General features: G+C 41.9%; 2 protein-coding genes across 5 annotated transcripts; both read left to right on the top strand.

The window, feature by feature from the left end:
• The first annotated feature begins 26,176 nt into the window (after nucleotides 1–26,176).
• BRWD1 (bromodomain and WD repeat domain containing 1) lies at nucleotides 26,177–118,158 on the top strand. 2 transcript variants are annotated; one of them, XM_054713550.1, is made up of 42 exons: nucleotides 26,177–26,565; nucleotides 26,675–26,733; nucleotides 26,879–26,908; nucleotides 27,068–27,127; nucleotides 39,338–39,488; nucleotides 41,565–41,663; nucleotides 42,008–42,168; nucleotides 44,372–44,593; nucleotides 46,600–46,700; nucleotides 48,019–48,089; nucleotides 49,616–49,716; nucleotides 51,549–51,589; nucleotides 52,598–52,696; nucleotides 54,790–54,940; nucleotides 55,794–55,928; nucleotides 56,992–57,120; nucleotides 57,316–57,541; nucleotides 58,053–58,238; nucleotides 61,906–62,089; nucleotides 65,985–66,078; nucleotides 68,505–68,636; nucleotides 69,115–69,209; nucleotides 72,177–72,366; nucleotides 73,933–74,058; nucleotides 74,165–74,272; nucleotides 75,720–75,844; nucleotides 76,416–76,498; nucleotides 80,213–80,324; nucleotides 80,967–81,028; nucleotides 83,227–83,382; nucleotides 83,599–83,719; nucleotides 86,276–86,401; nucleotides 88,317–88,389; nucleotides 89,322–89,363; nucleotides 90,946–91,092; nucleotides 92,223–92,375; nucleotides 97,735–97,901; nucleotides 101,420–101,646; nucleotides 102,041–102,208; nucleotides 105,668–106,552; nucleotides 107,626–108,561; nucleotides 117,518–118,158. In XM_054713550.1, the coding sequence occupies exons 1-42, from the start codon at nucleotides 26,517–26,519 to the stop codon at nucleotides 117,874–117,876; spliced, it is 6,942 nt and encodes a 2,313-aa protein (XP_054569525.1). In that variant the 5' UTR covers nucleotides 26,177–26,516; the 3' UTR covers nucleotides 117,877–118,158. The 2 variants fall into 2 exon arrangements, with proteins under 2 accessions (XP_054569525.1, XP_054569526.1); XM_054713551.1 differs by lacking the exon at nucleotides 117,518–118,158 and having other exon boundaries at nucleotides 107,626–111,553.
• A 3,439-nt stretch (nucleotides 118,159–121,597) lies between these two features.
• On the top strand, nucleotides 121,598–133,927 carry PSMG1 (proteasome assembly chaperone 1). 3 transcript variants are annotated; one of them, XM_008145700.3, is made up of 7 exons: nucleotides 121,598–121,759; nucleotides 123,185–123,291; nucleotides 124,203–124,354; nucleotides 126,819–126,881; nucleotides 129,239–129,437; nucleotides 130,577–130,713; nucleotides 133,735–133,927. In XM_008145700.3, exons 1-7 carry the CDS (start codon nucleotides 121,626–121,628, stop codon nucleotides 133,807–133,809), a joined length of 867 nt encoding a protein of 288 aa, XP_008143922.1. In that variant the 5' UTR covers nucleotides 121,598–121,625; the 3' UTR covers nucleotides 133,810–133,927. The 3 variants fall into 3 exon arrangements, with proteins under 3 accessions (XP_008143922.1, XP_008143924.1, XP_054569527.1); XM_054713552.1 differs by lacking the exon at nucleotides 121,598–121,759 and adding an exon at nucleotides 122,798–122,858; XM_008145702.3 differs by lacking the exon at nucleotides 126,819–126,881.
• The last annotated feature ends 4,815 nt before the right edge of the window (nucleotides 133,928–138,742 follow it).

The following is a 138,742-nucleotide window of genomic DNA, read 5'->3' as shown; positions in this document are numbered from 1 at the left end:
CTAGTCTTTACAGATACATCCTAAATATATATTTGCCTATCACAATCCACAGTTGTTCCATGAATTTGCAGCAAAAATACTTAATTGCAAGACAGTTGCAAGTTTCAAAACATTAGGCTTTGAATAGGTAAGAAAGAGTCTTAAATAGATGATGGGAAGCAGCTCAGTAACAAGTTGGTTTACATTACAGCAATAATATGTAATATCTTGTTTAAAAAAAACAACAAAGACCTGAGCCCAGCTGCGTGGCTCAGTGTTTGAGCAGAAGGTCACCAGAAGGTCACGGTTCGATTCCTGGTCAGGGCACATGCCCAGGTTCTGGGCTTGATCCCTAGTGTGGGGTGTGCAGGAGGCAGCCAATCAATGATTCTCTCATCATTGATGTTTCTATCTCTCCCTCGCCCTTTCTGAAATCCATAAAAATGTATTTTAAAAAAACACATGAAAAATAAATATAAAGTCAAATCATTTAATCCCAAAAGTTAAAAGTAGTTATTTTAGACATGATGAATTTCCTTCATATATATTTGAGTTTTTCTTTATTTGTAAAATGTGTTAATATTTGCTTAATAGTTAATCCTGTGACTATGCCATAATTTGGCCGTTACAGTTAGATGTGTGCGGTTTTTTAATTAGGAATAATTTTACCCATAGTCAAAGGCAGTACAGTATATTGATCCCCATGACCAGTCAGTCATTCCCAACAGCCATCAAACCGTTGTCCAGATTATTTTGAAGCAAATAAAGATTAACATTTTAAAAATTATATACATGTGAAATTAAAAGTGAACAAAATTCACATAAATTTAAGTTTTACACATTTTGTCAGGATTGGGTGCAAATTCAATTTAATTTAACAAGAAGTTTTCTTTTAATCCAATGTGGCTAGTTCCATCTTTAGAATCAACATCCATCTTTCCAGAAGCTAATTCGAATGGATTAAAAAAACCTAGTAAGGGGGTGTTTTGAAATCCTTTGAGGGCATGGAAATGTAAAGTGATGTGATTAAATGATAGGAAAGCATCGGGAGGAGGGAAGCCACAGCCCAGAGATGCAAGAGGGACTCTCAGGGCGGTGCCCATGCAGGTGGAGTTAGGGGCGGTCACTGCACGCCTTCTTGGATGGATATGAAGGTGACCCCCCAGTGGTAGGGAGGGAAGATGGGCACTCAGTAAGGTGACCAGATTGTCCCGCTTTTGGTGGGACAAAACAGATTTTTTAACAATTTGTCCTGGTCACCTTACTAGGGCTTACCTGAAGCCATAATTCCTTTCTCAGAGCGTCTGAGCATCTGCAGTGCCAGGCGCACTGGATTCCTGGTGGGCTCTCCCCACCTTTACAAGGATACACATCTGTTATTGAGGAAAGCTTTAAAATACATTTGACTTGCCGAGGCCGGTTTGGCTCAGTGGATAGAGCGTCGGCCTGCGGACTGAAAGGTCCCGGGTTCGATTCCGGTCAAGGGCATGTACCTTGGTTGCGGGCACATCTGTGCAGGAGGCAGTTGATTGGTGTTTCTCTCACATCGAATGTTTCTGACTATCTCCTCTCCCTTCCTCTATGTAAAAAATCAATAAAATGTATTTTTAAAAATAATAAATAAAATGAAATACATTTGACTTAACTAACGTTAGGTGAGAGTTATAATGGAGAAGACCCAGCTGTGATATCTTACTGGTCTATGACAATTATTAAGTCCAGTGTTTCCTTACATCCTTAACTGGAAGGATTACTGCTGTGTTTTAGTTTTGCTTCTTAACTGTAAATAATGTTAACATTAAATGTTATCTCTTTATAAAATGGATGGGCATTTCATGTTACCCATAGAAAATTCTAGTTGAAAAATATGAAAGCTAATGATAAGTTCAAGTTATATGAGAAATTTAAGTACGCTCATCTGTTACGCATGATTCATAGAGAGGAAAAGCTGACAGTCTTCATGCTTGGATGTGTCCATGTCAGGATTGGCTGCACATTATACTGTACAAGGTTATAATTTTTACCAGTGCTGACTTGGGTTTTCACAAGAAATATATTTCAAGGCAGTCTTAACTTGATTACTCACTTTTGCTTCATTTCTTCTTATCTTTGAAGCCAAAGAGAACGAAATATTAAATTCAACAAATTTAACTGAGCTACTATGAATAAGGTGGTCCCTCAGGTATCAGGAGAAAAAATCCTGAGTGCTTGGCAAGGGAGCTCACTGCTCTCCCGAACTTCCGGGACTCAAACTGCGTCTTGGTCGGTGTCAGCTGCACAGTTCAGTGGTCTTCAATACATCCATAGTGTGCAACCACCAGCACAGTCCATCGCCATCGCCCTTTTCATCTTGGGAAACAAACCCTGTACCTGTTAAACAGTAACTCCTCAGACCTCATGGAAGTGGAATTATATAGCCTGTCCTGTGACTGGCTTATTTCACTTAGCACAATGTCCTCAAGGTTCATCCCTGTTGTAGAATATGTCAAATTTCCTTCCTTATTAAGGCTGAATACTATTCCATTGTATGTATGTCCCACAGTTGGTTTGTTCATTCATCTGTTCATGGACGCTTGGGTTGCTTTCATTTTTTGACTGTTTTGCAGAATGCTGCTATGAACACAAGTATACAAATATCTTTTATTCTTAGTAGGCACATTTAGTTACTTGAGGAGAAAAGCCATGTGTGCAATTTCGTTTCAAACGGTTCAGTATAATCAATAAACAAATGGGGCAAAAAGTAAACAGTTGGGCCTGGCCGGTGTGGCTCAATTGGTTGAGCATCCTCCCATGCACTAAGACATCCTTGATTCAATTCCCAGTCGGCACATGCCCAGGTTTTGGACTCAATCGCCAGTGGGTCACATGCAGGGGGCAGCTGATCGATGTTTCTGTCTCTCCCTCTCCCTTCCTCTCTCTAAAAATCAAAACATTTTTAACAATTTTAAGTAAATAATTGATATACATGAAGGATATGTAAATTTTTAAAATATATTTTTATTGATTCTAGAGAAGAAGGGAGAGAAAGAGAGAGATAGAAATAGACACATCAATGATGAGAGGGAATCATTGATTGGCTGCCTTTTGCACAATGGACTGAGCCCGAAACCGAGGCATGTGCCCTTGACTGGAATCGAACCCAGGACCCTTCACTCTGCAGGCCTACACTCTATCCACTGAGCCAAACCAGCGAGGGCTGTAAATTTCTTTATACCATTTTTTCAACTTTTCTATAGCCCTGAGAATGTTCAAAATAAAAATTCGAGGAGGAATAAAACAAAACAACAGAAAAAGAAAACCATCACTCGGTTAATAAAACAGGCTTGTGCTTAGACATTGCTACACTTGGCATTGCGTTTATTTGGAATCTTGAAATATTTTTAAAATGTGGATGCTTTTGCTGAAGCCTCTAAATTTAGATTACAGGGTAGCCATGGAGAAACGTTTGCTCCGTGAATCAGACATTGAAAAGGTAGAGTTGATTTTGGCAGGATATACCTTACCTACTGGCTAGAAGAAAATGTTCTCCCTCGGCTAATCATATTTGAATTTTACAGTACAGCTATTCAGAAGATGCGTTTACTGTTAGGAGTTAGACAGAAGTTGTCACTCTTCTGGAATGCCAGAAGGAGGAGCAAGAGGTGGCCAAAAATATGGGGTAATGATAGAAAACTATATAGCAAGGGTGAGATGCATGCTTGATCTTGGGAACACAGAAAGGACCAAATTCTAAACATTTGTATATGGAGGAGAAGATAAAATGGAGATCGTGTGAATGGAGTCAAAGGACTTATGAGCCCTGCCAGCCGGCATGGCTCAGTGGTTGAGCATTGACATATGAACCAGGAGGTCACAGTTTGATTCCCGATCAGGGCATGTCTTGGATGTGGGCTGGATCCCCAGTGGGGGGCATGCAGGAGGCAGCCAATCAATGATTCTCTCTCATCCTTGATGTTTCTATCTCTCTCTCCCTCTCCCTCTCTGAAATCAATAAAGCATACGTATTTTTTAAAAAAAGGACTTCCGAAAAAAGACAAAGGGTGGTGATCCGTTTCAAAAATAATGTGTAAGTTTATTGCAGACGATATTGAAGACATAGAATAAGCACAAACAATGCCCAGTCGCGGTGGCTCAGTGGTTGAGCATCGACCTGTGAACCAGGAGATCGTGGTTCGATTCCCATTCAAGGCACATGCCTGGGTTGAGGACTTGATCCCCAGTAGGGAGCGTGCAGGGAGGCAGCCGATCAATGATTCTTTCCTCATTGATCTTTCCAACTCTCTCTCTCCCTCTCCCTTCCTCTCTGAAATCAATAAAAATATATTTAAAAAAAAAGAAAAGGCCAAAACCGGTTTGGCTCAGTGGATAGAGCATTGGCCTGCGGACTGAAGGGTCCCAGGTTCGATTCCGGTCAAGGGCATGTTCCTTGGTTGCGGGCACATCCCCAGTGGGGAGTGTGCAGGAGGCGGCTGATCGATGTTTCTCTCTCATCAATGTTTCTAGCTCTCTGTCCCTCTCCCTTTCTCTCTGTAAAAAAATCAATAAAATATATTTTTTTAAAAAATAAATATAGCCTAAACCGGTTTGGCACAGTGGATAGAGCGTCGGCCTGCTGACTGAAAGGTCCCAGGTTCGATTCCAGTCAAGGGCATGTACCTTGGTTGCGGGCACATCCCCAGTAGGGGTGTGCAGGAGGCAGCTGATCGATGTTTCTCTCTCATCAATGTTTCTAACTCTCTATCCCTCTCCCTTTCTGTAAAAAATCAATAAAATAAAAAATAAATAAATAAATAAATAAATAAATAAAAATAAAGAAAGAAAAGAAAAAGCACAAAGAAGAAAACAAAACAACTGACGTCCCACCACAGAGGTTAGCATTTAGGTCTACTAGTATACACAATAATGATGATGATGATGATGATGAGCAAATGTATATTGTGCACTGGCTATGTGCCAGGTACCCACATTTTCTAAGTTAATAACATGACTCTCTGAGGTAAGAACTGTCACCCTTCTTTTACTAACAACACAGTCACCATGTTCATGCAACTTGCCCACACAACCAGTACAAGGTAGAGCCCAGAGTCAAATTCATGTAGAGAGTCATCCTATCTAATAAAAGAGTAATATGCACCCTGACTGGTTTGGCTCAGTGGATGGAGCGATGGCCTGCGGAATGGAGGGTCCCAGGTTTGATTCCAGTCAAGGGCATGTGCCTTGGTTGAGGGCACATCTCCAGTGGGGGGTATGCAGGAGGCAGCTGATCGATGTTTCTCATCGATGTTTCTGACTCTCTCTCCCTCTCCCTTCCTCTCTGTGAAGAATAAATGAAATATATATTTTTAAAAAGTAATATGCAAATTAACCATCACTGTAGAGGGCCCCCTGGGAAGGCACATGGGCATTTCTTTAATTATCGTCAGCTGAACTCAGGGCGACAGGCAGAGCCGCGCCCTGGGAACACGCTTTGCCAAAAAGGCAAGAGTGTTATCAGCTTGGCCTTCATTTCAGCCCAGGTGTTGGGGAGTGTGACTTTGATATGTAAATCCAGTCAAGCACCAGGAATGCTTGGGCCTACTCAAGAATGCAAATAAGCTCCTTTGATCCTAAGTTCTGGTGAAACCCCCTGGTATTTGGGGGTATATAATAAACTTGCTGTGTCGGCTCTGGATCCCTGTCCATCCATCAGAGAGGACAGCGGTCCCACCCAGCTCCCAGCTTTTTCCTTCTATCTGGTCTCTTTCTTTTATTTCTTAATCCCTAGCTCCTCTACTCAGGAACCTGACCCGCTCCTTTTCCATTCTGGACTCGAAAAGAGAGAAACACCTACAATCACTCTGCTACACTCAAACTCACAAACCACGCCCACCAGCCAATCAGGAGCGAGTATGCAAATTAACCCAACCAAGATGGCTGTGAACAGGAGGCTTGGGTTGCCACCGGCGATGGAGGAAGCCAAGCTTTCTGCACACCCTGGCAGGCCCAGGCCTCCACTCAAGGCTACAAAGTTTCAATTATAGAAGATAAATAAGTCCCAGATACCAGGGCCTCCGCTTGGATTGCCAGGGGACATGGCCGGCCTGCAAACCCCCACAGGCCCCTCTCCCAGGCTGCCCCACACCCCAAGGGAACCCCCACCCTGATCCAGGACATCCTTCAGGGCAAACTAGCTGGCCCCCACCCGTGCACCAGGCCTCTATCCTATCTAATAAAGGAGTAATATGCAAATTGACCGTCACTCCAACACACAAGATGGCTGCCCCAATGTCGTCAAAGATGGATGCCCCTATGTGGACACAAGATGGCTGCCACAAGATGGCCAGCAGGGGAGGGCAGTTGGGAGGGATCAGGCCTGCAAGGGAGGGCAGTTGTGGGCGATCAGGCCAGCAGGGAAGGGCAGTTGGGAGGGACCAGGCCTGCAAGGGAGGGCAGTTGTGGGGCAATCAAGCCTGCAGGGGAGGGCAGTTAGGGGTGACCAGGCCTGCAGGGGAGGGCAGTTAGGGGCAAACAGGCTGGCAGGGGAGCAGTTAGGCATCAATCAGGCTGGCAGGGGAGTGGTTAGGGGGTGATCAGGCTGGCAGGCAGAAGCGGTTAGGGGCAATCAGGGAGGCAGGCAGGCAAGCAGTTGGGAGCCAGCAGTCCTGGATTGTGAGAGGAATGTCCAACTGCCTGTTTAGGCCCGATCCCTCGAGGGGTCCCAGATTGGAGAGGGTGCAGGCTGAGCTGAGGGACACACCCCCCTGCATGAATTTCATGCACCAAGCCTCTAGTCCTATATAATGAAAGCCTAATATGCTAAGTGTCTGACCATTCGACCAGTTGCTATGATGCACACTGATAACCAGGGGGCAGACACTCCGACCAGTAGGTTAGCTTGCTTCTGGGGTCCAGCCAATCGGGACTGGGTGAGATGGGCTGAACACACCCTGGAGCCCTCCCATGGACCCTCCCCAGCCCTAATCATGCTCCAGTGAAGTCCCCAGTCTGGCCTGCACCTTTTGGAAATTCGGGACCCCTTGGGGGATATCGGAGAGCCAGTTTCAGCCTGATCCCTGCAGGTCAGGCCGAGGAACCCCACCAGTGCACAAATCTGTGCACCGGGCCTCTAGTCTATATATATATATATATATAATAGCCTAAGTGACCAAACAATCAGTTGCTATGACACACACTGACCACCAGGGGGCAGACGCTCATGCAGGAGCTGTCCTCTGGTGGTCAGTGCATTCCCACAGCGGGAGCGCCACTCAGCTGACCAATGGGCGCCAGATGCCGGGCTCAGGGCTGGCGAGTGCAGCTGTGGCTGCGCAAGCCTCTCCTGCCACCATGGCAGCGCTACCAAGAGGTGGCGGGCGCAGCACAGCGGGGATGAGCGGGAGTGGTGTGGTGCCCAGCCCGGGCTCTGGCTCCTCCCCAGCTACTTCATGCACTACTACATCCCTCGGGGGATGTTGGACTGCTAGTTTCAGCCTGATCCTGCCATTTCAGGATCAGGCTGAAACTAGCAGACCAACATCCCCTGAGGGGTACTGGATTGCGAGAGAGCGCAGGCCAGGCTGAGGGACCCCACTGGTGCACGAATCAGTGCACTGGGCCTCTGGTTTAGTATAAAATACTTTAGCCTAGCCCTAACCAGTTTGGCTCAGTGGCTAGAGCATCGGCCTGAAGGGTCCCAGGTTCGATTCCAGTCAAGGGCATGTACCTTGGTTGTGGGCACATCCCCAGTAGGGGGTGTGCAGGAGGCAGCTGATTGATGTTTCTCTCTCATCCATGTTTCTAACTCTCTATCCCTCTCCCCTTCCTCTCTGTAAAAAATCAATAATTTAAAAAGATAATTTCATTTAAAAAATAATAATAAAATACTTTAGTCTGGTTGGTATGGCTCAGTGGTTGAGGGTTGACCTATGAACCAGGAGGTCATGGTTTGATTCCCAGTCAGGGCACATGCCTAGGTTGTGGGCTCAATCCCCAGTGTGGGGCCTGCAGGAGGCAGCCAATCAATGATTTTCTCATCATTGATGTTTCTGTCTCTCTTCCTCTCCCTTCCTCTCTGAAATCAATAAAAATATTTTTTAAAAAATACTGTATTCACTTGCATGTAATAGATGTCTTTTATCATTTTAAAGAACTAATTATCTTTCTGAGTGACACATTTAAACAAAAAGCACATTCTTTGAGCATCTAAGTTAGTAGTGGGATCAATGAACTAATTAAAAAATTTGAGTATCTTATAGTCTAGACATGGAACCTAGAACTTCTATTATTTCACATAATTTGTTAGCATAAGAAACATTCAAACCTGTGAAGAATTTTTGTGATTTTATTTGAGCCAAACTGTCGACAAATGGCAGGAAACAGAATTTCAAGGGATTGAGACTATGCTCCGGAGAATGGCAGTTTTGCACCTTATTTTATACATTACAATCGAAAGAGGAGGTGGGAGAAAGATAGTGGAGTTGGGGGAGAAACCTCTGGAATTGGATTAAAAGTAAGATGATCGACACATACATCTTTTACAAAGGTGTGTACAGGATAGTTAATAGTCAACAATGATCAGGGTACAACAATGAGAGGATTTATGGTCTCCGTCCTAGTTGTGCCCTGTGGGGTCTGGAAAAAAGGGGAATTACCCTGACATTCCAAAGGATTTTATCATAGATGCAAAAGACAATAGACAGACTTAATCAAGGTAAAGATTGACCTTTGTCAGGGAAGATACCGGCCTGGGACATGACTAACTGCTTTTACTAGTAGTTTAAAAAAGCTTTAATTTCTGACCATCCTTTGTGGTTACTTTAGGTCTCTGAGTTTGCAAAGCTGCCATGCAGGCCTTCCCTGTACGACTCAGGTTAGCATGTGGCCCCTTTTTGTCCACAAATCCCATCCATGGGTCATTATTATTGTTTACATTGTGCAGATGGAGTGAAGGAATTTTCCCCCAGGGATGCCAGCTAATCAGGGTGCAGCCACGTGGTAGCTGTGAAATGGGCCGAGTTGGTGAGCTGAGCCGCGCTTCCCAGCATTCTCCTCTCTGAGTTCCTCGCAGAGTGGGTTCCAAAAGCCATGCAGCAGCAGCAGATGGGGAGGCGGGCGTGGAGCCAGAGCCACGTGGGCTGTTACACTCCGCAGGCCCACGCAGGGCACCCAGGAGCTGTTGGCGTTCACATGCAACCACGTAGTTGACCTGCCCACCCAGCCTCTCCAGAGCTACTCTTTTACCCAATTCTCCAGCTGTGACTTAGCTCTTTGACAAAGGGTGTCACCTTCTCTCACAGGACACTGCCATCCTCAAAGGACTCAGGTCTGTCCTGTGGATTCCAGCCTGTCCTCCATCACCCCACGTGCTCTCCCTGCTGCCTGCCCCAGGGCTTCAGGCTCCAGCATCAGAAAGGAAGACATCAGCCTCCAAGAGACACAGAGACGGCTTAACCAGCTTCCACACCTGCAGGTCAGCTCCTCCCACACCTGCAGGTCAGCTCCTTGTCATAGACCCCGGGATCTGCTTCTGTGGTTGAACTCCAATTATTGCTAGAAGCCAGAACTTTAAGAAGGAATGTAGGTGGCCTCACGGAACTAACTTTGATCATTCATATTTAAATAGCTTGGAGTCACATCTGAACTTATTCCGAGAAGCATCTAATTAAGCGAAGAAGGAAGTTGTTTCTGGCACCTCTTGCTGCTGTAACAAATCACCACCAACTTAGTGGCTTGACCCACGTTTAGGATTTCACAGTGGAGGAGGTCAGAAGTCTAAAATGGGTGTCAGTGGGTCATAATCAAGGAGCCAGCAGGGCTGTCTCCCTGGAGGCGCTAGGGGAGGGTCTGTTTATTCCCCTTCCAGCTTCCAGAAGCCGCCCACTTTCCTCGCTGGACGGCCTTCCTTCGCGTAGAAATGTTTCTGGAACCTGCTTCTTCCTCTAAGGACCCTGTGATGACATTAGGCCCACTTAGATAATCTTGAGACCCTTAACTAAATCACATACCAAGTCCTTTTTGCCATATAATAGAATATATTTACAAATTCTGGGAATTAGGATGTGGACATTTTGGGGTAGCCATTATTCTGACTACCACAGGCACTGTAGAATTTTTCCTTCTCTCTCTCTCTCTCTCTCTCTCTCTCTCTCTCTCTCTGTCTCTCTCTCTCTCTCTTCATTGAAGCAGAATTTTTGGACTGGTCAGGATGTCCCGGATTCTTTGTCCGCAGGAGTGGAAGAATGAATCCACGGACAGAAAGTGATAATAGCATAATAGCAAAGGTGGAAATTTATTAAAGAACAAGTCCAGACTCCCACGTGGGGAGGGGGAAAGAGTCCCACTGAGTTCCTTTGCTTATGATTTATAAAGGCTGCAGACCTTTGTGCCTTGATGTCACCTCTGATTGGTCACTATTCCCTGACCGGTTACTATGGTAACTCCTGAGCTCAAAGGTCGAACCTCACCTGGGACAGGTGAGGTTTTTCCTCCCCTCCTTCCTTATTGTTTTCCTATTCCCTCTGGGTTTTCTTCTTCTCCTTCTGGATGAAGGGCGTCATTCCCTTTATTTTGTAAATATAGACCTGCTGTTCCCACCTCCCTCATTCCTTTTTTTTTTTTTTAATATATTTTGTTGATTTTTTACAGAGAGGAAGAGAGAGGGATAGAGAGTTAGAAACATCCATCAGCTGCCTCCCGCACAACCCCTACTGGGGATGTGCCCACAACCAAGGTACATGCCCTTGACCGGAATCAAACCTGGGACCTTTCAGTCCGCAGGCAGACGCTCTATCCACTGAGCCAAACTGGTTTCGGCCCAGCTCCCTCATTCTATGGAAATGTACCTGTTGCAGCTTTTCAGCTTCCCTGTTCTATGGAAATATCCCTTCTGCTGCCCTGCAGCCCTGTGCTTCTTCCATGGTCCTCTTCTAAAATTTCCTAAACCTGTCTTTTTCACCCCTAAAAATTCCTGTTTCAAAATGAATTTATTTTTGAGAGGCAGTGGGGGAGGGAGGGGATGGAAGTGAGAGAGAAACACAGAAACATTGATGTGAGAGAGAAACAGCGATTAGCTGTCTCCCATAAGCGCCCCAACTGGGAATTGAACTCACAATCTACGTATGTGCTTTGACTGAGAATTGAACGTACACCCAACCAGCTGAGCCATCCACCAAGGGCTGTCTCTTTTCTTTTAAGGTAAACTTTTTTCGAGAGGAAACCAAGATGGCAGCATAGTTAGACACCTAAACTGCTGCTTCACACAACAATTTCAAAACTACATCTAAAAGACAAAACGGACATCATCCAGAACCACAGGAAGGCTGGCAGAGTGGAAATTCTACAACTAGAAGGAAAGAGAAAAGCACACTGAGACTCAGAGGAGCTGCAGGAGGCAGAGGTACTGAGACACACGCAGAGAGGACTGGGAACTGAGTGCGCGGCTGGCTTTCTCAAGTGGGAGGGAGACAAAAGCTCCCGACTGCGCTGAACTCCAGTTCCGGGAGAGACTCTGGGGACCAAGACTCATAGGGGGTGAAACTGGACTGTCAGGAAAGAGAAAAGCAGACTGAGACTCAGAGGAACTATGGAAGGCAGAGGTACCGAGGCACATGCTCGGAGAGGGCAGGCAACTGAGTACGCAGCTGGCTTTCTCAAGCGGGAGGGAGACAAAAGCTCCTGACTGCACTGAACTCCAGTTCTGGGCAAGACTCTGGGGACCAAGACTCATTTGGGGAGAAACTGGACTGTCTGGCAGTGGGCAAACCTCAAGGGTGGCTTTCTCTCAGAGGTGCTTACAGAGATTACCACGGGACACTGAGACACAGGGGCCTATTAGGGCAGGGCTGATGGGAAACCAATTCTGTCTGCTCCACTCTGAGACTCCGCCCCATCCAAGCTGAGCACAGAGGCTTTTGCAGGTCTTGTCTCATAAGGGTGTTTCCAGCACAGAAGTTTTCCCAGCATAGACACAGCTGATCCTCACAGCCAATTGGCCTGGAGGTCAATTCCTCCCAGTGATACCAACAACAATCAAGGCTTAACTACAACAAGACTGTGCACACAGCCCACAAAGGGGTGCACCAAGAGTGTCCACCTCAGGTAACTGGGGAGGCTGAGCCACTGGGCCCTATAGGACACCTAGCACACAAAGCCACTCTATCAATTCAGGGAAGCAGCCAAAATGCAGAGACAAAGAAACAGATCACAAATGAAAGAAATGGAGGAAAGTAAACAACTGGATATAGAGTTCAAAACCATGGTTATAAGGTTTTTCAAGAATTTTCTAGAAAAGGCCGATAAATTTAGCGAGACCCTCAAGTATATGAAAAAGGACCAACTAGAAATTAAGCATACACTGACTGAAATAAAAAATATTATACAGAGATCTAACAGCAGACTAGAGGATCACAAGAATCAAGTCAAAAATTTGAATGACAAAGAAGCAAAAACACTCAACCAGAAAAGCAAAAAGAAAAAAGAATCCAAAAATATCAAGATAGTGTAAGAAGCCTCTGGGACAACTTCAAGCGTACCAACATCCGAATTATGGGGATGCCAGAAGAAGAGAGAGAGCAAGATACTGAAAACCTATTTGAGGAAATAATGACTGAAAACTTCCCCCACCTGGTGAAAGAAATAGACTTACAAGTCCAGGAAGTGCACAGAACCCCAAACAGAAGGAATCCAAAGAGGACCACACCAAGACACATCATAATTAAAATGCCAGGAGCAAAAGACAAAGAGAGAATATTAAAAGCAGCAAGAGAAAAACAGTTAATTACCTACAAGGGAGCACCCATATGATTGTCAGCTGATTTCTCAACAGAAACTATGCATGCCAGATGGGAGTGAAAAGAAATATTCAAAGTGATGAATAGCAAGAACCTACAACCAAGACTACTCTACCCAGCAAAGCTATCATTCAGAATTGAAGGTCAGATAAAGAGCTTCACAGATAAGAAAAAGCTACAGGAGTTCATCACTGCCAAACCAGTATTATATGAAATGCTGAAAGGTATTCTTTAAGAAGTGGCAGAAGAAGTAAAAGGTATGAAAAAAAAAGAAGTAAAAGGTAAAATAAAAATTATGAACAACAAATACATATCTATCAACGAGTGAATCTAAAAAATCAAGTGAATAAAAAATCTGATGAACAGAATAAACTGGTGAATATAATAGAATCAGGGGCATAGAAAGGGAGTGGACTGACAATTCTCGGGGGGAAAGGGGTGTGGGGGTGCGGGAAGAGACTGGACAAAAGTCGTACACCTATGGATGAGGACAGTGGGTAGGGGGGAGCAAGGGCAGAGGGTGGTGTGGGAACCGGGAGGAGGGGAGCTGTGGGGGGAAAAAAGAGGAACAATTGTAATAATCTGAACAATAAAGATTTATTAAATTAAAAAAAAAATAAAGTGCCCTAACTGGTTTGGCTCAGTGGATAGAGTGTCGGCCTGTGGACTGAAGGGTCCCGGGTTCGATTCCTGTCAAGGGCATGTACCTTGGTTGCAGGCACATCCCCAGTAGGAGGTGTGCAGGAGGCAGCTGTTCGATGTTTCTCTCTCATCGATGTTTCTGGCTCTCTGTCCCTCTCCCTTCCTCTCTGTAAAAAATAAATAAAAAATATATTTAAAAAAATAAAATAAAATAAAGTAAACTTTTTTCAAAGTATACCATATAGTTAGGAAAATGCCTAAGTCATAGATATGGCTCAATGAGTGTTTCACCAGATGACGTGTATATCCCAGATTAAGAAAGAGAAGATGCCAGAACTCCAGAAGTGTCCCTCCAGTCACTATCCACACCCCACAGGCACCCACGATGGGCACCCTTGCCTGGTTTGGAACTGCACTTCCATGGAACCACACAGAATGTCAGCTTTGGTGTCTGACTTCTTTTGCTCAAGCCTTATGTTTGTGAGTTATGTTGTACATTCATTCCCACTTTTTAAAATCCTCACACTGATTTTAAAGGGGTAGGGGAGGGAGACGGGGGGGAAAAAGAGAGAGAGAGAGGAACACTGATGTATGAGAGTAACATGGATCGGTTGCCTCCTATATTCGCTCCCACTGGGGATGGAGCCGGCAACCTTTTGGTACAAGGGATGACACTCCAACCAACTGAGCCACACCAGCCAGGACTCATTCACACTGTTGTCTAGCTCACCAGTATTGTGAATAAACCCCCACTTATCCATCCATTCTACAGTTGGTGGGCATGCAATGATATCCGGCGTGGGATTATTATAAGGGGTTCTGCGGTGAACATATTTGCATATGCCTTTTAATAGACACATGTGTGCACATATGCCGTGCGTAACCTGCGAAGTGGGAATGCTGAGGCATGGGGTTTGGGTGCATCCAGCCTTAGCAGGTCCTGTGCAAACCACTGTCCGCTTCATAGGCAGCCCTCCCATGCCTGAACCTGACCCAACCCCCCGACCCTGTTATTCCACCCCTTCCCCCAAGCATGCCCCATGGGGGCTGGAGTGAAGCTCAGTCCTGGAATGAGGCTGAGGGATCACATGATATGGCATATTTTAAAAATGATGTCATTGTAATGATCTGTTTTGTTTCAGGTTATGACATAGGTCCCTTGGGTCAAAATGGTGTGTTAAAGGGCACACCGAGCGTGGGTTAAAACGTACAGGATGTACTCAGAAAATACCGAGGCGTTTTGTACTTGGTGGCAGGACAATTAAGCCTGTGGAAGTGTTGGGTGGGAAAGAGGATCAGAAGGTTAAAAAACAAACAGCCCTGGCCAGTTCGGCTCAGTGGATAGAGCATCAGCCTGTGGACTGAAGGGTCCCGGGTTCAATTCCGGTCGGGGTTGTGGGCTGGATCCCCAGTAGGGGCCATGCAGGAGACAGCTGATCAATGATTCTCATCATTGATGTTTCTATCTATGTCCCTTCCTCTCCGAAATCAATAAATATATATTTTAAAAAACCAAACAAACAGACCAGAAGCATGCAAAACAGGAGCTTTTCCCACCCAGTGGGATCTGCTGGTCGTGGGTTCTTAGGGGGAACCTGAGAGGCTCTGGGAAGCCATGCTGACGGGGAGCAGCAGGCAGCTCAGAGTTCACATCTGTGCTCTTTTCACTGAGGACACTCTACCTACAGGTCAACCCAGCACCATCTCTTTTTTAAAAAATATATTTTTATTATATTATTTAAAAAATATTTTTAATTTTTAATTGATCTTTTAAAAATATATTTTTATTGATTTCAGAGAGGGAGGGAGAGGGAGAGAGAGATAGAAACATCAATTATGAGAGAGAATCACTGATTGGCTGCCTCCTGCATGCCACACACTGGAGATTGAGCCTATAACCCAGGCATGTGCCCTGACCAGGAATCAAACAGTGACCTCCTGGCTCGTAGGTTGTTGCTCAACCACTGAGTCACATTGGCCAGGCTTACTGATATTTTTTTAAGAGAGAGAGAGGAAAGGAGGGAGGGAGAGAGAGAGAGAGAAACAAGGATTCGTTGTTCACTTATTTGTGCATTCATTGGTTAATTCTTGTATGTGCTCTGACTGGGAATTGAACCCAAACCCACAACCTTGGCATATCAGGACGAGGCTCTAAGCAAGTGAGCTCCTTGCCCAGGGTCCATCCCCGGGCAACCATGCAATCAGAATCTTTGAGAAGTTGTGAGAGTGTGGAGAATTCAGAGTGGTGGGCTGGTCATTACTCTTTTTTTTTTTTTTTAAATAAAGACAAAAGAGGGACTCTTTCCCCCTCCCCACATGGGAGTCTGTGCTGTGAGATTCTTTCCCCTTCCCCACGTGGGAGTCTGTACTTGTTCTTCAATAAATTTCCACCTTTGCTATACAAAAAAAAAAAAAAAAAAGACAAAAAGCGGGGTAACTTACAGCTCAGTAATCCCCAAGTTACTACTAGTAATTAGGAAGGTTTAGCCTTGTGGGACCAGATCTGGTTCAAGATAAATCTATACATATTATATATCTTTGCCTTCATGAAATTGAGCTTCTGAATTATTTACTGCAAAGAGCAAGACATTCACCTGTCATATTCTGCTCTCTGAAAAGCCTTTGTAATTAAACTAGAGGCACGGTGCACGGAATTCGTGCATGAGTAGGGTCCCTAGGCCTGGCCGGCGATCAGGGATGATCTGTAGGGCGACTGGCGGGACAATCAGGGGCCCCTGTTTGCATCCACCTTGGCTGGCTGCTCACCAGCCCCGCTCCCTGCTCCCACCACCTGTCAGGGCCTGCAGGCTGGGGGCAGCTCCTGCATTTAGCATCTGCCCCCTGGTGTTCAGTGCACATCATAACAATTAGTCATTCCACTGTTCAGTCGATTTGCATAATAGGGTTTTATATAGATAGATTCTGTGGAATGTGTAGACTTTGCAAGGTTTGATATTAGCAAAGCTTGTCTTATAGGCTTTTTGTAGGAAATCATATCTTTTAGTTGTTATGGAAAATGAATCTATTCACAAAATTGTAATGAATATACCTGTTAGGGGTAGAAATAGAATAATATAGACTAGCTATAGTTATCTATACATATAAAATGCTAAGCAACTGTCCAACCAGTAGCTATGACGCACACTGACCACCAGGGGGCAGATGCTCAATGCGGAGCTGCGAAGCTGTGGAGCTGCAGTGACTCTCTCATCATTGATGTTTCTCTCCCTCCCTCTCACTTCCTTTCTGAAATCAATAAAAATATTTTTAGCCCTAGCTGGTTTGGCTCAGTGGATAGAGCGTTGGCCTGCAGACTGAAGGGTCCTGGTTTCGATTCCAGTCAAGGGCATATGCCCAGGCTGTGGGCTCGGTCCCCAGTGGGGGGCATGTAGGAGGCAGCCAATCAGTGATTCTCTCTCATCATTGATGCTTCCATCTCTCTCTCCCTCTCCCTTCCTCTCTTAAATCAATAAAAATATATTTTAAAAAAATTTTTTAAAAGAAAGTATTACAGATGTCCCCTTTGTGTTTCTTTCCCATTGACCCCCTCCACCCCACACCCACCCCTCCCAGGCCTTCACCATACTATTGTCTGTGTCAAGGGCTATGCATATATGCATATAAATTCCTCTGGTTAATCAGCCCCCACCCACTGGGGGTGGGGAACACCCATCCTTATTCCTTTTGCCCATTTCCCCATGTAATCTTTGTCCTTCTGCCCCACTTAAGCAGCTGGCTTATGTGGGGGGGGGGGGGGGTGCAGAGCAGATTTTCACGGACGACCTGCTGCTATCCATGCTGCCGGCAGGACTGGAATAAACGCTCATACATGGTTCAACCCTGTCTCAGCTTAACGGGCTCAAGTAGTGACAGGCAGCCGGACCCATTAGGTGTCCAGTTCATACCCACTTAGTGAGGACTCTGGCACTGGCCACGATTGCGTTCATTTGTTTCATCCCCGTACAAGTACCAGCAGCGTGAGTCCTCGGGCTGGCAGCACGCTGTGGCTGCTGTCTGGGAGGCCTGTTGCAAACAAACCCACCCGTGTCTCACCCAGGCAGAGCCCCGTTCTTCCTCTGGGGGAAGTGTTCCGCCCTCGTGTGGCTGAAAGATCTGCTGGTCACAAAAGCCATGGCCAGGAGTCCCAGCTTTGGCAGGGGCGGGCCTCTCCTGGCCTCTCCCGGCCTGGGTGTGCACTCTGGCTCCTGGGAGCCTGGTTCCCAGCCCCGCCTGGCACTTCTGGGCTGCTCTGTCTTGGTCTCCCAATACTGCGTGTCCCGAACAAATGCAGGGCGGGGCAGAAAGGTTTACAGCCGTGAGTATGTGAACAGTTTGTTCTTGTATTATCACGTACTAGTTACTGCATTATTTCCCATTGGAAAGAAGTAAGCTCCTTTTGCCCGCCCTGTAGTTCTCCGTGCCCTCGGGCCCAGCTCACCAGGGCCGGGCGGGGGTAGATAAAGTGCCCCCTACAGCCAAAGTCCCCCAAGCAGGTACTTGCCTCAGTGACCTTGAGGGAGAAAGTGGCTGCTTGAGAAGATTGGGAATTCTGGAGTCTGGAGCCAAAAAATCATCTTAAACTCATTACCAATACTCCTATTACCAATACTCCTCAGAAGGTTTACCTTCTGAGACTTTACTATTTTAAAAGTAAGTTTATGCCCATGCTGGTTTGGCTCAGTGGATAGAGTGTTGGCCTGTGGATCCAAGGGTCCCGGGTTCGATTCCGGTCAAGGGCACGTACCCTGGTTGCAGGCTCCTCCCCGACCTGGGCCCTGGTTGGGGCGCGTGCAGGAGGCAACCAATCGATGTTTTTTCTCTCACATGGATATTTCTCTCTGTCTTTCTTTCTCTCTAAAAACAAAAACAAACAAACAAAACAAACAAAAAAACTCAATGGAAAAATATCCTGAGATGAGAATTAAAAAAAAAAAGGAACCTCTTCTTCAAAAAAATAAAATAAAATTAGGTTTATATCACGTTCGACTGTGGGTCCAGGCCAGCCTTGTCCATAGGAACAAAGAGGGGCCTGGTGGCGTTCTCCAGGTCGCAGTCCAGGTGTCAAACGTCCTCGCAGAGGATGGGAAGGCCTGGCCTCGGGCCCCAGCGCACACTGAGCCATGGTCTAGACCAGTGGTCGGCAAACTGCGGCTCACGAGCCACACACGGCTCTTTGGCCCCTTGAGTGTGGCTCTTCCACAAAATACCACGGCCTGGGCGAGTCTATTTTGAAGAAGTGGCCTTAGAAGAAGTTTAAGTTGAAAAAATGTGGCTCTCCAAAGAAATTTCAATCGTTGTACTGTTGGTATTTGGCTCTGTTGACTAATGAGTTTGCCGACCACTGGGCTAGACAGTCGGAAGGGAATGTCCAGGGAGGTGACCCAGCAGCCCTGCTCAGTCCCTTCCCCGTCTCTCCGCCCAGTCCTTTCCCCCTCGCAGGCTTCCTCTAGGCCTGCTGGGGTTCCCCCCCCCCCCACCCCCCACCGCCCCACCGCCAGAAGCCCCGGAGGCTCAGCTGTGAGCAGGTGAGGCCGGTTTTCTTGGTCTTTGCCCTCAGTGAGGCCCCGAGGAAACCACCGGCTGCGGGTGCTGGAGGAGCAGCTGGGAGCCAGGACTCTGCCCTTCTGTGGGGCTCAGGACGGAGTTGGGATGAAGTGGGCTGGCGTGGGGGTGACGGGGACTCTGGGTGGCCAGGGAGAAGGTAGAGGCCACATGGGAAAGGCATGACAGATTTTCCCTCCCCAAAGCAGCTCCGTTCCTGTGCCTGGACCCGCTCTTTCCTCCCTCCTTTGAGAAGCCCGTCGTCCAGGGCCCCCGAGGACAAAGCTGGGAAGAGGGACAGGCGCTCCTGGCCCAAGGTCCACCCCTGCCGGCCTGTGTGCAGGGCAGCCCCGAACCTGCCTGGTGCCCGGCCATCAGGTTTTCTGGGCGGTTCTCACACGGCACCACCGCACCAACCAAAAGGTTTCTGAGTGACTGTTGAGAGCACAACTGTCTCATATTTGAGGGCCTGTCTGGTCGAGGCATCTTTAATGAACACCCAACACATATTTATTGTGCACCTACCAAGTCACTGTAGCTCCAGAGACACATCACAGAGGGAAACAGATAGAAACCTCGCCTGCCTCCAGACTGGGAGGAGCCAGGCCCGAGGCCAAAATGACAGGCAGACGTAAAGCAGGTTAGGAGGTCAGAGGTGCTGTGGAGAAAAGGGGGCAGGAAACAGAAAGGGGGGTGAGGCACCCAGTGAGGGCAAGCTTGACTTTTAGGTGCAGTATTTTGGGTAACCAGGAAAGGTCTCCATGACAATGCAACATCGGGGCCAGTGAGTGTTCTAGGGAAGTGTTCCTGCAAAAACAAAAACCCTGTTAAGTACAAAGGCCTGAGGCAGCAAATGCCTGGCTCGTCGGGACCATCCGGGCAGCCAGTGTGGCCGCAGCAGGATGAGAGGAGGGGCCAGAGGTCGGGGAGGTACTCAGGAGGCCAGCTCGTCCGGCCGGTAGGACTGGGGCTTCTCTGGGTCAGATGGGAGCCATGGCGGGTTCTGGGAGAGGGCAGGTCTGTCTTCGGTTTTCACAGGACCTCCGCACCCCGTTGAGGTGAAGACAGAAGCAGGAAGACACTTGGGAGGTTGGGTGCTCATCCAGGGGGAGAATTGCTTAGGTTCCAGATGTGTTTTGAAGGTGGGGGCTCATCCGGGCTTCCTGATGGACCCCACGTGTGATTATTACAAGGGAGGCGAGTCTAAGATTGTTGACAAGAGACCAACAAGGGCCAAAATGACTTAGGAAAGATTCTGTGAAGGAAGTCGTTTAGGGATCTAGGCGGGTCCTTTCAAGCTAGAGGACAAGGAAGAGAGCAGAGGGCAGAGAACTGGAGGCGGTGTGTGTGTGTGTGTGTGTGTGTGTGTGTGTGTGTGTGTGTGTGTTCTGGACAGTCACGAGGGCATGTCGGTGTGTTCGTGGAGAGCTGGAGTACGCATCAGAGTTCTGGGAGAAAACAAGGCACAATCCATTGGGATAGCTGAGGAGAGCTAATGATGGGTGTGGGCAGTGAAACCAGCCAGGAGTGCCCCCAGCTGACTCCGCAGAGAAGCCCAGGTCCTGAAGGACCAGGGAGGAAGGGGCGCTAAAACCCGGAGACGGTTTGTGTAGAGAGAGGGCTGCCCTCAAGCACTGCGGCCGTCAGTGGAGGGTCAGCGGCCCCAGGAATCTGTCTGCGGCTTGGCAGGAGAGGAGGGGGAGGGCATAGAAACCCACCCTCACCGCCCTCTCACCCACTCGTCTCCTGCTGGGTGAAGCCCGAGGGCAGAGAGCCGCAGCCTAGGGCCGGGGCTGGGGACGCAGCAGGGGAGCACAGCTTCCCAAACAAAGCCAGGGGTGGGGGATCAATCAGGTGATAGGGAACTAGAAAGGATTGGACGGGGAATATGTTAAGTGGTACTTAAGGAAATTTAAAAGTGATAAGATTAAAAGAAAGGGTAGGGCCTGGCCCGGAGTAGCTCAGGGGTTGAGCATCGACCTATGAACCGGGAGGTTACGGTTCAGTTCTGTCAGGGCACGTGCCTGGGTTGCGGGCTTGATCCCCAGTGCAGGAGGCAGCCAACTGCTGATTGTTTCTATCTCTCTCTGTCTCTCTCTCCCTTCCTCTGAGATCAATAAAAAAGTACATGTTAAAAAGAAAAGGGTAAGGAATCCAGGGGCTCTTTGAGGAGGCTCTTTGGGGACTGGGGGAACGGAGAGAAAAAGAATCCTTTTTATGTAACAGCATCGTGTTGAGAGCTAGGTATTGCTCCAATAATGCCATAGGCATCCTCTCCAGACGTGCGCACAGACAGTCCACGTATTCCAGCCCTCTCAGGAGGATTAAATAACACACGTGGCTTAGCACGGTGTCCAGGATATAGAAACACGCACTAGATCAGTTGTTATCCCCATTTCAACAATTATGAATAAAAACCAAAACCAGAGCCACAGAGTTTGGTCAACGAGTGCGTGGTGCTCAGACGCAGACACGTTCGGAGTCCAGCTCCCACGTCCCCACGGTCTCGTCCACCCCACGGAGTCCTCCAGCTGGTGAGAAACACGGCGGAGGAACAGCTGGTGGGACCTGGAGACGGACAGGGGCCACCGGCTGCCGCGGGGAGCACGCAGGGACAGAGGCTGTGCCCGGGCGAGGCCAGCGCTCCGGGGGAAGAGATAAATGTGGAAACAATTTGCTGAGAGAGGCGGGGTCAGGTAGCATTAAGGGGACAGCTGGTTGGGTTCAAGGGGAGAAAAGGTCCTGAGGAAAGATAACATGGCCAGGAGGAGGAGGGGGGGGGGCCCTCGGATATGAGCCTCAAGGTCTTCTACCAGCCACTTGAGGGCTTAAAAACCCGGAGGAGTCTTTTCTTTCCAAGTCCTCTGGAGATCTCTCCTGGTGGGAACGGTCCCTTCCGAGGGGATTTATCTGACCGAAGTCAGTGTTACACTCAGAAGGCTTTCGATACATCGCTTGTTGAACGGATGGGAGGAGGCAGGTTTCGTGTGCCCTGGATTTCACCTCCGCGTCCTGATGCAGTTTGGATTTCACCTCCATGTCCTGACCCAGCCTGTAACCCAGACATCGTTCCAGCGTCATCTACTCTTCTATGTCCCTCAGAACGCTGCTGCACTGTGCATGGGTGGGCACCACCTGCCGAGTGAACCTCAATTCAGTTCACCTCCATTTGCATTTGCACACCGATGTTAGAATTTGAATTTTGTGGATCGCGCTCTTTGCATACTCTCCACTGCTCGTTTATTTTTAAAACGCTTACAAAACTGACCCCAATCTACCTACTCACCAGTCCTCGCTTTTTTTTAAAAAAAAATATATTTTATTGAGTTTTTACAGAGAGGAAGGGAGAGGAAGAGGGATAGTTAGAAACATTGATGAGAGAGAAACACTGATTCAGCCGCCTTCCGCACACTCCCCACTGGGGATGTGCCCGCAACCAAGGTACATGCCCTTGACCGGAATCGAACCCGGGACCCCTCAGTCTGCAGGCCCACGCTCTATCCACTGAGCCAAACCGGCCTCGGCCAGTCCTCGCTTTTGACCGCTCTCCTAGGTGAACCGTTGGAAACAGACTGGATTGCTCACCGTTTGCCAGACACACTGTTCACACGTAATGCGTTTGCGCTGACTTGGAACACCCCAGTGAATTCTCCTTTTGTATTTTTTAGAGGTTTTTCATCCTGAGACAGCTTCTTAGATGTTCTGAGCCCATTTCCTCATCTTTAAAATGAAAATAACAACAAAAAGAGAACATCTAACCGGAGTTGCCTGTGTTGAGACCATGCATGTATTTCTGACATGAATTTTCTGATTTCAGTTCTCTCAGGCACTGTGCGGTATTGTGGAATACATGTGAACGGTGTAGCACAGTGTCCAGGACATAGAAACACTCACCCTGTTAGGTGCTATCCCCATTTTAACAATTATTGAGAAAAGCCAAAAACAAGCACTGAATCCAAACCAGGTCCTTAGCCGGTTTGCCTCAGTGGATAGAGTGTAGGCCTGCAGACTGAAGGGTCCCAGGTTCAAGGGCACATGCCTGGGTTGTGGGCTCAATCCCCAGTTGGGGCCGTGCAGGAGGCAGCTGATCCATGATTCTCTCTCATCATTGATACTTCTCTCTCTCTCTCCCTCTTCCTGCCTTTTCCAAGTCAATAAAAATATATTAAAAAAGAAAAAAACAGGTCCTGGTTTCCTCCTTGCTGAAAAGGGGTGAGGGGAGAGAGACTTGTGCAGTGCCTGTGTTCAGGCTAAGGTAGTACTGTCCTCCCGGGCTTGCAGCCTGGCGAGGGGCCCTGGGACCCAGCTTTCGAAGCTGAGAAGTGAGCATGTTAATGGCACCTGACCAAGAGCTGTGTGAGCATCAGTGATGCTTATCCAGGGGAGGGGTTGCTGGCTCAGGACTAAAACATCTTAGTTTCCTTATAGTGGAGATGGGAGACAGCACTATTCCATTCATTAAGATCTTCTAACCCTCGCTTACCAAGCAACTTTTCGCTACAGCTTTCCTGTGGCGAAATTCAAGTTATTTCCATTTACCCCAAAGCAAACCTTACTGTGTTCATTTGGAATGGCCTGGATTCAGTTGTGTGAGGGACACATACACCATTCTCACCTTGTTTGGAGACCACCTCTGGCAGGTCCCCGCAATCCCCCTTCCCTCCTGTTCACTGGCACACGAGGGAGTCAAACCTGGGTCTCTGTCACTTGAGAGTTGAATGGAGAAGACATCTGCCTCTTCGGAAATCTCTATTTCGAATCTAGGAACGGTACTTGTCATGGATGTCGGGTGATAATAAAAATAATGTGATATAAAGGAACTACCAGGGCTCTTGCGAAGGAAAACAGCCGTCATCATTCCTGCTCTCCCGTCCTGGTTACCATGCTGCCCACTCCGCAACTGTAGTCTTGGACCATGACCAGTGCTGGGGATATACATTTTTATAACATGTTTTGGGGGCAATTTTGTTTTACTTTTATTATATTGTTACATAATGAAATACGCAATTCCTCGGTCAATCTTTGAAAGTTTTAAGTTCTCCCTTCTTTTTGTCTTTGTCACTTGCTAACTTGACAATCTTGTAGTAGCAGATCAGACCGTCCCACAGGAATACATGCCTGTGACTTCAAAGATCAAGTTGTTCTAAGTAGTTATCTATCTGAACAATTTCGCTATAGCCTGTATGCCCTATCTCCACTGTTACACAACCTGGACCGACTGAGCCCCCAACTGAGATGTTTGTGACTCTTCTCATTCTATCCCAACCTCGTTGCCCTGATTCAACACCCTACATTTTTCTTTAAAAAAAAACAAAAACTAATTTCAGAGAGGAAGGGAGAGGGATAGAGAGAAACATCAATGATGAGAGAATCATCCAGGACTGGCTGCCTCCTGCACACCCCCAGCAGGGATCCAGCCTGTAACCCAGACAGGTGCCTCGACTGGGAATCGAACTGTGACCTCCTGGTCCACACATCTATGCTCAACGACTGAGCCAGGCAACCCCCTACATATTTCTGATCCTGTCTCTTCCTCTCCCTCCTTCCTTATAGCTATCACCTTAATGCATCTACATGTTTCCTATTTCAGGGGTCTACTAAGTACTTTTTCCTGCCTCTCGGTTTTAACCCTGAAATGAAAAACTACCTTAGAACCTTTCACTTGCTCCCAATTTTAACTTCTGACTTACTGGGTCCCATCCACACCTTAAAGTCACCCCAAGTTGTCATACTAAATTTAAGTTCCTTATGCTTGAAATTATTCATCTCTTGGCCCCTTGCTGTTCATATGCTGGGGTCGCTTTTTACACACACTTCTGGAAAGCTCAGACTTCTCTAACGTTCCTGCCTCCCACAGGCAGGCCGATCTGCCTTCTACCTCTGCTCTCAATCTCGTCATTATCTGCTTAACTTCTGTTTCCCCTAAAAGACACTGAAGTCTTTGATGGCACAGCTGTGGCTCATTCCTTCCTCTTGTTGTCTCCATCACCTGGTAGTGTTTGCTGAACAGATAAAAGAACGGATTAACGGATGTCCTTGGCCAGACGCGTTTGGATTGTTTGCTCACAAACATTAAGAGCTTTTGCTACTGGGTGTAAATAATCATAAAAGAGATCGTGGACGGCGCTTTACTGTATGGTCCGAACACAGACTAACCCATGAAACCCAAACCGCCCTGTGAAGCAGGCACACATACCCTTTACAGTTCACAGGTGACGCAGGCTGAGGCTCAGAGGTGAAGTGATGTGCTCAAAGTCACATCTCCTAGGTGGACAAGACCCAGGGGGAGTCCCCGCCCCCAGTCCGACGGGGACCATTACATCTGCCACCGGTATCTGGAGGGCATCACACAGGGTAGGAATTGGGACCACAACGCCCACGCCATACAGGCAGGGACGTTCGTCTTCTCTCTGCTGCACTTGAGGGCTCAGGCAGGGCCTCTGGACGTGCGCAGGGAGTGAATGCGGTTGGGTCAGCAGCCCAGCATGACAAAGGAGTTTTTCTGGCCCCTGTCCACTGCTCCGGCCTCAACTCCTGGCTTCCACGAGAATCCTGGTTACACAGGGTTCCCCCGCGTTTCCTGCCTGCTCCCTTGGAGCGGAGGCTGCCGCTTCCTCCCACCCCGTCCCCATCCGCCCAGGCGATGCCCTGGCTGCTTTCCCGGCCTCGCCGGGTCTCCATCCTCGGCGCTGGGCTGCATTTTCTTTGACCCTTGCTTTCCGCCAGCCTGCGGGTCTTCCCAGGTCGCGGGCTCGGGCTCCGTCCACCTTCCGTGCGTGCACGTGGCCACGTGGCCTCTCCGCAAACGCCCGCGGCGCCCTCCAAGCCCGAGGGTCGGCGTCCGCGGACCCCGGGCCTCCCCCGCGCCGTAGCCGCCCCGCGTGCCTCATCCCTTCCCCGCGGAGGCCGCTCGGGCCTTTCTCCTCTTGGCGGGCGGCGCGATTCCGAGATTTTAGGGTTTCGCGTCTTCGAAGCGAGCGATCTTCGTGGGGGAGAGGGGGCGCATACAGGCCCCCTTCCCCCGATGACCGTCCGTGAAAGATCCCTTCGGGGGGCCCGGCGGGCCGGCTTCGCGTCCTGAGCCCGGAAGGCCGGGCGTGCAGGGGCGCAGTTCGGCCCCGGGCGCCAGGACCTGTCGCGTCGCCACCCCTGCCCGCGGCGCCCAGCCCGGCCCCCTCCCCGCGGGCGCCGACCTCCGCCCCCCGCGCAGCTGGCCCGCCGGCCGCTCACCGCGCGCAGGGATCCGGCCACGCGCCACCCTTCCCCCCCGCTGTCTGCCGGGCCGGGCCCTTGCCCACCGGGTTCCCGTCCCTGCGCCCGCCGAGACGGAGGGCTGGGCGGCGAGGCTCGCTCTTCCCGGCGGGCCCGGCCGCCAGGGGTCCCGGGCGCCGGCGCCCCTCGGGGGACTACTTTTCCTCCGCGGAGGGACTACTTCGCGGAGGCGTCGCTGGCGGCGCGCACGGCTGGCGGTGGCGGCGGCGGCGGCGCGCCTGGGAGAGGGACGCCGGCCCGGTCAGGCCTCGGCGCGGCCTACACGCTCCGTCGCTCGCTCCCAGCCTAGCCCCGCGCCCCGCGCCCGGCCCGGCCATGGCGGAGTCCTCGCCCGCCCGACGCCCGGTGCCCCTCATCGAGTCCGGTAAGGCACTCCACCCGCGGTTCCCCGGGCGGCCCGGCCCGCGTCCCTGCCCCGGCCGCCTCTCCCGGCGCGCCGCCCGCTCTTGACCCGATTCCCCGTCTCCCCTCAGAGCTGTACTTCCTCATCGCCCGGTACCTGTCGGCCGGCCCGTGTCGGAGAGCCGCCCAGGTGAGCGCGGGCCTCGCCGGCGGCGGCGGCGGCGGCCCGTCCCGGCCCCGCCACCGCCTGGGGTCGCGGGAGGAGGGCGCGGGTGGGCCGGGGTGGACCGGGGTGCGGCCCCCGCCCCTCTAACTGCGCGTCTCGTTGGCTGCAGGTGCTGGTGCAGGAGCTGGAGCAGTACCAGGTCTGTGCATCGCGGCGCCCCGCCCCGTGCCCCCCGTCCCCCCCCCCGGCCTAGTTCGGGGTCGCCCGCCGCCCCCGCCCCACCGCCCTTCTCCTGCTGCCCCCGCCCCGGACCCGGACCCGCGTGGTGGTCACTCGTCTGCATCTCGTGTCTTTGCAGTTGCTGCCGAAGAGGCTGGACTGGGAGGGCAACGAGCACAACAGGAGCTACGAGGAATTGGTGAGACTTTTGACATTTGCGTCCGGGGTTGCCGAGCCCCCGCCCCCTTTTCGGGGCTCCGGCCCGTGGGGCGAAGGGTCCAAGCCGCGCTCGGCGGGCGGGCGGCGGGGCGTTCTGCGGCGCTGCGGGGCTCCCCGCGGCAGGTTTTGTTTTGTTTTGGGGTGGCTGTGTTTGTTTTGGTAGGAAACGGCCCCCAGGGGGCCCCCAGGGGCGGCGGGGCGGCGGCAGGGGCGACCCGGCGGGCGGTTTGCGGCGGGGTGGGCCCCCAGGTGCGCGGCCGAGGGGGAGAGGCGGGGGCGCGCGTGCGCGCGGGGGCGCGCCCGCCTCCCAGCGATCTGCTCCCGTCCGTCCGTCTTCTTACCCAGACTGGTAACTCCGGCGCTGATTGGTCGTCTTCCCTGGGCCCCGCCCAGGTCTCAGACCACTTGTTCCCCAGGAATAGCTAGAACCTTGGGTGTCTGAAAAGGTGGAGGAATGCTCCTCTTTAGCTTTTTTTTTTTCCCTTTTACCTCCTCATCGTAATAAAAATAAAAATAAAAATAAAAATATTGATGCTGTGAGAATACGTCACGCCTCCATTAGTTTTGCTGCTCTCAATTGTACACTTGTTGAATGCCTGAAAAAACGGATACATTTTGATGAATTTTTAGTCATCTGCTGGACATAATGTAGGTTCTAACTGGGCAGTTTCTGTTTGGGGAGCACCATTAACGTAGATTGTAGTTCTCTCTTTGTTATACTTTGTCTGCTTAATTTAGTTGCCGTCACAGTATTTAATTAGATTTTATCCATTCGTTTGTCCGTAGTGGTATACTTTTTCCGGAAAGAAGTTTTTGTCAACTTGTGTGTTAGGACAAAGGATTTCTTTAGTTGCCGGGCCGTATTCAGCGTCTTTTTTTTTTTCGTATTCAGCGTCTTGTATTTGCAGAACAACTAAATAAAGAGTTCTTGAATAATCTTTTACCACATTTCTAATACTTGTAAGCAGAAGTTGTAGGACACGATTTTCATTCCTGAGTTAAATAAAAAGGATAAAAACTAAACAAGGGGATTTGTCACCTGTATATGACCATTTACGTATTAACACAAAATAAAGGGATTTTATTTCAGTTGCCAGTTTTAATGTTTGTCTTACTAGAGATTTTTTGTTGTGAATATTAAAAAGCAAATAATATTTTCAAGAAAGTTCTGAAAAGTCTGCATGTTGGTAGAGTTTTTGTTTTATTGAGTTGGATATTTTGAGATTTGTTTTTAATGTGAGGAAATGTGTAAAGGACTGGTCTGGAGTCTTGTGGGTAAGAGATAATAGTGTTTTCAGTGAAGCACAGAAGTGTTGAGGTGACTGAGAGTAAAGATGCTGCTGAAGAGAAAGTTGTCTAAATTTTGAAGCAAGTGTAATGAATACTTACTGGAAATAGACGTATTTTAATGGGCATATACGTTTAGGCTTTTGCTGTCAGAATTGCTTAAAACTCTTCTTAACATTTTGCTTGCGATTATTGAAAGTCTGATATACTGCAGTGATGTGGCTGTGACATTCATTGCTCATTGCCTGCTGATTTGGTCTATCTGGTGGGTATCCTCTTCCTCCTCTACCTTCCTCTCCCCCACCCCCATCCAGCACTAAGTGGAACAGGATGAGCTTCCTGTCTAGAGGAGAATTGTTTTGTTAAAGGTATGTGAGTAGCTTCTAGTTCTCCAATGAAAGTCTCCTTTTAAAAAAATTTTAAGAAGTATTTCAAATATATATGTAATGAATCCTCATCTACCATAAACAAATTCATTACTAGTTTGCTATATTTATTTTGGTTTCTATTTGAGGTATATTATTTTATTATAAGCTATCAAATTTTCAAATAGAAAAAATAGAATAACAGATCATCCACCAGCCTTAGAGAGAGTGAGGGAGAAAGAACAGAAAAACATTGATTTGTTGTTCTACTTATTTATGCACTAGAGGCCTGGTGCACAAAATTCATGCACTGGGGGCGGGGGAGGGGGGGGAAGGTCCCCCTCAGCCTGGCCTGCGCCCTCTCCCAGTCTGGGACCCCTCGGGGAATGTCCGACTGCCGGCTTGTGGCTGGATGGCCTTCTGCTGCTGCACAGCCTGCTGCTTGAGTTTCAGCAGCTGCTGCACATGTACGGCCTGGGCCATCATGGTCTGTCCTGTAAACACCATCGAGTGGGTGAGTCAAGCACAGAGGTAGGCTCACCCTGAGTTCCCTGCGCTTACCTGAGTCACTGAGTTGTTCAGACTGACTGCCTTCCACAAAGAACGGCTCTTGGATCGGGCCTAAGCCAGCAGTTGGACATCCCTCTTGCAGTTCGGGAATCCTCGGGAGATGTAGCAGTGCGTCAAGTGGCAGGTGGCCAGGGAGGAGCCTGAATCGGGGCCAGGCGCCATGCCACTTGCGTTCATCCCTGCCTGCTGTTGACGCTTGGTAGTGCTGCTGCTCTTGCCGTGGCAACTGGGCTCACCAGCCAGAAACCCAGCTTCTGGCTGAGCAGGGCTCCTCCTGTCGGAGCTCGCTGACCACCAGGGGGCAGCTCCTGCATTGAGGTGGTCAGTGTGCATCATAGCGACCGGTCATTCTGCCATAAGTTGCTTAGGCTTTTATTCTATAGATTCATTGGTTGATTCTTGTGTGTATCCTCACTGGGGATTGAACTGAAAGCTTGGGATGACGCTCTAACCAACTGAGCTACCTGGCCAGGGCCTACCCTGTTTCATTTGTTTGTTTGTTTTTTAAATATTTTTATTGATTTCAGAGAGGGAGAGGGGGGGAGAGAGAAACATCAATGAGGAGAGATAATCATTGATCAGCTGCTTCCTGCAAACCCCCTACTGGGGATCGAGCCTGAAACCTGGGCATGTGCCCTTGACTGGAATCGAACCCGGGTCCCTTCAGTCCGCAGGCCCACGCTCTATACACTGAGCCAAAACAGCTAGGGTTACTCTGTTTCTTTAATTAAGAAAAAATATATTTAAAAGACTGAATTGAGTTGGGTTATTGTAGAAAAACATTTTTAATTGGAAAACTGTCAGTTGGAATTCTTGGAGAGGAAGAAGCTGTTGTCACCCTTCTGCCCTTTGAGCTATTATATTTTACTTTCACCTGTTTAAAATTTTTTCCAGATGTTATTGCTATTGTTTTATTAATTTTGTTGTTAATTCTCACCTGAGGATATTTTTTCCAATTGATTTTTAGAGAGAGTGGAAGGGAGGGGGAGAGACAAGAGAGAGAAACATGATGTGTTGACACATTGATTGGTTGCCTCTGGCAAGTGCCCTGACCAGGGCCAGGATTGAGCCTGCAACTGAGATACAGGCCCTTGATAGGAGTCAAACCTGGGAGCCTTCAGCCCTCCGGCAGATGCTCAGTCCACTGACCCAAACTGGCTAGTGCCTGCTAGTGTTTTAAAGTCAATATTCATTTGCTTGCTCATCTGTATACCTTTTCTGATGTTTTAAATTCCTTTTCATGTGTCTTGTCTGATTATTTTTCTTCACTCTGAACAACTTATTTTGTTATTATAATGGTATATTATCAATTACTTCAGTTTTCCTTTTATTTTTTTGATTTGAAAACCTTTTGTCTGTATTTATGAAAACATTTTTTTTTTCTAATCTTCACCTGAGGATATGCTTTTATTGATCTGAGAGAGAGATTGGTGGGGGGGGGGGCGGGGGGGGGAGAGAGAGAGAGAGAGAGAGAGAGAGAGAGAGAGAGAGAGAGAAAGAAAGAACACAAACACACATTGGTGAGAGAGAGAAACATTGACCAGTCGACTCCTGTGCATGCCCTGACCAGGGATTGAACCTGTAACCTAGTTTATGTGCTCTGATTGGGAATTGAACCCTTTGGCCTTTTGGTGCATGGGATGACACTCCAACCAACTGAGCCACCTGGCTAGGTCTCTCTTTTCTTCTCTAATTTAATTTTAAAAATATTTTTATTGATTTTTAGAGAGGAACAGAGAGAGAGAGAGAAAAAAACATTTTTTTTTAAAAATTTCTTTATTGATTAAGGTGTCACATATTTGTCCTCATCCCCCCATTCCCATCCCACACCCCTCCCCATGGATGCCCCAACCCCCTGTTGAACTTAACCATTGGTTAGGCTCATATGCATGCACACAAGTCCTTTGGTTGATCTCTCCCCCCTCACCCCGAAAAAAAAACATTGATGTGAGAGCAGAACATCTATTGGCTGCCTCCTGCATGCCCCCCACTGGGTCGAGCCTGCAACCCCAGCATGTGCTCTGACCAGGAATCGAACCAGCAACTGTTCAGTGCAAGGGAGGACGCCAATTAAGCCACACTGGCCAGGGCTCTTTTTTTTTTTAAGTAATTTTTGTTAGCTGTGAGGTTCTAGTTGATTAGTTGTTGCTTTTTGAAAAGCCATCATTCTTACTGTTGTTCCTTTGAAGATATTGTTTTCCTCAGCTGCTTATGAAGATTTTCATTTTGTCTTGGATTTTCAGCAGTGTTACTATGATGTACTGTAGTCATTATCGATGGCTGCATAACAAAATACCCCAAAACTTGGTGGCTCTAAACAGTACAGATTTATTACCTCTCAGTTTCCGTAAGTCAGGAGTCCAGGCACAGCTGAGCTGAGTTATCTTAGTCTCTCTCAAGGCTGCTATCAAAGTATTGGCTAGAACTGAAAGCTTGACTGGGAAGGCACTGATTCCAAGCTCATGTAGTTTAAAAAAAATCTATAATAATAAAAGCATAATGTGCTAATTAGACTGGACATCCTTCCGGCCCACCTTCCGGACAAGCCCAGGTCCTGGGTGCCAGAGGGAAGCCGGTGCCGGCAGCCGGGGGAAGGAAGGCCCACTCTTGTACAAATTTCATGTATCGGGCCTCTACTATGTATATGTATATGTATATGTACATGTACATGTACATGTATATATATTTTCATTGATTTCGGAGAGGAAGGGAGAGAGCAAGAGAAACATCAATGATGAGAGAAAATAATCAATTGCTGCCTCCTGTACGCCCCCCACTGGGGATTGAGCCCAAAACCTGGGCATGTGCCTGACTGGGAATCAAACCGTAAGTTCCTGGTTCATAGGTCGAAGCTCCACCACTGAGCCACACTGGCGGGGCATGTAGTTTTCGGCTGGACTCAGTTCCTGAAGGGATTGTTGGACTGAGAGGCTCAGTTCCTAACTGGCTGTTGGCTGCCCTGAGTTCATTGCCACATTGGTCTCTCCAGCATGGCAGCTTGCATCATCAAGAGATGAAAGCTGACATGACACTAATAGTCTGCTAGCAAGACACTTCTGTGTCTAATCACGAAAGTGGTATCACCTCAATGTTACTGTATTTTGTTGGTTAGAAGTAATTATTGGCTGGGAGGGGATTTCTCAAGGCTATGAATACCAGGGGAGTGGGGTGGGAGGCCATGTCAGAAGCTGCCTACCACATGTGCCAGTGTATTTGCATTTACTTTGGGGTTCTCTGAGCTCTTTGAATCTGTAGGATATCAAATAGTTTAATGCATCAAGTCCCAAATGGGAAGGATAGAAGATGGGGCAAAATAATTATTTTGAAGAAATATGGCTGAGCATTTTTGAGCATCTGGGCCATCTCTGAATCTGCGTCGAGGGCAGTGGTTGGCAAACTCATTAGTCATCAGAGCCAAATATCAACAGTACAACGATTGAAATTTCTTTTTAGAGCTGAAAACCGACTTTGGCGCATGGGCCACGGAGTTTCAATCACGCTGTATGTTTGCGCCCGCACGTGGTATTTTGTGGAAGAGCCACACACTCAAGGGGCCGCGGTTGGCTGACCACTGGTCTGGGGACAACTCCCTCTCTTGACTATGGGTCACATAATTTGTCTCATCTTTTTAAAAAAATGTTTTTAATGATTTCAGAGAGGAAGAAGAGTGAGAAAGAGAGAGAAACATCAATGATGAGAATCATCAATTGGCTGCCTCCTGCATGTCACCTACTGGGGACCGAACCTGCAACCTGGGCATATGCCCCAGTGGGGAATCTAACCATTTAGAACACTGGCCGGGCTCATTATCTTTTGAAGTATGCTGGGCCTTTTTGTGTTAAAAAGAGTAGAGGCTGACCCTAGCAAGTTTGGCTCTTGAGCATCGGCCTGCGGAATGAAGGGTCCCAGGTTCGATTCCAGTCAAGGGCACATGTCCGGGCTCGATCCCCGGTGGGGGGCATGTAGGAGGCAGCCGATCAATGATTTTTTTCTCACCATTGATGTTTCTATCCCTCACCCTTCCTCTCTGAAATCAATAAAAATACGTTAAAAAAAAAAGTAGAGGCTAAAGTAATGTAATTAGCCCTAGTAAAGGATGCGCTCTTTTCTTTCTCAAAGTTGTTACGTGTGTAGGGGTGGGTCAGTCTAGTTGTATCTAATCTTGTAGCATTAGTTGCATTTGGTTGGTCACTGGCCTCATATGTTTTGAGGGTGGGATCAGGACTTGCCCTTTCAGTAGAGTAGGATATGGGCACTGGGGAGATGCCCGAGTTGTCTGTCTTTATAGCAGATTGTGCGCTTCCTAAACTTGGGGAGGTCTTGCTGTAGTTTATTTGCTGCTGCTAACTTTCTGGGTTGTGGAAGAGGACTTTTTGATCTCCAGTCCTGCCCTTGGCTTTCCACCTGGTCTTTTATTCCTAGCCTCTGCAGCACACTGTGGAGGGATGGTGTTATCCCTCAGCTGCTCTGCGCCCAGTTTTTTGCCGGGTACAGTTGGTGAAGGCCTGTGGGATGAAATTGGGGTGAGTGCAGACTCACTGACTGAGGCTCCTCAGCATTCTAGTCAGTCATGCCAGCCCACAGGTGGCTGTGAACTTGAAGTTTGACAGGCTTTTCTTTTTTTTTTTTTAAATATATATTTTTATTGATTTTTTACAGAGAGGAAGGGAGAGGGGTAGAGAATTAGAACTATCAATGAGAGAGAAACATCAATCAGCTGTCTCCTGCACACCTCCCACTGGGGATGTGCCTGCAACCAAGGTACATGCCCTTGACCGGAATCGAACCTGGGACCCTTCAGTCCGCAGGCTGGTGCTCTATCCACTGAGCCAAACCGGTCAGGGCTGACAGGCTTTTCTTTATTCTCACCTGTGGTCAGTTCACAGAAGGGATCCTCAGTTTTTGTGGTGTAATTTGTAGATTTGTTTCCTCAGCTATGTGATGGGCTAAAAAATTATTCTTAAGCTAATTCAGCTTGTTCTCAATCAACAGTTTGGTTATTAAATGTTTTGTATGATTTTTGATTTCTTAAAATTTCTGTTAACGTGTACTTTATTTGTAGGTCATTTAGAGCAGTGGTCGCCAGCCTTTCGGACCTCACGGACCACTGGTTGGCGACCACTGAGTTAGAGCACTATTTAGCATTGAATGGCCATGAGATAGATGGAAGTTATACATCCCATTAGAAAAATTTTTTTAAATTAAATTTATTGGGGTGACATTGGTTAACAAGATTCTATATTTCAAGTGCATAATAGAATACATTATCTGTATATTGCATTATGTGCTACGTCCCTCTTTTAAAGCTTAATCCGTTTCCGTAGGACTATATAAAATACATTGTTTATTGTTTATTACTATCTGTTTTAAAAAATTAAAAAAATTATTGATATTTTGGAGAGTGAGAAAGAGAAAGAAACATTGATTTGTTACACTTATTTGTACATTCATTGGTTGATTCTTTTTTTTTCCTTTTTAATATATTTTTATTGATTTCAGAGTGGAAGGGTGAGGAAGGGAAAGATAGAAACATCAATGATGACAGAGAATCATTGATCGGCTGCCTCCTGCATGACCCCAACTGGGGATTGAGCCCGCAACCCAGGCATGTGCCCCTGACCGGAATCGAACCAGGGACTTTTCAGTCTGCAGGCTAGTGTCTATCCACTGATCCAAACTGGCTAGGGCAAAAAGTAAAATATTTCAAAAGAATTTGTCAGGATGTACAGGAAAATGAAGAGTAACTTTACTGCTGTTCACTTAACAGTTGCATTTCCATACAGAATTTAAATGAAAAGGTAAAAAGTGTTCTCATTATTAATTTCACATACATAATTGGTTATGGTTAAGATAAATTTCCCTCTAACCCGGCAGTCTTTTTCCCATGTAGGACTGCTGTGGCATTCAGATTCCATACTGGATACAGATTCCATATAGGACTGACTACTGGCCCTGGATGTAGCCAGCCTTTTCCTAGACGAGTAGATTAGAAGTTAGACACTTTACAGGCATTCTGGGGTTGGAGGCAACTGTTCCAAGACCTGTGGACACAGAAATAGGGTGGTGAAGGCCTGGGGCGAAGCAGGGTGGGAAATGATTTTAGTAGTTTGCTAGAATAAGGAGTACTGTTCCTTTGTTCTGCAGACATAGGACAAATTCGTCCTTGAGAAAGCTGTGATGTTTCAGATACATGGGCTGAAAGAATATTTGCAGTCTTGACTTTCTTCTTCAATTGGTGGGTGAAATCCCAAAGAGCTGATGAGAGAGAATATTTGTCCTGGTGTTCTTGAATAATCTTGCTTAGGTTTAGCCATTGATGGTGTTATAAGGATATCGTTCATATTGATATCTCTATTCAAAGTAAACTTTGGAAAGGCCCAAATCAGTTAGTTTAATATGACCTTCGTTAGAAATAAACATATTGTCTGGTTTCAAATCCCTGTGAATGATTCCATGTCTATGAAGGTAATCTAGAGCCAGTGCCACTTCAGAAATATATTTCACAGCCATCTTTTCATCAAAATAACCATATATGTGTAGGAGAGATTTGACAGCTCCGCCAATAAGGTTTTCCATTAGCAGGAAGACATTGCTGACTGCAGGGAATAGTACGAATAGACAATGAAAGGGCTTTGGCTTAGGGCCAGTGTATCCCTCTCCGCTTGTACCTGATCAGTCATTTTTTGTTGATCATGTCTGCTTTTTTGACAACCTTGACTGCATACAACTTGCCACCTTTCTGTCCTAGATACACCTTCCCAAAGGCGCCACGGCTAATGGGCTTCCCTATGGTGAAGTCCTCAAGGGAGGGAGGTCTTGGCACCGAGATCCTATTCACGCATTTCCCTGTAGCTGCACCTCTTCCACTCTCCTTCTCGCTCCCCGCGGTGGGCTCCATCGCAGGCCAGCCCAGATTGAAGCCTGCAGCTGCCGCCAAAGTCCCTGTCCCAGGCACCACTCCTGCCAACTGGGTTCACAGTTTTTGTTTTTTTTAAATATATTTTTATTGATTTCAGAGAGGAAGGGAGAGGGGGTGGGGGGGGAGAGAGAGGGAGAGAAACATCAATGATGAGAGAGAATCATTGATAAGCTGCCTCCCGCACGCCCCCTACTGGGCATCGCCCTCAACCTGAGGAACCTGGGACCCTTCAGTCCCCAGGCCAATGCTCTGTCCACTGAGCCAAACCAGCCAGGACCATTGGTTGATTCTTGTATGTGCTCTGAGGGGGGATCAAATCCACCACCTTGACATATCAAGATGCTGCTCTAACCAACTGAGCGACCTGGTCAGAGCTACTGTCTTTCCTTTTTTGAGTAGAAATTGGAAGTGGCATTTGGAACACAAAACTTCTGTGTTACAGTTATGCAGTAACAATAACAGTGTAGGATGAATTATGCATGCATTATTCAGAATTAGACTGAGACTCATTTTAGTATTTCTGTTGCATTAGGTGTATGAGATTTGAATGTGAAAATCTAACTGCTTAGAAAAAATTCTATACTGATGTTAATCAATTTGCACATATTTGGCTTTAAATATGTTGAGGCCACTTGGACTCTAAAAGTCTTATGATATTGCTTGATTATTTAATTACTGACTACTTTTATTAAGATGTAGTAGAGCAGCCCTAACCGTTTTGGCTCAGTGGATAGATCGTCGGCCTGTGGATTCAAGGGTCCCAGGTTCGATTCCGGTCAAGGGCATGTACCTTGGTTGCGGGCACATCCACAGTAGGGAGTGTGCAGGAGGCAGCTGATGGATGTTTCTCTCTCATCGATGTTTCTAACTCTCTATCCCTCTTTCTTCCTCTCTGTAAAAAATCAGTAAAATATATATATTTTAAAAAAAGAGGTAGTAGAGCTGATTACAATGATCCAGTGATGGAGAGTTGCAGAACTAGACAGCTTGGGTTTATATTTTTAGCTTTGCCATTTACTTAGTAGCTCTTTGATTCTGGGCAGGTTATTTAATGCCTGTGCCTTGTGTGTTTATATCTGTAAAATGAGGATAAATAGTTGGGAGGTATAATAAGTTAGTATATATAAAGTTCTTAGTGTCTGTAATCACTATGTAAATGTTAGCTATTATCATTAATGTAGAGAGGAATTAGTCAAAACCTTAAAATACTTAGGTGTGTATGTAATTTGTAAGCCCATAATTTTGCCTATTGTTAATTTTTGAATAAGAATTGGGGTCTTAGAAAATACCTTGTCCAAGATTCCATAACTAGTTAGTTGTAAAGCTAGGACTCTTAACCACATCTCTTGTGGGTCAGGAGAGTGTCCTACCCACTTTTATTTGGTATCAGTTGGTTGTGTACTTGAAGCTGGTTCCAAATTGAGAGACTTCTGCTTGGAAAAGACCTCTGATAGAGCCTCAGTTTTACTAGTAAGTCTTTACATTTGCCTATATTTACATGTAAATGTTTGAAGATGTTGATAGTGGCTTTTCTATAAGGGTGTCCTCTTGGAAGTTTAGGGATGACTGGGCCCTCCGGGAGTCAGGAGACCTGGCTGTTCTCCCACAGACTTTGCCCCAACCCCCTGCCCCACTGCACCATGGTCCTGTCACTGGGCGGGGGCCGCCTGGTGCTCTTGTCTTCCTGGAAATGAAACGCTGGTCACCGGTGGGGTGTGTCTGAGCTTCTCCCCCCACCAGGTGGTGCCAGGCAGGAGTCTGGTGTTTTACTAGCTTCTGGGAACCACTCATCCGGGTGCCCCGCAAGGGGGACACCCACTGATAAAATTAGAACTCTGTTGACGCTTTCAAGGCACTTCCCAAGATGACACTCAGACTATGAGTCATCCCGAGGGTGTGTGATTGGGTGTTCTGTCACTTGTTGCCCCCTGCACACATGATAGCTCATGTTTTTATTTTGTATTCATCAGCTACCAGTGATGCTGAGTATCGTTTCATGTGTTTGCCATCTATATATTTTCTTTGGTGAAGTGTTCATTCAAATCTTTTGCCCATTTTTAAAAATAAGGTTTGTTTTTTCAACTATTGAATTTTGCAAGTCCTTTTCAATTAGGTGATTTGCAAATACATTCTTTTAGTCTGTGGGTCATCTTCATTCTCTTAACAGTGCCTTTTGTTGTTTTTTTTTATTTTTTATTGATTTTTTACAGAGAGGAAGAGAGAGGGATAGAGAGTTAGAAACACCAATGAGAGAGAAACATTGATCAGCTGCCTCCTGCACACCCCCCACTGGGGATATGCCCGCAACCAAGGTACATGCCCTTGACCGGAATCGAACCTGGGACCCTTGAGTCCGCAGGCTGACGCTCTATCCACCGAGCCAAACCGGTTTTGGCAACAGTGCCTTTTGAAAAAAAAACAAGTTGTTCATTTCGATGAAGTCCAACTTATTAATTTGTTTTTGTGGATTGTGTTTTTGGTGTCATTAGAAATATTTGCCTAATCTTACGTCATAAAGATTTTTTCCAGTGTTTTATTATATATATATATTATGGCTTTAGATTATACTTTCAAATCAATGCTCTGCCTTGAGATAATTTTTGTTTATGGTATGATTTTGGATCGAAGTTATTATTTTTGACAAATGAATATCCATTTATTTCAGCACCATTTGTTCAAAAGATTATCTTTTCTCCTTTGAACCTTTATCAAAAATCAGTCATCCTTATATAACAAGCTATGAAGTCAGATATTGTTAACTCTCAACCTTTTTTTTTTTTTTTTTTAAGGTGCTTTGGCTTTTGTAGGCCATTGCATTTGCATATTAATTTTAGATTGAAATTTTCAATTTCTATAAAAAACATGCCTGGATTTTGTTTGGGATAGCTTTGAATCTTTACATTAATTTACTGTTTATTTAAATCTTTATATTAGTAATGTTTTATCGTTTTCATTGTACATGTTTTTCACGTTTTGTCAGACTTTTTTCTAGGTATTTAATGTTTTTGATACTATTATAAAATGCTTTTAAAACTTGCTCTCCACTTAGGTCTTGTCCAATAAGCATGTGGCTCCTGATCATCTGTTGCAAATATGCCAGCGCATCGGTCCCATGTTGGATAAAGAAATTCCACCCAGTATTTCAAGAGTCACTTCTTTACTTGGTGCAGGAAGGCAGTCTTTGCTACGTACAGCAAAAGGTACCTTAATTTGAAGAAGTGTTCTGCTTTGTATTACTAGTTTAATAATTATCATAATTGTGAAGTGACGTGAGCATTGTGGAAGAAAGGTGATATGTAACAATATACCATGCTGTGGACTATAAATATAAAATTCTCTGCATTTAGCATAGACATTGAATTTTATTGCATAAGTGTTTAATGGGTCCTTCTGCATTAAAAAAAATGAAGGTATAGATGTTAAGCTAAAAAGTTTGAATTTATACAGAGATGTGTTTGAGGTTTTATCAATGTGAGTTCTTAATTTTCCATTTTGTAGCTCACTTATAACTTCATTGAATGTAATTGTATGTGTCTAATAAACTCTTTAAATGCTAGAAGTATTTCATTTGATATTTAGATCTTTGAAAGCCCTTTGCTATAAAGGGAAAGTGATTTTCTAAATTTGGTAGCAGTTTGAAAAACACCCAAAATGTATAATTGCATGGTTCTTTTTTCACCAACTTCATTTTTTTGCTAAGTTATGTGGTAGCAAACTGTTGGAATTGCTGTTCTTTCTCTGTTAGCTTGGTATAAATCACTCAGACTAAGTACATGTATGTGATATGATCTATGTATACAACGTGGCTTAACTGCAAATGGCAAGAATGTTGGTTCTTCTGATCTTGAGCATACATCAAGTTCATCCCCGTGATTATTTTTAAGATCTCTTGCTCACGTGATGCTGCCTTTTAGATGTACCATCAGTATAAAGCTTGACTGAGAAAGAACCAGTCTCCTTCTTGGTTCCATGCCAGACCGGTTTGTCAGCTTTAGTTGTTTCTTAGTGCTCTATGGCTATGCCACACTGTGGCTTGAATCAGGAAACTGTTCATATTCTTCTTCCTTCTGTGTCCCTATTCACCTTGTAATTATTCTGTTTTAGGTTGTTATATAGTGGTTGCCTGGGTAGCCTGTTTTCTTTACTTGTGTCAAGCTCAATGTCGTTTTGTGATGAGCACTACTTTAGAACTGGCAGACCTTAGAAGAGACTTCAGCAAGCTGCCCTAGGGGTAGGGACTATATTTCTCTGTCTGTTTTGTACTAGTGCCACGGAGGATGCCTAGTAACTGCTCTTTGATCATGATAGTGGTAATGAATTCATTCATGTAAAACGTAATATGCTTGTTTGTTTGGGGCACCCGAGGCTCAGTGGAGGTTTAGTAGGATGCCTTTCTTCCCGTCCTCTTTCAGTTGTGCAGAAGCTAATTTCTAGCACAGCATAGTCTGTGTTCTGCTGCTTCCTCCTATAGAGGGGCAGACGTTTTACTTGGTACATTCACTGGTAGGTCAAAGGGGGATGGGATATTAGGATTAGTGTTCAGACTCACAGGTCCTACATACAAGCTCTTGTATAAAGATCATCGATGACCCTTAAACAAGAGGAAAGCCATTTTAATTTTGTCAGTATTTCCGGAGGAGATTAAAGTCATGGTAATACTGGCCAGTATTAATTTTAAAAGTCAGTAACATTTAAATACTTAATTAAATCAAGGATTTTCATGTAAATCAAAGACTTAAAAATTTCCCTACAAAAATTTCCATTTTTGGAAAGTTGAATCAGTTGTGATTAAGACTTTTTATTGTTCATATTGTATGGAATAATTCTGCATTGGAAAATAAAAAACTTATTTGGCATTGAATGGGACTTGGAGTCAAAAGACCTGGCTTTGTGGCCCATCTTGACTGCTCATTTGTAGTGGATCTCTTTTTAAAGGTCCTGGAACCTTTGAGCCTCAGTTACCTCACTTGTAAATTGGCGATTAATACCTACCTCACAGGGTTGTTGTGAGGATTCCATGAGATAATGTATGTGGAAAGCACTTTGTAAATTGTAAAGTGCTACACAATGTTAGTTGTTGTTGTATCTGAGATGTCTTAAATTTTCTTCCCCCTCAGAAATAGTCTAATAAACTTCTAGGGCTTTTCTGTTAAAGTATATTATTAGTTGGTAAAATTTTGAATAAACAGTTTATTAAAATATACGTAAGTATTCTATAAAATCTTTCTTGGGGTTAACTTTCAAGATTTTATGTGTATCTAAAATTCATTTTAAAGACTGCAGGCACACAGTGTGGAAGGGCTCTGCCTTGGCTGCTCTTCACAGAGGAAGACCTCCCGAAATGCCCGTGAATTACGGTTACCCACCAAGCCTTGGTGAGTGAGGCTGCCTTTCGGATTTCTGATCCCCTTCTTTCCATTTCTTGACCAGTTTTGTAACTGCTATGCTAAAATGTAAAAGGAAATACTGGTGTATGTTGTTTTAGTAGTAACAAGGATCAATTTTCACATTTGTTTTTCTAAAATAATTATTAGAAGTAATAAAAATTAATGAAACAATTTTATTATAATAAAAAGTCTGTACCAGTGATTGTAGTAGAACAGAACTGGAAAGAAACTTGAATCCTTGTTTCTTGAACATAGGTTTTTGTTTTGGAGTTCTTCTTAGCTTTTTACATACTGGCACCCCCTTAACCATTTTTGTTGTTTTTATTTCCTAGTGGAGATACATCGAGGCAAACAACTCACAGGGTGTTCCACTTTTAGCACAGCATTTCCAGGAACCATGTACCAGCATATAAAAATGCACAGAAGGATTCTTGGACATCTATCTGCTGTTTACTGTGTAGCATTTGATAGGACAGGACATAGAATCTTTACAGTGAGTTAACATTTTAAACTCCATTTGTTATCATCTGGAGCACTTTGGTGTTCACCAGAATCTTTTAAGAAGTCTTAAAAAATACATACATTCCATGTTTCCTTTCTCAGGATTTAGATTCAGTAGGTCCAGTGTGGGCCCATAAATTTGCCTTTTAAAAAAATAGTTTTTACTGATTTCAGAGAGGAAGGGAGAGGGAGAGATAGAAACATCAATGATGGGAGAGAATCATTGATCGGCTGCCTTCTATGCCTCACACTGGGGATCAAGCCCGCAACTCGGGCATGTGTCCTGACCGGAAATTGAACTGTGACCTCCTGGTTCGCAGCTCGATGCTCAACTACTGAGCCATGCTGGCTGGGCAAATTTGCTTTTCTAAAAAAAATGTTTTTATTGAATTTAGAGAGATAGAAACATTGATGAGAAAAAAACACCGATCAGCTGCCTCCTGCATGACCCTATTGGGGATCAAGCCCGAAACCTGGGCATGTACCCTGACTGTGAATTGAACCCCAGTAACCTCTTTTTCATGGGTCAGTGCTCAACCACTGACCCACACCAGCTGGGCTATACGTGCATTTTTATTTAGTTTCCCAGGTGATTCAGATGCAGATAGTCATGGCCTTGTGTGGTGGTTGTGAGACATTGATTTAGAGCAGTGAGTGGTGGTTGGGCATTATTGTCAAGGATGCTTATGCATTCCTAATACTTTTTAGCCCATTCTAGACCTACTCAGATTAATTTCTACTATGTGTATTAACCAAAATCAAACCAAAATTCCTCCCACCAATATCTAGTTCTCTACAGGTGATTTATAATTCATATTCACATTGAGTACTCACCAATCCAGGGAAATTGATTACTTAAACACTGAAATATTATTTTATAATTATTATAAAACTATATGTAACTATTTAGAATTTAATATACATTTTTAATGTTTTAAGGGAAAATTAGGATGGACTTCTGGTTGAAATTTTATTTCTCAGTTGTGAGATTCAGAGTAGATACTCTACTCAAATATTTATGGAATGGATAGATGTTGGCTGGTACTATAAGTTTTAGACTCTGTTGTTTGGTTATTTAAAATGAGGGTGCTATTCCATTGTTTTTTAGTTATTTTTGGGAACACTCTTGTATTTCAGCCTGTGAAATGTAGATCTGTCCTAACACTTATCAAGTTATTTAGCTTGATGTGAACTAAACTGACACTTAACCATTGTTATTGAAATAGGTGAGCCACGAACTTTTATTTTTTAATCCTCATCCAAGGATATTTTTTTCCATTGATTTTTAAAAAAATACTTTTTTATTGCCCTGGCCGGTTTGGCTCAGTGGATAGAGATTGGCCTGCGGACTGAAGGGTCCCAAGTTCGATTCCGGTCAAGGGCACATGCCCGGGTTGTGGGCTCGATCCCTAGTGGGAGGGTGTGCAGGAGGCAGCCTATCAGTGATTCTCTCTCATCATTGATGTTTCTATCTCTCCCTCTCCATTCCTCTCTGAAATAAATAAAAATATATTTAAAAAAATACTTTTTTATTGATTTCAGAGAGGAAGGGAGAGGGAGAGATAGAAACATCAATGATGTGAGAGAGTCATTGATCGGCTGCCTCCTGCATGCCCTCTATTGGGGATTGAGCCCACAACCTAGATTTGTGCCCTGCCTGGGAAGCGAATCAGGACCTCCTGGTTCGCTCAGCCACTGAGTCACACCGGCTGGGCTCCATGGATTTTTAGAGAGAGTAGAATGGAGGGAAGAAGGAAGGAGACAGAGATAAAGAGACAGAAGCATCAATGTGAGAGAGAGACATGATAGGTTGCTTCCGGCATACACCCTGACTGGGAATTGAACCTGAAACCCTCCAGTGTGCAGGCCGACACTCTAACCACTGAGCAACACTTTCTGGGCGAGCCATGAACTTCTAGTTGGACTTATTACTTGGCAGAGAATTTTGGGAAGATAGTATTTATAATGTGATCTGATTCATAGAAATGAAAGCTTCACAATATCGTTAGATGGATATTCTTCGGTTTGAAGAAAAAACTTTATAAGTGTTCTCAGCATGAGTCTTGTAATCTACAGAGAATTCTACAGTTGGAAAGAGGAGGAGTTATAGATAACTTGAGTGACATGTAAATGGTACTCTTAAATGATGTGAAAGACTTCATATTAACATTTATTTTGGGATTTATTTTTCTTAGGGTTCAGATGATTGTTTGGTGAAGATTTGGTCAACACACAATGGCCGCCTATTATCCACATTAAGAGGTCATTCTGCAGAAATTTCAGATATGGCAGTAAACTATGAGAACACAATGATTGCTGCAGGGAGCTGTGATAAAATAATTAGAGTGTGGTGCTTGAGAACTTGTGCCCCAGTTGCTGTGCTCCAAGGACACACAGGGTCAATTACATCTTTACAGGTAAACTCATGTTCATGGGCATATTTGTCTACTGTCTTCTTTTCTTTTAAAACGCTTTCTCTTTGGAGATAAGAAATAGTAAAATGCTTAGTAATTATATTATCTATTTTAAATTTAGCAATAAAGAAAAAATATATAATTAATCATACTTCCATGAATCTTGGAAGGGTGATTTAATAAATATGTAATGCGGTTAGAGCTAATTTCAGTGCAGGCTTAATGGATGACTTACTGCTTCTTTTCAGTTTATGGTTGAACTAAATGAGTCAATTACAAACTGGTGAGAGGTTAATAGTTTTTCTACCTTAAAATTTGTGGATTTTGATAAGCTAATTAAATTTGCCCAAGTATATTTAAACTCATTTTTAGTTCATATTCTAGAACTTAAGTTTAAATAGTCACTTTCATCATTTAAACCCTTTATTTTGTATACTTGATGAGATGGAGCTTGGAAGAAGCTTCTTTGAAGTCATAGGTTAAATCCTGCCTCCCTTACAAAGTATATAAAAATAACAAAACAGATTATAAACTATACTCTGAGATGTTATAATGGTAAGTATGTGAATCGTGTAAAAAAATCACTAAAACCTGTTTTTCCTCTTTCTTTTCTGCTACTGGCAGTCCTGGTCTTTCTTTGCTAAGCTCCTTGTCTTGAATGTCTCATGAGGCAGCAAGTTGCATTTCTTTCTTCCTGGCTTTCATCCCCATTCTGGGGGAAAGAAAGGTCGAGGTTAAGGTTCCTAGATTAATTGGATTGTTTGAATTGATTCTTGGCTCTTTATCTTACCTGCTTCCTTTCAATCAATATTATATATTGCCATCAGATAAATCTTTTTGTTGCCTTTAGTGTTTTATTTGATAACTACAGCTCTTACTTTGCTGTTATTGGGCCCAGATTCTCTACTCATTTCACCACCGCTTCCAAAAATGAACACTTTAGTCATATAGGTCTTTCAATTGCTGTCATATACCATATTCTCTATCAAGTTTGTACTTTTGTTCATATTATTTCTTTGCCTAGTATGTGTTTCTTATTTTCTTTGTGTTTTCCTCTTCATCTTTTAAGCCTTCTTGGATATCTCTGGACCAAATCAAACTTCTTTCTCTAGCTTGTTTGTGTAGCACAGTTGATATTTTATTAAATACAAATCTCAGTCCTATTCTAAAGTTACAGCATGATTTTTGCATTTTCTTATGTTTATGGGTTTTTAAAAAATGTTTAAATTGTGATTCACTTGGAATTTATCTTATGTACAGTCTGGAGGATAGATCCAGCTTTTTTCCTCTATCGTTTATCCCTTTACCATTTATGCAGAGATTCATTGTTTGTCCAGCTGATTTGAGCTGGCACCTTTATCTTACTTAAGTCTTATATTAGGGTCCAATTTGGAGTTGATCTTTTTTCTACTGGTCGTTCTGTCAATGTAATTACTGTGGCCCATAGTTTTGATTATTGAGGCTTGGCGATGTGCTTTCAGATTGATAGGGCTAGGTCTTTACGTTTTCTTTGTAAAAGTTTTTCTGACTCTTCTTGTCTATTAGTTTTGAAAATAATCTTACTGAGATCACATTACATTTATAAGTTAATTTGAAATAGAATTTACTTTTTTTGTTGTTGTTAATCCTCACATGAAGATATTTTTCCCATTGATTTTTAGAGAGAGTGGAAGGGAGGGAGGGAGGGAGAAAGGCAGGGAGAGAGAGACACATTGATCCGGCATGTGCCCAACTTTGGCCCAGGATTGACCCTGCAACCCAGGTACATGTCCTTGACCAGGAATCGAACCTTCAGTGCACAGGCTGCCGCTCTAACCACTTACTAACGCCAGCCAGGGCAAGAGAGACTTTTCCTTTTTTATAGGTTATGTTTTCACTATCATAGTGTCACCTATATTTTTGGATTTCTTATATTTTAGGGAGTCAGTTTATGTTAATTTTGAAAAAATTTAAACTCCAACATTCGTAGAAGCTCAGGAAACTGACTTGTATATGTTATTGTTTTTTAGTTTAGCCCAATGGCCAAAGGCTCTCAAAGATACATGGTTTCTACTGGTGCTGACGGGACAGTTTGTTTTTGGCAGTGGGATTTAGAATCTCTGAAATTTAGGTAAGTGACTTTGTTAGTATTAACGTATTCTTCTTTAATGTTGTTATGGTTTAGTCTAATGAAGTTTGGTTATAAAGAGAAATTATAGATTGTAGTTGGCTTTTTACTTTTGAACTTAATTTTTATTATAAACAGGATATGTGCCATATCAACTACTTACTGTTTACAATTTGCTATTTAAATAGTTGGATATGTAAGAGAAGCATAGCTATTCTATGTCAGTGGGCACATTTTTGTGAAAGAAAAAAAAGATAGTATGTATGTGAAACATTTTGAAAAGTATTAGATACATAGAAGTTTAGGCAGGGTCATTGAAGAATCAGAAGCCCTGGATTTTGGACCTGTGCTGTCCCAATACAGTACGTACTGGCCACATGTGACTATCAAGCACTTCATATGTGACTAGTGTAATTGAGGAACTGAATTAAATTAGATTTAAATATTGATACTTGATTTAGTTATTACAAAACTTGTAGGCATATTTCAAACCACTTGAGTATGTGAATTTAGTTTTTCAGCTGCAAGTTTTAAGAAAACTGAATATAGTATTTGATGAAAATGTTCAAATTGAGGTGTGTTATAAGTGTTCATTATGCTCTGAAAGATTTCAAAGAATTAATGTGAAGGAAAGAATCTAAAGTTCTCATTAAAATATTACTAATGTTGTGATATATTGGATATATGGGGTTAAATGAAATAAAGTTACTTTATTTCCTTTTACTTTTAAAAAAATATATATTTTTATTGATTTCAGAGAGGAAGGGAGAGGGAGAAACATCAATGATGAGAGAGAATCATGGATCGACTGCCCCCTATATGCCCCCTACTGGGGATCGAGCCTGCAACCCGGGCATGTGCCTTTGACTGTAATCAAACTTGGGACCCTTATGTCTGCAGGCTGACGCTCTATCCACTGAGTTAAACCAGCTAGGGCTCCTTTTACTTTTAATGTGATTTCTAAAAAATTTAAAGTTATACGTGTTGCTTGCATTTCGTTTTTGTTGGACAGTCTATACCTGGTGGTTTTATGCTCTGCGCTGCAGCCTTGATAATGGGATCATTTAGACTCTCTGAGCTGCAGTCACCTCGGTGACAAGACGGGGTTAGTAGGCCTGCTCTTTCCGTGTGGTAGGATCAGTGTGAAGATGGGGATTGAACAGTCTTCTAAAACCCATGTAGCTATAATAGCGTATGTGGAAATACTTGGTATACTGTGAGGCACTATAGAAATAACATCGTAATATTTAAAGTTAGCTTAAAATCAATATTTAAACCATGTTAACATGTATAACTAATGTATTTAAAACGTCTTTTATAGTGCACGTCCCTTGAAGTTTACTGAAAAGCCCAGACCAGGCGTTCAGATGCTTTGTTCTTCTTTCAGTGTTGGTAAGCACTTCTTTCAGTTTAACTTGGGCATTTATTGAATGACCGCTTAGGCTAAGAGCCTTTATCAGACAGATGGTAAATGACTGTTCATTTCTTTAGGTTTAATCTGTGATGTTCATTTCATTAGCCGCCTTCTTGTCTTTACTCCCCCTTCTGCCTTTTTATGATGTTGAGTAGTAATCAGAGTCAGTGGTAGAAGAGGAAGCTCTAGGAGTTCACATCAGCGATTTCTGAGTCACGTGGCCCAGGTGTATGATATACCAAAATTGTGATTTTTCCTTAGGCTAAATGGCATATTTTTGGTGGTTTAAATTTGTTTTCCACACATCTTGGTGAAATAATTCCCCATTTTCTTTTCTTCCACAGTGAACTTGTGTGCTAATCTTTCTATTTAGGAGAGGTCAAGGACGTTTTCCCTATAAAAGTCTGAAAACCTCAGCAAGTGAACTTTATATTCCATAGCTAGGTTTAGGTATGTAAAGTTGTCTAGAAAGCAGAGCCCCTTTTGCCAAACATATTTAAGAGCAGCAGCACTTAAGGTCGTTGCCACAGCTAATAAAATGGGGCAATAACGAACATTTCCATATTGAATTACCTTTTAAAAATTAAAGCCCAATCTGCTTTTCCCCCCAGCACCATCAAGTAGTTCTTTCACTCCACCTGGGTTCCCTACAGTTGAACCCAGTTCAGATACCATCCACCTAGAGCAGGGGGCGGGGGGGGGGGGACTTCTGGCCCTCTGGCCATAGAAGGCCCACGAAATCATTTGGTCGTCGGCCTTGCCAAGGCATTAGGGGTGAGTTAATTAAATGCTTACCACATATAGCAGGCTAATTTTTAAGCTGATAATTTTGTATGGCCTGTGAATGATGTTATAATTACCCATCATAATTATTGACAGAAAAGTGTTCCTCACCCCTGACCTAGAGAATAGTGAGATGCCACAGGTTATGGGCTCAGTCCTACATGATTCTCCCTCTCCCCATCTCACTTGTGCTTCTGACCTCCTGAGTATTGTCATGAACTCCTCCTTGTAAGCTCTCTGAAATCTGTCCTTTTGGGTTTTTATGGAGGCTTCCTTACATAGACATAATTGAATAAACCGGTGACTAGGGCGATTGATTAAACTCCCTTTCCCTCCCCAGAGCTTGGTTCTCCTGGCAATCAGCCCTCCCCTTCCTCCTTAGGTGCTTTCTAAGTCACTTTGTTAATATAAACTCTGTTATGGTTGAAATGGGTTTAAGACTATCAAGACACCTTTATCACTTTGTCACTTAAGAAATTCCAAAGGTTTTAGGAGCTCTGTGCCATAAATGGGGATGAAGAGCAAATATATATTTCATATTATAAACCTAATTTCACAATGCTATATTAATTTTAAAATGTCTTTATATAGTGAATTGGAAAATGGATCTATTGAAATAAACTTTTGGGATAAGAGATCTTGCTTAATTCAATATAGAAATTTGGTTTGTGCAGATATTTGTTATAAACTGGATTTTTAAACCTTAACATTTTTATTTCAGGTGGTATGTTTTTAGCCACTGGTAGTACCGATCATGTAATCAGAATGTACTTTTTGGGTTTTGAAGCACCTGAAAAAATTGCAGAACTTGAAAGCCACACTGTAAGTATTCATGTTTTACAATTTTGTAGATTAATTTTAGTAATATTCCTATTGGTATATAGTCAAATATTGCTGACAAAGAGATAAGGATTTTTTAAAAAACTGAATTCATTGGGTTAAGATTTTAACTTAATTGTAGGAGGAATTGTATTTAAATATCCTCACCCGAGGATATTTTTTCCATTAATTTTTAGAGAGAGTGGAAGAGGGGGAAGGAGAGAGGAAGAGGGAAGAGAGAGAGAGGGAGGGAGGGAGGGGAGGAGGGAAGGAGGGAGAGAAACATTGATGTGAGAGAAACACATCGTTTGGTTGCCTCCAGTACACACCCCACCTGGGTTAGGAATCAAACACGAGACCCTTCAATATGCAGGCTGATGCTCCAACCACTGAGCAGCACTGGCCAGGACTAAGTCAGAATCTTGATTATGACAGTTGATTTGAGTATGTTAGGTTCAAGTGGGCCTATTTATTTTAACCCAGTTCCTGAAATCAGAATGTTATTTTATTAATGTACTAGAGGCCCAGTGCATGAAAATTCATGCACTGGGGAGTTGGGGGTCCCTCAGCCCGGCCTGCTCTCTCTCTCAGTCCAGGAGCCCTCAGGGGATGTCCCACTGAGACAGCTAAGCCACAGTCTGGCCTCCCTCCTCTGCAGGAGGCAACTGGGCTGATCAGGGGAAGGCGCCGCCCCTATCACCCTGCCTCTGCTGCCACTGCTGGACACAGCAGCTGCCTGTCCTTGGCTTTTGCAGCCACCACGGCTGCCTGCCTTTGGCCCTCGGCCCTCGCAGCCACTGCGGCTTTGTCTGGAAGGACGTTCAGCTGTCCGGCCTAATTAGCATATTATGCTTTTATTATTATAGATAACTCAGTATTCTGGATTATTGGTTTTAGTAGTCAAGTTGAGTTTTCTCCTAAATTAAGTTTTGTGAGCTTATTCGATAAACATATATTCAAGTCACTTTAAAAGAAAAAAAGCCCCAGCTGGGTGGCTTGGTTGGGGTATTGTCCTGTGCACCAAAAGGGTTGTGGGGTTCAATTCCCAGTCAGGGTACACACCTAGGTTGTAAGTTCAAACCCTGATCTGGGCATGTGTGGGAGGCAACTGATTGATGTTCCCCTCTTTCTCTCCCTTCCGCTCTCCCTCCCTCTTTCCTTCTCCCTTTACCCGCCTCTAAAAGCAATTAAAAAAAAAAAAAGTCCTTGGGCCCTGGCTGGTGTTGCTCAGTGGATAGAGCGTTGGCTCTCTCAGCAAAGGGTCTTGGGTTTGATTCCCAGTCAAGGGCACGTACCAGGGTTGCAGTTTCAATCCCTCGTCCTGGTCAAGGTGTGTGCGGGAGGCGACCAGTTGATGTCTCTCTCTTACGTTGATGTTTCTCTCTCTCTCTCTTTCCCCATCCCTCCCTTCCCTTCCACTCTCTCTAAGAGTCAATGGAAAAAAATGCTCTCTAGTGAGGATTAACAAACAAAAATCCTTGGAGAGGATTAAACTTTTTTTTTTGCATATAAGTAATCATAAAATATATTCAGCTGTGTTTTCAGGTGCTTAAACTTTTATATTTTGACTTTATACAGATGTCAATTTTTATGCAGATATTTTACTGCATGTGTCTGTCTTTGAGACAAGAGGGTGTTAGTAGTCCTGTTAGATTCATAAAGAGTCTTTGTACTTAAATGTGTAATTCATGTTTGAATGACAGGCTAAGCAGCATAAGTGCGAATCTCTTGCTTTAAACCAAATGTGCTTCTAGCTCTAAAACAGTTTTGTTCTTTTTGTTTGATTATAAACTATGCTGATGATGACATGTGTTTGTTTTTTTGCCCTGATTTAGGATAAAGTTGATAGTATCCAATTTTGTAACAATGGTGATCGGTAAGTGTGTTTTTATTTGTGGGCATGTATTAGGTATATAGCTAATGTGTCACTCTGTATATTACAGGTACTTATTAAATAAATACACAGGTGGGCAAAAGTAGGTTTACAGTGGTTCATATGGAAAAGACATGCAGGCTGTGACGCTTATTACAACAGCTGTGTGAGCTCTGTTTCCTGTGCTCCCAATTCTAAGCCTACGTTTGCCAACCCCTGTGTGAATGAAGTGTCTCGGCAGTGGGAAACAGGAAATGCAAGTTTTAAATTTATAGTTTCTGCTGTCTCCTGTGACCAAATGTAGGTCTCCTTTAGCTTACATCAGCTATTTTTTTTTTCTTTCTAGACCGCATGAGGGTTCCTACCATAATGAGATCTTTAAAAAAACCTAGGAAGGACATGAGCCCTATAGCAGTCTTGTATTAATCATGTCTTTTATTTTCTATGACCATCAGCTAAATTTTTGATTTACAGAAAAATCAGGTGAAATTTCTTGTTTGAGTAGTTAAACCTTTTCTCATCAATGACTGTGCTGTATCCTGCAATGAAATTATCACTTAAATTATATATATTTTTGTGATTCCCAATGTTTCTCAAGTGCCTTTCCTAATTTGCAGTTTTTAACACGTGTTAAAAGATTATTTTTACACAGTTGCCAGCATGAATTAATTTGAGTTTAGAGTTAAGATGCTTAGAATGGAGCTTTTGCTCCTACTAATTTTCCCACATGGGCTTTATTTTTCCTATTTTTCCCCTCCAGGTGCTATTGTCTTCTCAAAACTCAGTCTTTTTGACAAGCTATTGATTGAGTTTGAAATGTGCTTTACTTCATAGAGCCAGGCAAATCCCAGCAACCCAGATTTTTTTCAGTTTAGCTTTGTCTTCTGACTTAACACCTATAGATTTATCTGTAGTCAAGATAGCCATGTTAAAATTTATTTTTGCTTTGATTTTAACTGTAGCTGTTGGTGGCATGTATATGAGTGTGAGGTCTCTTATGTATATTTTAAGGTTTTTAAGTGGTAGCAGAGATGGAACAGCACGGATTTGGAGATTTGAGCAGTTAGAGTGGAGAAGCATTTTATTGGATATGGCTACTAGAATCTCAGGGTAAGTTGAGATGTTTTGTTGTAAATAGGTACATCATAAGTACTTGGTCTCTCCCTGGTTTGTTGATTGCTTTGCTCAGGGGACTGGACAAAGTCCTGTTCTGAAGAGCTACAATCGAAGTGAATGGTTACTCCTGCATGTCTGATATAGATACTTAAATCTCATGTAGCCAAAAGAATGTGTTCTTAACATTTATGTAAGAAAGAACAACATATTTATTCTGTTTCTCAAAAGTATTGACTTTTGCTTAGGTATTGCATTTAAAACCATCTATAATTTTTTTTGCCAAAACCGGTTTGGCTCAGTGGATAGAGCATCAGTCTGCGGACTGAAGGGTCCCAGGTTCGATTCCGGTCAAGGGCATGTACATTGGTTGCGGGCACATCCCCGGTAGGGGGTATGCAGGAGGCAGCTGGTTGATGTTTCTCATCGATGTCTCTAGCTCTCTTATCCCTCTCCTTTCCTCTCTGTGAAAAATCAATAAAATATATCTTAAAAAAAATAAAACCACCTATAATTTAAAAAAATATATTTTTATTGATTTTAGAGAGGGAGAGAGAGAGAAACATCAATGATGAGAATCATTTATTGGCTCCCTCCTGCACGCCCCCTACTGGGGATTGAGCTCACAACCCAGGCATGTGCCTTGACTGGTTCATAGGTTGACACTCAGCCACACTAGCTAGGCCACCTATAATTTATTTTATTTTTATTTTTTTAAATATATTTTATTGATTTTTTACGGAGAGGAAGAGAGAGGGATAGAGAGCCAGAAACATCGATGAGAGAGAAACATAGATCAGCTGCCTCTTGCACACCCTCCACTGGGGATGTGCCCGCAACCCAGGCACATGCCTTTGACCGGAATCGAACCTGGGACCCTTCAGTCCCCAGACCGATGCTCTATCCACTGAGCCAAACCAGTTTCGGCGGCCAACTATAATTTAAAAAAATTATAGAAATATCTCAGGCATGCCCTGGCTGGGTAGCTCGTTTGTTAGATCGTCATCCCTATATGCCACGGTTGCAGGTTTGATCCCCTGTCTGGGCATATACGAAAATCAACCAATGAATGCATAAATAAGCAGAACAAGAAAATCCATCTTCCTTCCTTTCTCCCTCTCCCTCCCTCTCCCTCCCTCCCTCTCCCTCCCTCCCCTTCCCTCCCTCCCTCCCTCCCTCTCTCTCTCTCTCTCTCTCTCTCTCCCTCCCCCCCTCGCTCCCTCCCTCCCTCCCTCCCCTTCCCTCTCTCTCCCTCTCTCTCCTCTCTCCCTCCCTCTCCATTCTTCTCCCTCTCCTTCCCTCCCACTTCTTTTCTCTAAAACTTTTTCTGCCAAAGGCCATTTGGATATTTATAATACAATTCTCAGGTCATACAAAATTATCAACTTAAAAGTTAGCCTCCTATATTTGGTCAAACATTTAATTAACTCACCCCTAATGCCTGGGCAGGGCCAGACCCAATGATTGCTCAGGCCTCATATGGCCCATAGGCGGACGTTCCCCACCCCTGCTTTAAAATCACTGGAAAAAACAACACCCAAACAACTCAGGCATGTCATGCACACATTTTACTTGTCAGTAGATAAGATTTTTGGAATTTAAAAAAAATCGCTATAGTAGGGGGTGGGTGGAGGGGGACAATATAGTCAGTTTCTCTGACTATATTTTACAGAGAAACTTTGCATATCACTTTCATAAAGGCTGTAGTGCATTGCAGACATATGTATCAAAGACTGTTCGTACCATGGGGCCCATAGGCACAGTTTATAGGGAACTATAAATAGATGAGTACAGTCTTGTTTACAGTTCAGCAAATTGAGTGTCAGGCACTTTTCTAGATATTGGATATGAAGATGAAAGTGCCCCAAAGTCTGCCTTTATTTAGTCTGCTTCTGAATCATCCTCTCTTACTTTGGGTTTTGCCCTAATCTGTTTGTAGATAATCTGTTAAGGGTCACATCTGTTGGACCCTCTATAGAGTTGGCAAGGGAAGGACGTGAACTTGATTTTTGTACAGATAAGGAATTGTATACACACTGTATATAGTCTACCATCCCAGTAAATTTACACATTGTGTATTTTTTCCTTAGGGACTTAACCTCCGAAGAGGAAAGGTTTATGAAACCCAAAGTAACAATGATAGCTTGGAATCAGAATGATAGCATTGTTGTCACAGCTGTGAATGATCATGTCCTCAAAGTGTGGAATTCTTATACTGGACAGCTGCTTCATAACTTGTTGGTAGGTAGTTCTTATCCTCCAATTAAATAAAAGGTTAATATGCAAATAGACTGAATGGCAGAACAACCAATCAAAGTGTAATATGCTAATGATATGCTAAGGCTGCTCAACTGCTCGCTATGATGTGCACTGACCACCAGGGGCAGATGCTCCGACCAGTAGGTTAGCTTGCTGCTGGGGTCTGGCCGATAGGGACTGAGCAAGATGGGCAGGACATGCCCTGGAGCTCTCCCTCGGGCCCTCCCTCGGGCCCTCCCTGGCCCAGTCGTGTACTGCTGGGGTCCCTCAGCCTGGCCTTCGCCCTCTCACAATCCGGGACCCCTGGGGGGATGTTGGAGAGCCGGTTTCAGCCTGATCTCGCAGGCCACTCCCCTTGGGAGGGTGCCAGATGCAGGGCTTGTGGCTGGTGAGCACCGAGAGCCTCTCCCGATTGGGACTGATGGGGCGTGAGCCCGTGGCAGGCACAGTGGGGCCTCCGGGATGAGCGGGAGCGAGCGGCAGGTAGGAGCTGCAGGTGGCGTTGGACTGCGGGTTTCACCCGATCCCTGCAGACCACCCAGAGGGATCCCACCCGTGCACGAATTCGTGCACCGGGCCTCTAGTTAAATATAACAAATCATGATGTTTTGAACTATAATTTTATTTTTAAAGCTATAAAATCAATATATCAAGAAACAATAAACATGTTTCTTTGATTTATATTATCAAATAAATAGAAATTTGTATATATACTGATATAAATTACTGTAATACATTTTTGAAAAGCCCTTATATACTAACAAATGGATTTTCAATTAGAAACTTATAACTTGCAACCCCCCCCTCCTTAACTGTATGACTTTGTTGACTACAGGGACATGCTGATGAAGTGTTTGTTTTGGAAACACATCCCTTTGATTCCAGAATTATGTTGTCTGCAGGACACGATGGCAGCATATTTATATGGGATGTTACAAAAGGCACCAAGATGAAACATTACTTCAATATGGTAAGTGAAGTTTAGGGTGTCTTCATGCATGCTTGCATTTGTTTCCAGTACTTAGATTGTAAAGTTCAGCCAGAAACAGATCTGCATGTTTTGTCAGTTTATACTTCTAAAAATCAGGGTATTTAAACCTCATAAATATCTGGCAGCCATACATACATATATACATGAAATTCTCTGTATAACTGTTCACATAAGGGAAAGATTTCCAAAAGTTATCTAACTGTGTGTGTATAGGTGAATGTGTCTTTGTGTTTAAATTGGCAAAATTATGGTAATTATACACAACTTGAGACATCACACGCAGCATTACAAATTTTGCATGGTAGTCAGTCATATTAGTAGAAAGTTTAAACTCCAGGAAAGTATTGATTTTAGTTAATCACACTTTATTAATCTTTCATTATTTACCTTATAGATTATTAGTCAATAACCTCTTGTTACAAGTTAAAAGTTTATGAAGGTGCTTGTCATTCACATAGCAGAAATAAAACCTTCACTTTGGATTGGTTTATGATCCTTTATTCAGTCATTTTGAGAATTAATTTTTAGAACATCTTTCAAGATTTCTTTTAGGCTAGTGGTATCCAAAGTGAATTTTAGCCTTGGGCTGGTGGCTCAGTTGGTTGGAGCATTGTCCCGTACACCAAAAGGTGGCAGATTCAATTCCTGGCCAGGGCACATACCCAAGTTTAGGGTTGGATCCCCCGTTGGGGCACTTGTGGGAGGCAACTAGTTGATGTTTCTCTCTCATATCTGTTTCTCTCTCTCTTTTCCTCCTTCGCTCCCTCCCTTCCTCCCGCCCCTTCCCCCTTCCTCTCTCTAAAATAAAATTTTTTTAAAAAGTTAATTTTATTTCCTGATAATAAAAATTGACATGCTGAATGAAAAATTTGTCTTAAAATTTTTTTTCTAGAAGTGATATATCATAGCAAGCTATCAATACAAAAACAGTTAATACAGCAAAGCACTTGCATAAACTTGGTCATGACTTTGTTTCTTTGTTAGCATGGGCCAAACTTTTATTCCGCTAATGAATGTGGCTTTTTTCCTCTGTGTTTCCTAGATTGAAGGACAAGGGCATGGAGCTGTGTTTGACTGTAAGTTTTCACAAGATGGACAGCATTTTGCCTGTACGGACTCTCATGGGCACCTTCTGATATTTGGTTTTGGATGCAGCAAGCCGTATGAAAAGGTAATTTTAAGTGTTTTCTTACAGCGTTCAAATTAAGTAGTTCTGAAGGATATTTTGAAAATAGGGTGTTAATTTCATTGTTTTTTCTAATTATAATTAACTGCTTAGTATTTGTTTTCTTCTAACATGTATAAACTTCAAAATGTCAATCTGTAAACTTCCTTTTTCTACTTTTTTTAAACTTCCCTTTTCTAGATTCCTGAACAGATGTTCTTCCATACTGACTATCGACCACTGATTAGAGATTCTAATAATTATGTCTTAGATGAGCAAACTCAGCAGGCTCCTCACCTTATGCCTCCACCATTCTTGGTAGATGTAGATGGAAATCCTCATCCAACTAAGTATCAGAGATTAGTACCAGGCCGAGAAAATTCTGCAGATGAACACTTGGTTCCACAGCTTGGCTATGTGGCAACAAGTAAGTGCAAAGCCCTTTGTAATGTAATGTTGATTGTTTATCTCTAGATACATATTATTGTTTTGAACCACTTGAGGCTTAAGTTCTGGATCTCATGTTCATTTACCCAGAAATATTTTAATACGTATTTCCTAAGAACAAAGACATTCTTTATGTAATCATAAACAGTAATTTAAATCAATTTTTGTCTGTTACTTTAATGCCTGTTACAGCTTTTTAAAAAATATATATTTTTATTGAATTCAGAGAGGAAGGGAGAGGGAGAGAGAGATAGAAACATCAATGATGAGAGGGAATCATTTATCGGCTGCCTCCTGCACACACCCCACCAGGAACTAAGCCTGCAACCTGGGCATGTGCCCTTGACTGGAATCGAATCTGGGACCCTTCAGTCCACAGGTCGACGCTCTATCCACTAAGCCAAACCAGCTAGGGTGCTAATGTAATTTTAATTGTAGACGTTCCCCCATTTGTGTAAATTATGATTTTGTTGACGATATTGAATTTGCAGGTGATGGAGAGGTAATTGAACAGATTATAAGCCTACAAACTAATGATAATGGTGAAGGAAGCCCAGAGCCCAGTGTTCTTGATGGAATGATAAGACAGTTGCAACAGCAGCAAGATGAGAGGATGGGAGCTGGTCAGGATAATATTCCAAATGTACTTCCAAATGGGGAAGAAACACCACGAAGAGGTAATAAGTAATGAGATATATTTTGCCTTAATATGGCTGATTGAAAGTGAAGCATAAATGAAGTCATTGTCAGGTACATGTTATGTGAAAAACTTGAAGTTAGCATGCTATTTTTTCAACTTAAGTATTAATCTGTAGGTACCTTTATTAGGTATAAAGTTGATGTGCTAACAAAACCTTTTTTTTTAACCAATATTTCTACTTGTCTGTTGGAGAATTTGCTCTTTTTTTCTTATGTAGACTCTTATAATTTTAATTAATTTATGTATTTTAATCCTCACCCAAGGATATGTTGTTTTAAAAATTGATTTGATTGATTTGAGAGAGAGCAACATTGATCAGTTGCCTCCCACATGTGCCCCGACCGGGAATTGAACCCAAAATCTGGGCTTGTGCCCTGACCAGGAATCGAATCTACAACCTTTCGGTGTTATGGGCGATGCTCCAGCCAACTGAACCACTCATCCAAGGCTAATTTTTATTTTGTAATGGCAAAATAATTAATTTCATAGAAATCTACTCTGAAAAAATTAAATTATAGCTAGTAAAGGCATTTATTCTTTTGTTTGTAGAAGGAAACTTTAAATATATTTGCCAAGTGTACTTTATTTCTTATCTCTTTATTATTCAGTGCTGACCTCAGTGCTGAACTACATGATATAAAAATCAGGCTGCCCCAAAAAGTCACTGCACGCAGGGTAATCTTGGTGAAAGATGACATTGGCATATGCAGATCCTGCTAGGATCAATTTATATTTTGTCTTTACTATCTTTGTAGTTTTTGGACCAATGTTTAGTTTGTTTTTTTTAGGGGGGGAAGGTTGGGGGATCTGTTACTCGTTCACAGCTGTGTATCTGACATAGGCCCAAGGTGTTATTTCCCATGTGGACATTACACCCAAGCCTTTAGATTACTGATTTGCACAACTTGTCAGGCTGCCACAGTTTCAGCTCATGATCTTCATTTAGTGTCCTCTTTGTTTCTAGCCCAAGGTGATTTGCAAGTTCCATGATTCATTTAAAACTTTTGAGGATGTCATGCTATTCGTGGACTAGGACTCTAATAAATACTAATGAGGAACTAAGGTTTATTTCTCTGAAATTTATAGCATAAGGCTTTATATCTTCCAATGTTTTATTTTGAAAAATCAATCCTATAGTAAAGTTTTAGGCATACTACTATGAATACCCATATATCTTTCACTTAGATTTTTATTTTTTGTAATCCTCACCCAGAGATATTTTCCCATTGATTTTTAGAGAGAGGGAAGAGAAAGGGAGAGACAGAGAGAAATATCAATGTGAGAGAAACACATTGGTTGCCTCTTGCAGGAGCCCTGACCAGGGCCTGAGCCGTGGAGGAGCCTGCAGTGGAGGTACATGCCCTTGACCGGAATTGAATCTGGGACCCTTTGGTCCGCAAGCCGACACTCTCTCCACTGAGCAGAACTGGCTAGGGCTTTCACCTAGATTTTATCATTTTGCTACATTCACTTTATCCCTTTTTGTGTACATTCACAGTCAGTGCCTCTTTTTCATGTATTTTCTAAACTGCATTAGAGTAAGTTGGAGACATTGTGACACTATATCTTTTATTTTTTATTTTACTTATTTATTTTTTAAATATATCTTTATTGATTTCAGAGAGGAAGGGAGAGGGAAAGAGAGATAGAAACATCAATGATGAGAAAGAATCATTGACTGGCTGCCTCCTTCACATCCCCCACTGGGGATAAAGCCCGCAAACCAGGCATGTGCCCTTGACTGGAATCGAACCTGGGCCCCTTCAGTCTGCAGGCTGACGCTCTATCCACTGAGCCAAACCAACTAGGGTGTGACACTATATCTTTTAATGTTTCTTCCTATATATTCCAAGAACAGAATATTCATTTATATAATCATCATACAGTGACCACAGTCAACAAACTTTGTTGATCACAATACTATCTAATGTAAAGTCTTTTTTTTAAAAAAAAGGATGTTTTTATTGATTTCAGAGAGGAAGGGAGTGAGAGATAGAAACATCAATGATGAGAGAGAAACAATTAATTCTTATGTATCTTTTAATCTAGAACAGATTCCTCATGGCACTACTTTAGTTCAGGCCTGTGTTACAGAATTGCACTCAATTTGAATTTGTCTGATTATCACATGATTGGATTCAGGCAACATTTTAGGCTAGAATACTATAGGTGGTGCTGTGTTCTTAGTGCATCAGAGCAAGAGGCACAGATACATGTGTGTTCTTCTGCATCTTTTTGCCTTAACAGTGTATTCTAGAAATCACTCCATATCCATGTGCAGAACTCATCTTTTCATACCTTCATGTACTCCAGTGTGTGGAATAATCAGTCTTTGTGATTAATCATGTTATGGCCACTTAAGTTATTTCTAATTCTTGCCATTACAAGTAATGTGATAAAAACTTGTGCCAATGTTTTGTTCAGATTGTTGGAGAGCTAATACTATGACCGGGCAGTTAATGTAAAGTTTATTTTGACTCTTCAATTAAAATAATGTTGAAGCATCAGTACATTTCTTTTTTTTAAATATATTTTATTGATTTTTTACAGAGAGGAAGAGAGAGGGATAGAGAGTTAGAAACATCGATGAGAGAGAAACATCGATCAGCTGCCTCTTGCACACCCCCTACTGGGGATGTGCCCGCAACCAAGGTACATGCCCTTGACCGGAATCGAACCTGGGACCCTTGAGTCCGCAGGCTGACGCTCTATCCACTGAGCCAAACCGGTTTTGGCACATCAGTACATTTTAATATAAATGTTTAATGCCATTTTAGTGGGTGAACCAATTTAATGCAAAGTGGTTCATTTCATAGGTAACCAGAATGCTGTGTGTAGAAGAATGCAGAAGTTGTGCTTACTCCAGTGGATTTTACCCTATGCCAGAAGAGCAGCGTAGCTTGAGTAGAATGTGTAGCCTCCCTCAGGAAAGGCATAGCCCCCAGTTTCTCTGTTGCATTAGTACGCGGAACCTCTTCACTCTGTTTTAAGAAACCAGCACTTTGCCTGGGACTCCCTCCTCCCTCAGACAGGTCTCCATCCTCTGTGACTTCCAGCTCCTGGGAGCTTGTCTTGCCTCCTGTGCCCAGCTGATCAGCTCTGCACAGGCTCAGAGCTCACTGTTGTCTGTATTGCTGTTACCACTCACGCAGCTCCAGTTCAAGTGCTGACAGCCTTTTCCCACTTTGCAGATTTGTGGATTTTTAATACCCACTCGGCAGCTGCCTACCTGAATGGCTCAGATTATCTTTGAGGTTGCAATTAATGTTGTTAGAGCTCTTGTTACAAAGCCACTGCAGTTTGAGGAGTCTGTCTTCAATGCTTATTTTTCCAAAAAGATGTGTTTTTAGTGTGTGGTTTTGAAGAAGACAAGGTTTTTAGAATTCAAATATAATGTTACAATAGAAATGCCTATACATTAAAAAACTTCAGAAAGTCTAGTAAAAATGGAAATTGAGATTGATAGTTAATGTTTGTTCTGTAGTCTACATTTTGATCTCCGTCACATGAGGATTCTTTTTTCCAGAGTTTTCTTTAGTAGATCTTTATTTTTGGTTTCTATCTCAGAAGGAATGCTTATTATGTGTTAAATGCATATAGATTGAACTTTGTTTTGGAATCATTTCTTGACAATTTTTCCCTAGGTTTTAGAAGACTAAGCTTAGACATCCAGTCCCCTCCAAATATTGGTCTGCGTCGTAGTGGACAAGTAGAAGGTGTTCGTCAGATGCATCAGAACGCTCCCCGTAGTCAGATTGCTACAGAGCGGGACCTGCAGGCCTGGAAACGGAGAGTGGTTGTACCAGAGGTACCACTAGGCATATTTAGGTTTGTTTTAGGATATCTATTAATATTGTTTTTATATATGAAAATATATTTATGTGGTTATTTGCATATCTTAATCCATTAGTGGAGCAAATAATCATATAAATATATTTTAGTAATGGGTTGGAGTCTATTTTAGTTGTGGTAAGAAAATGTCAGACTTGTTCCTTAACTCTTTTCTATGGTAAATTTTTTTTATAGCCAATCTTATTTCATCTACACAAATACCCACTTTCTTTTCTTCAGCATTATTTTGAAATCGTAAACATCATTTTGTTGAAAGCATGTCAGTATGTATTTCTAAATAAGAAATTGTCTTAAATATAATTATATGCCATCATTATCTTAAAAACAACAAACAGTTCTTCAGTAGAACTAAATAGTATTTAAATTTCCAATTGTCTCAGATGTCATAAATGTTTTTAGTTCTTTTGTAAGATTTATTTCATTAGTGGTAATAATTTTGTGAGGAGGGTCACAATGTGCGTGTGCTCACACACACATTTGTGATGTTAGCAGGCATTTATGCTAACTGCTTAGATTTATTAATTCATTAGGGTTTATAAAATAGTGATAATTCAACGCTATGAAGTCTTCATTTATTCCCTTGGATAACTTCTAAGAAAGAATTTTCTCAAATCTAACATTTGGTTATCTAGTAGTAAAGTTTGTATATAAAAGACAGGATGGATGCTCGATTACTTGTCTTCAAAATTAAGATTTATTCCCTGTTATCTTCCAGTAATGACCCAATTTGTGTGTATTTGTCACTGTGTTAATCAAGCTGCTGTGATTCAGCTTATTTCTAATATCCCTTATTGCTATTTAAATTGTCCAGTCTTTGACCAGAGGGGCCTCTTCATCTTGGCTCCTGAGTCCTTTTGAAATGATTGGAGAAGCCTTTCATTGTGTCCTTGCTGTTAGGCATGGCAAGATGTTACAGGTTTATCTTGCGAATTTCTTTAGCTAGACCTGGGCTTAGTCTTTTCTCTTATGCAGCTCCATTTTCTTTTAGTGGGAAGTGATATTTCATAATTAGATTCTGGGCAGTACGGTCTTCCTTGCTACTGAGTTTTTGAAACGGAGGCAGCAAATACTGTTCTCATTAGTATCTAAAATCTTTCAGTATTTTGTCATGTTTGTGTCTCCAAATCACAAATACCTTGAAGATAATCTTGTAAAAGTGTTTCCTTCATGTGTTTAGCAAGAAGCGTTGCCGTGATTGGTAGAAAATATTGGATACTACTTATAAATTGTACAGTGACTTTGAGAATATTTAAAGTATACAATAAAGTAGTGAAAAGCAAAATCTGGAATTGGGATGAGAAATACAGAAAATCATCATTGTGTATGTAGAATGCTATGATTAAACCTTAAAGTTGTGTCTGAGTTGTATGATCATCAGACCTGAAAGTGTCATTTTGGGATATTTTTCGTTGTTAAAACCAAGGGAAGCAAGGGTGTCAGGAGTGAAAGACCTGCAGAACATTAAACAAGCATTTGTTCTCTTAACATAAAGGAAGACTGGAAATAGCTTAAGGCTGGAATACATGGTTCTAGTTAATCAGGATTTCAGGTTCCTCTGTTTCTGATCTCCATCTGAGAGTATGGATTTTAATCTTAAGGTCAACTCAAAAGTTCAAGAAAGCTGGTCTTTATATTCTGGCCATCCTATATCTGCCTCTGTGATGGAGGCTGAGATTTAGGCCAGAAGAAGGAAGAGAGGCAGAAGGTAAAATGGACATCCTTTATGTCAGTAAGCAGCCTTAATGACTCCACATGACATTTCTGCTTATAATTCATTGACCAGAATGTCATCATATGGCCATACTAAGCTACAGAAGAGAATAGGTAATAGTTTTCATTTACAGCAACAAAGAGTCTAGGTAAAAGTTGAGATTCTGTTTCTAAGGAAGAAAGGGGAATGGATTTTGAGATTCAGCTGTCTGACACAAAACAATTTTTTCAAAGAAGAGTGTTGCTCTTTCTAGGACTGTATTCTAGCATACACATGAGAGTTTATGAAGGAGATGCTGAGTGATACAATAGTGGTCAGTGCCCTTGACAACAATCCTTATAGTGGAAAGCAGTGGCAAATTTTACATAATATTGGAGTGTCATTTGGTAAGGATCAAGAGAAATTAAAAATTTGTTTTTTGCCTATAAAAGTAGTATATATCTACTGTGAAAAATTTAGATCAGTGATTCCCAACGTGGGATACATGCCCCACAGGGGGGCAATTTGAGAATGAGTTCTTAACAGTGAATTTTTTGCATTTTTTATGGTCCTAGGGGCCGCATGTATAGTATATAACTATATATTGTGACATATTTATGCATTTCAGTTCTCTATTATATGTATTGAAATTTATTTGCTATTTTTTCATATTACTTCATATTTTTGTTTTTTTCTAACAATATCTTAGTGATTTCTTCCTCAGTACTTCAGCTGTCTTTTCGTTCTTTTATTTTTCTCTTTCATGGATGCCATGTTCTTTGGAAGCTTGTTCAGACCAAGTTAATGGCCTTTTTGGCTTCCTCCATGTGAATAGGAGTTCACTTTTTGAATAATAAGAATTATATGTCACAGGGAGGGCATCAGGATTTCAGAGATGCTTGGGGTGGGGCATGGCCAAAAAAAGGTTGGGAACCACTGATTTAGATAACAGATAAAAATGTGAGAAGAGAAACAACCCTGCCCTGCAGAAAGGTGAGCACACAGTGTTGCTTCCCAGTAGAGGAATCTTTTTGGGGGCTCAAGTTCAGGCATATAGTTTGTCTTTATCCAATAATAGTAGAAATTCTGTTCATTCTAAAATCTTTTATAATATCACTTTTGTTAGCTGAGTGAATTAGTGATTCATTAGGTATGGAATGCACACAAACTACTTTTGAAGGCTAGAGTGTGCCTTCGTTTTATTATTGATTGAGAATGAAATATATGCAGTGTTTTGTAAAAACAGATGGCGTAGGAATTTAATTTGGCTGCAAGTGAAAAACCTCATATAATTCCTTAAATACACACCAAAGTGGTAAAATTAACAACTTATAAAGGGTTGAGTCTAATACAGAATTCCCCTGTGGATAAAATAATGTCCCACTGTAATTTGAGCATGGGCTACAGTTGAACCTTGAGAAAGTAATTTTCTTAGAAGTCCTTTTTTGCCCTTACTGAGTTTGTGCTTATACTCATTTGCCCAGTTATGTCTTGGAGGATGGCCAAGATGTCAGTTTTGAATCTTTTCTGGTGGGGTTTTAAAGTAAACAAAACAAAGCTGTGTGTTTTTAGTAATGTTCAACTTGGAGAATGAGGACAGTCATTCATTCTCTAACTGTGGAGAAGGGAAATAATGGTCAGTACCATCCTCATGGTAAAGGCCCCTTGCTTTGAAGTTGGTCACAGTAACATTATAATGCTTCTTTTGTATCATGCAAGTAAAATATAGGTGATTAGAAGTAGTAACATTCTATTCCGTTTTTCTACAAATTACAAAACATTTTAAATGGTTTGGAGGAGGATTCTGCTCTTATTTTTTCTTTAGAGAAAGGAATTTTAATCTTGGAAAACTATAGGGACACTTTGAGTTACGAATTTGAGAGATCCTGTTTGAATTGGTCCTAATAGAGCCAATCAGAATACAAACAAATGGCCATTTCTCTGTAAAATATGAAAAATAGGACTTCTAGCTGTTCCTGAGATTTTATTTATACTCATATTAAATTTCTAACATAAAGTATAGCTTGACTTAAGTTTTGCTATAACCTTAGATAATTTCTTGTGTAAACTTAAAAAGTATAGAAGCTTATGATTTCTAGAATCATGATGATTATTTTTTCCTGTTAATATCCTCTACTTATTCTTCAGTTCACTAATATAACTGGATAATTACATTTGTAGGAAGTTGGAAGACTTTAGAATAGAGAAAGGTGAAGAGGAAAGAAATCTTTATGTAATTGGAAGAAAAAAGAAGACTCTTCAGTTCTCACAAAAGGTAACCTAAATTCTATTTTTCTTAGGAATAAGCAAATTAGAAATTGAACTGAAATTTGTTTTCTTTTGATCACTGAGAATATTAGAACACTATATTTTGCTTAAAGCCTTCTATTTGGGGTTTAAAATAGTAGACATAAGGCTGTACAGCTATTAGGAAAGAGGAATAGTGTGAAAACTTGAGGAAAGTAGCCTAATGCCTAGTACTGTTAACAGATTCTAGAAAATTATTGTCTAATGACCACTCAGGCCAAGAACTAGAACATTACCAACCCATCAAAAACATTTTGTGTCCATCCCCAATCACTACACTCTCTCTTCTTCCACAGGGAACCAAGCGTCTTACTTCTAAAACTATGGGTTAGTTTTGTCTATTTCTGAAGTTTATCCAAATCATGCATTTATAAAAATTTTAGATGTTAAAATGGTTTGTGACCCTCCAAACTCAAGAAAATTTTATTCCTTAGTATTTAATTTCTCTATTTGGAGTTTCTTGAACATTATATGAATAGCATTAACATTGAGTTCATGGAAGATACACAAAATGTATGTAAGATTAGTGCTACAAAACTGGTGAAAATGATTGTGTGTTTGCAGGATTTTCCCAGAATTGATCATAAGGTTGGGCTTTAGTTCCTTGGGATTACTGTCTAATTCTTCATAGCCTTGTTAGATATTTAATGCCCTTCAGCTGATTAAAAAAATGATTTTGTTAAATTTTTTAAGAAAGAGGAAAGGAGAGGGAGAGAAACCTCAATGTGAGAGCAGAACATTGATTGCCTTCCTGATGCACGCCCCCTACCAGGATTGAGCCTGCAACCCGGGCATGTGCCCTGACCAGGAATTGATCCAGTAGGCATTTGGTGCACCAGATGACCCCTAACCAATTGAAGCACACCAACCAGAGCTCAAACTGATTTAAAAAAAATTTTTTTTTTTACAGATTGTTTTTCTGAATGGTAGATTTGATCCAACCGTGTTTGCACATTATCAATTATATAACTCAATACTAGTTTTTGCTTTAACAAAAAGTAGTACTGACAAATTAAGGAAAATGTAATTCATTTTAAAATCAGCCAGTGATATGTTGAAGTGATAATACACACTATTGATTATTAAACAGAAGGCACTATGTGCAAATTTATTTGTATATTAATTCAAGGAATATATGCTTTTATTATGTGATTTCACATATGACTTTGGTGTTTGAGGAATATAGCTTGCCCCTCCCCCTTGCCCACCAGCATCACCTTCGCTTCCCCACCCTCTCCCCTACCCTCACCCCACCCCCTAAAAATACAATCTAGCCCTGATTGAGCTGGTCCTGTGTACTGAAAGGTGGTCAATTTGATTCCAGTCAGGGCACATACCTGGGTTTCGGGTTTCTTCCATTCTTGGTTGAACATGTACCCAAAGGCAACTGATTCTTGTTTCTCTCTCACATTGTCTTTCTCCCTCCCGCCCTTCCTCCCTCTAAGCATGCCCTTAGGTGAGGATTAAAAAAGATTAAAAAATACAATCTATTTTATTTGGCCTAATTTTTTTATTTTATTTTATTGATGAGAGAGAGACATCTACTTGTTCTACTTACTTATGCCTTCATTGGTTGCCTCTTGTATGTGCCCTGACTGGGGATCGGAACTTGACCGATAGCCGTGGTCGGCAAACTGCGGCTCTTTGGCCCCTTGAGTGTGGCTCTTCCACAAAAATACCACGGCCTGGGCGAGTCTATTTTGAAGAAGTGGCGTTAGAAGAAGTGTAAGTTTAAAAAATTTGGCTCTCAAAAGAAATTTCAATCGTTGTACTGTTGATATTTGGCTCCGTTGACTAATGAGTTTGCCGACCACTGGCCTATAGGGACCACACTCGTACCAAGTGAGCAAACTGGCCAGGGCCATTATTTGGCTGATTTTTAAAGATTTTTTTTGTTTTGATAAAAATATATTTTAAAAATTCAAGCAGAATTGAAAAGTGCTCACAACAAATCATCCAAAATTTAAACCCTGGACATAACTAGAGTTAATATTTGAGGATTATTTCAGATAATCCTTTGTATACACATAGTGACATATTTCTTAAGGTTGGTTACTGCTTCGTAATATATATTTTTACTTCTAAGATTCTTATTTTTAAAGTGATAAACTTTTTGGGTTATTTCATTCATGGTCAATTGACTTATAGTTTTATTTGGAAAATGCTGATCTAATGTGCCCAATTTAGTCATGACTTCCAAGTATCTTAAAAGTAAAGATACCAAGGTTGATTTAATAGCAGATGGCCACAATAAAAATAATTAAAGAATATTTTCTTTTATATTTCAACTAGTATTATTTGCCTGAAATATTTTTGTGAATTTGATAGAATGCCTATTTTGTTGAAATTGTATTTATTCAGATATTGATTTTCACCTGCATGTTTATGTTTCAGTCAGATTCGGTGGTTTTGATGTCACCGTTTAGGCAGAGGACATGTAGACGTAAATATCCAAATTATGGCAGAAGAAATGTTGGACGGATTGAGTTGTCTTCTGGAAATGAGTCTTCAAGCTCTATGAGACATGTGAGTTTCTAACTTTAACATATATAAAATAATCTTAAATAAATGTCAAATGTCTTACTTTGACTCTACCCTGAAATATGTGAAAATACAGTATTCTTTAGAGGTTAAAATGAAATTTCACATTTTGAGTTTTAACACAGAGAATGAAAAGACAAACTACAAAATTAGAGAAAATATCTGTAAAACTCATATCTTATAAAGGACTTGTATTCAAAATATACCATGAATTAAAACTCATCAATAAGAAAACTCAGTTTAAAAATTGGCACAAGATCTAACAGAAAGCCCATCAAAAAAAGTAGATGGCAAATAAGCATCATATGGCATTAAGGAATTGGAAGTGAAACTGGTGAGATACCAGTTCATACCTATTACAGTGGTTTAAATCCAAAATGCTAAGAATATTTACACGATTTTTCATTAACTTCACTCAGAGATCAAGGTTTTTATTTTATCTCTCCCCCCCCCCCCCAATCAGACTTCCTGTGATCAAAGTGAAGGTTCTTGTTCTTCCGAAGAAGAAGAAGAATGGAAAAGTGATAGAAGAAGTGAAAGTGATAGTGAAAGTTCAAGGTACCTGGTTTTATTTTTGATCTTTTAAGCATTTTAGTGATAGAACTGTATTTGGCATTCAAGATGCAAGAGCTTGCAACTATAGAACAGTTAACATTGAGGTTTGTTTTTTTTAAATTTATTTTATTGATTTTTTACAGAGAGGAAGGGAGAGAGAGAGAGTTAGAAACATCGATGAGAGAGTAACAGGGATCAGCTGCCTCCTGCACACACTCCCTATGGGGATGTGCCTTCAACCAAGGTACATGCCCTTGACCAGAATCGAACCTGGGACCCTTCAGTCTGCAGGCCGATGCTCTATCCACTGAGCCAAACCGGTTAGGGGCAACATTGAGTTTTTAATACATGTAAAAGGAGAAGAAAACTAGATAACAGCTGTTTCTATGGAAAATACTTGGGGCATTTTTATTTGACTATAAATATTTGAGCTAGGAGTGTAAAACACGTTTACTGAAAACATCTAGTTAGTCTTGGGCTGCATTAGTACAGCCTGGCTGGGTGGTTCAGTTGCTTGGAGCATTGTCCCATACACCAAAAAAGGTGCGGTTTGATTCCCCGTCAGCACATACCTAGGTTGCAGGTTCAATCCCTGGTTGGTGTGTGTGGGAGGCAACAGATTGATGTTTCTCTTTCTCATTGACGTTTCTATCCCCCTCCTTCCCCAGTCTCTCTAAAATCTATAGAAACATGTCCTCAGGGGAGGAGTAAATAACAAAAAAACCACCCCATTATTAAATTCATTATGTATTATGTTTTGTTTAGTTTTGCTATCCAGATTTCCGATGTTAATATCTGTTCCTTATCTTGGTAAATGTCACCTTTGTCTTGACAGATGCTTGAAGCCATAACCTGTACATAATTCTCTCTCCAAAATGTATCTATCACTAGTCCAGAAAATTTTCTTCTAAATATGATTTAAATAATCTTAGTTTTGTTTCCACTTATAGTATGCTGGTCCACAACACCATACTATAGTGTCTTGTTTTATTTAATTACTAGAAGCCCGATGCATGAAATTTGTGCAAGGGGGTTGGCCCTTGCAGCCGCGGAGGCTACGCCCTTGCAGCCCTGGCTTTGTCCAGAAGGTCATCCAGAAGGTCATCTGGACGGTAGTTCGCTGTTCGGCCTTCGGGTCTAATTAGCATAGTATGCTTTTATTATTATAGATGATTAAGAAAAGCTGGAGTGATTTTTAGAACACTTGTCTACTCTTAAAAACAATTTTTTTAAATTGCGGCAAAATTTACCTAACAAAATTTACCATTTTTAACTGTACAATCCAGTAGTGTTAAGTACAGTACATTCACAGTGTTGTGCAACCAATCTCCAGAACTCTTTAATCTTGTAAAAGGTGTATTAAACAACAATTCTCTGTTTTATCCCCAGCCCCTGGCAACCACCATTTTCCTTTCTATTTCTATATTTATTGTCTTTTACTTGTGCTTTTCTTGAATTTTATCATGCAAATGCTCTTAAGTTTTTTTGAATAGCTCTTTTTATAATATAAAGCTTTTGGAATGTGTGTGTTTGTGTGAGTGTGCATTATTGAGCCTGAGAGGTAAGTGGTTGGCCAATGATGGCTCCAGTAGAGGCCTTTATGTGTTTGCTTAAGCTGATGGTAGGCTGGTGGCTAGTATTCTGTCTAGTTTCCTGTTTGACTCTTTCTTTAAATCCTTACCCAAGGATATTTTTCCATTGCTTTTATAGTAGATACAGTGGAAAGGCGGGCAGGAGAAGAGAGATAGATAGATAGAGATAGAGAGAGAGAGAGGGGGGGGGGGGAGAGAGAAAGAGAGAGATCAATATCAATTGGTTGCCTTTTGCATGTGCCTTAACCCCAAGGCTCGGGAAAGAACCTGCAATTCAGATACATGACCTTGACTGGGAATCGTACCCAAGACCCTTGGGTGCTCGGGCTGACACTCTACCACTGAGCACACCGGCAAGGGCCCATTTGACTCTTCTTTTTAAAAATTTTTTATTAAATATATCTTGATTTCAGAGAGGAAGGGAGAGGGCTAGAGAGAGAGAAACATCAGTGATGAGAGAGAATCATTGATCGGCTGCCTCCTGCACACCCCCGACGAGGGATCGAGCCCGCAACCCAGGCATGTTCCCTTGACCAGAATCAAACCCATGACTCTTCAGTCCACAGGCTGACACTCTATCCACTGAGCCAAACTGTCTAGGGCCTGACTCTGCTTTTGCTTCTGGATGGGCTAGGACTGGTATCTCTCATATCTAAGAAAGTCCCTCTCTTGGCAAGAAGCATGGCTATGCTTTCCTTGGGCTTCTCAGTGTATTCACTTAATGGTTTGTCATTCTAATGAACATTTCTAGTCTATTCTAGAGTCGGCTCCAACTTGGGCGGGGGTGCTACCTATGGTTTTGTGTGACCTCTACTGTTTTCATAACTATTTTTTAGAAGGGGAATTGTTAGTTGGCTCTAGATCAGTGATGGGCAACCTTTTGAGCTTGGTGTGTCAAACTTCGCCAAAAAACTGAGCATAACTCGGGTAGTGTGTCACTTTGAGGAAAAAACATTATTTTGCAAATGTTTCATCCTCAGGAGCAGCAAATGTTTCATCGTTGGCATGCAGCCGCCTCAGCGGCCGCGTGTCATCAGAAATGGCTATGCGTGTCAGTGCTGACACGCGTGTCATAGGTTCGCCATCACTGCTCTAGATGTTGTCTTCCATGAGGTCTCATCTGTATTATACTTACAAAAATGTTCTCAGGCTTACATTCTTTCCTAATTCCCCGAGTCGGTGAAGGTTCCTCTATTTCTCATGATCTTTGGCCATTTCAGTATTCATTTTTGGAGAGGGCAGGTTGTTCAAGTTGAAGCTCCCTGGGGCCTGTCCTTTCCCCCTCCTCTCCTCTCTCTCACCCTGAGGTTATATTAACAATTTGCTATGAGGGGCTAGATTCTGGCTCCACAGAACTTAAAGTGTGTTCCTTTTCTAGTGACTCTTCATCGCGATATTCTGATTGGACAGCTGATGCAGGCATCAATTTGCAGCCTCCTTTACGAACTTCATCTCGTCGGCGTATTACTCGGTTTTGTAGTAGTTCAGAGGATGAAGTGTCTACTGAGAATTTATCTCCTCCAAAAAGGAGACGAAAGAGAAAGAAAGAAAATAAGCCTAAAAGAGAGGTAAGAAAAATATAACTTTAGAAATAACATCTTATGTACAGTTTATAGAGGCGTTTCTGTCCACATTTAAAATTAGAAATCTTTTTAAAATTGAAGTCTTTATTTTTATTGACAATGTTATATCATCTGGAAGTAAATGTAAAATGCAAACTTATTTTTGGAAAAGCTATTTTATTATTAAAACTTCTCTTTCTGACCTAATTGGTTTGGCTCAGTGGATAGAGCGTCGGCCTGCGGACTCAAGGGTCCCAGGTTCGATTCCGGTCAAAGGGCATGTACCTTGATTGCAGGCACATCCCCAGTAGGGGGTGTGCAGGAGGCAGCTGATTAATGTTTCTCTCTCATCAATGTTTCTAACTCTCTATCCCTCTCCCTTCCTCTCTGTAAAAAAATCAATAAAATATATTAAAAAAAACCAAAAACTTCTCTTTCTAATCTGCTCTGGGTTGGACTTGAAACTTAAGCCTTAAAAGGAGAGTTCTGTTTTTCTCAGGATCCAACCCTAACACTTTTTTTTTTTTTTTTTTTTTTACTATTAATTCAATACTGGAAGTACACTTCAAGGCATTTCAAGGCATTTTCTCTTGTTTTGCCTGTAATTGCTATGTTTCCCATTTTTATTTGCTATGCTCTATCTTCATAGTTTTTTCCTAATTATAATATCCCTTGTCTTTACATGTACAGTGCATGTGCTCTTATTGTGCAGGTAGCTCTCAATATTTAAAGATGCCATGACTTTGTACTGGTTATCTGTTGCCGTATAACATGTCATCCTGAAACTTAGCTGCATAAAATAGGAAACATGTATTATATCATGTTTTGATGGGTTAGGAATTTGGGAGCTGATTAGCTAGGGGATTTGGACTCATGAGGTTGCCTAATCATGATGGTTGGGGTTGACTTGTCTGAAGGCTTGATTGGGACTAGATGATCATCTTTGAAGCTCATTCATGGGGCAATTGGCTGGAAACTTCATTTCCCACCACATGAGCTTCCATAGGGCTGCTTGAGAGTCTTTAGTGATGCAAAAGCGTAAGCAAAAGGTAAGCCCTGATGCCTTTTATTTCCTAGTCTTAAAGTCCAACATTGTCACTTTGGCTTTATTTTGTTTGTTAGAAGCAAGGTGAGCTCATACTCAAACGGAGGATAATCTGGAGAGTACGAGTATCAAAGAATTTGTGGTCATATTTTACTATCGCCAGTCGTAAAACCACAGGCAGTTGCCTGTGGTGATTAGTCTGTGGTGAAATTTATACTGGTGTCTCAGGCAGAGCAGGCTTTGTAGTGAAGAGGATTTAGGTTGGAAATTAGCCCCTTGCATAGGATATAAAATGTTACGAAGAACGTTAAAATCAAGAGATTCTAGGAAAGTGCTAGGTAGATCTGGAATGCAAACTAGTGATATGTTCCTGTGTGTGTTCAGGAACCAAATATGTATGACATTTCAGAACTAGTCATCAGGTGACATGCAGTAAGTAGTCATTCTGAATGGTGACATTTATTTTTCAATCAAAGAGTGCATGCTGCTCTTTTCTCGTTTACCAAACTCTTTTTTCCCCTTAGCAGAATTTGCGGAGAATAACTCCGGCAGAGCTCACAAATACGGAAGATGTATATGAATGTCATCCTCCAGTTTGGATAACTGACACCACACTTCGAAAATCGCCATTTGTTCCACAAATGGGCGATGAGGTGAGAGTAATAAAATTTAAAAATATGAATATGGAACATAAAACATTAATATTGCTCTTAAATTTTTATTTTTATTTGTTATTTTTTAATGTACCCTTTTTTGTAGGTTATATATTTTCGACAGGGTCATGAAGCTTATATTGAGGCTGTCAGAAGAAATAACATTTATGAACTGAACCCTAACAAGGAGCCATGGAGAAAAATGGATCTTAGGGTAAGATGATAGTATTAACATTTAGCACATGTATAATTAAATTACTTGAACCCATTAAAGAACCTGGAAGCATATTTCATTATTATTATTATTTTAAAAATATATTTCTTTATTGATTTTTAGAGAGGGAGAGGGAGAGAGAGATAGAAACATCAATGATGAGAGAGAATCATTGATCAGCTGCCTCCTACCTGCCCCCTACTGGGGATCAAGCCCGCAACCTGGGCATGTGCCCTTGGCTGGAATCAAACCTGGGACCTTTCAATCCGCAGGCTGACGCTCTATCCACTGAGCCAAACCGGCTAGGCCCTAGGGCCATATTTCATTATTGTCTTCATTTATTTCCTACTTAAAAACATTTTTTTCTTTTTAAATATATTTTTATTGATTTTTTTACAGAGAGGAAGGGGAGAGGGATAGAGAGTTAGAAACATCGATGAGAGAGAGTCATCAATCAGCTGCCTCCTGCATACCCCCTACTGGGGATGTGCCCGCAACCAAGGTACATGCTCTTGATCGGAATTGAACCTGGGACCCTTGAGTCCACAGGCCGATGCTCTATCCACTGAGCCAACCACTTAGGGCCTACTTAAAAACATGTCTGCTATTACCTCTAAGCCTTAAGATCTAGTAGGAAGACTTACGTTTATCATTGGGTAGTCTTCATATATTATTGATTGACGTAAAATTATAAGGAAGGCAGTTTTGCAATATGTATCAGTAATCGTAAAATGTGTATACCCAGGACAGATTTTAAAAAGCAGTGCAAGTTTCTTTTTTTTTTTTTTTAAATATTTTTTTTAATTAATTTCAGAGAGGAAGGGAGGGGGGAGAGAGAAACATCAATGATGAGAGGGAATCATTGATTGGCTGCCTTCAAGCAGTGCAAGTTTCAAAAGAAGAAATACAAATGGGAATAAAGGCTTAACCTTGTGCATAATTTAGAAAAACTTCAGCTTCCCTGTACCGAAACAGTTGTCATTCTGATAGTTGCGATGGCCTCTAGGTGACTAACAGATGGGTAGTTTATACAGTGTGGATACGCTAGACAAAGGGATGCCTCTCGTCCCCAGTGGGGCAGCACAAAATTTTATCATGCTACTCAGAATGGCTCACAATGGAAAGCTTATCAACTGTTGATTTCTGGAATTTTCCATTTGGACCATGGCTGAACACAGGTAACTGAAACAGCAGAAAGGAAACCAAGAATGAGGGGGGATTATTGTATTTTCTAAAGTGAATATACTCCTTATATAATAACCGTGTTAAATGTCTATCTTGAAAAAGATGTGAAGATTAACTTTAGCAAAAATAATTGTAATTAATAGTCACTTAAACTGGTCTGCTAAATTGTGAGTTCGAAGCCTAAATTGTGAGTTGATTAAATTTTGCAGTATGTAGAGAATTAGAGTCTTGAGGAATTCATTTTTTTTTAAATCTGTTGAAGGATCAAGAATTGGTCAAAATAGTTGGAATACGATATGAGGTTGGACCCCCTACACTCTGTTGCCTCAAACTAGCATTTATAGATCCTGCAAATGGAAAACTTATGGACAAATCTTTCTCTATTAGGTACGTGTTCTTTTTTATGGAATTATTTAAATTTAGATTTTCTCTAAAATAAAACAATTAAAAAAAGAAAAAAGAAAAACATTTAGATTTTCTCTCTTGCTGGTTAGCACGCTCTTTCCATTTAGCCGCAGGGTAAACAGTAGAGCACTGTGGACAGCCTAAGATGTGGGTTTAAGTTCTGATAGATGGGAACCCACTAGAAGTAAAAATAATTTTATGAACCTTTGAATGGTAGCCATTAGCTACATGTGGCCATTCAGCACTGGAAATGTGGCTGATCAGAATAGAGTGTGACATAAGTATACACACTGAATTTTGAAAACGTCGTGTGAAGAAAAAGAATGTAAAATATTATTTTGTATTGACTGCATGGTGAAACAACATTAGGATATATTTGGTTAAATATAATACACTATTAAAATTTAAGTCCACTGATTTCTTTTTATTTTTTAATAAGGTTAGTCAAAGTTTAAAAATTACATATGTGGTTCCCATTGTATTTATTTTGGACAGTGTTGCTCTAGACTATAAGCTGCTACCCAAGGAGTCTAATAATCTTATTTTTGTTTAGATATCATGATATGCCAGATGTTATTGACTTTCTTGTGTTGCGTCAATTTTATGATGAAGCAAGACAGAGGAATTGGCAGTCTTGTAAGTCTATTCCTAATTGAATTTTATATAACCTTTGATTGGTGGATGCAAACTTATAAATTCTGGAAAGAAATATAAGTGACTTACAAGTTTATTTTGCTTAGGGGCTTGGTGCTTACTACTTCTTAGTGGACTTTTTAGCCAAACAACATTTCTTATGATATGTGATATTGTGAAGGGATATTTCTCATTGAGTAGACTAGAGTAGACCTTTTATTTCCTTTCAGACTTCTCCATACTGCATTATTTCTAATTATATTTAACATGGCCCTGGGTAATTCACAAAATTATCATATGTAAAATAATAAGAAAGTTGAAAAATAATGCAAACTTCACACAGGTAATGTCTGGCATACAGAATATTCTACTTTGGATGTCATGTCAAGTCAGACTTAAATAGGCTGACTTGAGGAAACCATTTCTTTGAAAAATAAAAAGCTTATATTACATTTATGCTTTATAATCATGGGGTATATGGGTGGACAGAAAAAATAAAATCACGTCGGCATGGGCACTAACTAACGTGGTTTTTATGGTGGTCATTGAAGGTGAGCTGATGGGCTTACTTGCTTAGGTTCTTAATTTGTGTGGATCATTAATCTCTTCTGGACATAATTGATGATGGTAATTAGGCCAGTAATATCCATTAGCAACTGCAGTGCCTGTTTTACAGGTGTTCAGACAGTATTACTTTTAATTATGCAGTGTTATCTTGGGAAGCTCATATTGACGTTAGTCACTTAGAATAACTTTTTCTGCTATTGTTAGTTTTGGTCTCTTACTAGAAATATTAAGTTTTACCCAAGCTGTGTCTTTTGGTGTACACATTCATAAATGATGTTAAGACCTCAGATACTATAAACAGACACTTTTCAGATAAATTTTAAGTCATCCGTATTGAAACAAAAGATTGTCAGAGTGTTGCTGTTCTTAATAAATTACTTTTACCAGTAATGTCAGACAAGTAATCAAGATTATTTTGGGACTAGAGGTAAAGGAAATTTTTTTTGAAGAAAAACATCTAGCCACACATACACAATAAGAGACAGCTAGTCATACAGACAGATCCCAAAGAGCTTAAAGTATCTTATCTGTTAATGTTTTTTTCAACCTCCGTGATATGTGAGAAGCTCTTATTTTGTTCTGCCAACATGTCCTTTCAAAAATGTTTTTAAACTTCATTTTTAAACTGTAGAGATGGATTCCTAATTGCCTCTTAAAATTTAGAGGGTTTTGTTTTATTTTTGTGGTTGAGAAATTATTGTAGCAGATATTCTATACTAATTAATTCATTTTTGCTTCCCTATCAAATCTTAACCTATTCTCCTGAAGTTTGAGCTGTGGTATTAGAGGATTTTGCTTGTTTCTGTTTAAACTATATTGAGAACTTTACTTAACAGAAATTTACCCTCATGAATAGCCCAGAAAGGTTTATTTCAAATTCCTAATGGAGATCCAAGATGGCAGCAGAATAGGTGGAAGTTACACTCACCTCTTCCCAGGACAAAATTGAAATTACAAATAGGAAATAATTTATAAGTATGTATTTAATACTAGAGGCCCAATGCACAACCTTTGTGCACAGAGGGGGTTCCTCAGCCAGGCCTGAACCCTTTCGCAGTCCAGGAGCCCTCGGGGAATGTCCAACTGACCGAGGATTGGGCCTAAGCCTGCAGTTGGATATCCTTAGGCAGTCGGATATCCTTAGCACTACTGCGGAGGCAGGAGAGGCTCCCACCACCACTGCTGCACTGTGCTTTCCAGCCATCAGCCCAGCTTCTGGCTGAGCGGTGCTCCCCCTGTGGGAGTGCACTGACCACTGGGGGCAGCTCCTGCGTTGAGCGTCTGCCCCTTGGTGGTCAGTGCGCATCATAACCACCAGTCATTCCACTGTTTTGCATAATACCCTTTTATTATATAGGACTAGAGGCCCGGTGCACAAAATTCGTGCACGGGGGTGTGTGTGTGTGTCCCTCAGCCCAGCCTGCACCTTCTCCAATCTGGGACCCCTACTTGGATCGGGCCTAAACGGGCAGTCGGACATCCCTCTCACAATCCAGGACTGCTGGCTCTCAACTGCTCGCCTGCCTGCCTTCCTGATTGCCCCTAACCACTTCTGCCTGCCAGCCTGATCACCCCCTAACCACTCCCTGCTAGCCTGTTTGCCCCTAACTGCTCTCCCCTGTAGGCCTGGTCACCCCTATCTGCCCTCCCCTGTAGGCCTGGTCACCCCTAACTGCTCTCCCCTGCAGGCCTGGGCCCCCCCCTCCAACTGCTCTCCCCTGGAGGCCTGTGTCCCCCTCAACTGCCCTTCCCTGCAGGTCCGGTCGCCCCCAACTTCCCTCCTCTGCTGGCCTGGTCACCCCTAACTGCCCTCCCCTGCAGGCTTGATCGCCCCCAACTGCCCTCCCTTGCAGGCCTGGTCCCTCCCAACTTCCCTCCCCTGCTGGCTTGATCGCCCCCAACTGCCCTCCCTTGCAGGCCTGGTCCCTCCCAACTTCCCTCCCTGCTGGCCTGATCGCCCACAACTGCCCTCCCTTGCAGGCCTGGTCCCTCCCAACTGCCCTCCCCTGCTGGCCATCTTGTGGTGGCCATCTTGTGTCCACATGGGGGCATCCATCTTGCATGTTGGAGTGATGGTCAATTTGCATATTACTCTTTTATTAGATAGAATAGAGGCCTGGTGCACAAGTGGGGCTAGCTGGTTTGCCCTGAAGGGTGTCCCGGATCAGGGTGGGGGTTCCCTTGGGATGTGGGGCAGCCTGGGCGAGGGGCCTGTGGTGGTTTGCAGGCCAGGCACACAGGCGACCCAAGGGGAGGCCCTGGGTTCTGGGATTTATTTATCTTCTATAATTGAAACTTTGTAGCCTTGAGTGGAGCCAAGTCTCCTGCTTGCTCCGCAGCCATTTTTTTGGGATTTATTTATCTTCTATAATTGAAACTTTGTAGTCTTGAGTGGAGGCCTGGGCCTGCCAGGGTGTGCAGAAAGCTTGGCTTCCTCCATTGCTGGAGGCAACTCAAGCCTCCTGCTCTCTCCAGCTCCATGGCTGCTGCCATTTTTGTTGGGATTTATTTATCTTCTATAATTGAAACTTTGTAGCCTTGAGCGGAGGCCTGGGCCTGCCAGGGTGTGTGGAAAACTTGGCTTCCTCCATTGCCGGGGAAACACAAGCCTCCTGCTCACTCTGTGGCCGTAGCCATCTTGGTAGGATTAATTTGCATACTAGATTTTGATTGGCTGGTGGGCGTGGTTTGTGGGTGTAGCAGAGTGATGGTTAATTTGCATATTACTATTTTATTATATAGGATTATTATATAGGATAGGATATTTACTACACAAGTGTTTATTGATAGTATATATTGTTGTAAAAGATTTTTTAATTTTTTTAAGCTTTGTTCTTCGTTTCATGTTGTGAATGTAACAACTTATTTTGGAGTGGGCGTTGGGATTAACTAAAGAATGGAACCTGGTCATAAACCATTTTAGCCTATTATGTTGTATGGTATGTACCTTCAGTAAATTGCTGAGTGAATCTTTTTTACATCTACTTTATCACTGAAGATTGCTGGGAGGTGGGGACGGATGACTAATTCTAACATAAAAAATGCTTTGATTACATTATCTTTACTGAAATCTTTATCATGTGACATTTCATAAACAAAAAATGTTAGTATTGCAAACTGGTGTCTCAGACTGGGTCATATCTCTTCTAGGTGACAGGTTCCGTTCTATCATTGACGATGCCTGGTGGTTTGGAACAGTGCTAAGTCAAGAGCCCTATCAGCCACAGTACCCTGATAGTCATTTCCAGTGTTACATTGTTAGGTCTGTATGCAGATGAAAATGAATAATCTATAAACATTTGTTCACTGTGGTAGGTTGTTGTATGAAAAGTAACACATTTCAGGTTAAAAAACCCATCTGTCATTAAGTCCTATCAGTCTCACCTCTACGATGTCTCTTTAGCATGCCCCTGTCATTTCCTGTTCGCTAGTAACCCTGGGAGTGCAGTCTCTGCCTGCTTTCCTGGGACCTTTTCTGTAGCTTCCTAATATTTTCTCTACCTTCATCCTGACATTGCAAGATCATAGTCCAGGAACACATATTACATAATTTCCTTTGTTCAAAAACATACTTTCTGCCTTTCCATGGGCTGCGGAATAAAGTCCACATTCTGAAGTGTCACATTTAAGACCTTCACACTGTGTTTGAGTTTTTCTTCACTAACCTGGCATGCGCCACACAAGATTTCTGGTCTTTACCTTGAACCTGCCATATACTTTTACACATTTCTTACCATGTATCCTTCTAAACATTTTTTACGGTTAGTGTTTAAACTTTTACTGCTACAATGCAGTTAATTTTCACGTTTTCTATCTTCCTGTTTACTCTTGTAGTGGATACCACTTATTAGCCACAAGTTGAATTTAGGAAAGGTTAACCTGACTTTTCTTTTGGTATTAACAGGTGGGACAATACTGAAATTGAAAAGCTTAGCCCATGGGATATGGAACCAATTCCTGATAATGGTATGTAATTGTTAAATAATGAAAGTATTTTATCTTTATATTTTTAATTTTGTTCTCTTACTAATGCACATAGAGTGAATTATATTCTTTGAGACATGTTTTCAAATTATTATGGTAACTGTGAACTTTGCTAAAAGAAGCCAACAGAATTATTTGTATCTGGTTCATCATTTCTTATCCAGTGTTTCCAGCTTGACGCTGGCTGTGTCTTAGGGGCCCACTGCCATTCTCATGTAAGCTTAAAGCTCTGCCGAACTCCCTCCTGTGGGCTCTGTTTCCTTGTCCTCATTCTCCTCTGTTACCCTGTCTTCCTTCAGAGGGAAGCTCTAGCTTGACTTCTGTCTTCTGCTTCACCGCAGCGTGTCTGTCTGACGGTAGTGGCCTCTTCCTTTCCTTAGCGAGAAGCGAAGTGCTTTTGTGGACCAGCCTCCCGTCAGTGCTTGCTGCCCACTGCTTCTGCTTCTGTGGGACCTGACACTGAACCCTTCCGTCATCCCTGCCAGTCCAGTTTCCTCTTCCTTCCTCCTTGAGTTTGAGGATCTCCTGTACCTTACAACAGCTTTCATGTGGCTTTCTGGGACATTCCATCTGCTCAGATTGCCCTCTTGCAGACTTTTGAAGGGGTGCTCTATGTCTCTTGCCTCCCGTTTCTTCACTCTCAAGCTTCCTTTTATATTAGTGTTTATTCAGTGTAAAAACAAACAAACTTTTGTCCTCTTCAGCCCCACCATTTTTTTGATACATGAAATCTTGCTCTACGAGTTTTTCTGTGTCTGCCTTAGGGGCCAACCCCTTTTCTTTGTGTTTACTCTCTGATATGGCTCCATCAACCATTGTCGTGGTTTACTGTGGAAATAAAGATTTTTATGGAAATGAGAATTTTTTTTCCAAAAAAATGTGTTTCTAATAACTACACTCTTGAAAGTCACCAGTCATCTTCCTTTGTTAGATTTTCATTTGCACTTAGTATCTTACAAATAATAGGAAAAGTCATTTTTCAATGTAGAAAGCATGTAATAGATAAGGGAAAACCAGCATTTTTTGAGGTCTTACTCTGTTTTAAAGAACTTTGTGCATGTCATTTCATCTAATCCTGCTCTGAGGTTGATGCTCTGTTACAGATGAAAGAAATAAGGTTCAGAGAGTTTGCAGTAATTTGTTTAAGTCATACACACATCTAGAAAGGGTAGGAGTTAGGATTCTAACCCAAGTTATTCTAACCCAGACTCCAACCAGTGCTCCGCCTCCCCCCACCAAATAAGTTTTTATTAATTTATTGAGCCCGCAACCCAGGCATGTGCCCTGATCGGGAGTTGAACCATGACCTCCTGATTCAGCCACTGAGCCAAATTGGCTGGGCTTTATATTAAATTAAAATTTTAATTAAATTAAATTTCAGAAAGGAAGGGAGAGGGAGAGAGAGAGAGAAAGAAACATTAGTGAGAGAAAATCATTGATCAGCTGCCTCCTACACATGTGCCCTGACCGGGAATCGAATTGTGACTTCCTGCTTCATAGGTTGATGCTTAACCACTGAGCTATGCTGGCGGGGCTTTATGCACTTTCAAAATATTTTGTTGTGGAATAATTTGAGACTTACAGAATGTTACAAGAATAGTACATTGAATTTATGAATACCCAGTTTTCTCAAATGTTAACATCTTAAATAATTTATAGTGCAGCTATCAATCAGGAAGTTATCATTGATACAATTCTAATCCATAGGCCTTCAAATTTCGATTATTGTCCTAATGTCCTTTCATATATTGGATTTCATTGCTGTGCCATCTTAATCTCTTTTAGTCTGGGGTCCCTGTGTCTTTTCATTCTTTTACGACCATGACACTTTGGAAGAGTCCTGGCCAATTATTTTGTAGACTTTCCCTCAGTTGGGGTTTGTCTGCTGCTGTTTGTTTTTTTTTTTTTTTTTCCCCACGATTAAATCCAGGGTTTGCATTCGGGGCAAGAGTGTCAGAGAAATGTGTTTTTTATGCATGATATTGGGAGGCACATGATACCAATTTATCCTGTTAACTTTAATCATTTGATTGAGGTGGTATCTGCTAGTTTTCTATTAAGTAACTACTTTGTCCTTTGTAATTAGTGTCTTATTTATAGACCTTTGAATTGAATTTAAATATAGTGTATATTTGTTTTTTTGTTTTATTCTTTGTGTTCTTTTTTAATGGAATCCGTAGTTGATCCACCTGAAGAATTAGGAGCTAGTATTTCTGTTACTTCAGATGAGCTAGAGAAATTGCTCTACAAACCACAAGATGGTGAATGGGGTCAGAAATCGAGGGATGAAGAATGTGAACGAATTATTAGTGGCATAGATCAACTTTTGAATCTCGGTAAGTTTTTTTAGTATGAAAAATTTCATGTTCAAGCTTTTCCACACAAGTATTTAAAAATGTATCATAATTGTGGTTGTGTTTATTACTATAATTCCTACTTATTACCTTTTGGTTAAGCTTGCAGTATTAAATGTAGCTTTAGTGTATTAGTGGAGAAATATCACTTAGGGATTATGAATTTATTAATAAAAACTCTTCTCTCTGTCCTGACAGATATAGCAGCAGCTTTTGCAGGTCCAGTTGATCTCTGTACGTACCCGAAGTACTGTACTGTAGTGGCTTACCCAACTGATCTTTACACAATTCGAATGAGACTTGTTAATCGATTTTACAGGTTAGTAGAAACCTATTTTAAAAATAGTTTGAAAAGATACTTGGCTGTACCAACTAGAGTAAATGAGGTAATGGTAGTTGATGGTGACAGTGGTGGAATGGGGACTGACATTTTTTGTTTCATTTTCTTATTTATTATCTTAATTTCTTGGTCCTGTAAGACAGTGTGTTAGGTGCCTGTGGGTAGGTATGATTAGAACCTGCATAAGAAAAATTACCAGATTTCATTCCTTAAGTAGTTTGTTTTTCTTACAAATTATGTTATGTAGTCTTTTTTTTTTTTTTTTTGAGAGAGAGAGAGAGAGAAACATCAGTTTGCATTCCGCTTATTTATGCATTCATTGATTGCTTCCTGCACATGCCCTGATTGCCCTGACTGGGGAGCGAACCCTATAGCCTTGGCGTATCTACAACACTAACTAACTGAGCTACCCGGCAGAGAGAAGTTAAATTTTTTATTTGTATGTTTAACATTCCTATATTTTATTCCATTTAAAAATAAAATTTAATTTAGTTAATAAGTGGCCTTTGGCCTTTGAAAGATTAATATCCTAAAGGCATGTACGTTTTATCTCTGGCTTCTAGAGCACTGATAACTATAAAATTTCCTATTCTCAATGATTTTTTTTTAAAGCAGTCGGTGGTATTTTACTTTTTACTAGAGGCCCGGTGCACGAAATTCGTGCACAGAGAAGCGGGGTGTCCCTCAGCCCAGCCTGAATCTTCTCCAATCTGTGACATCCCTCTCACAATCCAGGACTGCTGGCTCCCAACTGCTCGCCTGCCTGCCTTCCTGATTGCCCCTAACCGCTTCTGCCTGCCAGCCTGATCACCCCCTAACCACTCCGCTGCCAGCCTGATTGATGCCTAACTGCTCCCCTGCCAGCCTTTTTGCCCCCAACTTCCCTCCTCTGACAGCCTGGTCACCCCTAACTGCTCTCCCCTGCAGGGTTGATCACCTCCAACTGTCCTCCCTTGCATGCCTGGTGCCTCCCAACTGCCCTCCCTTGCTGGTCATCTTGTGGTGGCCATCTTGTGTCCACACGGGGGCAGCCATATTGTGTGTTGGAGTGGTGGTCAATTTGCATATTACTCTTTTATTAGATAGGATAGAGGACTGGTGCACGGGTGAGGGCCAGCTGGTTTGCCCTGAAGGGTGTCCCGGATCAGGGTGGGTGTTCCCTTGGGGCGTGGGGCAGCCTGAGTGAGGGGCCTGTGGTGGTTTGCAGGCCAGCCACGCCCCCTGGTGACCCAAGAGGAGGCCCTGGTATCTGGAATTTATTTACCTTCTACAATTGAAACTTTGTAGCCTGGAAAGAAATGGCAGCCATTTCTTTTGGGGTTTGTGTACCTTCTATAATTGAAATTTTGTAGCCTTAAGTGGAGGCCTGGGCCTGCCAGGGTGTTCGGAAAGCTTTGCTTCTTCCATTGCCAGGGGCAACGCTAGCCTCCTGCTCTTCCAGCTCTGTGGCTGCCGCCATTTCTGTTTGAATTTGTTTACCTTCTATAATTGAAACTTTGTAGCCTTGAGTGGAGGCTTAGGCCGGCAAGGGCAGGTGGAAAGCTTGGCTTCATCTGTTGCCTGGGAAACCCAAGCCTCCCTCCTGCTCTCTGTGGCTGTAGCCATCTTGGTTGGGTTTATTTGCATATTTGTTCCTGATTGGCTTGTGGGCATGGCTTATGTGTGTAGAGGAGTTAGGGTCAATTTGCATATCACTCTTTTATTAGTTAGGATAATTCAACTATTTTGAAAAATTTTATAAGCCTGGCCAATGTGGCTCAGTGGTGGCTCAGAGCATTGACCTCTGCACCAAGAGGTCACTGATTCAATTCCATGTCAGGGTTGCAGGTTCAATCCACATTAGGGGGCATGCAGGAAGCAGCCGATCAAGGATCTTCTCTCATCATTCATGTTACTATCTCTCCCTCTCCTTCCCTCTCTCTCAAAATCAATAAAAACATTTAAAAAAAACACACAAAAAACTGATTTATTGAGTTCACATTGTTGGTATAATTTAGGTCTGTAGTTAAACATGGAAATGTGCATTTGATCAGAAACCCCTTTGTTACTTTACAGTGAGATTGACTCTTGGGATTGATGGTGTTGAGCACATTTTCTTCATTGAGTCTCAACAGCTTCAAATGTCCCCAGAGGCATTGTGAAAAGGGAGGATTGCTCTGTTGGTTTTCTGGATGTGATTAACTGATCTGTTAAGATTTTTGGTCCTTAAATGTATTCTCTGCAGTTCATCTTCAGTATAATTGCTTATGACTGTGATCAAGGTGACAGCATGAGAAGGTTATTCATTGTTACCTTGCACTTTCTAAAAAAATTTTTTTTATTGATTTCAGAGAGGAAGGGAGAGGGGGAGAGAGAAAGAAACATCAATGATGAGAGAGAATCATTGGATCGGCTGCCTCCCACATGCCCCCCACCGGAGATCGAGTTGCACCTTTGTTTTAAGTAACATATCATGCTGGCTTAACATGCTGGATGTTTTTACTTGGTTTCTGTCTTTTTATTTTCTAAACCATAAATTGCCTTTTTATTTTGAAGGAGGCTATCTGCATTGGTTTGGGAAGTCAGATATATAGAACACAATGCCAGAACATTTAATGAACCTGAGAGTGTAATTGCAAGATCAGCTAAGAAGATAACTGACCAACTTCTAAAATTTATCAAGTAAGTGACTTCATCTTATAGATGTGGACAAGTGAATGACTTTGCATATTGTGTTCTTACAGTGATCCAGTGCTTAATTTTTGCTCTCTGAATCTGATAACCTTTTAATGTGTTACTTAAAATAACAATTCTTTACATACTTACTGTGATTGTAATTTCTGTACAGGAATAAGAAATTAATACAAATTTTTCTACTTTTTAACATTTTGAAATAATTTAAACTACAGACATTTGCCACATATATGTATCCCTTTCCATTTAGGTAACATTTTTTTACATGTCTGTGGTGTCCGATGAAATGCTAAGGAACTAGTCTTGGTACAATGCTATTGACTGTAGCTGTAACACTTAATTGGTTTTTGTTTTTTTAAAATATATTTTTATTGATTTCAGAGAGGAAGGGAGAGGGAAAGAGAGATAGAAACATCAATATTGAGAGAGAATCATTGATTGGCTGCCTCCTAGAGGACCCCTACTAGGGATCGAGCCCGCAACCCAGGCATGTATCCTTGACAGGAACCCAGGGCCCTTCAGTCCACAGGCTGATGCTTTATCCACTTAGCCAAACCGGCTAGGGCAGTGGTCGGCAAACTCATTAGTCAACAGAGCCAAATATCAACAGTACAATGATTGAAATTTCTTTTGAGAGCCAAATTTTTTTAAACTTCTTCTAACGCCACTTCTTCAAAATAGACTCGCCCAGGCCGTGGTATTTTTGTGGAAGAGCCACACTCAAGGGACCAAAGAGCCACATGTGGCTTGTGAGCCGCAGTTTGCCGACCATGAGGCTAGGGCATTAATTGGGTTTTTAGTTTTTATATCAATGTCCTTTTTCTGTATCAGGATCTTATCCAGAATCCCCATGATGCTCACTGTTTTCAATTTCTTCATTTTCTTTAACCTGTTCCCCAGTCTTTCCTTTCTTTCATGACCTCATCATTTTTTATAAGTATTAGACAATTACTTTGTCACTGGTACTTAATTTGGGTTTCTATGTTATTTTCTCATGATTAGATTGAGTTTTAATCTTTGCATTAAATCTGTGTCCTGTGAGAGTGTTTGTACATGCGTGGATATTCCACATAATTTCCTGCATTGGGAAATCAGAATTGGAATAGTGCAATGAAAACTGACCTGGAAATCAAGATCCAAGGTCTAGCTTAATATCTTCTAGTGAATATTCTGTGTGACTTTGGACAAATTATTCAGCCTTTAAAATTAGTGAGTTTTGCTATATGATCTTATATGCCTTTTCCCCCTAGCTATAAAAATTCTGTAGAAGAATACTGTGTTAGAGAAGATAATTTATAAGTTATGCCATCATTTTCAATATGTAGCAACAAGTTGCAGTCTATGTCACTTTTCTGGGTTAAATCTGTCCTGTGTCTGGAGGACTTGGACTTATTACCTCTTTCCCAGAACATACTTCTTTCTTTTTTTAGGAACATCACATATCATTTTCTTCTCCTTTATGCCTGGATATCACTGCTTTAGGATCTGTTCTGTGTTTATAGTGAGGTTAAGATATAATTTGCTTTAAGTTCTACTTCCTTTTTTTCTTTTATTCTCTTTTATCTCAAATCAACCATTTTCCTGGTACTCATCCTATGATTATTACTAGTGATGATACTTAGAAAAATTTCTCTGTGTGTTCATTAACTGAGGCCATATATACATTATTCCTGAATTATCAGCTTAATTTTCGTGTATACTTAACTGGAAAAGAAAAACACCCTTACTTTTCATATTCTAAGATAATTGTTTCCACAGAAGGTAGAGTAAAAACCTGATATTTCTCTGATTGAAATTAGGTATGCTTAGTTGAGCAACTGTTTATATCTAACCTGTAGTTTGAATCTTTGGCAACAATAACGACATCTACATACTGTTAAAAAAATGAAAAATTGTTTTTTAGGAATCAAGACTGTACAGATATCTCAGAACTTTCTAACACTTCTGAAAATGATGAGCAAAATGCCCAGGCTTTGGTATGAAGTTTGTCAATTTTACAATGATTTTTGTTCATTCCAAATGATAACTTGAAAGAATGAGTGAAGTACAAAATGTTGATTAACTATACCAATTCTTGCTATATTCCAATTTACTATGAAAATAGGGCACTTGATAAAAACCTTTTTTAATTATCTAGATAGTGACATAATTTGTTTTAGCCAATAATTGATTATCAATATACCAAACAAAATATGTCTAAGTGAACAACTTAGGCGTGGAATATGTTCTCTTTCCAAATTTTCGCTAGAGGAAGATACGTTAAAGAAGTACCTTGGGAATTTTTTTTTTGTAAAACCAATATCTGAGCATGGACTTAATTGTGGTTGAGAATTCATGAGCTTTTTACCACGCTCAAGCACCCTAGAGTCCTTCCCTCGGGGTGGTCTTGAAGTGTCAGTGAGGCAAGTTAGCAGTGTTCTGCCCTATTTGAGAATCGGGCTGTTGGATTTGGTTGCAGGGAAGATAGTCTTTAATAAAAGTAATATGGCGTAAAAAACCCCACCAACATAGCTTAATTTCTACACAAACTTTAGTTCACTGATTCGCATGCTAATTTATATTAGAATAAAAACGGGTATAGAGTTAGGGAATAAGAAAATGTGGACAGTTCAAATGTGCAGAAATTGTCGGAGACTCTTTCTGGGGTTTCTGCATAGAAATAAAACACAAATTTAAAGCTGCTTTTTATAGCTATATTTTGGAATTAGTGCATGTTCTTAGGGAATGTATAGGGTATTAAGAATAGTTGGTTTGTTGGAATCTGTGTGCCACAAAGATTATCCACTATAGTCTGTCTTTTGAGATTTTGTTAAGTTATAACCTTGTCTTTCATATACTTTTTAAATTAAAATTATTGCATTTTTAATGAGAATGTTAACACTTAAGGTGCTCTGATTTTTATTTCTAGGATGATAGTGATCTCCCTAAAACATCTTCTGGAAGAAGAAGAGTAAGTTTATCTGCCTGATTGATCTTCATTGTTTACTTATTCTTTGTTTAAAATCAACCTAAGGTCTTAGGTGTTGTCTTTGAAAAGTTACATTGATACAGAGATGGAATATTTTGTAAGAGAAAGGGGAGTAATCATGAAAGCTGGGTGGTTAGGTAAGGTTTAGTGGAAGTCTTGGGATTTGAACTATTTTCTCAGAATGAGATGGAGTTAAAACAGTCTAAAAGTAGGGGATATTACAATCCAAGCTGAAAAAAGTAGGAAAGTGTGGCATGTTAGTGGGCTGCCGAGAGCACCGGTCTGACTGGTGTAGAGGGTAAATGCTGGAGTAAGCAAAATGGCTGTGTCTGGCTGTTATTTTGGGAGCAAATGATGGCGATATTGAAAACCAAGGTTTTCATTTAAAGTAGAGAATAAACTGCACAGTCAAAATACACAAATGTATTTTGAGGGATATGAAGATAGGTAGTAAAGAAGGTGAGGAGTTTATTGCAGGAATCTGGGAGTAAAGGGTGGGAAACTAGTCAAGGATAGTGTTTGCTTGGAATGGAGAGGAAGGGAAGAAGAGGAGACATTTGAAGGGAAAAATTAACTAGCATTTGGTAACAACCTTTTTTTAAAAAAAAGGGGATTAGTTGGGGGATGTATGGAAATAAGATTTGGATATTGGGTAGGTAGAATTGTATCACCAGCAGAACTCTTGAAGTTTTAATGTAATATGTTAATGAAAAGTCAAGGTTATTAATCCGGGAATGTTCAAAAAATGTTAACATTTTAAATTTCATCCAAATGCTGCTTAAACTTAAGCTATTAATAAAAATTTTCATAATATGCTTGCCCCAGATAATATTGAGAAGTTAGACTTGCTTGAGTTTGTCATCTGATTTGTCATTTTCATATAATTCTCCCAAGCGTTTAGTGCCTGTCTAGAATTTGTTTGCTATGGCTGCTCTAGCAAATCACAAATCTAGTGGCTTAAACAACATGTTATGTGACATTTCGTAAATTAGAAGTTGACTCGGTCTCACGAGGCTAAAGTCAGGGTGTCAGCATGGCTGTGTTCCTTCTGGGGACTTCCGGGTAGAATTCGTTCCCTCACATTTCCCAGCTTCTAGAGGCTCATGGCCCTTCTTCCACCTTCAGGTCAGCAGCGTAACATCTTCCAGTCTGACTCTGACCCTCTGCCTCCCAGTTGTAAGGACCCTTGTGATTCCATTGGGCACAACCAGATAATCCAGGACAGTCTCCCCACCTCAAGAGCATGTCTTTAGTCACAGCTGCCATGTAAAGTGACATAGACCCAGGTTCTTGGGATTAGGATGCAGACATCTTTGAGTCATTATTCTGATTCTGCCTACCACATTATCCAATGTGATATTTCACTTTCTGTGAAAACATTTTCTAGATGTGGGAGATCAGTGCTGGATGGAAAAATGTTTCTAGAGTAACATGTTTCTAGATGTGACATTGGATTTTTACAGAAAAGTGGATTTTTTCCAAGTAGATAGAAAGTCAAATACGATATTATAGTGTCACCTTTCCAACACTGAAAATACTTTCAATATTGTGAATATATTTTTAGGGCCATGATTGGAAAAAAAGGAGCAGCAAAGCCACCAGCTATGTTGAAAGCAACTGGAAGAAACAGTGTAAGGAACTAGTGAACTTAATTTTTCAATGTGAAGATTCTGAACCATTTAGACAACCTGTTGATTTGGTTGAATATCCAGTAAGTTGCCATTTTTTTGAATGTTTGGGGCTTTTCTTATTTTGTGTAGAGGAGATCGATGTAGAGGTATTTAAATTAAACTTCTAAAGAGTAAGATGTCTAGCTTCCTGTTAACTTTTTCTCTTACCATTTAGAATGTTACATAATAATGGGAGGATTCTACATGGTATCTATTATCTAAGTAGTCCCAGCTCCAGGAAAACTATAAATTGTGTAAAAAGTATCTGTTTTCACTCTAGTAATAAAGGAATGGAAAATGACCTTAAAAAAAAAGTCAGATAATAAAGCACAAACTTACTGTAGAAAGCTTGGAATTTACAAAAACGTAAAGAAGGAAATAAAAACCAGTCCATGTCTGGCTCTTCCTTTCCCGACCCCTCTTCTCCCACCAGGTGTATTACCTTTGCCTTTCCCTCTCCTAAGCTCCAAGGTCTTTTCTGCATCTGTAACTTGTTTTGTGAGCCTGTAGTCGAGCTGGCTTACTTCTACTACCTTTGTAACTTTCTCTTACAATTTGGAAAAAAAAAATACCAGTCTATGTCCTGCTACCAGGTATAATACATCTTGGTTATGTCTTACCTTATCTTTATGACTGGGTCATGTTTTTTTAAAAATTATCAATGATTCTTAAGCTCCTTTAATTTTTTTCTCTTCTATAATCCTATATATTAAAAGGGTAATATGCAAATCAACCGAACAGTGGAACGACCGGTTGCAGTGATGTGCACTGACCACCAGGAGGCAGATGCTCAATGCAGGAGCTTCCCTCTGGTGGTCTGTGTGCTCCCACAGTGGGAGTGCCACTCTGCCTGAAGCCCTGAGCCGGGCCCACGGCTGGTGAGCGCAGTGGTGGTGGCGGGAGCCTCTCTCACCTCCATGGCAGCGCTGAGGATGTCCAACTGCCAGCTTAGGCCCGATCCCCATGGAGAGTGGGCCTAAGCCATCAGTTGGATATCCCCTGAGGGCTCCCAGACTGTGAGAGGGCACAGGTCAGGCTGAGGGATGTTCCCCTGAGTGCACGAATTTCGTGCACCAGGCCTGTAGTTTTTAATATTTTAGAGATCTGATGCACTTATATTTCTATAAGCAGGAATGAAAATTTTGAACTAATTAATGTTTTTAAAACCTAGGACTATCGAGATATTATAGATACTCCAATGGATTTTGGAACAGTAAGGGAGACTTTAGAAGCGGAAAATTATGACAGCCCTTTGGAATTTTGCAAAGACATCCGGTTGATATTTAGCAATGCAAAAGCATATACACCAAACAAAAGATCAAAGGTAATTTAAAGTGGTTTATAAGAAGAGAAGAGCGTTATCTGTATAGATGATAATTTTCTGCTGGCTGGGAGAGGTTGGAACATAACGATAAGTGAGTAGAGCAAGACTGCTGTTGAGAATAGAGCTGCTGCCACTGCCCAAGTATCTGCTCTTGCTACCTCACCACAATATTGTTTATCTTTCCTGCAGTTTTATGAAAGGATTGGTCGGAGTGAGGGCCTCAGTGAAAAATGAACAAACTTAAATTTGATATGTAGAAGGATAAAAATCTGTATTTTCATACAGATGGGAATCTTGAAAAGTGGGTTGAAAACGTATTGATAAAGCTGGAAGAATATTAAAAGTAAGAAAATGAAAATCTGAAGGTGGGGGTGGGACTACTGTAAACTAATATTTTGGATCCAAAGAAGAAACACATGAGTGATCTGATTACTTAAGAATACTAGTATGGAGTACATTACTAAATCTTCGTTAAAAACTTATACATTGGGCCCTCACCGGTTTGGCTCAGTGAATAGAGTGTCGGCCTGCGGACTGAAGGGTCCCAGGTTCGATTCCGGTCAAGGGCATGTACCTTGCTTGTGGGCACATCCCCAGTAGGGGGTGTGCAGGAGGCAGCTGATCGATGTTTCTCTGTCATCGAAGTATCTAATTCTCTATCCCTCTCCCTTCCTCTCTGTAAAAAAAATCAATAAAATATATTAAAAAAAAGTTATACATTGGATAACTTGCAAAACTTGGTGAAGCATAATAAGTACACAAAAGAGCCCACATGCTGTCAGGGAATTTTCACAAACATCACAAAACCTATGTGGCCAAGGTGTTGGGTAATTAAAAAAACACACCACAGCAATAATTTGAGGAGATTTATAGCACTTTCTCTATCATCAGTGACTCTCACTGCTAATTAATCATTTTGTCTTAATTTCACCTTCTCATTATTATCAGATTCTTCCCACATTATAAATTCTTGTCTCAATTTGAGAACTCTCTCATTGCATTCAATATCCATATTGCTTATTGGATCAGTTCAACATTCAAGTCTAAAATTTTTCATACTTTTGTCAAAGTCACTATTGTGAGACTGTTTCTTTCCAGAAAGGTAATAAATTTCATTAATCAGCCCCCCTTTTTTAAAATATATTTTTATTGATTTCAGAGAGGAAGGGGGAGGGAGAGAGAGAGAAACATCAGTGATGACAGAGTATCACTGATTGGCTGCCTTTTGCACTCCCCCACTGGGGATCAAGCCTGCAACCTGGGCATGTGCCCTTGACCAGAATTGAACCTGGGACCATTCAGTCCTCAGGCCTACACTCTATCCACTGAACCAGAGTGGCTAGGGCATCTCCCCTCTCTCTTTTTTAAAACATATATTTTTATTGATTTCAGAGAGGAAGGTAGAGGGAGATAGAAACATCAATGATGAGAGAGAATCATTGATTGGCTGCCTCCTGCACACCCCACCCTGGGGATTAATCCCACAACCTGAGCATGTGCCCTGACCGGGAATTGATCTATGACCTCCTGGTTCATAAGTCAACAATCAACCCACTGAGCCACGCCGACTGGCTCCCTCTTTTGTTTTAAATATATGTTTGAGGATTCATACCATACAACTCATTGTTTAAAGTGTATAATTTAATGGTTTCTGGTATATTACATTATCAGGTTTTCAAAATTGTGGTTAAATCTGTATAACATAAAACGTATAATTTTAACCATTTTAAGTGTGCAATTCAGTGGCATTAATTATATTCACAATATTGTTTAACCGTCACTGCTATCTATTTCCAAAACTCTTTCATAACTCCAAATAGAAACTCTGTAACCTTTAAGCAGTTAATTCCACATTCTCCCTTTAGAGGGCCTTGGTAGCCTCTAATCTATTTTCTATCTTTAAGAATTTGTGTATTCTAGATATTTCATGTAAGTTGAATAATACAATTTGTCCTTTTGTGTCTAGCTTATTTCACTTTTCATAATGCCTTAAAGGTTCATCCGAGTTGTAGTATGTATCAGAACTTTCTTTTTATGACTGATTAATTATTTATTGTATTGGTTGGGTATATGATATTTTGTTTATTCATTTATCTCTTGATGGACACTTGAGTTATTTCTATTTTTTGGCAGTTGTGATTAATGCTGCAATGAATATTGCAGTACTGGTACAAGTATCTGTTAGAGTTCTTGCCCTCAATTTCCTTGGGTATGTAAGAGTGGAATTGCTGGTTCATAGGGTAATTGTATGTTTAGCTTTTCTAGGAACCACCAAACTGTATTCCATGATGGCTGCATCATTTTATATTTTCTCAGCAAAGTATGAGGATTCTAATTTCTCCATATCCTTGCCAATGTTTTATTTTCTTTTTTTAAATTGTAGCCATCCTAGTGAGTGGGGAAGTATTACTCTCGTGGTTTTGATTTGCATTTCTCTTATTACTCATTACAAATGGTACCTGAGGTTTATTTTAATCAGGTATGGTAAGACAAGCAGATCTGGAGATGACTGCCACGAAGGAAGTAGTTTATACTAACAGATTCCTAGAAATGAGGCACACCTCACCATGCAGGGCCCCAGGGGGATGCACCAGCTTTGGTCAGTAGGCGGTGGCCGGGAAAGGGAAGATTATAGCACAGAGCCGTAGTCCTGAGGTTTTCGCAGGAAGGCAAAGCTGGGTGCAAAGTAAAGTTTAGGATTGGCTAGCTTGAATATTTCCCATAGCTTTGGCCTACAGGGGTGGTCTCCAGCTGTCTGGTTCCTGGTGTGATTTAGGATGGGGGGAATGGAATATATGTGAGAGTTTTATCAAAAAGATAGAGATATGAACTCTGGATTGTTTTGTGTATCAGAGGCATGTTAGTTTGTAAGAGAGTTCTTTGCTATCTCAAGGAATTAGCCATGCGAGGGGCAATCTCTCCAGGATCAAGTTTCCCAATGCCAGAGCATCAAGAATACAGAACATAGTCAATACACTAATGTTGACATCTCCTTACATGCTTCTTGTTATCGGCCACTGTATATCTTCTGTGGAGAAATATCTATTCAAGTGCTTGGCCCTTTTTCTAATTGGATATTTTTGTTATTGAGTTGTAGGAATTTGTTAATATATTCCAGATATTAACCTTTGTCAAATACATGTTTTCCAGATATTTTCTCTCATTCTGTAGTTTGTCCTTTCACTTGTTGGCAATGTCCTTTGATGTATAAAAGTTTTCATTTTGATGAGGTCCCGTCTACCTTTTGTGTGTGTGTGTGTGTGTGTTTGTGTGTGTGTTGTGCTTTTGGTTTCATGTCTTAAGAATCCATTGCCAAATCCAGTGTTATAAATGTTCATCCCTATGTGTTCTTCTAAGAATTTTGTGGTATAGCTCTTATATTTAAGTTGTTGATCCATATTGAGTTAGTATTTGCATATGGTGTGAGGCGGAAACACATTTGTCCCAGCACTATCTATTGAAGAGACTATTCTTTTCCTACTGAATAACTTGGCAGCATTTTTGAAAATCAGTAGGCCATAGATATATGGGTTTATTTTTGCACTCAATTCTATTCCATTGTATGTGTGTATTTGTCTGTCCATCTATCTATCTATATGTCAGTACCACAATGTTTTGTTTACGGTAGCTTCATAGTAAGTTTTGAAATCAGGAAGTGTGAGTTCTTCCACTATTTTCTTTTTCAAGATTCAGCTACTCAGGGTCCCTGGCAATTCTTTGTGAGCTTGAGGAATGGCTTTTGCCATTTCGAAAAAGTCCTTTGGATTTTTTATAGAGATTGCATTGAATGTATAGATTGCTTTGTGCAGTATTGACATCTTGACACTGTTAAGTCTTCCTATTTCTTAACAGGGGATGTCTTTCCATTTATTTAGGTCTAATTTCTTTCAGTAGTGTTTGTAATTTTCAGTGGTAAGTCTTAACACCTCCTTGGTTAAATTTGTTCCCATTTATTGTTTTAGGTGGTATTTGAAATTCAGTTGCTTTCTTAATTTCTTTTTCTGATTATTCATTGTTGGTGTATTAGAAACACAACAGATTCTTGTACGTGGTTATTGTACCCTATAATTTTGCTGAGTTCATTTATTAGTGCTAATAACTGGAATCTTTGAGTGTTGTTATATATAGAATCATCATCTGTGAGTTGAGATATTTTTACTTCTACCATTCCAATTTGAATAATAATTTTCTTTTTCTTATCTAATTGCTCTCACTAGAACTTAAAAGCACATTGTTGAATAGCAGAGGTGAAAGCAGGCATTTTTGTCTTATTCCTGATCTCAGGGAAAATTTTTCAGTCTTTCACCATTGTATATGATGCTAACTGGGGTTTTTTATATATGCCATTCTTCATATTGAAGAGCTGATAATTTTAGCACCCACTTTTGTTAAATGTTTATTTTCAATTCAAATGTATTACTGAATTTTACATAAAAGCTAATAATGAGAAAACATGAAAATGGTGATAAGATAATCAGAGGTTTCAAACACTATGGCTGTTAAAATCGATGACTTATACTAGACTTCAGGTTTCAATGAAAAGAATAGGTTTAACATATGCACAAAATATTGAAAATAACTGTTAAAGATTGTATCAAAAATCAGATCAGGGATTGCAAATTTCACATATATTCACTTTACAGATATATTTGTATGGTAGATATATGAAGCATTTTTAAAGGTTCTCTAGTCTTAGGGTCTCTCCACTCTCTGCCATGCATCAGAGTGATTTATAATTAGCTCTGGAACATTAGACTAGTGCACTTATTCTCAGGAATGATTGCGACGAGTAAGGAGTACTTCCTGTAAATACATAGCTGTACCAAATGTTACTTACAGTAGTACTTAACATCACATTGCTGTTCTTTCCAAGATTTGACGTTACTTAATTATAAAAATAGTTAAAACACAATCTTTCATTTGTAGTAAAATTTTAGGCCATACTTTCCTCTTTCTGCCGGATGCAAGGTATTCTTTTGGATCTAAGTGTCATCAAAGACAGTCAGATTTCAAATAGAGACTGGCGAGAAGTTCCCTTGCCTCAAAGAGACACTGCTCTTTTGCTGCCTAAGTAGCAATTTGAAAACCAACAAACTTCCATCTAACTTTCAGAAAAGGTTACATACAGGTTTGTACATGCAGATGCGAAAATGGGAAAAGCCAAGATACTTGCTCTGTCTTGCAGACTCTTGTGGATGTCATTGAAGGGAAGGGGTGGGAAATCGATAAAGTCAGTAAGAGCCATTATCTGTAACACTAATACAAAACATTACAAGTAGCCTCAATGATTACATTGTCATTTAGAAAAATACTTTTAAAGATATTTTATGGTTATAGTTTTGCTTTTATGTTCTTGCAGATTTACAGTATGACCTTAAGGTTGTCTGCCTTATTTGAAGAAAAAATGAAGAAAATCTCTTCTGATTTTAAAATTGGTCAAAAGTTCAATGAAAAACTTCGAAGAAGCCAGAGATTCAGGAGACAGCAAAATTGTAACCGTGTCAGTCAGGCTACCAAAAGTATCAGGTAAATTGGTTATTGCCAGCTTTCTATGCAACTCTGTAAAATTTCAGGTGGTGATAATGTCTTTGATTTTATTATGCAAAAGATTCTTAATCATTTTAGTCTACATTTAGAAAAGAATAGTCCCTTTTTGGGTTGAAAATATTGTGTGCATTGATTTGCAGTTATGTAAGTTTTTAAAGCATTTAATGAAAATCATCAATTGTAAAAATTTTATAAAGGGTTATTTATTTTATTGCTTTGAGAGAGAAACATCGATAGGTTGCCTCCTGTACTCTCTGACCAGGGATTGAATCTGCAACCTTTTGGTGCATGGGATAATGCTCCAACCAACTGAGCTACCCTAACCAGGGCGTAAAGGGTTATTTAAGATACCATTTATATTTTTCATAATAAACTTTTTGTTTTAATGCAGAGAATAAAGTGATTACTGTATATGGCCTTTGAGCATTTAATATTTATGAGGTATAAATATTAAACCTAATAGAAAACATCTATTAGGTATAACATACCATATTTTTTACTGAGAATTAGTTGTAAATAAGAAATATAAAATGCAGGGTTTATTTTCTTCATAATTTAATATTCATTTATATTCCGTCTTTGATGATGTAGCTTACATTGATATAAAATTTTGGAGTATTGGAATGTGCAAATTAAGTTGTTTGTTTTCATATATGGTTTGAATGTGCATGCTACCCTTGATGGGTTTCTTCATGGTTGTTTTGGGGATTACACTGTGCATTTCAGTTCAAAACAATCTACTTGAGTGTTTTGTTTTTTTTAATCTACTTTTTAATACTGTTTAATTCTCGTAGATAAAAGAATTTTGTTGTAGATTAGTTCTCTTCAGTTATTTGTGCTATTGTCATATAGATTACTTCTTTATATGTTATCTGCAGTTGGCTATTAAATCAGACCAGGAATCAAACTGGTGACTTCCTGGTTCACTCAACCACTGAGGCACATCGGCCCGGCGCACAAAATTCGTGCACGGGGGGTGGAGGGGTGGGGGTGTGTGTGTGTCTCTCAGCCCAGCCTGCACCCTCTCCAATCTGGGACCCCTTGAGGGATGTCCGACCGCCTGTTTAGGGCAGTCTGACATCCCTCTCACAATCCAGGACTGCTGGCTCCCAACCGCTCACCTGCCTCTGCCTGATTGCCCCTAACTGCTTCTGTCTGCCAGCCTGATCACCCCCTAACGATTCCACTGCCAGCCTGATCAACACCTAACTGCTCCCTGGCCAGCCCGATTGCTCCTAACTGCCCTCCCCTGCCAGTCTGGTCACCCCTAACTGTCCTCTCCTGCTGACCTGATCTCCCCCAGCAGCCCTCCTCTGCCGGCCCGGTCACCCCTAACTGCCCTCCCTGCTTGCCTGATCGCCCCCAACTGCTCTCCCCTGCAGGCCTGGCCCCCCCTCAACTGCCCTTCCCTGCAGTTCTGTTTCCTCCCAACTGCCCTCCTCTGCTGGCCTGGTCACCCACAACTGCCCTCCCCTTGCCAGCCATCTTGTGGCAGCCATCTGTGTCCACATGGGGGCGGCCATCTTGTGTCTTGGAGTGATGGTCAATTTGCATATTACTATTTTATTAGCTAGGATGACCGCCAGTTTGGGTTTGTGTTACTGTATGAGTTTTCATTTTTATTAAAAATTTTAATTTTTTTTAGAGAGAGAGGAAGGGAGAAGAGAGAGAGAGAAAAAAAACATTGATGTGAAAGCAAAACATTGATCTGCTGCCTCTTGCATGCCCCCTACAGGGTTTTGGTTCTGAAATCTGAGCATGTGCCCTGACCGGGAATTAAACCAGCAGCAACTTTTTGGTGCCTGGGACGATGCCCAACAAACTAACCCACACTAGCCCAGGCTGATTTATTATTTTTAAAAACTCTGCTTTCTCTTTGAACCAAGAAAGAGTCTTAACAGCTTAGAAGAACATAGGATAAAAAAGGAAAGCTTTCTCTCTTGAGGTATTACTAATTTGTGTACTGTTAAAAATTATATTTATGATAAGTATAAGCATATAATTTTTTTTTGTAGTCACTGGTCTGCCTCCAGTTGTTATTAATGGAAGTTAAAATCTGTCTTGACATACAAGCTTGACTTTTCTTGATTATCCTATCTAATAGAGTAATATGCAAATTAACCCTCACTCTGCTACACCCACTAGCCACACCCACCAGCCAATCAGGAGCGAGTATGCAAATCAATCCCAACCAAGATGGCTGCCACCATGGAGCGAGCAGGAGGGAGGCTTGGGTTTCCCTGGCGATGGAGGAAGCCAAGCTTTCCACACAACCTGGCAGGCCCAGGCCTCCACTCAAGGCTACAAAGTTTCAATTATAGAAGATAAATAAATCCCAACAGAAATGGCTGCTGCCATAGAGCAAGCAGGAGGCTTGGCTCTGCTCCAGGCTACAAAGTTTCAAATGTAGAAGATAAATAAATCCCAGATACTAGGGCCTCGGTTTGGGTCGCCGGGGTGTGTGGCCACCCTGCAAACCACCACAGGCCCCTAGCCCAGGCCGCCCCACGCCCCAAGGGAACTCCCACCCTGATCCTGGACATCCTTCAGGGCAAACCAGCTGGCCCCCAACCCATGCACCAGGCCTCTATCCTATCTAATAAAAGAGTAATATGCAGATTGACCATCACTCCAACACACAAGATGGCTGCCCCCATGTGGTCAAAGATCCTGCCCCCATGTGGACACAAGATGGCCACCACAAGATGGCCAGCTGGGGAGGGCAGTTGGGAGGGACCAGGCCTGCAAGGGAGGGCAGTTGGGGGCGATCAAGCCTGCAGGGGAGAGCAGTTAGGGGTGACCAGGCCTGCAGGGGAAGGCAGTTAGGGGTGACCAGGCCTGCAGGGGAGGGCATTTGGGGGTGACTGGGCTGTCAGGGGCGGGCAGTTAGGGGCAAATAGGCTGGCAGGGGAGCAGTTAGGCATCAATCAGGCTGGGAGGGGAGTGGTTAGGGGGTGATCAGGCTGGCAGGCAGAAGCGGTTAGGGGCAATCAGGAAGGCAGGCAGGTGAGCAGTTGGGCGCCAGCATTCCTGGATTGTGAGAGGGATGTCCAACTATTACTTCCCCTACCCTCCTTTTTGCTTTTCTGTTCAGGTTCTGATGATTTCTTCTCTTAATTTTATACTGTGTTTAGAAACATAAATAGGAAACTAGAGGGAAAGTTGGGTCATATTGAGACTCAGATTTATAATGTGAAAAATGCCTGTATTACATAAATGTTGGTTCTCCCTAAGCATTTAATCCCAAGAACCTGAAATATTCAATGTGATTTTCTGTAACTGTTACTTGGATCATTTGTTCATTACTCCAACTTATAAGACAATAGCAAGTTTAGAGTAAGAATATTAATAGTAATCCATGCCAGAATAAGATGTTAATAACGGATATTTTAATATCTTGATCTAAAATTATTCTCAGATTAAAGTAATAATATACTTTTATTTAGGTGTTTTCTGTTTTGTTAAATACGGTTTCTTTTGTTCATATCTTTGACCAGAAATACCAAGCAGAAGCGTTTAAAATCTCAGACAAGAGTAATTCCTGAGTTGGTAGGTTCTCCTACCCAGTCTACCTCAAGTCAGGCAGCTTATTCTGCAAGCCACAAGACAAGTGCTAGTGTCTCTTCGGGTGTTTCTTCTGGGGACTCTTCCGATTCAACAGGATCATCAGAAAGAATGAGAAGCAGTAGACCTGTCACTCAAACAAATGGTTCTACATTATCTGGTGAGAAGTGAAATGTTAAGTTACTCAACTGCTGAGCACTCAAGTGTATAATGCTGCTAGTTTCATAACAGAAGGAAGTAGATAGGGGCTAATTAAATTTTTAAATATAAGTTTGTTTATTAAGCATATACACTGTATTTTCTGAATCCAAAAGCAGGAGTAATATGCTACTTTCAGAAATAAGAGAACAAACTTGATTCAAAATGCTGATTATGTACTTTTTAATACCAAAATTTTATCAGCTGTTTTCTTTTCCGAACAACTTTAAAAAATACATTCTTAAGTACTAGTATTTTAGGAATCTGCTTTAAGTCTTTTGTTATGAAGTAACTGCTTATATGTGTAAAGGTAAGAGAATATGTGTAATGAACTGTTGGTGCTTTATTTTTCTTAGAAAGTGAAATGGAAGAGTCCTTAGGTACCTCTTCATCGTCCTCAGCTTCAGAGAGTTCAGAGGAGAGCAAAGGGAGTTCAAGAGCTCGTGAGCCCTCCTTGCGCAGTAGGCTGGCCAGAAGTAGCAGTCTCAGAGTGACCAGGACCCGGGCTGCGCAGAGAAGACCTGGTGAGAGGCGCGGGGGTGCTTTGGAGGAATGGTCTATGGATTTAATGTATCTACATATGATTAATGGCCTTCCGACTTTTTAAAAATTGGGGGATAGTTGACATACGGCATGATATTAGTTTCAAGTGTTCACCATAATGACTTGATATTTGTATACATTGTGAAATGACCATAAGTTTATAGTTACCATCCATCACCATATATAGTTACAGATTTTTTTCTCATTGTTTTCTGGAGATGATGACTTTTAAGATTTACTCTCTTAGCAACTTTCTCTCTTTTTTTAAAAAAAAAAATTGATTGGTTTTAGAGAGAGGAACATCGATTTGTTGTGCCACTTATTTATGCATTCATTGATTCTTTTAAAAAAAATTTTTTTTTATTGATTTCAGAGAGGAAAGGGGAGGAGGAGAGATAGAAACATCAATGATGATTGATTGGCTGCCTCTTGCACGCCCCCTCCTGGGGGTTGAACCCGAAACCAGGGCATGTGCCCTTGACTGGAATCAAACAAGAGACCCTTCAGTCCATAGGCCGACATTCTATCTGCTGAGCCAAACCAGCTAGGGCCATTGTTTGATTCTTATATGTGCCCTGATCAGGGATTGAACCCACAGATCTTGATATATTGGGACAACACTAACCAGCTGATCTACCAGGCCAGGACCTAGCAACTTTCAAATATGCACTACAGTATTAACTATAGCCACCATGCAGTACATTACATTCCCATGAGTTATTTATTTTATAATTGGAAGTTATTACCTTTTGGCCCCCTTCAAACCATCCCTCCCCTTATGAACTTGGTTTTGTTTGCTTTTTAGATTTCAAATATAAGTGAGACCATATGGTATTTCTTTTTCTTTGTCTAACTTATTTCACTTAACATAATGCCTGTATGGTCACTCTGTGTTGTTGCAAATGGCAAGAATCCATTCTTCTTATAGCTGAATAATATTCCATTATGTATATATATCACATATTCTTTATCCATTCTTGTTTTTGTTTTTTTTAAATCCTCTCCCAAGAACATGCTTAGAGAGAGAGAGAGAGAGAGAGAGAGAGAGAGAGAGAGAGAGAGAAATAGAAAGAAACATCAATGTGAGAGAGAAAGATGATTGGTTGCCTTCCATATATGCTCCAACTGGGGATTGAACCAGCAACTTTTCGGTGCACAGGATGACACTCAAACAACTAAGCCACTCGGGCCAGGCTCCATTCATCTATTGATGGACACTGTGCTTTGCTTGTTTCCTATTGTGGCTATCCTACCTAATAATAGACAAATATGCAAATTGACCATACCTCCACTACACCCAAGCCACGCCTACCAGCCAATCAGGGCGACTATGCAAATAAACCGAACCAAGATGGCTACAGCCACCGAGAGCAAGGTTTCCTAGGCAACAGAGGGAAACAAGCTTTCCACCTGCCATTGACAGGCCTAAGCCTCCACTCAAGCTACAAAGTTTCAATTATAGAAGGTAAACAAATTCAAACAGAATGGCGGCAGCCACGGAGCTGGAGAGACCAGGCCAGGGTTGCCTGTGGTAACGGAGAAAGCAAAGCTTTCCGCACACCCTGGCTGGGCTCAGGCCTCTGCTTAAGGCTACAAAGTTACAATTATAGAAGGTGAATTAACTCAAACAGAAATGGCTGCCGGTGGAGCATGCAGGAGGCTTTGCTCTGCTCCAGGCTACAAAGTTTCAATTGTAGAAGGTAAATAAATTCCAGATACCAGTGCCTCCGCTTGGGTCGCCAGGGGGTGTGGCTGGCCTGCAAACCACCACAGGCCCCTTGCTCAGGCTGCCCCATGCCCCAAGGGAACCCCCACCCTTATCTGGGACACCCTTCAGGGCAAACCAGCTGGCCCCCACTCTTGCACCAGGCCTCTATCCTATCTAATAAAAGAGTAATATGCAGATTGACCACCACTCCAACACACAATATGTCTGCCCCAATGTGGTCAAAGATCCTGCCCCCATGTGGACACAAGATGGCCACCACAAGATGGCCAGCAGGGGAGGGCAGTTGGCAGGCACCCGGCCTGCAAGGGAGGGAAGTTGGGAGGCGATCAACCCTGCAGGGGAGGACAGTTAGGGATGACTGGGCCGGCAGAGGAGGGAAGTTGGGGGCAAACAGGCTGGCAGGGGAGCAATTGGGCATCAATCAGGCTGGCAGCGGAGTGGTTAGGGGGTGATCAGGCTGGCAGGCAGAAGCGGTTAGGGGCAATCAGGAAGGCAGGCAGGAAAGCAGTTGGGAGCCAGCAGTCCTGGATTGTGAGAGGGATAACAAACTGCCCATTAGGCCGATCGGCCTACTGGGCAGTCGGACATCCCTCGAGGGGTCCCAGATTGGAGAGGGTACAGGCTGGGCTGAGGGACCCTCCCCCCCCCCCTGTGCACGAATTTCGTGCACCGGGCCTCTAGTTGTAAATAATGCTTCATTGAACATGGGGGTGCATAGATATTTTGGACCTGTTTTTGTTTTCTTTAGATAAATATCTGAAAGTGGAATAGCTGGATCATATGGTAGTTCTAGTTTTGATTTTTTTGAGGCAACCTCTTGACTCTTTTCCATATAGAGGCTGCACTGATTTACATTCCTACCAACAGGACACAAGGGTTCCTTTTTCTTCACATCCTTGTCAACACTTGTTATTTCTTATCTTTTTGATAGTAACTATTCTAACAGGTGTGAAGTGATACTTCGTTGTGGTTTTGATTTTCATTTTTCTGATGATTAGTCATGTCATGTATATTATTCATTTGTATGTCTTCTTTGGGAAATATCTATTCATGTCTATGCCCATTTTTTTTTTTAAGTTTTAATTCTGTCCTGAGGATATGTTTTATTGATGTTAAGGAGAGAGGGAGGGAGGGAGGGTGTAAAGGAGGAGAGAGGGAGGAGGGAGAGAGGTACATTGATGTGAGAGAGATACATTGATGGGTTGCCTGCCATACACACCCTGAACAGGATTGAACCCGCAACCTAGGTATGTGCCCTGACTGGATTGAACCCACAACCTTTTGGTGCACCGGATGCCACTCCATCCAACTGAGTCACTCTGGCCACTGCTCTCTAGGAAATCTATGGTTTTAGTCTTACATTCAAATCTTAAATCTGTTTTGAGTTAATTTTGGGGTGTGGTTTAGGATAGTAGTCTAGTTTCATTCTTTTGCATGTGCTGTTCAGTTTTCCCAACACTATTTATTGAAAAGTATCTCCTTTCCTGATTGTGTAGTCTTGTCTCTTTTTTCATAAATTAATTGACCTTATATGTGTGAGTTTATTTTTGTGGTGTCTATTCTGTTACATCCTTTTAAGTCTTTTAGATTTGGAAAGGAAATCTGTTTTGGCAGTAAAATATAAGGAACATCAGTACTAAAATAGTGAAGTCATTTAAAAAATGTTGAAATAAGGAAGACCTTTCTAATCTTATTGTTACTTTATTTCTAGGTCCAGTTTCTTTAGAAAATGGATGTGGCAGAAAAGCCACTCGAAAGAGAGTCTATTTAAGTGACTCCGATAACAATTCCTTGGAAACTGGTGAAAGTTTAAAAGCCCGAGCTGGAAATAACCGGAAAGTGCTAAGAAAGTGTGCCGCTGTGGCTGCCAATAAGATAAAGCTAATGAGTGATATAGAGGAGAATTCCAGCTCTGAAAACGTCTGTTCTGGCCGTAAGCTGCCTCACCGCAATGCTTCTGCTGTGGCTAGAAAAAAGTTGTTATATAATTCTGAAGATGATCAGAGCTTGAAGTCCGACACCGAAGAAGAGGAGGAACATCAACCATCACCAGTGTCCAGTTCTCATGCTGCCCAAAATACTGTCAATGAATCTGAAAACGGAGATTCAGAGTCAGAAAGTGACTTGCAGGAAGTCCGGAAAAATTGGCATGCTAATGGTTACAAGTCCCATACTGCAGCAGCTTCTAAAACAAAACTTCAAATAGAGTCTTCTGAGGAAAGTCATGGTTCAGATAATGGACATAACAGAACTAATGGCCCATCAACGTCTAGGCAGAAACTTAAGGCAGGAAGTGTCTCGGGGGAAGAGGAGGAAGCAGATTCTGAACCAAGAAAATACCCTATTAGGAAATACAACACAACTCGCAAGAATGCCACCTTCCTTAAAAAAGCAAAGGTCTTTACTGATTCAGAGGACTCTGAATCAGAAGATAGAGGAGATGGAAGATGTCACAAAATGGAAACAAATCTGCTGTCAGGAAATTTGAAGTGTGAACCTGTGGCTGCGTCCCACTGTTTCTCAGATCACGTGTCTGAAACTGATGTGGATTCAGATGATGACAAGACAAAAGAAAAACCAAATGATTTTATGAGAGGTAATTGAAAACATGTCACTGATTTATTCTATTGCCCTTTCCTTCTAGCATACATTGATTTTCTTTCCTGTGAAACTTCTTTGCCAGCTGTTTTCTCTCCACTCCCTGCATTCTCCATTAGTCTTTTTTTTTTTTTCCATCTCTCATATTCCTATGTGTGTGCCTGTTTGTTGGGTGCATTTAGTTTTACTCACATAACAGGCAATTTGGCCTTAACACTATTACTATTAAAGATTTCACTTCTTGTATTGGTGATTGGAGATGGGTTTAGGAAAACAAAGGCAAGCACATTTATAAACTGTTGTGATGATAGTTTGAGAAGAGGAAAGAAAAGGGTAGGACTGATTGAAAGGAATGTGGTGAGTAATAATAGCAGCTAACAGAACATTTTCCAAGATTTTCTGCATATCATGATGTTTTTCTAAATGCTTTATGTTGTGTGTGTTTTTTGAATCTTTGACCAAGGATATGTTTTTGTTTTTATTTTTTAGAGAGAGAGAACCATCAATGTGAGAGAGAAACATCGATTGGTTGCTTCCCATATGTACCCTGACCGGTGATCAAATCTTTATGTTTATTAATCAGTTTAATCTTCATGTCTTTTATGAGATAGGGACTATTGTCAATTTTACTGATAACTGGAACACAGAGAGGTGAGATAAGTTGCTGAATTAAGATTGTACTGGTAAATGGGGATTGATGAAAAATTTTCAAAGAGCAGGAGACAGCTAAAGCTAGGATGAAAAGTTGGTGTGATAGGAACTTGTAAAGTTAAGAAGTGCTGCAGGGAGGCTGAGAGTAAGTGGTTAGTTTGCATACCCTAGTGTAGTGGTAAAGAGTTTAGTCTGTAGTCATGTAAGTAAAATGTTTTAATGTCAGGTGTTTGTGCTAGAAAGACCTGGGGTTTTACTGTGGGGAATACGTTGTACTTGTGAATGGTGCTGAGGCTAACACGTCACTGCTCCCATCCCACTCACTGCCATTCTCCTTCCCAGTTCATAAGAATGAAGAATTATGGACTGATGTCATATAAATGTTGTATTGAAGATTAAAGGAATACTCTTAATTTTTAGATTCGACGTCACAGGACCATGGACAAAGCAGAAAAGTTTCCAGGAAAAGGGTCTGTTCCAGTGACTCAGACAGCAATTCGAAGGCGGCTAAGAAACCCTCCAGAGCCAAAACGGGTCTCCAAAGGATTCCTCGAAGATGCGCAGCCACCGCTGCCAGTAAGATTAAGCTCCTGAGTGATCTGGAAGATGGTGGCTCAGAAAACGTGTGCACTAGAGGCAAGAGGAGAAGGAAGAAGCCCCTCCGTTTTGCATGTTCCACAGCTAAGAAGATCGGGAGTGAGTCTGAGGGCGAGGTCAGCTGTGGCGGGCCAGACGAGCAGAGCGCCTGTGAAGGGGAGCCGCCCGAGGCCGACTCAGAAGGCAGCACAAACAGCATGCACCCGCCTCTGAACGGAGACTCCGACTCCGAAGGTGTGCCCAATTCGGAATGTAAGGACAGGCCTGCCAGGCGTACCAACAGCCACAGAACAAACGGTGCACCTTCTAGAACCAAGAGTTCGTTGTTTGGATCTTCAGAGGAAGATTCAAAAAGCCATATTCCAGGGGGTGAGATTGGTAGAAAATTTTCTTCCGCATCAACTTTGGAGCAAAAAACTACTGCAGAGACTAACTTTGAAGAGGAACTGAATTACGGGCTGCGCAGGTGGAATGGCAGAAGACTCAGGACCTATGGGAAGGCTCCGTTCAGTAAGACGGGAGTGATTCAGGACTCCCAGGAAGTCGCTAAGACGGAAACAAAAAGGAAGAGACTGCATCCTAAATTGGGAAATGGGAAGAATTCAGAAACAACAGGGAGTTCGGAGTGTGGACCTGACACTGGTCCCAAATCTGAGTCCGAGTTGGGATCTGTAACTGAGTCAGATGTCGACTCTGCTGATGAGACAAAAACCAAAAGGAGGAAAACAAAAGGAAAAGCAAAAGGAAATGTTAGAAAAGGTAAAACTTTCCCAGCTAACATATCGAAAACTGTGAGGCAACAAAGACAGAGCAAGCGTCCTAGGTTAAATGTGGATGATAATGACTGGGAGGATTTGGACTATGCAAAATCTAAGAGAGTTCTTCGACGTTCAAAAATTAAAACGAGAAATCAGGGTAGAAGGACTGTGAGATACCATGATGGGGATGATGATAGAAACTTAGAAAATGTGTTAGATTTTGATGATTGCACCTTATGACCTTGAGGGAAAACCAGTTCATTTAAAGAGGAAATGGACTGGAAGTTATGGTGAAACCTGGCTGTTGAAATTATTATTTTTTTTGTCCTACAATTCAGGGAATATATTTATATTTTTCTATGAAAAGTTATGAATGTGACTAAATCATGACTGTTATTTTTATTTGCACTTGCTTGCCTTTGTAGCAGCATTCAGCACAGGTGCCAAAATATGCTTCATTTTGGGGGCAGATCTACTTAAACAGTATTTAACTACATATAGCAAGAGTTTGAAATACGTTAAACACTAGACATCCTGGTTATCAAAACCAGTGAGCATTACTTTCATGGTCGCAAGTGCCATGCAGATATTTTTGGAATTTGTCAAGAGGTGGTAGTTTCTAACCCGTGTCATATTGTAGCATAACAATTTCACAAGACCTATGTTTACAGATTTTTCATAAATATTATGTCCATACCGACATTACAATCATGGGAGGTGTTACCATGATTAGTAGTAGGCAAGGTACCTACCACTTTTTTTTTTTTTCTTTCCCTGGCTACTTGAGTAGAATGCATTATACCATATTTGGTCATTTTTATTGGAATGGTTTCCAGTTTTCTTTACAAATGCTGTTGCGTCTTTCTCTCTTTTTCTTTATTTTAAAGGAAAATATCATTATTATTTTATAAACTTGAATTTATAAAGTGCTGGTAAATTATTTTTTTTAATGTTTTGATCATATATTTCAATTCCTAAGGCCAGACCATAGTGCTAGCATTTTCTTTTAGATTGTGCTCTAACTAAAGGCTATATAATTTTCTTTCCATGATCTCCTGGTTTTCATGTGAGGGATTTAACCAAACTCTTGGTCTTCGATAGTCTTACTCTGTGACATAGAGGAGTTTGTGTGCCTTAGATTTAGGGAGAGTTTATTCTTTAATAGAGTGTACAGAACTCAGAGAATATTTAAATTATAGTTCCCCCCATTTCTATTGAAATCGTAGGGTTGAGTTTTGTTAAGTGTGCAATTGCAAATCTCATCTATATAGGAAACTAGTGAAACATTTTCTCCATCTCTTTGTTTTAGCTCACTGCTGCCATGTGCAATCGCAAGCATTCTTTGCTGGGGCAACTTAAGTGTAACTTCATTAGTGACCTCTAGTTTAAACCTAAGAAAAGTCATATTTTGTTGGAAAATAATTTTGGAATCCATTTAAAGCGAAACTTTTATCACATCATCAAATACCATAGTACACTTTTTTTTTTGAGCCAAATATTTTTACTTGATAAGATTGTGCTACTCCAAACAGTATAGGTGGCCATTCCTAGCTTGTTTGTGCCTGAAGATGGACTTGATTCAAATGGTTTACATATTTTGTAGTGAAGGGGTATGTTACAGTACTCCCACCTTTACTATTTATTGGCCCTATTTGGTTTCAGACTAAATTAACCTTTTTCTCCTGTGTATCCTTACAGTGGCAGATAGGGAAAAGCACCAGACTCTGGTATTAGTGTTAGAGAATGTTCTTAAGTGTTGTTGCTTTGCAGTTATCTATTCTGTTTGACATGGTAACAGTATTTTCTCTCTCAGACATTGCCTGGTGAGATAGGTGGGAGGCCTGCCTCTCCTTTGGTTGGTTAGAGATGCTCTTCTTCTCAAAGCTTGCGTTAAGTGCATAGTAGACAGTTTGGTGCAGGATAATTGTCCTTCACTCTTGACCTGAAAAAATTAATGGAATGCTCTTTACTTTCTTAATTTTAAGAAGTGATGATAGATGTCATATCCATTAATTTATTTAAACTTTTCTTAAGCTTCTCCATTTTATATCTAGTCTCAGGGTTCTAACTCCATGTTTACCATCATTTGCAAAAAGGTACCAAAAATCCATAAATAAATATGGAATACATTCATAAACACATAAATTCTTTTGGTAAAATGCTAGTTTGATCATTTAGGCTTCATTAATAGAACTATTCTTTAGACTGAATTAACTGGTCATTGACTGGCTGGTCAACTAATTCCTAATTTTTCATTTTGTCCAAAATAGTTACACCCTTATTTATATAAGAAGTATTCTGGTTTCATCTGGAAAAAACACACAAGAATTGTCCTGGTAACTTTGAATGTGTGGTTGACAATGGTAGCTTCTCAAATTCTGAAGTAAAACTAAGGGATTATATAGAGAGAATCATTTTTGTGGGTTTTTTTGGTCATGGTGCTATTCCTAAGGTTAACTGAATATGTGACACACACTCCTAAATACCTTTAAGGAAAATTAATAAATAATTAATAGTTCAAAATGTTTACATTGAGCACTAGAACGTTTGATTTTTTTTTCTACTTTATGCGAAAAGGGCAGGGATTTAATGCACAGATGTACTTTAATAAGTTTGGGATCGGTTTGTGTTTTTCTTGTGAGAAAAGACAAAAGGTTACAAATTGAATGTGAACTGATGAAGGGCTATAGCTGTCCATTGCACTTGACGAACTTAATGGTATATGAAAAAAATACTACTGTGTTGTGTATGTCCAAAGTCCTCTGACTTTATTCATTTATGGTTTAAACAAAAAGGTTTGAGGTACTTAGGTTTGATTTTTTTATTTCTTTGAATAACTAATTTTACCAAGCATATTAAGAAAAAAGAATTCAAATGTTTAAAAATAGGTGAGGTTTTAAAAGCATTTTTTTTCATATTCTACTTTTTTAAAAAGGGTATATTGACAATGTATAGTAATTTCTGAATAAAAGGAAAAATATATCCCAAGATAATTCCTAGGATGGTCGTTCTCCCTTTTTTTATTTTAGGGGAAAATCTCTGATTAAATCCTTTCTCAATTTAGTAGTCCTTAGAAAAGGATAAAGCAGTTACAGCTTCTACACTAAAACACAAAAGTTTCTTTTAAATAAATAGTAGAGTGTTGTACCTGAAAAGGAAATTAGTTTTATAATAAGGAAATAGAAGGAAGGAACTTAAGTTTTAGGAAAATTCACTTCAAATCTAGAAGTGCAAATGGAAAAAGGAGCCAGAAACCAATAAAAATACCGTCTGAGGTACTGCTGTCCGAAAACAAGAATAAGACACTTCACCAAATCCTCCCACTGCATCAGTTGATGACATTTTCAGTAAAAATTCTTATTTAGAGTAACATTGGGTCCATACTACATTCCCTGTCTTTCTTCTAGCCTTTTTTCAAGAAGAACATTAGAACACAAAATTTATTTATTTTTTTAGAACACAAAATTTATTAACTTCACTGTATAGTATTAAAAACTAAGCTGAAAGGATTTTAATCTCTTCTGTAACTACAAGCTGAATTTGATTGTACCATCTGAACAAAATGAGGGGTTTGTATATCAAAATGCAAGAACATCGTTAGAGGTGCATATAATATTTTTGGTTTTTCTTTCTACTCAATTGATTTTTCAGATAACTTTTAAATGGCCAGATGAGGTCTTTTTGCCTTGTTTTTTACTATAGCTGAAATACCAGCCCCATATTTTTCATTGATATTAAGTCAAAATATTTACTTCGTCACGTGTCTTGTAGCTGTCACCAAATACTTTCGTTTTCTTACAGCATATGGAAATTCTAGCTCAATTCTAGTATGAAAGGGTGCAACCAACCACCTTCATTGTAGAAGAAGTTTTTGTCTATTAAGTATGCCTTGCACTTCTGCAGTGGATATCAGGGAATAATAAAGTAGAAACCCTAAGAAACTTGCAACTTAACCGTTTAAAGACTGTCTTTTATTCTTGTATTTGGGAATAGAAAGACCAAACTAAATAAATTTGTCAAAGCTAGGGAGAAAGTGGAACATTGTGGGAAAATATAGTACAACTACATTAGTAAATGCCAATCCTGCTTGTAACTCAATTATGAATTAATAGGAAGGATTGAAGTGTACAGAGTATAATGACGAGGGCTGTGTTACCTCTTCTTACATTCAAAGAGTATTTTTATAGCTATTTTCTTAAATTACACATGTTGCCTAAGGAAACATGGGAATTCTCAAAGTTCAGGGGGGGTTTTACCAGTCACTCTGCCAAGCTTGTTCCCAATATATTGTTAATATGGTAGGAAAATGTCTAGATTCTGGTTGCCTTCTCAAGGATTGCTCTTACGGATTTGGTGGAGGGATGCTGAGAGTGGGCAGGGCAGTCACAACATTTGGGTCCTACAAATCTGTAGGCTCTTAAGTTTGACAGTGTCACAGAGTATATATCTAGTTGTCAAGAATAATAGTTCCATTCAGTGTAGTGATCAGTGTTGCAGTGTATTTTCTGGTCATACTTTAGTTTTGAAGTTAATTTTAAGGTAAGTTTTATCATTTGTTAAAACTTTCATGGGGATTTGGATTGCTAAAGAGAAAAAGGCATTCTGACCTAACTGAAATGAGATGACGAACGACAGACTTGACCACAGCAGCTACCCCTACTTACTGATGGTTCCAGAAGGAAAGTATTTAGAAATTGTTGCCCTTTACAATTAGTGGTTAAATGTTAAAGGAATCTTTAATTTTTAATATATTGAGCTATATTTTCTAAGTGCTGATCCATATTGAGTCCTTGGACTGTACACATTCAGTTCACCTGTAAAATTCTCACCATTTTACTGGAGCCTGTCAAAGAGGTAAATCTTTTAATTTCCACTCCCACACAGGAGCTCTGCTTTCACTTTCTAAATTAAGTCATTAGCACATCTGAGCCTTCGCATTTTCATCTAGGAACCAGTTTTTTAGTCAGTTACTAACTAAAAGAATAAGAATATAAATTTAACTAGGCTTTTTTCCTTTTTTTAAATGACTTCAAGCCTCCTGGCTGATTCATTAAGGTCAGCAAAATGGAGTCAGTTTTCCTTGCAGCTCATCTTGTCTTGAGCAGTTCCCTAACCTCTATGCCTCTGATTTCTCCTGTGGGCAGGACGCAGGGCTACAAGCGGGGTGAGCGGGGAACTGGAGGGGTCACGCGGTGTGCTTGAGGAGGGTGGTCCCGGATTGTCTGGGCCCCGCTGCGTCTCACTAGGGAAGCGATATGTCTCTTAAAAAGTTCATTAGGCAGATGAGTATCATATCCCTTTCATACTTCATAGAGTTTTCATCACAATTTTAGAAAAAAGTTGAAATGCCCATCACAAAGCTTGTGAGAATCATAAGAATGTTACCAGTTAACTTTTCTAGGGATGAGAGAAAGCTATAGGTGTAAACAAAACAATTCAAGGTTCCCTGGCACCCTCACTGGGTGTTTTGTAAACAGTAGATGAACTTCAGTTCATTGATCAACCATAAACACGACCAAACTAGTGGAAAACAACTCGATGGAATTATTTCTGACAACATTTGACCGGACACTCCCATACTATAGAAGACTTCTCAGTGTTACCAACTCCCCTAGGGAAAATTGTAAACAGTTAAACCCAGAGATTACAGAAAACACGTTATTTTACAGGCATTCTCTAAAGAGACTTCAAAGCTTATGGGATCCTTCTGAAAATGTAGGCTTTAGGGGGGATGGATATCATTAAGTGCTATGTGCTTCCTGAGTTTTGGTCATTTCATTGCTTACCAGTGAAGGGAAGCAGTGAAGAAAGTCTCACACCTGCTCTGATAAAGGCTTGCTTGAAGAGGTTATAATTTGCAACTAAAAGGTTTCTCCTCTGTATGGAATTGATTTACCTACCAACCACACGAATCGATGAAAAGTATAAGAAACAGGCTAGTATATTGTTTTCAGCAGCAGGCATTCTCCTTTTCCATTCTCAAATTTGTTTTTAATCCAATAAAAATGCCGATCGGATTAAAATTCTATATGCTTCTATAGCAATGATGTGTAGTTGACTTTGGATTTAGGAAAACAATTTTGTATCAAGAAGTATAATTGGAATATGAATAATCCTTAAAATATAAAAACGAGATCATTGCTTTCTGTCAAAGCTGTATTGTCTATATCCATTTCTCTTCATTACAAACCATCTTAGAATACACAGTGATCTGAGTCATGATTAAGTAACCTGACCGAGGACTACTGCAGATGTAAATTTTTATTCTACTGATGAGGTTTTTTCCATACCCAAATAGGGATTCATTTATAGGAGAGCAACAATGCTTCAAGCATGCTGACTGTTCCAACACGTGACTGACCCAAGACCATCTGGGACACTAGGACTTGTACTGTCTTGTTAGTATTAGTGACACTATAATCATATAGGATCCTCCAAAAAATTTAAGCTTGTACACTAACATACAAATTGGACTTCTAGCTGAATTATCCTGTATATATTTCTAAAAACTTTGTAGTTTTCCAAGAAAAATAAAGCACTTTATAATTTACCAAGTTCTCAGTAATAAAATTAACACTGACTTGCATGTATGTATTTTATTTTAATTCCACACAAGTTATTCTAATGTCTTAGACTTTAACTTTAGGAAGTTCCCATTTCATGACATAAGACTAGAGAGAGAGCTCTATTGAGTTGGAGTTGCTGTATGCAAAGTAATTTCACATATTCTCCCCCACTTATTTGAAGTTCAGATTTGCTTAAAGTAGTTTTTAAAGCCCACTTAAAGTTTCTTTTGTAGAATCTTAACTTTCCCCTTATTTTGGGTTACAAATAAGCATTTACTAAAATGTCTTAAGAGTTAGTATTTACCAGGTTCCTAAGTAGGGTACTTCCGTCACTACATCACAAAGGAATTAATCGCTACAGCTTAATGTCATTTTGTCCTACAAAATTTTTTTGTTGTAATAGGATTTTTGTCGATGCTAGTCAACTGGGTATGTGTTGGGAATGAACCAGTTGTATTTTTAGTGCTTTTTCAACATGCAGATGGCTGTAGTTGAGTAATACTAGTATTACCTACCACAAGTACAAATTTCACCTTAATTTTGCTACCTAGTTTTAACTATTCATTTATCTGATGTAGCATATTAATATACAGGGTGGGGCAAAAGTAGGCATACAGTTGTAATACAAGTAAATACAATAATAAATAATAGAAGAATAAACTCTTGGACTCACAACTGTAAACCTACTTTTGCCTGCCCCGTGTAGTCTAGCTTTTGCCCACACTGAGTTAATGTGCTAAAGATTGGCTTTGGATCTAAGTTTAGCTTGAATTCCTAAGAAAAAATGCTTTGAGGTGGTAAAAACACTGCACCTTAAGCCACTTCCCATTTCACTCCCCCGACTTTATATGCACGTGACTCTACAGAGTCCATGGGGGGTGGCCAAGGTGATCGGCCTAGTCTGCCAAAATGTCATTTTTGCAATTCCTTTGATTTACATTGAACAAAACGTATCTTTAAAAAATGTTTTAAAATTGATTTTAGAGAAGGGAGAGGGAGAGAGAGAAGCATTGATGAGACAGGAACATCAACATTGCTTGGCTGCCTCCGGCAAGCCCCCATCGGGGATGGAGCCTTCAGCCCAGGGCATGCGCTCTGCGGAGAAATGAAGCAGACTGGGAATCAAACTGTGGCCTCCTGGGTTCATAGGTCGACACTCAACCACTGAGCCATGCTGGCCGGGCTAGACAGTTTATTCTTAATGACTTCAAGCCTAGGCTGCCAAGAGAGAAGGCCTAACATTCAGGGGTTAATGAGCTTAGGGTGCATTTTTATCAAGAAATATGTCTGTCCTAGAAGAGGGCTAATTCACCTTGTGTTTGAAATGGGAAGATCTAGCTTTGGCTCCACCTAAATTGCTAAACGTGGAGTCAGTAGGTGGTAGGCCCACCATCACGTGGCTCCTCAGCACAGCACAGCACAGCACAGCGCAGCGTGATGGAGGACCTGCCTTCCTGGGCTCTGTCCTACCTTTTGTCTGGTGGCCCCTCCACTTGCTGGCTCCTGGCTACAAGGACACCTCCTTAAAGGAACCCTTCCTTGCCCTTAGGGGAGGTTGGTTTCTAGAATATGTTCTCTCAGCACTGCACTACTAGTTCTGCACAACTGTACTTGCATTGTGTAGAACTAGTTTGCTTCTGAATTTTTACCCTGATCCTCTGTGTGCCTGGCACATACCTAGCTCAGAAAATACTCGAATAATGAGACTAGGATTTAACAATTCCAGTTATATAAAATGCTCAAATATTTGGAAAGAAATCTAGGATTAAAACCATATTTCAGTCCTATAAAACAAATAAAAATTCCTTTTTATCTACTAACCAATTTTTTCCTTTAACCAAAGGAAATACTGATATAGATTAGAGTTAAACCCTTGTAATAGTGCTCATGCTGGGTCATCATGGCATGATGGTATTTCCTCCTTGTTTAGGTTCTAGGAAAATTATTTCAGAACTCCTATTGAATATTTTAAAGTAGTTCAACATGGAGTGCTGGAAATGATACCAAAACTTAAAACCTCTATATGGTTCTATTTTAAAAATTCAGATTAAAAAAAATTCAGCTTTTAAATGAATGACTTTGATGCTGAAAGTACTTAACTCCATTCTCACAAGTCTGCTACTGTTTGAAGTGACCTTTATCCTTACAGATGATTTAAAGTATGCCAGGTGGAGGGATCGCAGCTCTTATTCAAGACTTTCTTTTGTAGATAAAGCAATGCAAGGTTATATCAAGGTCAAAATTGTGTCGTATTTGATGATCACTTATGTTTTTAGCAATGTGAGTAACTTTGCAATTTATGGTTTAGGAATGTATTGTTGAGGAATGTAAGTAGTAAAATCTTGTGTTACAAGATTTTTGCATTTACATGAACTTTCACTCGTTTTTCAGAATTTGTTCCTAGAGACAGAGATCCCAATACAAAAATGAGAACATGTTTGCATAATCAGAAGGATGCAGTGCAAATGCCTAGTGACACTCTGAAAGCAAAAATGGTGCCTGAGAGAGTTCCCCGCAGATGTGCTACTGTTGCTGCAAATAAAATAAAGATAATGAGTAATCTAAAGCAAACGGTTTCAGGACCAGGAAATGTCTGGATTAGGAAGAGTAGCAGAAAACTGCCCCACCGAAATGCTTCTGCTGCGGCTAAGAAAAAATTACTGAATGTGTATAAAGAGGATGATACAAGTATAAACTCAGAAAGTGAAAAAGAGCTAGAAGATATTAATAGCAAAATGCTTTTGTTTTAGTCAGATCAGACCCTGAAAAGAAAAGCAGTGACTATGAAATGTGTGTGTGGAACTGAAAACAGGGCCACGGGGGGACTGGCAGTTGCATTCTGCTTCTAGCTCTAAAGTGAATCCCTTGTTGGCACCTTCCGGGGAATTTCCTGAAAGCCAGAATCCCGAGAGTCACAGTGGGTCCCAGGAAGGATTCCTCTCAGGGAGCTTTTGTACAGACACTACAAAGAATTCCGAAGAGGAAATAGTCTGTGTGAAGCCTATGGCTGGAGAGGCAGGCAGAAAAGTCTAATGACCTCTCATAAAATTCCTTTCCAGAAGAAAGGGTCTTGGATAAATTTCTTGATTCCTAAGAGGAAGAAAATACAGTCGTCCCTCCATATCCCAGGGGGTGGGGTTGGTTCCAAGACTTCCCCAAATCCACAGATGCTCAAGTCCCTTCTATGGTATTTATATAACGGACACACATTCTCCCATATACTTGAAATCATCTCTACTTATAATACCTAATACAATGTAGATGCTATGCAAATAGTTGTTATACTGTACTGTTTAGGACTAATGAGAGAAAAGTCTACAAAGCAACTATGGTTGGCCTAACTACATAGTACACATCAGCAACAATGTGGCTTTTCCCCTAGCAGGCTCTTCTTGAGTTGTGGTTGGTTAAATCCCCAGATGCAGAACCCTTGGATATGGAGGGTCAACTATAATGGGAAGTGTACAGGGTCTATAGCAAAAACCTAAAGGAATAAAAAAATTCAAAATCTCAGCCTGCTAATTTTAAGGGTTTTGCATTCGAGTATAAAAACTCAGACTCACCACGACCATGATGTCATTATTAAAATACAAATTAGGCACATTTCACTAAGTGCCATTGAGCATATTTGACTTTTGAATGAAGCAAATATGTACTTTAGCAAGATGCAGTCCCTCCAATTCACAACCCCAAAGTCCACGAGGACGTGAGGATTTGGTAATCCTGGGGTTTTGATAATCGAGTTCTGAAGTAGTGTTGGCAATGGAATCCATTAATGTTTTATTTTGTTTATAATATTGGAATTCATATTGAATGATGACCACTTGATATGACTGATTCAGGGAATATATATTTTTCTATGAAACCCATGAATGTGACTCACAACTTCTTTTCCTCATTTTTACTTTCAGGTAGCAGCATTTCACAGATGCCAAATGTGCCTCATTATGAGGCAGGTCTCAGTTTTAATAAGTTAGAAAATACAAAATACAGGTCAAGATCAAAACAGTCATATTTTTAGATGATACAGTAACATCCTCTTATGTTTCTCTATAGCACCTTAAATGTTAGAACTTTATGAACACTGAGCAAATTTATTACAATCTCATCACAACAAACTTTAATGGCAGTATGTCTGGGCTATTTCATTGTGGCTTTAAATAGGATTAGAAACCTGGTCTTGATGTTATTAAGAATTTCTTTGCCATGAGGTATAATTTGTTAATAGGTATTTATTGAAATGAAAATCACCAGATTAAATGAATGCACTGTCAAATCTTTAACATAGCACATGCTATTGGAAAACTGAATTGTTAGTTGTTTCCCATTGAAAAATATCTGTGAATATTAATAATATGATTTGCATGTGTAAATCTGAAAAAGGAAAATATGGAAACCTAAGGGTTTCTATTCCTTTTTCACTAAAAGACTAATGTAATGCATATATATACATATTTTTTTGTTACAGATTGGCCAAGTGTCTAGATTACTTGAGAAATTTGTTTGTGATTGCATGTCTACTTAAAAAAAGGCTTTTTTGTTGTTTTCTTTTTCTTCGCATAAGGCAGAATACTTCTACCCTACAGTTCATGTTCTTTATTCTGTTTATAATATACTTTCATCTGAAATACTGATGCCAGTGTCTTGTTACCAGTGCAGGTGAGAAAGGGGAGAATTCCAAATAAATGAAATTTTAGGTGCATGGGATTTGCTTTTTGAAATCTAATGAAATTAAACCTATTTCCAGTCCCATATTTACACTTAATTTCATAGAAAATTTTTATTGGGTATTTTGCCACTTTTATCTCCCACCACAAAATGAAAATATTTGTCTCAGTTAAGATTGCGTTATGTAAAAGGTTTTGACCATTTCAGTGTAATGAAAGAATTTCAATTTTGAATTTATAATTTACTGTGGTTGGGTTAATTTCTCTGGTTTAGTATTTAATTTGAACATATATTTGCCTTTTTTTAAGTGCTCAGTCTAAACTTATTGTAACTGCATGATATAAGCTTTTGTTTAAATCTTAACATTCTTGTAAAATGCTAAAAGGTATGCAGAATTTTAATCACGGACAAATGTATTATCATTACCCTATTTATAATTTCAATTAGCTTTTAGAAATGATTTCTTTATAATTCTGAAATCAAATTGAAGATCTTAATAGTAAAATTGACATTATTTTATTTAACAAAGGGGCTAGGACAAAGTGATACCAAAACCCTTTATTTTGTAATTCAGTCATTCTATAAAGCCAATTAACCCAGAAGTCTTAATACAGTTTTAAAACATCACATTGGTAATATTGTATATTCTAGCTCACTCAAGTTTCCTAAGTGCTTACAGGATAGCAATTTGGGTCTTACTGTTTATACTTGTGTTCAAATTTTGCTTCGAAGTCCAGTCTTATATTTTGCAGTAATGTGTAAAATTGCTAAATATTGGTTTTATGTAAATGGTTTTGTGATCAGTGTCTCCACATCTTAAAAGCAAGATGTTTCTAGGAACTTTCTGAGGTTTTTTTGATTGTCTCAAGAGGCTTCCCCGACCCCAAACTAGTACTTAATTTGGGAATTATTTATAGACAGCATTCCAAAGTGCAAGCAATGCCTCGTAGTTTCAGCCCAACTAAATCTAGGTAAATGTGTTTTTAAAAAATTTTCCATTGCAATACCGGATTTTTTCACTTTTATTTGAACTATGGTACAGTTGTCCTTTTTCCTCCTGTTGGGAACAGTGGCTCTGTGAACTCTGTCTTCCAGCAAATCTGAAAGAGAACCAATTCAACACTTTGCTTATTAGTGAAAGGCTGTTGAAAGCGGAAACAAATTTTGTATTAGAAATGGCCACGTTTTAAAAAAGAAGCTAATATTTTTGCAGTCTCATAGTCTTTTTAGATCAGCTTGACGACCATCAGCTTGTGAGATGTGAATTCCTACTGCCAGAGTAAAGGCCTCATTTTTATAGCACCGCGAAGCACTGTGTTCCTTCCCGCCGCCCATCCTTCCTCCGCCCGATCCCGTGGGGGAGATGGCGGTTTGGAGCCGGGCGATGAATGAACTAAAGCTCCCCCTGTCCCTCCGAAGGGAGAAGGACGACGGGAACGGAGCAAGGGAGGGCAAGGCAGAGGGATCCTCGTCTCCAGACCGGGAATGGGGGGCTGACCCTTCTCCTCCCCCAGTCGGCTACCTGTCCGCACGGGAATGCCCGCCCGCGCCCCCCTCTCGTCTCAGCCTCCCCGGCCCGCAGCCGTCCGGCCCCAAGGTCGCCCCGCCGGGCTCAGGCGGAGGGAAAATCTCTAGTTTTCCGCGACCCCAGGGTCCCAGGGCGCGTGCGCAGAGGCGGTGCAGGGGGCGTGGCAGCGAGCGGCCGCACTTAGGGGCGGGGCTCGGGGGCGGTGGCCGAAGGGCGCGTGCGCGGAGGGCGGGGTTGGCGCGCAGGCGGCGCAGGCGCAGTCCTGGGGCGCCGCAGTTAGGCGGGGCGGGTGGGAGGGACAGCATGGCGGCCACGTTCTTCGGGGAAGTGGTGAAGGCGCCGTGCCGAGCCGGGACGGAGGACGAGGAGGAAGAAGCCGAGGGGAGAACGGAGACGCCCGAGGACAGGGAGGTGCGGCGGCAGCTGGCGCGGAAGAGGTGAGGTCCCGGCTCGGGGAGCGGGCGGCGCGCGCGGGCCTGCGGCCGCGGGTCCCTCACCCGGGCGCCGGCTGTCGCTGGAGCGGGGCGGGCGCACGGGACCTCGGTGGCTGCCGCTCGTCCGCGGCCCAGCGCTGCCCTGGGCCTCGGGGCGGCCCCGGGGGTCTGGCTGCACCAGCTCCGGGGGTGTGGGCTGCCGCGGCTTCCGTGGGTGGTTGGACTCACGCTCTTTAAAGGAGCTGCCCCCACGCCTCCCCTCCGCACGGATTCTGGTGGCTTCCTGCCCACGGCCACCTCTTCCCGGGGGGTGGGGGTGGGGGGGCAGGGCTGTGTCTTCGCGCCCCAGCTTTGCCAGGCATTTGGGTCATGGACGTAACACAGCTCTCTTGAAACTGTCCTTCTCCGCCCGACGCCTCGGTTAGCATTGCGTGTCAGTGGCAGGTGGATGTCTCGTTTTAAAAAGTATTCTTTCCAAACACACAAACATTGGAGAAATTGGCGAAATGAAGATCCTGCCACCTTTATCTCCCACCGTCCGAAAGCAAGCCCCCCCGTGACCACGGCCTTTCACCTGTACGTTTTTCGGAATGCATCTCAAACGCCACAGGCGTTTTCTTCTAGGCTGTGTCACCCCTGACAGCATCCATCATTGATAGCCAGTCCACGATCTCATTGACCCAGGCGTCCCCGACATGGCCTTTTCCAGGGCTCTGTACACCCGAGTCCTCCCCGCCTGGTCTCTTCAGCTTGCTTCCCTGTGGAGCAGCCGCCGCCCTTTCTCCCTGTGAGAGGCCAGGTGTCTGTTGGGTGTCCCGCGCCCTGGGTGTGTCCGCGGCTTCCTCTTGGGCCCTGTAACCCTTTGCACTCCTTGCTTTTTTCGATTCCTTTATTCTACTGCTAACCGTGTCGAGTCACACTCGACATCCGAGTGCAAAGGGCACGCTGTGTTTATCGCCTGCACTTCCTGGAAGTGGAAGTTCCTAGAGGCTGGGTCAGATTGTCGGTGAATGTTTTGCTGGCAACAAAGCTTGGAAGGTGGTGGTTGGTGTTCCTGTGGCCGGCGCTGCCCGCTGTCCCGCTTTTAGGGATGCCGAGATTGGTCAGTCGGTGGGTGGGTTGCGGGGGGGAGGGGGAGACAGGCTGATCTCTGGTTGAGTTCTATGGGAACTTTGTGTGGGATGGTTTTCTCTGTTGTGGTCGCATGATTCCATTGTTTCCTGAGGATTATAATTATGTTCTTTATAAAACCAAAATTTGTATGTTGCTTAATACAAAATCATACTTATAGTATGTATATATATATATATATATATATATATATATATACATATATATATATGTGTGTGTGTGTGTGTGTGTGTATTTATGATAAGGCACTATTTACATGTAAGTTGCTTTAGTTTCGTCTTTTGTTTCTTGTGTTAGGGAGGTGCGGCTCTTTCGAAGACAAACAAAATCATCTTTGGAAGTTTCTCTGCTGGAAAAATATCCTTGCTCCAAGTTTATCATTGCTGTTGGAAACAATGCAGTAGGTGAGTGGAAATGCATTAGATAGACATTTTGTTGAAAGAATAAAAGCTCAACTTACTGTTTTATTTTTATTAGAAAAGATTTCAAATGTTTGTTATTGTTTTAGAAAAACTCAGAATAACTTTGTATTCAAGTAAAATCTGTCATTCATGTGGCACTGGCTTTTTGATAAGCTTAAAAAATATGATTTAAAGGAAACGTTCTTGGCTTTAGGGACTTAAAAACTCAAGGAACTGGTTCCAGCGTGTTTAGGTTTCTAGGATCCCTTAAGTTCCAGGACCTGTTTTGGCCAGGCCTGGAGGGGCAGAGGGGGCATGTAGCAGTGGTTCTTAAATGGTTTTCAATTAACAGGCTCCTTTAAGAACATGATGAGAACTCTAGAAATAACAGTAATCACTAACATTCTGAGTAGTTAAGTTCTAAGGTCTTTACATAAATGAATCCATTTGAGAAGTTAAAGTTAGAACAGTGTAGGGTTCAGCTAGGACAATATGCATGGGCACGTGCAAGCCTGTCTAATTTTAGGGCCTCCTTCGGCTCAAGGAGAGCATTCGGGACTCCAGTCCAGATCTTTGTCCTGTAATGTAGCCCTAGTGTTCGCAGAACAAGTACGAGGTAAATAACTACCGACTCATTTATGTTAACGTTCTACTGGCTAAAACTTTCCAGGTAAGTGTTGCCTTGTGAGAGCATAGTAAAGTGGGTCAGTGAACCTTTTCAGCTGCTGGCTCTAATACATCTGTACTCAGGGCGTGGCCTTTTACTTCTTACAGCCTCACTTTCCTTTTCTGCTAAATGCTAGTGTAAAGTTTACCTCTAAAATTCTAGAGTAACTTGAATGAATTTATTTTTTATTGACTAGAAAATGCAACCTGCAGAGCCAAATACTAACTCCTGTGAATTGTTTTTACAGCATTTTTGTCGTCATTTGTTATGAATTCAGGAGTCTGGGAAGAAGTCGGTTGTGCTAAACTCTGGAATGAATGGTGCAGAACAACGGACACGGCACATTTATCCCCCTCAGAGGCTTTCTGCGTGTTTTATCATCTAAAGTCAAACCCCTCGGTATGTGGGACTGACCTTATGTGTGTAAGACGTTGTGTAGCCCTAGAGCGTCGGACTGCGGACTGAAGGTTTCCATTCCAGTCCAGGGCATGTACCTTGTTGCTGGCCCGTGTGGGAGCGAGGCAACCAATCCGCCTGTCTCTCTGTCTCCTCCCCTCCCTTCCTTCCACTCTCTAAAAAAAAAAACCAATGGAAAAATATCCTCGGGTGAGGACGGACAACAACAAAAACGTAGTAGTTGTGTAGGCATTTATGTAGCGGTCATTTGAATTCCCTGTTCCTCTGTGTCTACTTTGGGCGGAGGCAGGGTAGTAACCACTTGGTTGTTTATGCACTGTTGGTAAAGTTCTTAGGAAATTCTGATATAACTTTGTTAGAAACAAACCATGAACATTAGGTATTTAAGTGTTTGTTGCCCTCATTCAAATGATTACTTCAGTTGGCGACTCCAGACGTGCAAAAATGTTCATTCTGTCAAAGCTGGGAGTTCTGCTTTGTTGCTGTGTAGGCCAGTATTTAGCCAGTGCCTGGTACATGCTGGAAACTCAGCTGATGGCTGCTGAACAAATGAGTGCTTTATGCATCCTAAAGACAGTTCTGGTGACACCAGGCTTTCATCCTAACCTAATTTGTCCTGATTTTTAAGTCAGAAAAGACATTCTGTAGCTGATGCTGAGTGATTTCTTTGCATTGTGTTTGTCCTAATTCTACTCTTGCGTTCATATAGAGAACTCAGTGTGCTGGGCAGTTTGGAGGACCAGTCAGGAAGGTGAGGTGGCCATGCAGGTGATGTCTGCCCATCTGCTTTGTCTGGCAGAGTTCCACTCCCCCCTGCTGGACACTTGAACAAAGGCAGGGGCAGGGATTCAACATTGGAAGAAGTCAGTAATTCCATCATAATATAATGTTGCTTATTTCAAATGGTGAGGACCAAGTGTTAGCCCCCAAAACTGTAGAATTTGGTTTTATAATACTTACAGTTTGTTTCTGTAGCATGCACTCCAAAGTTACTGAAATTTTGTAAGGATTTTTATAAAATATTCAGTGTTTATAGGAAACTAGAGGCCCGGTGCACGGATTCCTACACTGGTGGGGTCCCTTGGCCTGGCCTGCGGGGATCAGGTTGAAACCAGCTCTCCGACATCCCTCGAGGGGTTCTGGATTGCCAGAGGGTGCAGGCTAGGCTGAGGGACCCCACTGGTGCATGATTGGGGCCAGGGAAGGACTGTGGGAGGGCTCCAGGGCATGTCTGGCCCTCTGGCCCATCTTGCCCAGTCCTGATTGGCGGACCACAGCAGCAAGCTAACCTATCGGTCGGAGTGTCTGCCCCCTGTTGGTCAGTGCACGTCATCGCGAACGGTTGGGCACTTATCATCTTAGGCTTTTATTATATAGGATTACTCAGGAGCCAAGCATCAGGAAACTTTATGTGATCCTTAGTGGAAAAGTTTCACTTTAGATAATGATGGTCAAGTAGGAGAAATTTCTGTTACTGCGTCTAGTTTTACCATTTATTGGTTAGATATCTCTTAATTATTCAGAACCTACGTGTATAGGCAACTAAATATATCTCCAGTCTTTTTGTTCTCCCCTATCCCGGGGTCCCTATTCCCCTCTTGTACTTGCTTTGTGCAGTTAGCTATTTGGCAATATTTTATTTTTATTTTTATTTTTTTAAAAATATATTTTATTGATTTCTCACAGAGAGGAAGGGAGAGGGACAGAGAGTCAGAAACATTGATGAGAGAGAAACATCGATCAGCTGCCTCCTGCACACTCCCCACTGCGTATGTGCCTGCAACCAAGGCACATGCCCCTGACCAGAATTGAACCCGGGACCCCTGAGTCCGCAGGCCGACGCTCTATCCACTGAGCCAAACCAGTTAGGGCTATTTGGCAATATTTTAAGAGAAGATATGGTTGACTTTGTTCTGTGACTTTCATAACCAGGAATCTCATCCTTTCATGGCCTTGTGGTGTGGCAGGTTATCTCACCTGGAGCTTATGGTCTGCAACTGGGCTTCTAAACTAACACCCTCCTCAGGCATCAGCTGTGCTTCAGGATACCGTTTGGGCTGAGGTCCTATCAGGCCGCAGTTGTTGCTCACTGCTGTTGAGTTGGGCTTAAGTGCCACCGAGTACTGATCTGAGTCTGGCCTCCACAGGGGGCCCACACAGGGCCGCAGGGCTGGCAGCACCCTGTGTTATAAGGGGTTCTGGTGGTCTTCAGTGGGAGCATCTTCAGTGCCTCATATGCTGCCGCCTAGTCAGTGTGCATTTTATTCCGATCTTAATTACCAGTAGTAGCTTGATTCTTCAATTTAAAGCAAAATAAGCCATTAGCAAATTCAGAAAAATAAGTGTTATCTAAGTGTTAATTAGGATACTCACGATATGTATCTGGGGACAGTCTGGGTGCATATAAAATGTATTTGACGACAAAACTTGGGATTTGGTTTTTCAGGTTTTCCTTTGTCAGTGCAGTTGCTACGTTGCTGAAGATCAGCAGTATCAGTGGCTGGAAAAGGTGAGAGATGCCATTAGGTAAGGGTTTAGTATCTTTACACTTAACCTGCATAGTCAGATATTGAAGTGGGGAAAGTGTTTGGGTTTTTTTCCTTAAAATATTGTAGTAAGTTGTTAGAGAATATAAAGAATAAAAGGACTTATTTAACAAACATAATTAGCATAGTGCTAAAGATTGTAGATCGCAGAGGCATAAAACATCAGTTGAATTCTTCCCATCCATCTTTTTATTTTGTTTGAAAGAAACAGAAGCTACACGCATGAAACAGATCAGGACACCACCACGGGTGAAAGCGTCAGTGCTGGCAGTGCTCGGGGCGGGAGGCAGGGGGCTGGCCTCAGGTGCCACTCACTCCAGACCCCAGAATATTATACACATTGTTCTTAGCATTATGATGAATTGATTGAGGCTTTCTTTTGTGGGAAAGTTGTGTACATAGTATGTGCCCAATAATACAAATTTTTCAGTGAAGACTTTAACTCAGCTAGGAATTTTAGAGAATAATAATAATTTGGGCAGTTACATATTATTTTTAAATGAAATCGACGTATGATGTGTATCTTAGCAACAGTTCAGCTTACATCTTAGGTATATTTTTGTATAGGCATTACACTTTAATTAGAAATAAATTTGATGTATTCTCATTTTAAACTAGATTGGTATACTTAGGAACATTTATTAAAAGTTACTGAATGCATTTTAGAAGGTCTGTGAACCTTTGATAATTACATACATGATTTTATGTTCATGCACTTTTGTGTATTTTTTTAGGGAGAGGTTTTATTAGGTCTCAGAAGGGTAGAAAACTGCTGTAATAATTGGTATTTTTACTTTATATAGGATAATTATTATGTAAAAAATATTTGATTGTTTTTGTACTATGGAACTACTTTCCCAGACAAAAAAAGGTAAAATTATGCATTTCCAAAACAAAATTTTTTAATCAGTATATTTTCCCCCTAGGGACACTCTTTGGGTCCCTTTGCTGTTTGGTTCATGTGAGCCACATAATCCTGATAATCACACACACTCTGACAGTGCCGAGTGCTGTGGACTCAGACTACAGGTGTTAAAGAGAGGCTGTAAATTAGGCCTTGTGAGCATGTTATGTCTTAAAGGGGACATGCCGGTAACAAATATATATATAGTGTTAACATTTTTGGTTTATTTACAAAGCTGTGTGATATAATGAAATTAGTCTTGCAAATCATTTATGACATAATATAAAATCTTTACTTTTATTATTATTACTTGACATAGCCATTTCTTCTCTTCATAAAATATTTTCAAACAAGGTTCTGTGACCTAAAATCTTTTTTCTGTAAAAATTGCTGCTTTCCTTGTTTATATTATCATAAAAAAAAGCTGAAAGAGTCCGTGGAAATCCATCAGACACAAACTTAGAGGGACATTGAAATTAGAGCGATTGAAACTCGCCTACATTGTACTATATAGAGTCCTCTCCTTATCTGCAGGGGATGTTTCCAGACCCCAGTGGATGCCTGAAACTGCAGATAGTACCAAACCCTATATGCATTATGTTTTTTCCTATACATATACACCTACGATAAAGTTCATAAATTAGGCACAGTGAGTGGTTAACAACAACTAATAATAAAGCAGAGTAATTAATACAGTAGTTGAACGCACGCACAGCCATACCTCAGTAGTCGATCTGGTAACGCGATGGCTGCTACGTGACAGGTGTAGTGTACACAGTGTGAGACTCTGGACAAGGCAGTGATTCACGTTCCAGGCTGGATGGAGTGGGATGGCATGGGAGTTCATCATGCTACTCAGAACGCACCTAATTTAAAACTTGTGAATTGTTTATTTCTGTAACTTTCCATTTAATATTTTCAGAATGTGGTTGATCACGGGTAGCCAAAACCATGGAAAGCAAAATCCAAAAGCAAAACTGCGGATAAGGGGGGACTACTTAAAATTCTTTTACATTCACTTAAAAGTGATTTTTAAGAAGACTCATTTGCTGGCGTCGTTGGTGGGTAGGAGCGGGAGTGAACGTGACTGCCGATAGGGTTCCCAGTCGAGCGACTCGTTTACTCTGGACGATGTTCTGGCCGTCGTTCCTGGCCATCTTTGTTCCTGACTTAGGTGCTAGTGCTGTCCTGGTTCACAGGTGAGGAAGGTGACTTGAAGGTCACTTAACTAGAAAGGGACAGAACCAAGGTCAAATCTAGGTGAGGGGATAGGGAAGTGTGTGTTCTATTTTTCCATGGACACTCCTGCAAGGCCTGACATTACTGTGAGTGGTGGTAGATAAACACCTGGGGAAATGTTTCTATTCTGTAACAACGTTATGTATATACATATTAATTTGAAATCAATTTTGTTAGGTTTTTGGCTCTTGTCCAAAGAAGAATATGCAAGTAACTATTCTCACCTGTCGACATGTTACTGACTATAAGACTTCAGAATCTACCAGCAGCCTTCATTCTCCATTCCTGAAAGCCCTAAAAACACAGAATTCCAAAGAGCCTCCATGCTGTTCACTGCTGGAACAACCAAACATCGTACACGACCTTCCTGCAGCAGGTGGTATTAAAGTTCGTAACCTTTACATTACCTCTTGGTATTGCTTTGTTGGTAGTTACTACTTTGAGTGGGAGAGATCTTTTTGAAGTAGTTTGTTAATGATGATTAATAATGCATTGCTGTTTAACCTCAGTATCTGTAGTTGCCAGTCCATTCTGTTTGGTTTGAGTTTTAAAGTTTTCCACACACAGTTACATGAGAACAGCTCTGAGTTCTTAACTATTACCCTTCAGAGCTGCTGTTTCTTGGTCTTTGGTAACTCCTGTGAGCCAATGTTAGATATAAATTGTTGGTATATGAAAAGTTGGTAAAGTGTGTTTTAATTATCAAAATAGTAGTTTCAAATATTGTATCTTGATAGTTTTAATATTTTTGTTCCTGTTACTATATCAAAATTAGATTGCCACTTTTCAGTAGTAAATGTTACTATATACAGTTAGTTGTTATCCTATATACTAAAAGGCTAATTCGATATGATGTGCACTGTGGCTGGCAACCAGCCTGATCTGGCCCCAATTGGCCCCTCCCAACCTCCTGTGGCCCCTCCCCCTGGCTGGCCCTGTCCCTGATTGGCCCCCCCACCCAGATTGGGGCCGGGGCCTACTGCCTGCTGTCCCTCTCGCTGGCCCAGCCTCCTCCTCCCCCCGTGCCCCGCCTGGCGGGAGCCCCTGGCTGGCTGGCCCCCCAGTAGGTCTCGATTGCCGGCCAGGCCGAGGGACCCCACCCGTGCACGAATTTGTGCACCTGGCCTCTAGTTAATAAAAGGGTTTTCTTTCCTCTAAATGTTAAATTTATTAGAATAAATGGCTCAAAGTTTTATATTATACTTTATATATTTATTATTTACATTTAATTTACTTTGTTTAGGATAGTTAGCAAAATTTTAATCTTGTTGCTATTTAAAATGTGTTTCAGCAGTATGTTCAGGAAATGCAAATAAACAGTATTTGCCTATGCTGTGCACCTGAAACTAATACAAAATACTATTGAATGTAAATTGTAATTGAAAAATTAAATTTAAAAAAATCAATATATGCAGAAGCAGGAGAATACTTAGGAAAATAATTGGCTTTGGAAAATATATGCATTATAATTAGTTCAAAATGGCAGTAAATGCTTTTCCTTTCTTGTATATTCAGTTCTGAGCTACTGTCAAGTATGGAAAATCCCTGCCATTCTGTACTTGTGTTATACTGACGTGATGAAATTAGACCTCATTACAGCTGAGGCTTTTAAGCCTGTGCTTTCTTCCAGAAGCTTGAAAGGTTTGGTTAAGGTAAGACTTTATTTAACTCCTTGACTTAATAGCTGACTTACTATCATGAACAGACAAGCATAAATGTGTGTTGTCAACTTAAAACCTAAGTAGCACTCTGAGATCCTTTTTTCTCAAAGCTTCCTAACCTGGCAGTTGGAATTTGATTGGCGCCCTCTCTTGTAGACATCCCCCTGTAACTTGAGTGTCTTGTTCATGTGTGCTAGATCAGTGCCAGGCATTTAAATCGCAGGTGGCTGTGTAGAAAGATGGTTTTACTATTCGAGAAGTTTCTGTAACTAATTAATTTGGAGGGTTGCTAATTTTTGAGAAGGCATTTGATTAATTTAGAATGAATTAATTTGGAAGGCAGTAATTTTTAAGGAGGCATAGTATGGATTCACCTAAATTTGTGTGGGACTAGATGTGTGACGATGAGATAAACCTGTTCCCTGCATTCAGTTTGTATATTTATCTGTGGGCTCCTCCCCAGCAAAATACCTATGGAACGTATACACAGAAAGTCCTGCCTGTAATTGCAGGTAGTTTAGGAGCTCCCCTCCTCTTCCTAAGAGATTTGCTGGAAACCCATGGACTCCCAATTTGAAAACAGCTGCCTTAAAGGGATGAGGGTGTAACAACGTTGTTCCACAGCCCTGTTGTTCAGAATGGCCGTTCGTGTTAAGGTGTTCGCTCATCTCACAGGTCTCATAATTAGTTTGTTTCCTAGTGCGTCAGTCTTTGTGGAAACAGGCCATGCTTTTTCATTTTGGTGTTCCCAGTTTGTCACAAGCTTGGCATGTAGAGGATGGCCCTCAGTAACCATTGGTTGAATTAATAAGAGTAAAACTGTAAGATTCAAGTATAATTCAGGTACTGTCAGCATTCTGTTTCCGTGGATGGCAGGGCCGACTTTTTGCATGATTCAGCTCCATTTCATGTAAGGAACTTGAGCATCTGAAGAGATTAGTAGCCTGGGAAGTCCTGGAACCAATCCCCTGCAGATACTGAGGGACCACTGTGGGTCTTCCAAAACCGTTAGAGTAATGGATAATCTTTCTGACAAATTGAGCTACCTTACCCTATCTAATAAAGAGTTAATGTGCAAATAGACCATCACTCCAACACACAAGATGGCTGCCCCCATGTGGACACAAGATGACCGGCACAAGATGGCCGGCAGGGGAGGGCAGTTGTGAGCGATCAAGCCTGCAGGGGAGGGCAGATGGGGGTGACCAGGCCTGCAGGGGGGGCAGTTGGGGGGAGCCAGGCCTGCAGAGGAGGACAGTTGGAGGGGACCAGGCCTGTAGGGGAGGGCAGTTGGGAGGGACAAGGCCTGCAGGGGAGGGCAGCTAGGGGCGACCAGACCAGCAGGGGAGGGCAGTTAGGGGCAATCGAGCTGGCAGGGGAGCAGTTAGGCATCGATCAGGGTGGCAGGGGAGTGGTTAAGGGGTGATCAGGCTGTCAGGCAGAAGCGGTTAGGGCAGTGGTCAGCAAACTCATTAGTCAACGGAGCCAAATATCAACAGTATAACGATTGAAATTTCTTTTGAGAGCCAAATTTTAAACTTAAACTTCTTCTAACGCCACTTCTTCAAAATAGACTCGCCCAGGCGAGTGGTATTTTGTGGGAGAGCCACACTCAAGGGGCCAGAGAGCCGCAGTGTGCTGATCATGGGGTTAGGGGCAATCAGGTAGCTAGGCAGGCAAGCAGTTGGGAGCCAGCAGTCCTGGATTGCGAGAGGATGTCCGACTGCCCGTTATCCCTTGAGGGGTCCCAGATTGGAGAGGGTGCAGGCTGGGCTGAGGGAACCACTCCCCCCCACCCCCACCCCCCGTGCACGAATTTTGTGCACCGGGCCTCTAGTACCTATATAGCATCTCTTTTGAATTATATGCTAATAGTTTTCTGTGCTTCTTGGTTAACTTATTGGCTCTTCCCGCTTCCTGAGAGTGGGCCGGGTGGTTCTGTCCATATTGTAGTATGGTGCTCAGCGCACAGGTACTCCAGAACTTCGGACTTGTTCTGAGAACTATAAATCATGTGTCATGTAGTGTTTAGTTCAACTTTTGGGTTTTAAAATATTCTTTGAAGGGGAAATTTAAATAACTTTTTAAACCTTTTTATTTCTGCATTAAACAAAGATTTGTGGGAGGGAGGTGAGCCAGGTGGCTGTTTTGAAGGGTGGTTTTCTTAGTGACCACATATAGTCATCCCGAATTCATAATTTCTTTGATCTAAAAGTGCTGTTTGGTCAACACACTGGATTCTCTTGAGCGCCTCCTGTGAGGACCCCACAGTGCTAGGTGGTCTACCCTAGTGGGTCCTTTGGTTTCTTTTTTTAAATATATTTTATTGATTTTTTACAGAGAGGAAGGGGGTGAGATGGGCCGAGAAACAGAGAGCTAGAAACCTCGACCAGCTGCCTCCTGCACACCCCCCACCGGGGATGTGCCCGCAACCAAGGCACATGCCCTTGACCGGAATCGAACCTGGGACCTTTCAGTCCGCAGACCGACGCTCTATCCACTGAGCCAAACCGGTTTCGGCGGGTCCTTTGGTTTCTTAGGTGATTTCATGCCAGGCCAACAGTGGGCATTGTATGCCAGGCAATGCGAGGGGAGGGAGAGGTCATTCAGTAGAGGCTGCACCAGGGACGTGGCACTTCAGCCAGATTTGAAAGATGAGTGAATCCTAGCGCACAGGGCAGCAATGGGAGCCAGAGTGGGCGAGTTCAGGGAGCATTAGGAGAATGGTGTGAGCAAGGTAGTGGGCTGCAGAGGGAAGTCAGCTCATGGGGGTGAGATGGGCCGAGCTAGAGCTTCGTGTCCACGTAAGGGCTTTGGACGTCCTGCGGGGATTCTTGAGTTTTGAGTGACAGGAGGACACCCTTAGATGTGTGACCCACTTGCCTTTTGTTTGAAAGGAGGTGAACGGCAGCGCCCTTTCCAGTTGGGCGCCGGGGCAGGGATTGGGGTTGCATGTCGCTTCTACCTGAATTCTCAGCCTCACTGTGTAACATCTTTATTCTCTCCTTTCAGAATATTCCCCAGAGCACAGAGATACTGAAGAAATTGGTGGCAACAAATGAGATTCAGAGTAACATTTATACGTGATTCCCGATGGTTTGTCACTGTCCGTTCCTTGGGGGCAGCAGCAGCAGTTTCATAGGTTCCTTTTTTTCAAGAAATATTTTGAGGGTGTTAAAAACAGAATAAACTTATTTTAAATTCATTGTAGTTATAATTGTTTTTTATGGTGGTGCTGTTCACAGCTAAAATAAGCCAGTTGCTTTTCTTTATCCACTAGGTGGGAGTATTGTTTTATTTGAATATTTTGAGGTAATATAGTTAAATTTTTAAAAAGCTACAGGTTGTATTAATATGGCAAAGTATAGTTAATTTGGTGCAGAAAAACTCTGTGATATCTGAAAGTTGATGGTCTGTTGGTGATTCCTAATATATGGAAAGTTTCTCGTGAAACTATGAGTTCTACAGTTTTTTTTGTTCTTTGGGTAAAAATTGATGATAAGGTAACAAAGTTATATATTTGCTCAAAATGAAACAGAAAGTTGCATTTATTTCCTCACTTCAGTAATACTTGACAGGCAGGCAGCCTCTTCACCCACTTTCCCAGGGCTCTGGTGCAAGGTTAGCTGTTGGTATAGTCAGCACTAATGGGGTGTTCTATTAGAATGTGACTTGAGTCATGAACTCCAAGTAGCCACACTACTTCCCCAAACCACAAACTCAAGTGCATTAGTGAAAATAAATTTTAAAATGGTGGCGTTTAGAAATGTTTCTTACTCTTTTTCTTTCTTTTTAGGTATTGAATCATTTATATCATTTATATTATATTATATTATATTATATTATATTATATTATATTATATTATATTATATTATATTTATATTTATTATAGGCCCTGTGCATGCATTTGTGCACCTGTGGGGTCCCTCGGCCTGGCCTGCACCCTCTCGCAATCCAGGACCTCAGGGGATGTTGGACTGCCGCGGTTTTGGCCTGATCCCCATAGGCGAGGCCGAGGGACCCCACCAGTGCATGAATCCGTGCACAGGCCTCTAGTATGCATATAAGATCTTTGATTAATCTCTCCCGCCCTCCCCGCTTCCCTCTTCCCTCTTCGATTCATCAGTCTGTTCCATGTTTCCATGCCTATGCGTTGAGTGTCTGCCCCCTGGTGGTCAGTGCGCATCATAGCTACCGGTTGGCAGGTCGCTTAGGCTTTTATATATATAGATAGATTTATATAACCTACCCATTTATATCTGTTAGATTCAGTGTATTTACTGTTGGTAGTGGTTGGAGGTGGGTGGGAGAGACTGTTTGCTGACTCCTCGAGTAAGTTTGGTTTCCTTCCAGTAGTGAAGTGCTGAAGTTTTGTGTTTAGTCCATGTATGAATGCATCCTGATGATAGAAATTGACGTGTTTTCCTCGTTGCAAAAACCGAGCATCCATTTACAAATGTGTTTGTAGAGCCCGAAGCTGACATCAGCTGTGAGAATGAAAAGACATAAAATCTAGATACCTTGAATTTTAAGGCCAAAGAGTCCAGCAGATAAGAACAGAACAATTACTTCTCTTGCCCATCAGCTTTACCACCTAAGCCCACATTTGACTTTGGAGGTTAAAGCAACCACCATCCGTTTCTCATGAGTCCGCCGTTGGGTGGGTGTCCCTGCTAGTTTGTGCAGCTGCTTTGGCTCCTGCATCTGCAGGCACGTGTCTGACGTGACTTGGCTGTGGTCTGGCTGGTCTAGGATGGCCTGGCCTGGCATGATTTGGCTGTCTTCCCCGTGTCACTTGTTCCCTCAGCAGGTCTGCCCAGGCCTTTCTCATGGTTGCAGAGGAGCAAAAGGGAATAGCCCGCTGGTGCGGCTCAGTGGTTGAGCATCGACCTATGAACTAGGAGGTCATGGGTTGATTCCTGGTTAGGGCACATGCCCGGATTGTGGGCTCCATTCCCACTGGGGCATACAGGAGTGGTTGGAGGGGGGGTGGGAGAGACTGTATGTTGACTCCTCGAGTAAGCTTGGTTTCCTTCCAGTAGTGAAGTGCCGATCAATGATTCTCATCATTGATGTTTCTATTCTCCCTTCCTCTCTGGATTCAATAAAAACATACTTTTAAAAAGAGGAACAGAAACTTGCAAGTGCCTTTCAAGTCTTTGTATCAAGTTTGCTGCAGCCCCAGTGTGGTCACGTGCAGAGGCTGTAAGGGGCGGCGGGGGGCACCACCAAAAGGTTTGGATGGGGGGCATGACAAATGGGAGCCATTAATACTGTCAATCTGCCTGCATCTGCCCTCTGACCACAACTACTCATGCCCCTCTACCCCTGCCAAGTATGCACACCCCAGTCTTAGGACACCCAGCGTCTTACCCAGTTATATCAGACTTGAAGTTCAGGGTCTTATAATCTAGATGCATCTTCTACAGAGTAAATAGACAAGTTGTCTTCTATACACCAAGTGCACAATAGTGGGACAGGAACAGGCAGGTCATTTGCAAGTGGTAGTTCCATTAGAAAGGCAAAGGCTAGGACACATGAGTAGTCAGCGGTCTACCAATTCTGAAATTCCATCAGACAAATAGTGCCGGACTCCTCCTCTGGGTGTGAGAATTGTTCCTTGATGGGGTCCAGCTTCTGTTCTCTGGCAGAAACTCTTCAGTTTAGTTCTTGGCTCTGCTCTGAGTTGTCCTTTTCCATCACATGTCTTGCCTAGTTCCATAGGGTAGCTTTGATAGCATCTGGGTAGCTTTCTTATCCATAGCAAGATGAGTGCCTGAAATACCATGCCCTTAAAAAACATTGTGGGCTTCCTGTGTATCTAATTACAAGCACTCCATGCTCCAAGCATCACACTCAATACTATCAAGTTGAGATTTTGCCAATTTGCAAACTTACAGGTAAGCTGCCACAATATCCTGGATCTTGGACTAAGACACAAGGCTCCTGGGTTGGAGACAGGACTTACAGCATAGCAAGAAGCCTGAGCTTCATGTTGTCAGTCCCATGGGGATGATGTAGAACCTCCAAGTGGGTGCTGTGCATGCAGGGGGTCCGGCTCACAGCTGAGGAACCTGGAGCTCAGAGGAATCCAAGACTTTTCTGAAGGATGGCAAGCCAGCCTCCTTTGTCTCCCTAGGAGAGATGATCTCACCTTAGGAAACCTGCCCTTGGGTCTAGGACACATGGTCTCTCTTTTCCATGATGGCTACACAAACGGCCTTACTGAGTGGAAATGGGAGACCGTGAAGAATGGTCCCCCGGTAATACTGACCTCTAGGATCTAGACTACATCAGTGGCCACTCTGATCAACAGGATTTACTAACAGCGTGGATGTCGGCGTGAAAGAGAGGAGCCGGGATGAACCCCAGCCCTGGCCTGTGGTCTGAGCAACTGGAAGAATGGAGCTGCCCTGGCCAAAATGGGGATGCTGCAGGGGACAGAAACCCAGGGTGGCTGTGGGTATAAGTTTGTCAACTAGATGTTCAGGGGGAGTTGTTGGTGGGCAGTTGGATGTAGAGCCTGGTGTTTGGGAGACAGGTCCCGGCTGGCAGCTCAACATGGGTGTTACCTGCAAAGGGACCATTTAGTGCCGTGGGCCTGGGCGACATCTCCAGCCAGTGAGTTCAGAGAGGACCGACGGGGGAGGCTGGCCCTGCAGTGGCGGTGGTCAGGGAGAAGGCAAGAGCCTCTGACAAGGCAGGATGGGACCAGGCACATGGCTTCTGGGAAGCCTGTGGTGGAAGTGCTTGAAGCAGGAAGGCTCGCTTCCCTGGCTTCGTGCTGCTAACCCGGCAAGGAGAGGAGACGGACGCCTAATGGGTGGAGTCTGTGTGGTGGGTGGTTGAGTGCGTTATGTGTTCCTTACTTTCCGCTGATTCAGAGTAACATCAGTTATTTAGAGAGAGAGAATTTGTAATTCTTGCCAATACTAGGAAATCACTGATTTGAATGGTGGCGGTTTCTGGAGAAAAGTAATCAGAATGAACACATGTGATGACCTTCTATTCTGACATTGCTTATTTTGTTTTGTTAATCTTTATCTGAGGATATTTTTCCATTGATTTTTAGAGAGAGTGGAAGGGGGCAGGGAGATGGAGAGAAGCATCAATGTGTGAGAGAGACACATTGATTGGTGGCCTCCTGTATGTGCCCTGACCAGGCCTGGGGATTGAGCCTGCAACCAAGGTACCTGCCCTTAACTGGACTTGAACCCGGGACCCTTCAGTCTGCAGGCCAGTGCTCCGTGCCAAACAGGCTAGGTCTGATTTCTCTCTTGAATGCCAGTGGAGACTTCCTTCTGAAGGTCTCAAGTCTTGCCTTAATTTGGGCTGGGGAGGGGCAGAGAGGAGGAGGAGGGTGTGCAAAAAAGATGCGAAGAGAAAGAGAAGCGGTCACTGCCTCGATGGCTGCCTGGAATTCTGTGTTTCAGGGAAATGGGATTCTCCTGATAAATCTGGTTTCCAAGAACAGCTCAGCCAGACCAGGCTTGGCTGGGAGTCCGGTCACAGGAGCTCACCCGCGTGCCCTGCCTCCAATTCCGTGTAAGGACTCTGATCCTCCTTCAGCCTCCGACGCTGGCTACCAGCCTGTGGCCCACCCCTCACTAGGTACGGTTCCCACAAACACGTTTGAGCATGAAAAATAGCACCAGCCCCTCCCGGGGACCTGTTCAAGACCCGTCTGCTGCTGTTAAATACACTCCTTTATGACCACGAGCAGACGCCTGTCAGCATTCTGTGCAAATGGCTTTTGGTCTCTGCTGAAACCCCAGGGAGAGCCGCCCTTCAGTGGTGCCTTCGGAAAGGAAAGGAGAGGAGAGCGAAGTCATGTCACTGATTCTCGATGACACGCCCCCAAAGGCGACCCTGGGTCCCCTGCTAGTCTCCCGGGGCCACCGTCGGTTTCGCCACAACACCCACGAGGGACAGTGGAAGGGGAAGGTTCTCCAAGAAGCCAGTTCAGTGTAGGTTCTCGGGTGAGCGGTAACGTGAAAAGCCAGGACAAACAGTAAGAGC

Source organism: Eptesicus fuscus, chromosome 3 (genome assembly GCF_027574615.1).
Source record: "Eptesicus fuscus isolate TK198812 chromosome 3, DD_ASM_mEF_20220401, whole genome shotgun sequence".
NCBI classification, from domain to species: domain Eukaryota; kingdom Metazoa; phylum Chordata; class Mammalia; order Chiroptera; family Vespertilionidae; genus Eptesicus; species Eptesicus fuscus.
This window is presented reverse-complemented; position numbering and strand designations above follow the sequence as displayed.

Excerpts from the sequence above, each read along its gene's own strand:
- BRWD1 (XM_054713550.1), top strand. The coding sequence starts at position 26,517 with ATGGCGGAGTCCTCGCCCGCCCGACGCCCGGTGCCCCTCATCGAGTCC. Across the intron at positions 46,701-48,018 it reads TTAGAATCTCTGAAATTTAG|TGCACGTCCCTTGAAGTTTA; the intron begins GTAAGTGACTTT and ends CGTCTTTTATAG. Across the intron at positions 74,273-75,719 it reads GGAGAAAAATGGATCTTAGG|GATCAAGAATTGGTCAAAAT; the intron begins GTAAGATGATAG and ends AATCTGTTGAAG.
- PSMG1 (XM_008145700.3), top strand. The coding sequence starts at position 121,626 with ATGGCGGCCACGTTCTTCGGGGAAGTGGTGAAGGCGCCGTGCCGAGCC. Across the intron at positions 123,292-124,202 it reads TGTTGGAAACAATGCAGTAG|CATTTTTGTCGTCATTTGTT; the intron begins GTGAGTGGAAAT and ends TTGTTTTTACAG. Across the intron at positions 129,438-130,576 it reads ACACGACCTTCCTGCAGCAG|TTCTGAGCTACTGTCAAGTA; the intron begins GTGGTATTAAAG and ends TTGTATATTCAG.